The sequence below is a fragment of the Physcomitrium patens genome, chromosome 8 (assembly GCF_059467195.1).
Source record: "Physcomitrium patens ecotype Gransden chromosome 8, ASM5946719v1, whole genome shotgun sequence".
NCBI lineage: Eukaryota > Viridiplantae > Streptophyta > Bryopsida > Funariales > Funariaceae > Physcomitrium > Physcomitrium patens.
Window position 1 is genome coordinate 3,677,987 of NC_143417.1, and position 144,179 is coordinate 3,822,165.

General features: G+C 34.0%; 6 protein-coding genes and 3 long non-coding RNA genes across 25 annotated transcripts; 5 read left to right on the top strand and 4 right to left on the bottom strand.

The window, feature by feature from the left end:
- Positions 1 to 2,500: 2,500 nt before the first annotated feature.
- LOC112285684 (uncharacterized) lies at positions 2,501 to 5,959 on the top strand. The gene is made up of 4 exons (XM_024526675.3): positions 2,501 to 3,054; positions 3,174 to 3,694; positions 3,932 to 4,664; positions 5,046 to 5,959. Exons 1-4 carry the CDS (start codon positions 2,901 to 2,903, stop codon positions 5,675 to 5,677), a joined length of 2,040 nt encoding a protein of 679 aa, XP_024382443.1. The 5' UTR covers positions 2,501 to 2,900; the 3' UTR covers positions 5,678 to 5,959.
- A 6,908-nt stretch (positions 5,960 to 12,867) lies between these two features.
- LOC112286007 (calcium/calmodulin-regulated receptor-like kinase 1) lies at positions 12,868 to 18,334 on the bottom strand. Of its 5 annotated transcripts, XM_090252357.1 has the most exons (10): positions 16,898 to 18,017; positions 16,582 to 16,648; positions 16,208 to 16,287; positions 15,551 to 15,940; positions 15,175 to 15,331; positions 14,755 to 14,881; positions 14,374 to 14,459; positions 14,145 to 14,216; positions 13,750 to 13,953; positions 12,868 to 13,591 (listed from the first exon to the last, which is right to left on the bottom strand). In XM_090252357.1, exons 4-10 carry the CDS (start codon positions 15,919 to 15,921, stop codon positions 13,232 to 13,234), a joined length of 1,377 nt encoding a protein of 458 aa, XP_090108483.1. In that variant the 5' UTR covers positions 15,922 to 15,940; positions 16,208 to 16,287; positions 16,582 to 16,648; positions 16,898 to 18,017; the 3' UTR covers positions 12,868 to 13,231. The 5 variants fall into 5 exon arrangements, with proteins under 5 accessions (XP_090108483.1, XP_024383252.1, XP_024383251.1 ...); XM_024527484.3 differs by lacking the exons at positions 16,208 to 16,287; positions 16,582 to 16,648 and having other exon boundaries at positions 17,203 to 18,334; XM_024527483.3 differs by lacking the exons at positions 16,208 to 16,287; positions 16,582 to 16,648 and having other exon boundaries at positions 15,551 to 15,943; positions 17,203 to 18,084.
- Positions 18,335 to 65,205: 46,871 nt separating this feature from the next.
- LOC112285349 (homocysteine S-methyltransferase 3) lies at positions 65,206 to 69,320 on the top strand. Of its 9 annotated transcripts, none has more exons than XM_090252358.1 (9): positions 65,248 to 65,534; positions 65,953 to 66,053; positions 66,230 to 66,470; positions 66,795 to 66,851; positions 67,100 to 67,323; positions 67,575 to 67,704; positions 67,982 to 68,185; positions 68,415 to 68,486; positions 68,949 to 69,320. In XM_090252358.1, exons 3-9 carry the CDS (start codon positions 66,267 to 66,269, stop codon positions 69,108 to 69,110), a joined length of 1,053 nt encoding a protein of 350 aa, XP_090108484.1. In that variant the 5' UTR covers positions 65,248 to 65,534; positions 65,953 to 66,053; positions 66,230 to 66,266; the 3' UTR covers positions 69,111 to 69,320. The 9 variants fall into 9 exon arrangements, 7 of the variants coding, with proteins under 7 accessions (XP_024381851.1, XP_024381849.1, XP_090108486.1 ...); XM_024526082.3 differs by having other exon boundaries at positions 65,394 to 65,534; positions 67,557 to 67,704; XM_024526083.3 differs by lacking the exon at positions 65,953 to 66,053 and having other exon boundaries at positions 65,206 to 65,534.
- Positions 69,321 to 76,081: 6,761 nt separating this feature from the next.
- LOC112285430 (uncharacterized) lies at positions 76,082 to 76,991 on the bottom strand. The gene is made up of 2 exons (XR_002970686.3): positions 76,577 to 76,991; positions 76,082 to 76,400 (listed from the first exon to the last, which is right to left on the bottom strand). It is a non-coding gene; the product is annotated as an uncharacterized LOC112285430 (long non-coding RNA).
- Positions 76,992 to 85,275: 8,284 nt separating this feature from the next.
- Positions 85,276 to 87,120, bottom strand: LOC149988430 (uncharacterized). Its single transcript, XR_016504414.1, has 2 exons — positions 86,641 to 87,120; positions 85,276 to 86,338 (listed from the first exon to the last, which is right to left on the bottom strand). It is a non-coding gene; the product is annotated as an uncharacterized LOC149988430 (long non-coding RNA).
- LOC149988431 (uncharacterized) lies at positions 86,219 to 88,270 on the top strand. Its single transcript, XR_016504415.1, has 4 exons — positions 86,219 to 86,696; positions 87,129 to 87,225; positions 87,510 to 87,590; positions 87,788 to 88,270. It is a non-coding gene; the product is annotated as an uncharacterized LOC149988431 (long non-coding RNA).
- Positions 88,271 to 91,498: 3,228 nt separating this feature from the next.
- Positions 91,499 to 99,461, top strand: LOC112285735 (ABC transporter B family member 25). Of its 4 annotated transcripts, none has more exons than XM_024526817.3 (14): positions 91,500 to 91,679; positions 92,183 to 92,329; positions 92,768 to 92,814; positions 93,397 to 93,584; positions 94,030 to 94,446; positions 94,838 to 95,076; positions 95,294 to 95,495; positions 95,702 to 95,923; positions 96,175 to 96,365; positions 96,487 to 96,729; positions 96,978 to 97,541; positions 97,843 to 97,939; positions 98,362 to 98,611; positions 98,793 to 99,461. In XM_024526817.3, the coding sequence occupies exons 4-14, from the start codon at positions 93,447 to 93,449 to the stop codon at positions 98,930 to 98,932; spliced, it is 2,703 nt and encodes a 900-aa protein (XP_024382585.1). In that variant the 5' UTR covers positions 91,500 to 91,679; positions 92,183 to 92,329; positions 92,768 to 92,814; positions 93,397 to 93,446; the 3' UTR covers positions 98,933 to 99,461. The 4 variants fall into 4 exon arrangements, with proteins under 4 accessions (XP_024382586.1, XP_024382585.1, XP_024382583.1 ...); XM_090252361.1 differs by having other exon boundaries at positions 91,604 to 91,872; XM_024526818.3 differs by lacking the exon at positions 92,768 to 92,814 and having other exon boundaries at positions 91,499 to 91,679.
- A 5,719-nt stretch (positions 99,462 to 105,180) lies between these two features.
- Positions 105,181 to 108,514, top strand: LOC112285559 (protein G1-like1). 2 transcript variants are annotated; one of them, XM_024526473.3, is made up of 3 exons: positions 105,181 to 105,950; positions 106,478 to 106,740; positions 107,047 to 108,514. In XM_024526473.3, the coding sequence occupies exon 3, from the start codon at positions 107,189 to 107,191 to the stop codon at positions 108,056 to 108,058; it is 870 nt and encodes a 289-aa protein (XP_024382241.1). In that variant the 5' UTR covers positions 105,181 to 105,950; positions 106,478 to 106,740; positions 107,047 to 107,188; the 3' UTR covers positions 108,059 to 108,514. The 2 variants fall into 2 exon arrangements, with proteins under 2 accessions (XP_024382241.1, XP_090108488.1); XM_090252362.1 differs by having other exon boundaries at positions 105,211 to 105,486.
- A 4,171-nt stretch (positions 108,515 to 112,685) lies between these two features.
- On the bottom strand, positions 112,686 to 116,856 carry LOC112285511 (cell division cycle 20.2, cofactor of APC complex). Its single transcript, XM_073535761.1, has 7 exons — positions 116,445 to 116,856; positions 116,084 to 116,185; positions 115,496 to 115,951; positions 114,757 to 115,332; positions 114,424 to 114,637; positions 113,371 to 113,507; positions 112,686 to 113,237 (listed from the first exon to the last, which is right to left on the bottom strand). The coding sequence occupies exons 1-5, from the start codon at positions 116,589 to 116,591 to the stop codon at positions 114,485 to 114,487; spliced, it is 1,434 nt and encodes a 477-aa protein (XP_073391862.1). The 5' UTR covers positions 116,592 to 116,856; the 3' UTR covers positions 112,686 to 113,237; positions 113,371 to 113,507; positions 114,424 to 114,484.
- Positions 116,857 to 144,179: the final 27,323 nt, after the last annotated feature.

Genomic DNA, 144,179 nt, shown 5'->3' on the forward strand with positions numbered 1-144,179 from the left:
GATCTGCAGCCAGCTTTACCGAGACCGTATTTTTGTTGAAATTTCTGCTTACCTATCAACTCGTATCAAGGGTAGCATTACCTCTGTGCAGAAACCACAAGGAAGAATCAGAAACTCAAAATATTTATAGATGTATTCGGTACCCCAATGACATTGCTTTTGCCAGGTAGGCAGCAGCTATCATGTGATCCACATGCAGAACAAACAGTAGTTTGTCGCCGGCCCGGGATCAAGAATTATATACCAAGAATAAGCCCTTATTCTCGGAATGATAGGCATTTCCTGGAAACGAAGCAGCTATGAGTGTTTAACAGCGTGGCCACCACGCTATCAACATCGATTTAAATATTCAGCAATCTACACTGTTCAAATTCTCATGAAATAGCAAATAATTGCAGTGATTGATGCAAGTTCCAAGATAGAGACCCGTAAGTTTCTGCTGTTATCTCGCTTGTCAGCCACAAACCAACATTTGAGCTGGTAGAAACATCTGGAGCGCAAGTTCCATAAAGGAAGGTGGGGGCGGGGGGTAGGGGCACATTGACCACTATATTTTAATTGCAAGCCTAATTAACACACCTCTATGGTCGTTGAACGCAAGACGGGCAGAAGCTTTGAGAGCCCGAAACTATGGAGTCACTGTTTGGGCTGACCAAATCAACCAGTAATCCCGAGGAATCACTTCCACGTGATCAGCACTCTTTCCTATTTGCGCGAGTTCGAATACGCACTCGACTGCAGCTTCTTCGCAGCCCAGCCACGCCACGCAAACGAAACTGCACTTTAAATCCCTCCCCCCTCGAAAAAAACAGGACGCCCTGGTGCTTCGACTTTCTAATGACGCGACTTTCAGAGCGCAAGAACCAACATAACACCACGTACAACCTCAATCTCCACTCGATTCATCCTAATTTTCACGTATTATTCCCTCACAAACTCTTCCCCAAGAGATGAAACGGCAGCACACGGCAGGTCCAGCACCAATCCGCCATACCTTTGAATCCACATCATCCAGGCACGAGCAACAAGACATTGTCACGGTGCTTCATCACACGATAGACTTATTCTCCCATCAACTTCATGTGCAATGAACGTAATTTCAGCGCCGTAACTTTGGGTTTCGTAAGGTTGCGTCGACAACAACAAGGAAGGCGAAATGCCATGAAAGCTCCCAGATCTTGCTTCGATGCACGAACCCCAATTGCACGGAGAAAGTCCATCGCCGTTGTGCTCGTTGGCCTCGGACGCAGCGCCTCGCAGGGAGTGTCCACTTGAAGGAAATCCCAAAAAGTAAAAAGTGGGGAGGGGGGGGGATGTGATCCTGGGCAATCAATTTGTCTGTATTGAGTTATGCCATGTTCCTCCATATTAGTACTTGAAGAACCATTTGTTTTTCGTTTGCATGTGTATAGATTGTATCATGCAACGTGCAACTTTGCCCTTACCCTCTTTAACTTATTGTTTGATTTCTCTTGACCCCCATAAAGTTTTTGAATGTACAAGCTTAATTTTAGATGTATATATTACACACCACTTTTTAAATAATTATTAAATAGTATACATGAAGAATATAACTGTGCACAACTACTGATTGTAATGCAATCAATCTTTTATGCAAAAATAAATAATTCACAATCAAATTTTTATCCGGCTTTTTTTTTTTTAAATAAAGAATAGTTGTTTACTTTACTTTCACACGATTTTTAATTTTTTATGTTGTTCGGAGTTTTTTTGTTATTGTTGCAGGCAAGACTTCAAATTGTGTTTTGAAATAAAGTTTTCAGGAATTATTCATTCTGTGTAGTTCTGATGAATTAAATAAAGATATATTTACAAAATAAATTGAAAAAGCAATCTTACAGACTTGTAAATTTGCAGATTTCAACAATTGAAATTTGTTTCGTTACTTCACAAATTTAATCATTCGTGAGAAATTGGTTGTTCTTTGACAACCTTTTGCATAAAAATATATGATGTGTTGTAATACTGCATGGTTCCTTCAAATATCCAAATATAAAAATGTTCCAAACACCACATTGTACATTTCATAACTCATTTTTCATTCACACTAAGATAGAGAGACATAAAATAGTAATAATAATAATAATCTTTAGGAGGCTCGTACCACCACCAACAATAATATTCTTTCAGTTGCTCTCATGCCCGGCAATGGATAAGTTCAATTACGTGTCAAAATATCACAAATTCCCCTTTACCGCCAACCTTGTGCAGACAGACCCACATACCCGTTATTGAGACTCGGATTAGCGCAGGGTATCAACAACCCCTTGGAAGCTACATTTCAATGGGTCTGAACGCGGCGGCGGAAAGTCAATGCAGACTGACCGCGTGGGGGAAAGTGCGTACCGCGAGGGGGCAGCTGCGTTGCCTTCCTGCCCAAGTCTCGTCACGGGCACTTGGGCTCTGCCCCTGAAAAAAAACGATGCCTTCCCGCAGCTTCAAGGTGCCGGCGGGCGCGCTTAACGGGGGGTTTTTTTTTCGAGCTTCGAGGGTCGAGAGCGAGAGATTGAGCAATCTGGTGCGATTGTGTCTCTTGTAATCTGCCCATGAGAGTCACTTCGTTGCCTCCACCGCCTCCTTTTCTCTTTCTTGTCGTTACTTCTCTGTATGTGGATTCTTTTGGTGGTTTTCGCGTTTCGTTTGGCGGTGTGTGGTGCCATATCCATTCCCCAGGGTTTCGGGTTGCCGGACGCCGTGTTTGTTGCTAGTTTGTAAGCTTGGTCGTGTTCTGGAGAGGTTTGGGCTGCTTGACTTACGGTTTCTGTCTCGATTGCAAAGAAATCGTCAGTCGAAGCTCCAGCTCCTTCGAAGCTTGCGGTTTACGTGGACGTTTTTCTTATTTTTTCGGTTTTCAAGGGGGATAGTTAGTGGGAGGAGTTATGGCTCAGCGATTGCCTCCCGGTTATCGCTTTCATCCTACTGATGAAGAGCTTGTTGCGTATTACTTGAAATACAAAATCAATGGGAAGCAGATTGAGATGAACCCCATCGCTGTGGTAGACCTCTACAAGTGCGAGCCATGGGATTTGCCTGGTATGTTTCGGTTCAAATCTATGTAATTTCTACGTTTTTTTTTTAACATTATTAGTTAGTTTCTAATTTATTTGGATGTTGGAGTGGAACCAATTTTCGTTCTTGCTACCTGTTTGCAGTGAAGTCTGGCGTTGGAGGCAATGATCAGGAGTGGTACTTCTATAGTGCTCGGGACAAGAAGTACCCAAATGGTGCCCGTACCAACCGAGCCACGCAGCGTGGCTACTGGAAGTCTACCGGCAAGGACCGGGTTGTCAAGTGTGCGATTTCGACTGGTATGAAGAAGACCCTTGTTTACTACACAGGGCGAGCTCCACGCGGCGAACGCACTGATTGGGTCATGCACGAGTATAGAATGGAAGATAGAGTGTATGAGAATTTAAGAGGGCCTCAAGAGCCTTACGTTCTCGCCCGTGTCTTCAAGAAGAGCGGGTCTGGTCCAAAGAACGGGGAGCAATACGGTGCCCCGTTTATCGAGGAACCTAGCAGCCCTCTCTCTGGTAATGGAGGAGAGACTTCTGAGCCTTATGAGCAACCTGCCGTTGAGTATCCTCTGCCACTGCTGAAGGTCGAGCCTGGCCTTTCACCACAGTTGGAGAATTATGGAAATGAATGTGAATCTCCGTATTTCAATAACATGGTAGGTAATGTAGTTCTTCCTGCAGACGACTGTCCAGTTCGCGGATTTTCTTTAAAAATTGCGATTGGTTTCATATAGAATTTGATTTGTCCATTTTTGTTGTCATGATTACTGACACTTCACAAACTTCGTGTAACTTGCAAACTTGTTCTTTTCTAGTGTTAGTGTACGTAGGACTCTCTTGTGTATCGTTAAAGGTTCCGTTCTTAATCCAGCGTTGTGGTTCTCTATCTCCAGTGCATGCAGGAGCTGGAAGATCTCATGTTCAGTGAATCATTCGATACGGATGTTCCTAGGCTTGCGAATGGCGATTTAGATGGGGTTTCTATCGGCTCCCCCACGTCTGTGCAAGATGGATTCAGGTGGGAGGATCTTTTACCTGAGCAGCCTCAGGCTACTACCGAGGACGATACATGGAAGGACCTTGTAATTAACAATGTGGACGAGCTCTTGTCAGGCAATGACCGTTTCATTGCCGATGGCAGTCTTGGTATGGGCACAACACAACATGTGGTGCACGATACGGATGATCTGCTTTCTGGTCCTGGGGATTACTCAGGTGATGGCGACTTTTTGGAGATCAAAGATTTGATCAATCTTGAAGATGATATTGACGTCTCTGGCTCAAATATTTCGGTTGGTGAGTATGAAGGATTCGACTTCAGTGCTTCTGCAATTCAATTGCGACCTCCAAGGATCGTTCAATGGCCGATGCAATTTGACCCTCAGGGTGAGACTTCTCGACGAATGTTGTTGGCGTGTCGTCCTGGAAGCCAGCCGGAGCAGTTTTCTAGTACTTTGTCAGCCCCAAGGATCCTCCATACCAGTGCGTCTTCTAGAAATTTGTCGGATTTTGCTGATCGCGCGATATCCAGTACTGGTCTTCACACATCTGCAGAAGAAGGGTGGTCAAATGACGGAGACCTTGTGACTTTGGCGCGCGAGGGTTCTGGTTATGTACCAGATGCAGGTATTAAAAGTGGTTAAGCTATTATTGCCGATCAGATCAACGTGTTAGATATTCTAGAAACTGTGATAGAAGTAAAGACCTTACTCTATGTGGAGTTCATTTATATGTTTAGACCAGCTACAGACGGTTGGCCAGCTTTTGCCTCGGTCTGGTTCAGAATATCCAGGTTACTAATCCGAATTTTTGGTAGGTAGTGGATCAGAACCCCAAGGTCGATGTGTAAGTGTCTTCTGCTGTTCGTCAAGAGCCCTTCCTGATAACTGAGTGGATGTCACGGGAAGCTTCAGATAATACGGATTGTGAAAACCTACCTGTAGGCTAGGCTCTCAATTGGAGAAAGCATCATCCCAGGATATTGATGGGATGTTCTCCGTTTTGCAGATTTTGGGTCGAATGTTGAAGGTACGCAGTCTTCTTCAAGCTTTGTGGATCCGGAAGATGCAGGCATTGTTGCTCCTTCTTGGGGCGCTGGAGGTGATCCGGTGTCAGATTATCCAGCTACTTCTACAGAGTTTTCCTCTAATTACTGGGAGACGTGTGGCTCCGATCCCGTCCCTCAAGCTGCAGACATTAAACAGAAAGCATCTGGGAAACTAACTTCAGGATTAAGTAGTCTCTTGACACCAATTCTTCCAGCCTCAGCTGCTGAGCTACCCAGCTTCTCTAATACTTACGTGACAGCTTCCGATACACATGTGACTGCCTTAACCATTACCTGTTCATGCTCTGAAAATGGTGCGAAGACTGTGCAGGCTGTTATGATGAACTACGCTGGAGGGAAATTACACCAAGAGACGATGTCTGGAACATGGAAACCTTGCACCGAAGATTGCAAACTACAAAATTGTGTCCATTGCAGCCAAAGAAGAGCATCTCAAAGGCAATTAGCGAAGGGGTCTAGAAGTGGTTTTGTGTATGTTTTCTTGTTGGGAGTTGTCTCAGCTATTATCTGGTTTTTGTTGTTGCGAGGCTCATGGCGGATAGCACAACATTTGTATAATCTGATTTTGTAACTTCCACTTCTGCTCCTAGTTTGTAGATATTTTTTTAATATCTGAGCTGTACATTTACCACTTGTCTAGGCTAAATTATGTATAGTAGTTTCAATTTCATTGCCATCAGGTCAATTCAATCCATGGTTGATTGACTAGCGCAATCTATCTTAGAGAAGTCGCGGCAGATGCTAGCCTGGGACATTGAAATCCAATGCCTGCAATTGTTTGAAGTTAATATCTTCAAATCTGTAATTTTTACATATTGTCAGCAAAAAGGAAACGACAAATTTTTCTGCGCAACTTTTTTTCATAACTTCTGAGCTCATGTTCCTTCACTCTTGCTCCATCTGGACAAACTCTGCAACCTGAGCTGAATTTTCGAATATTTGCAGAGGCACGTCTTAGCTCTTGTGTCAAATGTATATCTGATGTGTTAGTTTGTCGTTTGCAGAAGTGTGGATCGGGAAGTGCCAGAAGGTAATATTAAAGTTCCTAAAGCTCACTGAGTTCTCTTCGTGGCATTTCTGTAACCCTGCGAATATTGGGCGGGCAGGCAAAATACTCCATGCAAACACGTTGGGGAGATAGCGGAGGAACGTGTTGAACCCTGGACATTGGATTCGTAGTGCAATTTTCAGTTAGTTTGGATTAAAAGTCCCATGTATATAGCATGTTCAAACTCAAATTTTCCCAGAATTCTGGGGTTCAAATTGTGTCTTGTGTTCCAAATTTTCATAAAGTTAAAAATTGTAGTTTACGTTATTAGTCCTTTGGTGCGATCCATGAGTTGTGTATGGGATGTCCAAGCGAGCAGTATGAGCTTCGTTCCTCTTTAGTTCCTTAACAAAACAGATGGTGGAAACATGCAGGTGAGTATGAACACCTTCTGAAGTCTTTCTGTTGAAGTTGTGCTTCCTCTCTATCCCTGTCATCTCTGGTATGTTCTCACTTGGTCAATACTTGTTCTACAAGGCAAGCCATGCCAGCAGAGTACTCAATTTTCCACCAAAGATGTGTACAGATGAGAGACACGTTAAGTAGCAATATCTTGAGGCTCATTGTGCAGCTTTTATGTTCCGCTCATCACGTATTCACTCACACATTCGGATGTATCGGAATTAGATTCATTTCACGAATGTCTCAGTTTTGAATTCGGTTTCTATTCACGTATACCAGGTCAAAAAGAGTGACCAGCAAATTCCGAATCGTCTCCTGTGGGAAGCTTCCTCCGACACAACATGTTCAGGTCACCCAATATCTGTTCGCTCAACTCTGCACCACAATGCGACTAGAGTGCTCCAGTAAACTGAACAAAGACAAGAAGACACACGTCCAAAACGAAGAATTGAAACACATCACGAATACTCTGCAAGAGGGACTGGATTGAATATTTAAGCCAAAACAGCTGCTGCGGAAGAATCCCATCTCACTATTTACAAGATTCCTAGAAATAATCCCATCTCACTAACTGCAAAATTCCGAGGATCAAAATCCGCTCAATCTTGGCCGCTTGCAAGAATCCTCACATTCTTCTCAATGAGCAGTTGCCGGGACTCCGCATTAATTTCCTTTGTAACCGTCATCCTGCAGTTCTTTACACATGCAGTAGAGCACTCTACATTCCCCTTTTCCGCTTTGTAATGCCACTGCTCATTCAAACATGTCTATAAGTCCTCGGAGATTGGCACCAGTCCCTCGATGTGCGCTATTGAGAAGAAGGGGAATAAGCAGCAATAAGCGCACAACTTCTCGGAGCTCTGCTTCTTCTCCTGCTGCATTAGTCAACGTACCAGTTGGGTTCCAGTTCGTCGATCCTCCATCACCTTGACCACCAATCCTCACTCTTGAGAAACAGAGACCAAAAACTATTTCCTCGGAGGAAGTAAAAGCTTAGAAACTGTCTCCCACGAATTGAGAAGCAAAGCAAGCCTGCTGTGAGGATACTCGAAGAGGTTCGAACCGATTCGACCCACAAACAGAGCGACAGGCGTAGCAACAAAATATGATCCATCTCGTCGAATTTCGCCGACTTATAAACAGGATCCATGTCTGCATGCACCAAGGCTCTGTTTGCAAGCAGTCTGAGACGAAGACGGAGTGAAGGTCACAAGTCGGCAGAGATTTACCTACGTCGAGGGGGAGGGGGAGGGGATACGGTGAAGTCTGGTGCGAGGAAGAGGGGCGGTTGAGTGGCCGTGGATTGTTGGCAATCTCCATGCAGATCAGAAAGCTTTGTTTCGATTTTCAACCCTCGTCGGTCTCGCCGGTGCATTTGCACTACGAAGTCGTGATTGGGCAGCGGCATCGAGGTTGGCGGCGTAGTCCTGCCGACTCGCCTTGCAGCCCGCAAAGTCTGCACTACCAGGACTTCATCGCTATCAGAACTTCATTGAATGGATAGACTGACGAATTTCATCGAATGAATATCATCGATGGACGGAGAATGGACTCTTCCGTAGCGTATGTGGGGGTGTATATATATATACATATATACATAAAAAATTAATTTTTTTGTTTGTTAGTTTGTTTGTTTTTTTCAAACAAACATGTGATAGAGGATTTTTTGATATCTTTAATATCTCTTTTTTGGTGTGAACAAAGGTTAATGAATTAACACCTGATTTTAATTTAAGTAAAAATTATAATCAATGAGCATTATGTGGTTAATTTTAAGTTTGCATTTTAAAAACTTTCACAATATTAATTTTGAAATAAATATTAATTTAAAAATAAGAAAAAATATATGTATATATATATATATATATATATATTAATCTAATCTTTATATAATCAAGACGTTATTCTTTAACTATGACTACAATTAAGAATCAAATCAGTAACAAAACTTGATTAGAATAAACTATTGAGAGATTACATTTTTTTATAAATTGAGATATTTTTAGATTATAGAAAATAATTAAATATCAAGACAAATAAGATTATAACTTCTGTTGATAATATTTATTTTAAACTATATATAAATTAAAAAAATAAATAAATTTATTACTTCACTATAAGGTAATTATATCTTTAATAAATATTTATATAAATATTTATGATATATACATAAATTTATTTAAAAAATAAGAATATTTAATAACCTATTTAAAATAATTATTCAGCTATTATTTATTGTAATTTTTAAAAAATACATACGAAACTCATCTTCTAAGAAAGGTTTCTATTTTACTTTATAATTTAATAGAATTATAGATTTAAAAAAAATTATTAAAATATATTAAAATTATTTTAGTATATCCATATCCAAATAGAAAATTAATCTAAACAACTTCGATAGTATTATTATTATTAACTTATGTTTAGTTTACTATAAAAATATAAACTATCTTTACGTATTTATTTTTGAATATTTCAGTAATTATAAATAAAGATATTTTTGAATATTTTATTGATATTTAATTAATAATCAAGTTATTTATTCAAAAAAATATGTTTATGTATATGTATATGTATATATATATATATATATATATATATATATTGTAGTTGCTATCATAAATAAAATAGTTTCTATTATGTATTTTTAATTTAAATAAAGTATATTTTTATCAAATTAAATAGTATTGATAATTATAGAAAAAAATTATGTAATAATATTTATTAATGTGAGTCTAATATGTTTTAGTAGTTGGATGAAAATAGAAATCAAGAAGATTCATTCTATAGGATGTAATAGTTTCTTATATTAAATTATGTACTTAGATTTTTTTTTAATCATGGAGAATTAAAATTATTATTTATTAAATTTATATTTTATATTTTATTATATTATAATATGAAAATATTTTCTTAATTCTTTTAAATAAGATGATGCAAGATAATCTCATTACAAGTTTGTGTATGTATTCCAATAAGTCTACTCTAAATTTATTAAATAGCTCTTATTATTTTACATGTTATTACAATCATTACTGCATATTCACAGTATTTTTTAACAATTAAATATCTCATAAACAATCATTTTTTTGATTCTTTGTTTTACTTTGTTTTAATTTTAATACTGTGATTTTAATGAAATGTTAGGTGAACATTCTTTTTTTACTGGATGGACATTCTCTTGTGATTTCTTTAATTTATTAAGAATTTTCTTCTCAATATAATTGTTGAAATACTCTCAATAACTATTGTAATATTTTATAAAAAATAATTGCATAATTTCTTTTCATTTTAAATTTTAAATTTTTTAAATATTGAACATACATCTAAATTTTGTTATATGATATCAATAATTTCTACATAAAATAATTACATCAATTTATTTTTTATTTATTTTATTATAATCCTTTTCAATAGTAAAAATATAATCATTAAAAAATTCATATACAAATAATATTGTTGTATGTATACAAGAGAGTGTGGTGTGGGAGTGTCTATATAATAAAAGGGAGTTGTCCACCTAGTGGTTTTATAATCTTATTTTAATCTTGATTTTATAAAAAAGAGAAAAAGAAAATCAAATAGAAAACAAAGCTTACAAGTTTAATTAGTCAAAAAAAAAAGAAACTAAAGAAATTCTTCTTTAATATTACTTACAAATGAATAAAAATAAATCTTATTAAATATTTAATAAAATTAATATATTTTTTAAACTATAAATTTTTATTTTATAAGCATCTTAAGCTACAATAGTCATATCATAAATATCTTGTCAATAATCTTAACAAGACATTAAAATAATATATTTCTATTATTTTACTTATTTCTTTTTTTACCATTTAATTTGAAGACTTAAATTCTTGTAATTTTTAGTTAATTGAATCATATACATGAATTGTGATGTGATAAAAAAATGTCGATGGAGATTGATGCAAAAATATAGGAAAAATATAATATATATTCCTAAAATATATTGAAATAATAAGAAAATCCATCTATTCTTAATGATAGCAAATCTATCCCTCACTTTTGTAATAATATCAAATGTATCCTTTAACCTAATAAGTTTTTACAACTATTCTTTTTTAAAGACAATTGAGGCCTAATTTGCATGATGTGGAGAAATTTGCAAGCCCTCTGTACCAATAGGAACTATTGTTTGGCAACATTGGCCATATTAACTTATCTTCCTAAGAATTCTTCATGTACGTGTTGAATCAAAGAATAACTTTGAAGATTAAAATAATAAAAATCTATCAATTGATAAAGAAGTTTGTTAAGGCTTGCAAGCCAAATTAGACACTAAACTACAACCTTATCAAGACAAAAATTCTACTACTAATGAACATACTTGTGTAGAAGCCAATCAACATAGTAGCACTTATTTATGGATTGTTCACTTTGATTGTCATCCATAAGTTTGATGTTATTTTCCCTATTACAAAAAGAACTTGAAAGATGATTCATGCCCAAAACATCAACCAACCTCAAGCCACTCAAACCTACTCAAAATAAATGAACTAGCCCTAGTCTCCAATCTCTTGCTCCTTGTGGCATGTCAATTGGGTTGTAAGAGCTCCTACTACATGCACAATTTTTTTTTGATTCCCTCTTCTTGTATCAAGAACAAGAACTTGATGGAATCAAATAAACAAGTGAGACTTTTCTCAAAGAAGTATGACAAAATAGAAGTAAAAAAATATGTATATTAAAAGGAAATTGGAATGACTATTGCAAAAAGACAAGAAAACTAAAGACTCTTGAATCTAAACTAAAGCAAGAAAAAAATTGACAAGAGTGAAGAAGGCTTCATTCTTGCCTCTACATATACTATCCACCTAGGAGTTACATGGTGACATTCTATGGGACCTCCAACATATGTTGACTTTGCAAGCCACATGTCTTAACTTGTAAGGTAAGTTTTCTATGTGTCTGCCACATAATTAGTTTGTTCCACAAGCTATTTGCACATGTGACACATGGCAACTTGTTAACCAAGTTTCTAATCTAAAAGTCAGCTAATAAATATGTGTAAAGTCAAAATTGGATCTAGAAGATATTATGAAATTAATCTATTTTTATCTACTTTTACTTACTTCTATCTAATCATATAGATAATTACTAGAGTAAGTATGTATATCTGTGGTAGTATGTCTGTGATACCTTGATCTTGCCAAACTTAAATTTTGTAGCATAGTCTTGCTACAAAATTGGTCTGCAATCCATTAAACATTAATTCAACAATTGTTGCTAATTCTTGATTCTCCTCTACTTTGTGTTAGTTGATGGTGCTTTTAGTGTCTTTTTGCATTTATGAGATCTCTAAATCCAAGGCCTTCTTTGAAAAAGGCATCATAAGTTCTTAATTGTGCTATTGCTCTTCTTTCCATCATCTTGAGAAAAGCAATCATTCTAGCTTGGCATAGCCAGTGTTGCTGAACATCAATTCCTTATGCCAAAGAGAAATCGCCAATTTCTCCATAGCACAAAGGTTGGGTCCTATTTGCACTTAAAAAAAAATAGTTGTAATACTTTATCGAGTTCAAGAGGAGATTTGATATTATCACAAAAGTAACAAGTAGATTTGCAAATATCAAGAATATAAGGGTATTCTAGAAACTTCAACGTATTTCAAGGATATATGTGATATTTTTCCAAAAATGTATGGTTTGTTTAGATCTTGTAACATATTCAAAACAAAAGATGGCATGATTATTACCATGTCTTTTACAAAGTATAAGGTTATTACAAATATGATTAGTTGTAGCACAATAATTTCACCCTAGCCACACAAAAGTTCAATAATGTAAAGAAGTTTTTTTGGATGATTGAGAAAACTTATACAAGAATTTCATATCAGCCCATGCTAAACAGAAGATTTCAAATCAGAGAAACCACTTGAAAAATAACAATACATTACTACGTTGCACTCCAATGTAGCTCATGTTCGGTTCAACAGTTAAGTTGTAGAACTTACAACCATCATTTAGTTCTATTAAGTGTATGACATGGGCTATTCATAAATGATGGGGAATACAGTTTGAGTCAACTTCAAAAACCATCTCAGCTTCATAAGGAGTCGTAGAAAGTACCAGAAGATTATCTCTACGTGTATAAAGTCCGAACACCACCGTATATGGACTCGGACCATGGAGATAGCTTGCATTGAATGAGCAGAGCGAACTGAACTAGGGATTTTCGTATTTGAGCAACAGGGCAGATAGGCAGGCCACCTACTTGAGAGATTTTTTCAAAGAACAATATAACCAACACAACAGCTGACTTAAGAATCAGGGCAAGTAACAAGTATATAGGAGAAGATTTAAGAATGAGCAGAACGTTGACGTAAATTGTTACATCAATGGACTTAGAAAATGTGACATCTCTTTCGAAGGCATCCGGCCAGCAAGTACTGAAAGGCCTTCCTACCTATCTCCAGGACAGCTTCCCATAAATACAAGCAGAAATGGACTATTTCTACAGAATAGAACATAGATGGAATAAGCACTGATGCTGAGATGTGCAGATCCTGACATGTACAGTTAAATATTTATATAATCTCAATGCTCATCAAAAGTTTCCTTTGCGTGGTGCACGTTGTGCACGCTACTAAATTACATTCCTTCGTGGAAAAAGCCGCTTACATTAAACAGCACATGCTCCAAAATTGGCTTCTTAAACCATATCAGATCCTGGATCATATTGGTTATAACCCCTGGGGGGAGAAAGGGGTGGGATACCTGCATCCTTTTTGGACCTCACTGGTTTACTCCTTTCCCCAACAGGCAAGGATCTAGCAGGCGGTAGATCTTGCTTCATCACGGGCATGATTACCTGCTCCTTAGAACGCCTTTTGCCGAGATTACATAAATTTTGTGCTACAGCACGCATTTTTGGTCTCCGTGCCCCCATGGGTCCAACGCATTTGTAAGCTATGTTTGCCATGTCACCCAGTTCTTCAAGATTACAATTTCCACTCATTCGTGAATCCATTATTTCTGCCCAATCCTCCTTGGTTTCCATACCCATTGCTGCCTGCACGAACATTTCACATCTTCCTCAATTGAAAAGAAAAGATAAGAATTTTAATCAGTGATTAATGTCTAGAACCAGAGCTCTTTTCTATTAAGATTCTTCAGGTGGACGTCTACAATACATCACGATGAGAACTTGAGGTTGAGTGAGGCCAATACTAGGTGTACGTAGTCCAGTAACCCTTGTTGGGGGTTACGAGCAGTGATTAGCTCAAAAAGAAGAACGCCAAAGCTATACACATCACTCTTTTCAGTGAAGGAGTTTGTAGACATGTACTCAGGGTCAACATATCCAAATGTTCCCTTCACGCCTGAAACTATATTCGGTGAGTCTGTCGCCTTTGAAAGTCCAAAGTCTGCAACCTGCAGTCATCATTCGACTTAAGCTCGAACTATAGTGCCCATTTCTGAACTCAACTAATTGGTAGTCCACAGCAACAGACTTCAAAATTATCATTAAGTAAGAAATAAATTGAAATAAACATGTAAGTGGGGAACCACGACAAAGAGGAAGAAATGAAAGAAGAAAAAAATAGATTTGATTTAAGTCGTACCCTAGCAGTCATGGTCGCGTCCAACAGAATATTTGCAGATTTGATATCGCGATGAACAACAGGTGGAGTGGCCTGCCAATGCCCCGAGATAGTGAAATGTCAAGCAATTTTCTACAGCACTAGATTCAGAATGCATGTGAATCCAACTATATACATGGGAAAATAAATCGCTGAACATACATTCTATTGGCTATTTAAACAAGTTGAAAAAAAGGTGAGACATACTCACTCCTTCATGAAGATATTCGAGCCCTCTAGAAATGTCTTGAGCTATAAGCACCCGTTGGTCCCAACTCAAAGGTTCACTGTTCTGATCTGAAATGCCCTCTTAATGTCAGATTTAGCACATGATTCACAATGCATAAAGTTTTTCACTCAACGCTGACGTATCCAAATTTGGCTTTAGTACTGCTCAAGTTCTCAATCGTATGATTACAAAACGCTGATACTAAAGATCACAAACATTTATCCTTTCACTTTCTCCATACCTGGGACAGACATTGTTCGTTCAACTACTAACTACATAACCTAGGAAAACAGATATAAAACGAGCTCAGTTGCATGTACAACAAGGGCAAGTGATCCCACGTTGCTTAGTGAAGAAACTTACCAAGTAGCTTTTGCTGAAGACTGCCGTTATGCATGTATTCATACACTAATATCCTCTGATTCTTTTCTTCACAATACCCCACCAAGTTAACTAAATTGCGATGATGCAACCGTCCAAGAAGCATCACCTAAACAAAAACATTTGCATAAAAATTATAGGCTAATCGATAACGTACTTACGCCATATCCTCCAAATACTCAATCGAATCAAGATAATGAGGAAAGAAGAAGTAAAGCCCACTGTGATGGTCGTAACTTGTTAAGGATTCCCTAGTTCAAATTAAGTCCAACAAGTACTTGGAGTAAAATGTCAGCACGCTGGGTTCACGTTGTCTGCAGCCCTGCTAACAACTCTTAAGAGTAAACACACTATGACAATCTCTGAAAGTGCCGACAAGACCAATGAAGTAGCGTCACGCACCTCGTTCTGAAATTCTTTATCCCCTTGTTTTGACTGTTCAGCCAAAACTTTGACCGCGAGAGTAGTTCCAGTGGACTGCAGCACAGCTTTATAAACTGGACCAAACGCGCCTTGTCCTACGAGGGCAGTGAAGTTCGATGTCGCCTTGTGAAGCTCCCTGCAAGCAAGCAGATTCATGTAGGAGTTGAAGGAGCGAAGTATGACAGCATTATGTACAGTTTCAAGATACATACGACGAAGGAATTTTCAAAGTAAATTTGACTGAGGGGCAAGCTAGAAAACTGCAAAACGAAAAAAACATATGCGTTCCACATTTTATTGACAAAAAAGCTCACTGTAATCGTTCTTTCATCTCTCTAAGCAAATGAAATCTTACTTGTAAGTGAACTTTGTTACCCCCAGTGAGGATGGAATAAGCTGTTTTTCCTGGCCTCCCCACCAAGAGTTACCCTTGCTAGCAACATTAGCTGGAGGAGAGGAAACGGAATCAGACATGATAGTGCTAGAATTAACGCCATTGACGCGTATCGGCAATACAAAGCCCCGGCGTGAGCTCCCTCTTTTCTTTAGTCGTTTCCTCCGACATCCAAGGCACAACACTACGCAGGAGGCTATAATTACTCCTATGAAAACTCCAATAGAGATCCCAATGATCACTCCGATCGATAAGGAACCATTAGAAGAGGGTGAAGTAGCACTAGGAGCTGATCCAGAAGCGGGGGGCGAGGAGGCTGCAGTTCCTGCCATTCACTTGACCTGCTGAACCCTGCTATAGATGACAACACAACCAAGAGGGTTCAGAGATGAATACGTGGGCACCTCTGTACTAGATGCAAGAAGTTGAACTCAGGTAAACGCAGAAAATACCCTCACGCCACGCCCCAAGACAAAAATGCTTTATACTATTCACCAGATTACCGAAAACAACGAAAACTTTTAGCATCCTTGACAGTCCTCTGCAGAATTATCAAATATGAAAGACAGAACATAGGAAATAAGCTGAGTTTTGAGAGACAGTATTTCAAGTTCGTACTCGAGATTCAGCAGAATGACCAAAGCGCGGTAACACAGCACCAAATGCAAGTATCACCCCAATGACAATGTACTCAGAACCTTGTGCCAATCAACAACGGGTGGCTTTCAATACAAGATTTACAGGAGTAATGATAGCATGCAGGCTTGACCATGAGCCCTGCTGCAGGCCACTAATGACATTACAAACTGAGTTTAAAAGATCACTGCTTCAAGGATGTGAACCTACTACATTGATAAAATTACGATGGAAAGATTCAGACAAAATTGAATTCCTTAAATCTAGCCTAAATTCAAAAGTTAAGCTGAACAGAGAGCAGGATCACAGTGAACAATAGAACGCGAATTATCAAATAGCATGTTTCGGACGGCAACCTAGTTTGACAATAGGACAACTCTTGTAAATCTCCAATTGGTTGACGCGAGAAACCCGAAAGAAGGTCTGGTTTGGAACAGAACGCAATTGTATGAATGATAGCCAGTTATATATCATAACCGTCGACCAATTGCTACAGCCTAACTCTGCCTCAATATGCCACACAAATATTTGTCCGACCTAATTCTGAGCCAAAGAAAAGGGAATAAGAATACGGTTTTAAAAGTTCGTATGGGAAATCAATCCGAAATAGAATGAACAAGTGAGTTGCAGATTACAGAAGGGAATTGAAGGGGAGGATTATCAAACGCATACTTATTAATAATATGAACTGAGGCCGTATCCACCTCATTAAAACCTCGTACTTCCCAATTGTGCCGATCACCCAAAGCCCTATTGATTTTCTTAAGCGAGGAACTATCCCATGAAGGGAATCGTATGAGCACTTTCAGAACGGAGAGGTACGCGCAACTCGGATGTACCAAAACTTCTAACGGTATCTTTGGCAGCTCCAACCTGTTCCTCATGACTAGCGCCAAGAGCATGAAAAAAATCTTTGTCTCACGTTCTTGTTCAGTTAATAAGTGAATCAAGCGCGTCTAGCACTTTTGAAATCTAACCTTGGTCTTGTCTCATGGAAGAAAAAAAGCGCCACACGCATAAACGCAATCCTCCAAAGTCGTAGCTGCCACAAGAACACAGAGCTCCTGCAAATCCAAGACCTGGCTTTTCCCCAAATGATTTAAACCTTCCAAAAAAGTAACCAAACTAAGGACACGGCTGTTGAAAATGGCTGTGAACATCAGCGAAACTCCGGATCTCTCTCTTTCTCTCTCGCTCCGACTACCTCCGCGCATTTAACTTCAAGTACCACTAAAACTGTATCTAGTGTACTACACAAGCTCAACGTTTGAAATACGCGTAGGCACTCCCCAAAATGATCCTCTACGACAAACCGAATTAGACATCCTCAAACCAAGATATCATTAAGCCAAACTCAGCAAATTGAAGAGAATCCTAAATTCCTACGCAGCGACCCTCAACGTCATCGGTCCTGCACTTCCCCACACCTAGACTACCCAAACTCCCGCAGTTACACTCCAGTGATACCCCCAAAAATTCGAGAAAACGAGGTTATGTGAAATTCACTGCCAGAGGACCCCACAAAAGAACACCAAAGAACACACAAATCCACATGCAAGGACATGTCCCACCAGCGCAAGCCGCCCTCATACTCACAACTCCCCCTAACAGTCCTCGATCTCTGCTCCTCATCTGTATCTGGACAAGCAAGCAACAACAGTCGGCCTTTGGCAACAACACCAGTCTCGGTCATGAAGCTCTCGAGCTCCCTGCTCCGACAGAAAAAAACCTCGAAACCCTTCCCCACCGTGCACACTTCCGAGCACCCAGATCTGACCCCATTCTTGAGACGTACTCTGGCATAGACAAACCTCGGGACAAAGCTCAATCTTTTGGCTAAGTTTTACGGTAGGGGTTTGTGAGGAGAGGAATGACGCTTCTGCTGTGCGACATTTTCAAATTCAAAAGAGGGGTGGTCTGTTTTTACGAAAGCGGTAGAAAAAAGGGAGGATTATTGAAATTAGCGTAACAAGGGGGATTTATTAGCAGGGTGGTGCAACGTCGTTGTTGTATCCCCTGCCTGTGAATTTACTGTGTTGTGTGAACATTTCACCACCGAATGGGTCGCTCTCCGTCCTGGTCCTGTCTCTCATTTTACCGTTGTTTCCACGGAAGTCATGCTGATAATAAAAACACAAATAAAAGCGAAGTGAGCGATGTCTAGGAACAGCAAGCTTTTTTGCAGAAGCGAGCTCGCTGGGAAGGCTGAACCCAGACCAGCCCAGTGGATGCAGCAAATTGTCTATTTATCGAACCATCATTTTCCTTTTCCTTCCAAAAAAAAACGACACTGAATTATGAAGGGTAAATAAAGCAGATGCCCATTAACAGAGGTTGAGCTAGAAGATAACCGCGGTAGCTGGCTGCTCGTAATGTGGGGCTCAACATGAGTGTGGCAAATTTGCAACCTGGGAATTCTTCAAATTAAGGCTGCTCATCCAATGATTCCTGCCACATTCCCCTGTTTCTAGCCTGGACCACGCGAACATGCACGCCATTGATCCCCCCCCCCCCCCCCCGGCCAGTTCCTCCATAATCCTACGGAGGTGTGGGTTCTCTTTCCTGTTTTTAGAGTTATGATTCCACGTGAAGATCGACTATAGCTTTGGCCACATTCGGCACTGTAGCGCCATTTCAGTGCTCCTCGTCCGCTACTGTACAATTACTGGGGCACGGCGCATAAACCAAGCGGTCCACGACGATCTCGACTAGATTGTTTGGTTTTATTTTATGGTAGGATTCACGCTAGCATGAGGCCGCAGTGGCCGAGCACATCGAATGCCGCGTGCTCGTTGCCCTCCCACCCCAAACCCCTCACACCCAAACCCTAAATCTTATATCTTTGTTTGTTTGTTTTTGTTTTTGTTTTTTTTTCATTTTCGCATCATCACAGGAAGTTTTTCAAAGCTGCCATGCTCAACATCGTCCCTGTTGCTGGACTATTTGTTTGTGTTGGTTGCGGTTTTACTGCCATTCTCGTTGTATTATAATTGTCGTGTAGGTGAAGAACTTGTGAACATGTTTGTGTGATTTTAGGTTAAAGTGTAATTGGTGTGTGAGTGTTTATTTTTTTGACTCAAAACGTCCCAATGTTGTGAGTCCCGCCTCCTGAAGCACTCACAATGCTTGAAAATGGAATAGGGTTCTTTTTCTTTTTCTTTAAAATTATTTTAAATTTGATTTTTCAAAGTAAAAATTATATACATATATATATATATATATATATTAGCACATACATATATTTAGAATGTATGGTGTTGTAAGAATTAAGACAAATTATTGGCTAACTTGTTTAATTTATTTAAATGGATTTATATTTGTTTAGCATAATGTAATTATATTCTTAAAAAAATATCAAATATAGCCCTCAAAATATGCTGAATTATCAAGAATATTCATATATTTTTTATACATCTACTCCTCATTTTTGTGATAATATCAAACCAATCCTTGAATATGATAACATATCACCACTCTTCTTTTTTAAGTAGCATTTGGGGCCAAAATTGTATGATGTGCAAAATTTGGCACTACCTTTCTTGGCACTTTTTGGCACATTTCACCTCCTTTTCTTATATTGATGTTTGCATGCCATGCAAATTTTGCCATGATAGATAGAAAATTGAAATAAATGATTGAAGATAGGTCATGGTAAGATGACTTGTGCATTGTGAGTGTAACATGGTATAAATAAGATATTTATATTGTTGACGCATAGGAATAGTGTCACGGACACAGAAATTCACACTCGAGATCTAATAAGAAGTTCAAGAAGAATTGGCAAGAACTAGATTAATTAGATGAATACAAGAACAACACCAAAGACGTGAGCTAGAGCTCCAAGAGATGTGTTGTCGAGACTGAAGAAATCTTCAGCCTCGATTCCAATATATACTCTTATTTAGGAAGCTTTTCAAGCAACTTCTACCAACTAGGAAGCTTCTAGAAGGTTCTAGAGACTTGCTTCTAAAAGGTTCTAGAAACTTATCTCTAGAAGGTTCTAAGGACTATGTCCCTAACATCTTCTACCAACTAAGAAGCTTCTAGAAGGTTCCAGAGACTTGCTTCTAGAAGGTTCTACAAACTTGTCTCTAGAAGGTTCTAAGGACTATGTCCCTAACATCACCCCCTCTTTTAGCTTCGAGGTCTTTGAGAAGTAATGTTGTTGTTAATCAGTACCAACGCAAGAAAATGAAGATCTATTGCATGACGTCTACTATAAACTCCAACTGTTGTTCACGAGACAAGTGGTTCATCGGCCCTTGAAGCCAACGGTAGTGGCCCACTCCTTCAACTTCTGACCAAGCATGAACTTCCATGTTCTCATTGTGAAATTGTCCTGCAAACACGCCTTCTGGCTGACCATCATAAGCAGGCTCAGACTCAAATACAATCACCAGTGATCAGTTACTCAGTATCCTCCGTCGTCGTCTTGGTGTAGGCGGTTCTTCATCTCGGGGTCGCCTTCGTGAGCTAATCGGTTGAGATAGTCTGATTGGCATAATATTTATCTCTTGGCTATCCATATCAGAAGACCAAACTATGGCTACTGAAAAAATTCTATTTTATCTTGGAGAAAATAACTACATCAACTACGAATTTTGGTAGTGCTCTCACCCTTTCTTATATTCTTGGGTGAGCAAGCTTCAGAAGGAAGCTATCGTCGAACCGGCTTAGATTTATGAAGATATTGTTGATGAAACTCCTGTATCTTTTGTGGCGCATTGGCGAGATTTTCAGCTGGCTCCCATGTTCGCTCATTAATGTTGTAGCCACACCAATGAACAAGATACTCCAACTTGTCCCACCTTTGCCGTGAATCCAGTACCTTTTCAACCTCGTATTCCTCGTGGTTCTCGATCTCAATACTAGGTGGCGAACATTGCACTCTTCTAGGAAAAGACGACTCTCGATAAGGCTCCAACAAAGAAACATAAAAGACTGGATGTACCTTCATAGAAGCCAGTAATTCGAGACGGTACGCCACTGGATTGATTTGCTTCTGGATGATAAATGGTCCCAATCTTTGATAGTCCAACTTATCACATGGTCGCTTGGTCTTGATATTCCGTCGAAGAAGCCATGCTTTATCTCCAATTTTGAAAGTAGGTGCTTGATTTCGAAATCTATTTGCAGATACCTTGTAGGATTCTTGAGCGGATTGTAATTGAAGCTTCAATATATTTTGAAGCTCTGATAGTTGTTTCGCAAATCTTTCACCTGTTAGATTGTTATTTGTTGACGGACTCAATAAATCAAGCTTCGGATGATACCCATAGTTGGAAAAGAATGGTGTGTATTGAGTCGACGCATGAAGGGTGTTGTTATATGTAAACTCGGCTAGCGGCAGATATGTGGTCCAATCGTCTTGGTGATAGTTGATGCTGCATCGTAAGTATTGTTCCAAGACTTAGTTCACTTGTTCCGTTTGGCCGACAGTTTGAGGATGAAAAGCCAAAGAAAGCTTGATATCCACCTTCAGTATGTCAAAGAGAGATCTCCAAAACTTTGATACAAATTGGGTTCCTCGATCTGATAAGATATCATCTGGTAGTCCATGATATCGATACACATTATCAAAAAAGAGCCTTGCTATGACTTTACTGGATGATGTCTTCTTGCAAGGGACAAAGTGCGCCATCTTTGTAAGCCGATCTACCACGACAAAGATGCTGTCAAATGAGTTCGATGATGGCAGGTCCATGATGAAGTCGATGGAAATTAAAGACCATGGTCGACGTGGAATCAGCAATGGCTATAAGAGTCCATAAGGGCGATGTTGAGGATTCTTGGATCTTGAATAGATGTCGTAGGAGAGGACAAAATCTTTCACATCCTTCCACATTTGGGGCCACCAAAAATCTCGAGAAATAAGCTCCAAGGTCTTGTTGAATCCAAAATGTCCCGCAGCTGGAAAATCATGGCGAGATTGAAGAACTCGGAGTTGTGCTGGTCCTTTTGGGATATATAACCGCTCTTCAAAGTATAAAAGATCTCCCTCTACCTTGAACTTGTCGTCATTGGAACACTGCTTAATATCAATGGTTATTGAATCTTCAATGGTCACAGTATGTACCTGATTTAAGAAGTCAACATCAATTGGCACAATAGTAGCACAAAGCTGAAATTGCTCTGGCTTCAACAATGTCATACATTATTGATCAAACGCTGCTTCTCCAGCCTTTGGTACAAGATACGATCTTCTTGATAAGGCATCTGATAGTCCTTGTTGCTTTTTAGGTCGATAAGTGATAATAAAATCGAACCTAGATAGCAATATACTCCACCGAGCTTGACGTTGATTTGGAACTCGAGCCGACATGAAATACTCCAAATTCTTGTGATCTGTGTATACGATCACTGGATGTGTAGTTCCTTCAAGAAAGTGACGCCATTCTTGAAAAGAATCTACAATAGCAAGAAGTTCCTTATTGTGGATCTCATAATTGATTTCAACAGCAGAGAACTTTCGAGAATAGAATGCAACCAAATGGAGCTTCTTGTCTTCTCCCATTTGTGAAAGTATAGCTCCCAAAGTAAAATCTGAAGTACCAGTTTTTAAATAAAAGGCCTTTGTAAAGTCTAGATGTACCAAGATTGGAGCCATAGTAAATGCGGTCTTCAGGTCTTGAAACGCCTTCTCCGCTAGAGGTCCTTATTCCAGCTTATCCTTGCATGTCAATCGAGTGAGACGAGCAGCAATTTGAGAGTAATTCTTGATGAAGATCCGATAGAAGTTGGCAAAACCAAGAAAGCATTGTATATCTCTAACTGTCTTCGGAACCTCCCAAGACACGATTGCTTCCACCTTCTTAGGGTCCATCTTCAAGCCTTCTGTAGTCGCAACAAACCCCAGAAACTCCATCTCTATTTGGTGAAATAAACACTTCTCCAACTTGGCATATAGTCCTCGCTTACGTAGTTTCTCCAAGACCAAACGAACGTGCTTTTCATACTCTTCCTCGTTTTTGGAAAATATCAAAATATCATCCAAATAGATGACAACAAAATCGTCAAGGTATTCTCGGAAAATGTCATTCATCATATGTTGAAAGACCGCTAGAGCATTGGTAAGACCAAAGGGCATGACATTATACTCAAAATGGCCATACCTTGTACGGAACACTGTCTTCCATTCATCTCCTTCCTTGATTCGTATGAGGTTGTAAGCTCCCCTTAGATCAATTTTTGTAAAGATCCTTGCACATCCAAGTTGTTCTAAGAGACCAAAAATCAAGGATAACGGATAATGATTCTTCTTTGTTATCTTGTTGAGGCCTCGATAGTCCACGCACATCCGCAATGAGCCATCTTTCTTCTTCACAAATAAGATGGGTGCTCCAGTTGACGATTTTGAATGACGGATGAAGTCCTTGGCTAGATTCTCATTGATGTACTTCCGCAACTCTACCAACTCCATTTGCGATAGATTGTAGATTGGGCCAAAAGGCGGTTGTGCTCCTTCCTACAAGTCTATGGCGCAATCATATGGTCGGTGTTCCGGTAGCATGTCGGCATTCTTCTTTTGAAACACGTCTTTAAAATCCTTATATTGCTCAGGTATACTTGCTGTCGAGATCTTCTCTCCAATAGTTAGAGTCGCATAAATGACAAATGGTGTGCCTTTCTTAGACGATCTTATAAATGCTCTTGCTGCAATGAATAAGGATTTTTCTATTCGGGGTTTTCTACTAGGCTTACTCTTGGGTGGTTTTGTGGGAAAGGTCATCTTCCGCAACCTCCAATCTATGGATGGGTTATGCTTTTCCAACCAGGAAAGTCCAAGAATAATAGGATTTGATGGGGTTCTAATAATATTGAAAATAATATGACTACTATAGCCCTTAAATGTCACTTCTATAGGTTCTGATTCATGGGTGACACTACCAGACAATAAAGGTCATCCATCTATGACCTCAACGTGAATAGGTTTGGATTTTTGTACTAAACGGATCTTATGACGCTTCACAAATTCTTCGTCTAAGAAACAAGCAGATGCTCCTGAATCTAATAATGCTAAGGTTCTCAGTTTGTGAGGGCAATAAGTAAAGGGACTGTAAAGCAAAGGGCAAGTTGAGTGGAAAGAAAGGAACCTGGTTGTTGTTGCAATATGTCACTGTCCAGCCGTATGGTTCCTATTGTGGCTGGGCATCCTCGTTTTCCTAAACAAACATGCCTCTAGTCCTGACAATACGTCGATTTTGCTTCTTGGGGTAGTTTCCAACTTTGTGGCCTTCTTCACCGCAATACAAGCATAGACCTTCTTCCATACACCACTTTTTTTCTTCTTGGGTAAGAAATTTGACACGTACCGCATCAATTTGCATGTCTTCTACCTTTGAATGTAAATTCACGCTGCTTGCCAACATAGTTGGGGCATGGCGAACCATATGTTGTCTTGAACGTTGGTCTTGGCAGCGTTGAAATAGGCGATTATCACACTTCAGAGCTTGGCTAATAGCCTCGTTGAGCGTTTGTAGATCAGGAAGAGTTAACAGCAAATCTTTCACATCATCCCTTAAACCCCAATAGAATTGACTCATCAATGCTTCTTTGTTTCAATTGGTGTCGCATGCTAATTGCGTGAAGTCCAATGCATAGACTGATGTAGAGCGCATCCCTTGTCGTAGTGACCGGATCTTTGTTGTAGCCCATTGAACCTTATCGTGTTCACCAAATGCTTCCGCAAACGCCTCCAAAAAGGTTTCAAAGTTGTTTAGTATGGACGATCATTTTTCAAACAAAGGAGCAAACCATGATAAAGCTTACCCTGTAAGTAAGGTTCCAACAAGCCCAACATGTGACTCCTCCATTGGATAGCGTTCGGACTGTAAAACTATTATTAACCTAATTTGATTGACGAATCTTCGAAATTTAGAATGCGTACCATCGAACTTGTCTGGAAGGCTAACTCGGGACTCCTTATGTTGTAGAACCAGTGGTGCTTGTCGAACCTGAGGCAAAGTTGCTTCTCCAAGTGTAGAAGTTTGAGGCTGGTGCAACCTATATTGTGCCATCTCAGATGCTCCATCATTATGAAGCCTTGCCACGACTTCTTCAATCTCTGTAGTTCTTTGCGATAACGTAGTGAGGGCATTAATGATAGCATCCAACTTGGACTCCGAACTTTCTGTCATACTAATGTCTTGGCCTCCGGCCATTCTAAGAGAAGGACAAAAATGACTCTACAAGAAGACAATATTGATTTAGAGGAGGATACTCTGCAACCTCTAAAATGTCTTAAGAACTTCAAGAAAAGGGATAATCCACTCTCTCCAAGAAGAATAAGACTCCAATATTGTAACAAAAGAAATATTAGTTTAGAGGAGGGTAATCCGCAACCTCTAAAATGCTAGTACACTTCCAAGCAGAGGGGTAATCCGCACTCTAACAAGGAAGAAACTAACTCTGATATCTGAGGTGAGTGAAGTCTCAACAAACTGTCACGGACACAAAAATACAGACTTGAGATCTAACAAGAAGTTCAAAAAGAATTGGCAAGAACTAGATTAATCAGATGAATACAAGAACAACACCAGAGAGGTGAGCTAGAGCTCCAAGAGATGTGTTGTCAAGACTGAAGAAATCTTCAGCCTTGATTCCAATATATACTCCTATTTAGGAAGCTTCTCAAGCAACTTCTATCGACTAGGAAGCTTCTAGAAGGTTTCAGAGACTTGCTTCTAGAAAGTTCTAGAAACTTATCTCTAGAAGGTTCTAAGGACTATGTTCCTAACATCTTCTACCAACTAAGAAGCTTCTAGAAGGTTCTAGAGACTTGCTTCTAGAAGGTTCTAGAAACTTGTCTCTAGAAGGTTCTAAGGACTATGTCCCTAACAGATAGATAGTTAGAAACATACTTGAGAAGTTATAGAAGTTTTTAGAATTAGGGCTAATTAGTGGATTACGTAGGATCCACCATGGAACATTTTAGAAAGAGTTTAGGGTAGTTATTTATGTGGAATCCACCATGAAATCTTGTAGAAAAGACTTATGACTATTAATTAGGTGGGGCTTACTATAGAACCTTCTAGAAATTTAGGACAATTATTTAAGAGGGATCCATCATCTAAAAACATTCTAAAAAGTCCATGATAGTAGAATAAAGTATAAATAGGACTGGCTACAGCCTTTTGGGTACCTGGTCAGATATGACTTTGGATCTTTTTTATTACTAAAATTTGGATTTGCATCTTTCTATTCAATTCTATTTTGTATTGTTTTTGTTTATTCAATTTTGTCTTTTATGTCTTATTTTGTTTAGTTCTATTTAATTTTGTTCTAGTCAATTTTGTCTTACTTTGTGATGAGATTTTATATTGTTGTAGATTAGAAGGTTCCTAGACTTTCAAGATAGACCAATCATGTTTCATTGATATCAGAGCGAGTATTAGACTATTCTTTGGTAGTATGTTGATAGTCATTATCTAGTTCAAGGTCAGTTGTTGTAGTCACACTAGGTATTGTTGAAGCTACCAAGAGCTTCTCTTAAAAAATCAACAGAAAGGTGAGAAGACATTATAATAGTAGAGCCTGACAAAGAATTACAGCATAGAAGATATGGCAGAGCAATCCCAGACAAAGGCTCATATACAACACCTCTTAGATTAGATAACTACTTTGCAAGAACAAATAAAAGCCTCTAGGACAAAGGAGTCAACATCTACTAGGCTGAAATTGAATTAGCCTAGTACATACTCTGGGACTTCAAGGCAAGAAGATGTATATCAATGTTTTAGTGAGAGTCTATCAAAAGTCATTACCAGTGATAAGGATCTCTTATTTCAACTCTATGATAAACATCCTTCACTAATTCATTATAATGAGTTTGGATGTACATAAGGTTGAATTTTATAGCCTTTGCTGATTTCAAAGAAGCAATAAAGACTTGGCCGCCCATTGCTGATCCTTCACCATTACCTTCTTTAAAAAATGGTTGTATATAGGATTGTTTTAGTGCTAAGATTTCTTAAGAATATTCCTTTGAGTTGAAAGGATCAACTCAAGGTAGAACACTTGCATTCAATAAAGAATATTTGGTGTTGTCATCACCAAACATCTCAATAAATACTTGTTGTTATTATCAATATAAAAAATCTATAACTATAATTTCTATAAATCGAGGCTACCACACAATGGTGCAAAAATTTATGTTCATGAGGTGGCACAACATTTAATAATCTTGTCAAAAAATACCTTTAATAAAGAATACATTCAATGACAATGTACTCATTGATTGTCGTAACTATTTCATGATTACTTAACTATCTTAGTACAACAAGAGATAATCCAAAATTATAAACTGAGTGTATTACCTTCACCTTAATTGAAACACAACCAAAAAAGGTTTCACTAATGAATTTAATTATCTAAAATTATATCAAAGCCAAAAAATAGCGCAACAAAACTAAATCAACAAAATCTGTGTTGCATAAAGACTGATAAAAAAGAAGGAGATGAAATATGCCAAAAAGTGCCAAAAAAGTACATACAAAAATTTGAGTGGTACTCAATTTGAGCCCTAAATGTACCTAAAAAAAGAAGAGTGGTGATACCTTATTACATTTAAGGATAGATTTTCTATTATTATAAAAGAGAGGAATAGAATTACTATTATTAGAAATATAGAGGTAGTATTAATATTTTAGCATATTTAAAGGATATATATGATACTTTTCCTATATATTTTTTTATTACATCCAATCATTGTTATATTCATTTTTTCTTAACAAATTATGTGAAATATTCCAAGATTTTCTTTTAAGAATTTACTAAAAATATTAATTAATATTATAATATAAAACTTATAAAGCTACATCATCAAAAATATATAAATTATCTTTAAATATATATATATATATATATATATATATATATAGATATTTTATAGAACTTTTACAAACTTTCTTTTCTTTCATATATTTTAAATAATATTATATTAATTAACATATATTTTAGTAGAGGAAACACTTATATTTTACTAATATTGAACAAATTTAAGAATAAATTAAGTTGGATTTAATATTCCCTAAATTTTAAGTTAAAATATTTTAAAAAATCAAAACCAAAACCAAAACTATAAATAAGAATAATTCTAAAATACTATTTGATTTATTTTTGGCATATATAATTATTAGCTATATTTTTTTATATATTTTAGAATTTAGAGATTCTAGTATTTTTATAATTAGTTTTATTTTATAAAATATATTGCTAATGCAACCACAATTTTTGCTATTGTCACCACAATTTTTACTACTACCATTCTAACTTATTCTTTTTAACAAGTTAATTTTCTTTAATAAAATTAAAATTATTTTTATATATTTTATTAAAATTAAAAAATATTAAAACACAAATATAATATTTGACTAAAATAAAAAAAATAAACTAAAAAAATATGTCAAGTGGGTGGCAAGTTGTGGTAACAGTAGCAAAAATTGCAATGGCATATGATTGATGACAAATTGTGGTGGCAATAATAATATCCTTTATAAAATATCTATATGTATATTTCAAATCTGATAAAATATTAAAAGTCTAGTAGATTTTTCGTATTTTTTAATATAATATGATTAAATAAATAAAACCATTTCTAAAGTATACAATATAAATGTAATAATATTTTCAAAAAAATAAATATTAATCTCAGAAACTTCTGATAAATATGGTATTTTTTTAATTACTGTTTTTTTTTCTTTTGATAATGTCCATTATGCCAATGGAATTTTATTAAATTTCTTCTTTTATTATTGAATAATTTTCCTTTTTAATTTTTTTAAAAAATATTTTATATAAATTTTTGATTTTTTTAAAATGTATTTTTAAAACATACATGAATTTCTTCTTATACAAAGTCATGTTTGAAATACTTCCAAGATAGTTCATTTTTAATTCTAATTTTTTGGAACATAAGCAGATTCAAATTACGTGTTATGTATTGTTTTTAATGTGAAAAAATCTAAGTAATATTTATCTTTCAAGTATGGTAGATTGATCTGATAGATAACTAAATATTCTTTTTTCTATGCCTATCAAAATATTGAGCTAAAAGAAAAATAAATCTTAAATAAAAAACATTAAATTATTTGCCTAAATTGGAATTAAAAAATAATTAGATTCAAATAAAAAGATACAACTGGGACTTTGTTTTAAGAACAAGGGGACAATGAATATCTTGTTATACTTTTTGTATGTTTGCACTGAAACAATGAAACAATAGAACCACAATTTGTACATAAAATATTCGCTATGCCTCACTTAAATCGATTATACAGAAAACATTAATATAATACCACACCTACAGCAATGTTCTTAATAAAAGAATGATGAGTGGAAAAAAATACTAAATATCAATAGCATATTAATAATCTTGATACATTAGAACGTTGTCATTGTGTCCAATATTTTATTATTAAAAAATAATATAATTAAAAAATATTAATATAAATTTCCATGCATAATATAAATGTTAATCTTTCTATTTTTATTATATTATAAATTGGTTTTTCTATAGATATTATGGTGCTACTTTAATTTTTCTTCTTTCTAAAATTAATATAATTTTTTTTTTTTTATTTTTGAATGAATGAAAAGTTGAAACTCTTAATTTTTAAATTATTTAACTAAACAATTTACGAGCATTGTTAGAAAATATATATTCAATTAAGACTTTAGACATTATTTATAAAACAGTTAAGGCCGTGAAATTTTTAATTTTAATATATAGATATATTTAGATTTTTTACAAAAAAATACAAAAGTTTTATTTCTAAATTTAATTTATCCCTTTATTTATCAATTATAGAAATTAGATTTTTTGGATTTAATAACTATACCTAAGAGAATAATACTATTTTTTAAAAATAAAAATTATCTAAATATTATAAGGATTATTTGCATATGTGTGTATACATATATTTAACATAAATTTAATTTGATATTTTCAATATCATAGCTGATAGAAATTTTAATTTATTGATATATTATATAGTGAATCTTAAATAAAGAATCTTCAAAGTTATGATTACATAGGAATAATTACAATGTAATGGGACTAATAGTTTAGATGCTATTATTTTTATTTTTATTAGTGTCACTAGTACTAATGAAAAAATTAATAAAATTAACAATCATCAAAACACATTAAAAGCTATCAATTTTTTATGTCTAAAATATTTTAAAATATTATATTTAACTTTAGATATCTATACACTTATTAATTTTTAAGATCTTGTATTATTATTTTATTATATTTTTTTGTATACCTTTTTAAAGCTTTATTTGAAAATTTTATATAATTTTTTAAGTTTAATTTTTAACAACATATGTTCAAAGTCATTTTTTTGAATTTCATTATAAAAATTAAGTGTATTTGAAATATTTCTATTTTTGTTAGCAACCAAGATATCATATTCTAAGAGATAAAAAATATATATTATTTTTTAATGAAATATAAAATATTTTTTTAGATAGATTTAAGATTTTATATTTAATATAAAAAATACATTTATGTTTCAGAAAATAGTGAGTTATAATTTAAAATATCATAAAATATTATTATCACTAAGTACTTAAAAATGATAGATTATTTTATTGCCATAGACAAGAAGAATTTGATATGTAAGAAATTAGTTAATTTTGTGTTAAAACTTAAACTTGGTCTAATAAAAATTCTATTACATTATCAAATAATTTTGTGTAAATAAAAAAATCTCTAAATTTAATTAAGTATCTTTAAATTAGATTGATTAATATTTGAATTTATAGAGCATTGCCCTAATTGAAAATAATTAAAGATAGTATGCACTATCATTGTAACTAATTAATGTATACAATCATTTACCTCATGTTTAGATTATTTGGATTTTTAAAAACTTAATTTAAGATATAGTTATAACTTATACATCACCTATACTTTGGCTCTTTGGTTTGAAATTATATTTATTTAATAATAATATCAATAAGAAATTCTCAATTATATCAACACTTGTTATGTATTCAAATAAAATATTAAAAGGTAGTTTAATAACAACATTATATAACTATTTTATATTTTTATGCAAAAAAATTAAACATAAAAATATTGTTAAATACAACCTCAACTTTCATATCTAACAACCTTATACATTTTTTTATTTTTTTATCATAAAAGAATCTGTAAATTTGATTATCATTGTCAATATACTAACATAGAACCTAAAAAGCTAACAGGCGTTCAAAATAATTTTATATGAATTGATATAGATGGAAGTTAAAATGAGTAACAAACCATTTGCATTTCTTGTCATAAAGGCCAAAAAGAAAGAAACGGGGCACTAGTACAAACCATCGAAGCTGCACAATTCTATCCTCTTGAGCATCCCTTCTGTTGTAGTTGAACTCGGCAATATCATCAATCTACAACCACATGTTCCCTCACACATCATCATGATGTTTGCATAGGCTTTAGATCAAATTAAACTTTGCTAGATCAAATTAAACTATGCTGTTATAACTCTGGTGATGAGGCATTTGATGAGTGGTGAGTAAACCAGTTCGGTGAAGGAGTCTGTTCTGTAGTGGGCCTGGCCTTAAATGGCACAGCAGTACTTGTTTCCTTGAGAAATTACGAATTGCCATCGTTGCCACCGTTGCAATCGGCATAACTCTCAATCTTCGAGCCACGACGAAGGGAATACAATCGTCACACAAAGCCAAACAAAGTGGGTACATCTCTTGAGTATCTCTGAAGCGGAACTGAAGCCTACTTTTAAGTTATGCAGACCAGTGACGACACAGAAAAAACCAACAATGAATGGTAGGTGGGACTTGCTGCTGGAATGTGTAGAGCCACCGAAGCAACCTGGTAAAAAGGCTGCTGATTCTGCTCACGTGTTGATGGCGATCAAGTGCTTCAGACTCCGGGCCAAGTTGGTGGAACTTGATCGATGAGGGAGAGTAATGAACGTTGATTACTTAGGTTGTAGTGTGCTGCCCCTTGAAACTCCAGGATCCTAACTACTGATGGAACTCTAGTTTTTTTCGTTTTTTTTCTTCTGCTGCTTCTTCTTCTTCGACTTGGGCATTGTTGGTGTAGCACGCGGTGTAGGCGAGGCATGTGCTCTGGAACCTGCGATGCCAGTCCAGAGCTTGAATTCCTACATTGTAAATCATTGAATCCAACAAAATACGATACACAAATTCAAGAATTAACATCCTCACATCCATCTTCCTTTGCTAATGAAGAAGAATTAATATAAATACCCACAAAGCACCTTGGAAAAGTTAAAAATAAATAAATAAATAAATAAATTTGGCATTCTAGAAACACAATAATCTCTCAGTCAGAAGATTTTATTCATTTATGTGTATAAATGTAAATGTGTGTATTAACATTATATATATATATATATATATATATATAGTTGTGGGTATGTGCGCGCGTGAAAAAGTTACAATAAACAGCATTTTCCTGATCGTGAACAGTCTGCGAGTGATTACGTGCAACTTGTGCAATTTGGTGCCGAAGCAGCACCAGGTGCCGTGTTTGCAGGACTTGTTGCAGGTTTTCATCAAATCACTCAGATATATCCCATAGAGCCGTTTTCTCCTGATCCTCTAGCATGCCAAGGCGTTTTAATCTCCGGCTCGATGTAGTTATCGTAGAACTAAACACCGAAATCATCAGTCCACAAAGCGGTTGGAAAGTGAGGAAGCAAGCTGTGAAGCTGCTGATGGACAGGAATAGATTGATTGGAGTTGTGAGTTCCGGACTCCCGCATCATCAGACACACGGGGTCATGATTCGAGATGGTCAGAACCCCAGACTGACAAAGAATGAGCTGCACAGATTGCAGTCAATGAGGCCTGTGTTGCATTCATGTGGATCTCTCCTCAATCCCCACTCCCTGAACCAAACCTGGCCGTGGTTCTCAGCGGATCGACTTCAGGTTCTCACTTACCTCCGCCACACAGCACTGGGACCGTAGTGGATAGACTCTCGGTTGCTGACCAACCCATTCAATGCAAGCATTTCAACTCGAAGGGAACAAGAGTACCATGTTTATTCAAGTTTTCAGTTTTATTTATTTTTCGACCGTTTTCATGGTGCTGTGAATCTTCACCACGATGAGAGAGTCGAAACGATGTTTTCAAAACCTGAGATACTGAGTTTTACTACCTGCCGATGTTTAGTTTGGAAATAACCTTTGAAGCCACTGCAGTAGGTTACATTTTTGTTACAATCCTATTTAACAGTTCAAATACTTGCTCATGATGTTTTTTGTGCTCTTGTGTAGCCAACTGGAAGACAGTAGATCGATAATTTCTGGATACATTTGGGGTTATCAATAGAGGGACTGTACTGTCTTTGTCGAACGCCTCGGATGCTAATCCCAGGTTTGAAAATGTCAAACAGATTCAAGGATTTGTTCATTAGACTGGCCGATTGCAGAAAACTGAGATCTAGACAATTCACAATGAAAGCAAAGCCTCTGTTTGCGTGACGTTTATATTCAATGAAGAACGGAAGAAAAACACAAAAGCAAGGGATTTAATATTGAAGAAAAATATTCCTATACTATGCTAGAATGATGTGGGAAATCACTCTATACACTGTAAACAATGAAGTTGACAATGGCAAAGCTCTGCTTCAACATTGGGACAGGACTTGGATGGCCAAGCTAATATTCGGTGTCAGACACAATAAATCCATATGGTGGAATTTAATTAATTTAATTATGGAGGCATTATTGTACACAACAGTTCAACAACTAATATTTCTTAATATTTAGCCTAACATATGTAATAGCGCTTCATCCTCCATCAAGATTTTTTGACATCAAGTCATTGAATGCCATGTACATATTTTTCTAGTAAATGCATTGGGTATAGCCCCGGCTGTGTCAAAAAAAGAAGAAGAAGAAGAAGAAGAAGAAGAAACGACTGCAAAAAATAGAAAGTGCGTATATCAGAAAAAATCATCCTAAAAAACTCACCAAATGTTTGTCAATAAATAGAATGATAAATATGTAATACAAATTTTATTGATTTATAATATTGATTGGTGGTAAAAATTTGTCTATATTATTACAAGAAACCAATGTGACATTCCACATACATGAAATCAAGTTTATCCTTTGTTGTTAGTTATCAAGTAAATGAATTTGATCATAAAAAAGAATACTACATAGACATAAATCATCAATATGAAAAAATTGCAAAACAAACAGACTAAAACAACTTGTTCCATTATCGCAGAGTTGTTTATTCAAGTTTTTGCGTACAAAATTTACAGATGTGAGATACATTAAGATAAAATAAACTATGATTATGAATCGAAGATAACATACAATCAATCTTTTTTTTCATAATTAATGATGTAAAAATATATATACACTACAAAAGATATCAACTTGGTAATAGGTATTAAAAGAATAAAATTTATAATTATATCATTAGTAGTAAAGAAGGCTATCAAAAGTAAGTTGGTATTTGGGATAATCTAAAATTTGTAAATATGGTACTACTGTTAATAAAATATCATTATTTAGAATTATTGTGTTACCTACTATAAAAGTATATATACTAAAATACTAACACCAAAACTAGCAATACCAATAAAAATAATAAAAAAAATCTTCATATTTCAAAAGAACTAAACAATATTGTTTTTCAACCACTTGTGCATCTTTCGGGAATGATCTTTTCAACCAAAAAAGTTTTTCAAAGACAAACTATTGTGTGCTTCAATTATTAAAGTAGTAATGAGTGGTATTGCAATTTGATTGCCAACTACAGCACAGATTGGTACATGTGTTTGTATTTGTGATCACTCAAATAAATACATGAGGGCCAAACAAGTGGATACAGAATACGTTTAAAAATATATGCAAGTACTATTTCTTTACCTCTGTTATTGTGTTGTTACTGTGTCTATGATTTGACTGTGATGTAAAAATAATAAATATACCTGCTTCTCATATAGGTTGTGTGATATCATGAGTCCTAAGTGTATAGTTGTTTAATCACTGTATTCTCAACTTTGATTACAGCTGCTATATGGACAAATTCCAATTATTATATAATAAGTCTAATTAATATATATAGATAACCATTTAAATGTATAAATCTTCATTCTCTTTAGATTATCACAAGTTGACAACAATGCTACATCTCAAAGTTGATACACATTTACATACAGATACATGTAAGAGCTTGGCACGGAAGCATGTGTCGGTATGGGTTTGCGGCGAGGCTTGGGATTTGGTGAGCGTTCTGGAACAGCATCGCAGCCTGTGAAGCGACCGTTGGGTGAAGTCCGTCTAGTGGAGATTTATCTCGGGTGTGGAAAAGTTGGGCTGCTTCCGCAACAGACAAAGCGGAATAACTCCGACCCGGCTCGTGTCTCCTTTGCATTTGATGAACTGATGTCACTTACAAAATAAAGTATAAATATTTTTTTCTTAAAAATCTTATATATATATATATATATATATATTTTTCAACAATCGTATATGAATTAGAAATAAAGACAACTAAATGGATGGTATTTTTACTTCTTTTTGTGATAAATTTCTTCAAAAGATAATTGTAGTGTTTTAAAGTGTTAATTAAAAAATTATATTATTTAAAAAAAATTATATAGAAGTATTTAATTTTTTTTCAGTTTTTATTTTTATATTATTATTATTATTATTATTATTATCTCAAACAGTATTTTTTTTAAAGCTCATTAGCCTTGTAAAAAGTTTTGATTTGAGACTAGTACTTGTAAATATTCAATAGATATGTACAAATCTAAGATATTTATCACAATCATTACCTTTTATACCAATTATTATATCATGAAATATGTACTTTTATTGTTAAATGTATGATCTGTACATATTATAATTTTAAAAAGTAGTACGAGCAACATTTTGTATTAAATATATGAAGATAATATATATATATATTTCTCTCTACAATTTATACCTTTATTCACATAGGTTATAAAAGTTTTTGAAAATACTAAGACCCATTTCAAGAAAGAAATTGGAGCATTGGCAGAAATTACATATCTCATGAAGAATGAAACAATGGATGAACTTCACACATGTTACACTGCTCTACAAGATGTGGTCGGGGTCAACATCAAAGCCTATCTTCACCGTTATGCAGATGCTCTAAAGACGCCAGAAATGAGTATTTCTTCTTTGACAGAAGAGCTATGGATTTGCTGGAAACTCCAGCAAAACCGTGTGGAGAGGTTGCTGGATCAAAGCCAGAATTGAGCCTCCAAACCATTCGTAATTCTGCATCAGAAGTATTTGCTCTGAAGTGGAAGCAAACAGATGGATGTGATGTCAATGAATTTGATCATGAATTCAGGTCGGCTCAACGCAGTTTCCAACGATGCTGAGCTCTTGGATTTACACTAAGAATGTGATGTGATCATGACTACTGACAAGCGGAAGCTCTTTCTACACTCTGAAAGTGCCTTCTTAACTGATCTGAGGGAGGCCCTGGAGTGTGTGTATACTCCTAAGAAGTACAATCACACTATCAACAACTTGGCTGATGGAACAACTTCTTCACTGCATGGAGTAAGCATTGTTGATCTTGAGACTCAAGTTCTCAGTCCAGATGGCTAGCACGACCCTGAGGAGAACGCTTTTGAAGATTTGAAACAGAAGAGTGCTACTGCAGAAGACAGTGAAGTTGTTCCTTTGCATAGGAGCAGGCTTGGTGGAGTAGTCGTAAGAACCAGTTATGGAACTCCCACAGGTTCTCCATTAGTTTCCAGACCAAAAAATGGACCCAAATCTGTTTTTATTGCCTTGGCGACCACATGAAACTGACAGATGTTGAGCATTGTCATTAAAGAGAAGTCGCGGAGCAGCATCTCCTCGGAAGCACAGGGACAACGGAGTGCGAGCAAGCCCAACTCAACGAAGCACACTGCTTCGTTGCTCCGCCCACTTTGCGAGCCTAGACACTCCGTTGTCCCTGTGCTTGCAGCGGATAGTGCTACTGATCTTTCATTCGTCGTGCAGATGAGGGAAAGCTATAATTGTTCTTTCTTATCCTTTCTTTCTAGGGTTTCAAGCACACTCACAGAGACGTACCTGCCTCACACTGTTCCTCGCCCTTTCAGCGAAACCCTTGGAGCTTCCACGCTTCGGATTGCTAGAATCTGCGCACGCGCACACGCCGTATCGTTGTTCTGCTGCACGCCAGTAACGTGAGATCTAGGGGGTTGCTGGTGGGTACTTCTTCTCGCTCAGCGCACTGTTGCTTAGGAGAGCCGGTTGTTTGAGTGGGTAGGGTTGGAGAAAGCTATGTGCTGTGCATATCGTCGATGCTAGGAATCGAAGTGTGAGTGCGAGTGGAGAATGATAGCATCTTCCAGACTGTGGTAGTGTCTCCATGTTGGGCTCCGTGTGGTTGTATCAATGTGAGTTTGTTTTTTCTCTCCCACGGTTTCGCCACCGGAATGAAAATGCAGTGGTCGGTTTGGTGCAATGTTGCTTGAAATCGGCGACTGTAGAGGAATATTCGAAATGCGGCATGTTTGATGCTGTAGATGGTCGCCTTCTCTGTCAGTTTCATGTGGTCGCCGCGAGCGGATGAATTTGGATATTGTCGCCAAATGTAGTCTGCCCTTCAACAAGACCTAGCTTCAGTAATTGCAGCAAGTGAGTCAAAAATAATATTCGACCCACAATTCTGTGCTTTCTAGGTATGACAAAGTAGGTATGTGGACATTTGATGATTGACTTCTTATTGTGATTACTTAATATGGTCACTAACCAAACACAATATAGTTACAATGGAAATTATTGAGAAGAATAGAATCTCACAATTAGGTGTATGAATGTGTAGGCACCTATAATCAAAATATATAATCATAGAATGAGTTTTAAAATTGTGTGGGTGAATTTTTTGTATTGTGTGAATGAATTGTACATGTTTTACTAATTTTTTATAACCATAGTTGATATAGTTTTTCATTTGTATAAGAGTTTTAAAACAAAGATAGAATGGAGATAAATTTTATAATAAAAAAATATGGAATTAATTACAAATGATTAGAGAAGAAAGTGAAAAAGTTTTTTTTTTGAAGATGATTTATTATTATATAAACTATATTATGTAAGATTTTAGATGTATGAATTTTTTTGTAGTTAAGAAGAATATGAATAGATTTAATTATAATACATGTTGAAGATTTCATATAGGATTATAAAAAGAACAAGAAGAGAAAATATTCAACTATTATAATGGTGTTGTTAAGACATTGAGTTTGATTATTATCAAATTACATATCATGATTAAGTATTGAATTGGTTGTTGATGTGTGGAATAGATCAAGTTGTTATTGTTGATGTTAGGATTTAGAAGTATCTAACTTTCAGATTCAGATTTAGATGTAGATCTTGGTTCGTACTTGAAGTTAACAACATTTTGGTGTTGGTGTTTGTTTTTTCATCTTAAGGCAAAATTATAGAATACTTGTATTATGTTATTGCTGAGATAGATCCTTAGTGGTCCATCTTTGTAGTTTCAAGTTTTAAAGATGTTGATTGTGCTTAAAAGACCTCTTATGGTGTATAGATGTGATTTGTGAGCACAAGAATGATATTTGAATGACAATTCAGATTTGAGACACTTAGATAGGTCATCAAACTTATGAGAAGTCTTAGAAGTGAAGTTGAGAGTGTTTTTGAGAGTAAGAATACTAGTTTGTTCACAAAGAAGGATTCTGTGATTCTAAGGCAGCAAAACTTTTTTGCTGGTTTTGAGGCCATTAGGACTTCTTACAATCTTTTTTGATACAACCTTTTCTTAGACATGGCTTCAAGTGAGGGTGAAGGATTGAGAGTAATTGAGAAATTTAGAGGTTAGAATTTCTACCATTAGAAGGTTAAAATGGAGCTTTTGTTGCCATCTTTGGATCTTTGGAATATTGTAGATGAAAGTGAAGAGGCTCTAAGCATAGATGTTGATATGTGTTAGGGACATATTCGTTAGAACCTTTTAGAGAGAAGTTTCTAGAAGCTTCTAGAAAAGAAGTCTCTGGAACCTTCTAGAAGAGAAGTTTCTAGAAGCTTCTAGAAAGGAATCCCTTGGAACTTTCTAGAAGCTTCCTAGTTAATAGAAGTAGCTCGAGAAGTTTTTAGAACCTTCTAGAAAAAAAGCCTCTGGAACCTTCTAGAAGCTTCCTAGTTAATAGAAGTAGCTCGAGAAGCTTCCTAAGTAGGAGTATATATAGGGATCGAGGCTGAAGAGTTCTTCAGTCTCGACAACACACCTCTTGGAGTTCTAGCTCACCTTTCTGGTGTTGTTCTTGTACTCATCTGTTTAATCTAGTTCTGCCACTTCTTCTTGAACTTCTTGTTAGATTTCAAGTTTATATTTTGTGTCCGTGACAGTTTGTCGAGACTACACTAACTTGAGATATCAGAGCTAGTTCTTTCTTAGTAGAGTGTGGATTACCCCTCTACTTGAAGGTATACTAGCATTTTTTAGAGGTTGCGGATTACCCTCCTCTAAACTGATACTTCTTCTGTTACAATATTGGAGTCTTATTCTTCTTGGAGAGAGTGGATTACCCCTCTTCTTGAAATTCTTAAGGCATTTTATAGGTTGTGGATTACCCTCCTACAAACCAATATTGCCTCTTATAGGGTCATTTTTGTCCTTCTTTTAGAATGGCCGGAGGTCAAGACATTAGTATGACAGAAAGTTCAGAGTCTAAGTTAGATGCTATTATGAATGCCCTCGCTACGTTATGACAAAGAACTGCAGAGATTGAAGGAGTGGTGGCAAGGCTTCATAATGATGGAGTATTTGAGATAGCACAATCTAAACTACACCAGCCTCAAATTTCGGTACTTGGAGAAACAACTTTACCTCAGGTTCGACAAGAACCACTAGTTCTACAACATAAAGAGCCTCGAGTTAGCCTTCCAGATAAGTTTGATGGAACACGTTCCAAGTTTCGAGGATTCGTTAATCAAATCAGGTTGATAACAGTTTTACAGCCCGAACGATATCCAACGGAGGAGTCACGTGTTGGGCTTGTTGGAACCTTACTTACGAGACAAGCTCTATCATGGTTTGCTCCTTTGTTTGAGAAACGATCATCCATATTAAACAACTTTGAAACCTTTTTGGAAGCATTTGCGGAAGCATTTGGTGAACACGATAAGGTTTGATGGGCTACAACAAAGATCCGGTCGCTACGACAAGGGATGCATTCTACATCAGTCTATGCTTCGGATTTTAGGCAATTAGTATGCGACATCAATTGGGATGAAGAAGCGTTGATGAGTCAATTCTATTGGGGTTTAAGAGATGATGTGAAGGATTTGCTGTTAACTCTTTCTGATCCACGAACGCTCAATGAAGCCATTAGCCAAGCTGTGAAGTGCGATAATCGCCTATTCCAACGTCGCTAAGACCAACACTCAAGACAGCATACAATTCGCCATACTCCAACTATGTCGGCAAGCGGTGTGAATTCACATTCAGAGGTGGAAGACATGCAAATTGATGCAGTACGTATCAAATCTCTTACTATAGAAGAAAAAAAGCGACGTATGGAGGAAAATTTATGCTTGTATTGCGGTGGAGAAGGCCACAAAGTCGGAAATTTCCCCAAAAAGCAAAATCGACGCATAGTCAAGACTAGGGGAGTATTTGTTCAGGAAAACGAGGATGCCCAGCCACAGTAGGAACTGTGCGGCTGGACAATGAAATATCCCAATAACAATCAGGTTCCTTTCTTTCTGCCCAACCTGCACTTTGTTTTACAATCCTTCTATTTATCGGCCCTCAAAAATTGAGAACCTTAGCACTACTAGACTCAGGAGCATCTGCTTGTTTTTTAGACGAAGAATTTGAAAAGCGTCATAAGATCCCTTTAGTACAAAAATCAAAACCTGTTCATGTTGAGGTCATAGATGGGCGACCTTTATTGTCTGGTAGCATCACCCATGAATCAAAACCTATAGAAGTAACGTTTAAAGACCATAGTAGTCATATTATTTTTAATATTATTAGAATCCCATCAAATCCTATTATTCTTGGTCTTTTTTGGTTGAAAAAACATAATCCATTGATAGATTGGAGGTTGCGGAAGATGACTTTTCCCACAAAACCACTGAAGAAAAAACCTAGTAAAAAACCTCGAAAAAAGAAATCCTTATTCATTGGAGTAAGAGCGTTCATAAGATCATCTAAGGAAGGCACTCCATTTGTCATTTATGCGGCTCCAACTACCGAGGAGAAGATCTCAACAGCAAGTATACCGGAGCAATATAAAGATTTTGAAGACGTGTTTCAAAAGAAGAACGCCGACATACTACCGGAACACCGACCATATGATTGTGCCATAGACTTGCAAGAAGGAGCACAACCACCTTTTGGCCCAATCTACAATCTAACGCAAATGAAGTTGGAAGAGTTACGAAAGTACATTGACGAGAATCTAGCCAAGAACTTCATTCGTCATTCAAAATCATCAGCTGGAGCACCCATCTTATTTGTGAAGAAGAAAGATGAATCATTACGGATGTGTGTGGACTATCGAGGCCTCAACAAGGTAACAAAGAAAAATCGTTATCCATTATCCTTGATTTCTAGTCTCTTAGAACAACTTGGACGTGCGAAGATCTTTACAAAAATTGATCTAAGGGGAGCTTATAATCTCGTACGAATCAAGGAAGGAGATGAGTGGAAGACAGCATTCCGTACAAGGTATGGTCATTTCGAATATAATGTCATGCCTTTTGGTCTTACCAATGCTCCAGCGGTTTTCCAACATATGATGAATGACATCTTTCGAGAACACCTCGACGATTTTGTTGTCATTTACTTTGACGATATTCTAATATTCTCTAAAAACGAGGAAGAGCATGAGGAGCATGTTCGTTTGGTCTTGGAGAAACTACGCAAGCGAGGACTATATGCCAAATTAGAAAAGTGTTTATTTCACCAGACGGAGATGGAATTTTTGGAGTTCATTGCAACTACAGAAGGTTTGAAGATGAACCCCAAGAAAGTAGAAGCAATCATGTCTTGGGAGGTTCCGAAGACGGTTAGAGACGTACAATGCTTTCTTGGTTTTGCTAACTTCTATCGGATCTTCATCAAGAATTATTCTCAAGTTGCTGCTCCTCTCACTCCATTAACATGCAAGGATAAGTTGGAATGGGGACCTTTGGCGGAGAAGGCGTTTCAAGAATTGAAGATACCATTTACTACAGCTCCAATTTTGGTACATCCAAACTTTACAAAGGCCTTCTATTTAGAAACTGATGCTTCAGATTTTGCTTTGAGAGCTGTGCTTTTACAAATGAGTAAAGATAAGAAGCTCCATCTAGTTACATTCTATTCTCGGAAGTTCTCTACTGCTGAAATCAATTATGAGATCCACGATAAGGAACTTCTTGCTATAGTAGATTCTTTCGAAGAATGGCATCACTTTCTTGAAGGAACTACACATCCAGTAACCGTATATACGGATAACAAGAATTTGGAGAATTTCATGACGGCTCGAGTTTTAAATCGGCGTCAAGCTCGGGGGAATATGTCGCTATCTAGATTCGATTTTGTTATCACTTATCGACCTGGAAGGCAGCAAGGACTATCCGATGCTTTATCAAAGAGATCGTATCTTGCACCAAAGGCTGGAGAAGCAGCGTTTGATCAACAATGTACAACATTATTGAAGCGAGAGAGATTTCAACTTTGTGCTACTATTGTATCATTTGATGCTGACTTCCTAAACCATGTACGTGCTATGACCATTAAAGATCCAGTAGCCATTGATATCAAGCAACGTACCAATGACGACAAGTTCAAGGTGGAGGGAGATCTTTTATACTTTGAAGAGCGATTATACATTCCAAAAGGACTAGCACGACTCCGAGTTCTTCAATCTTGCCATGATTTTCCAGCTGCGGGACATTTTGGATTCAACAAGACCTTGGAGCTTTTTTCCCGAGATTTTTGGTGGCCCCAAATGTGGAAGGATTTGAAAGATTTTGTCGTCTCCTACGACATCTATTCAAGATCCAAGAATCCTCGACATCACCCTTATGGACTTCTACAGCCATTGCCAATTCCACGTCGACCATGGTCTTCAATTTCTATGGACTTCATCACGGACTTGCCATCATCAAACTCATTTGACAACATCTTTGTCGTGGTAGATCAGCTTACGAAGATAGCATACTTTGTTCCTTGTCAGAAGACATCGTCCAGTGAAGTCACAGCAAGACTCTTTCTCGATAATGTGTATCGATATCATGGACTACCAGATGATATCATATCAGATCGAGGTACCCAGTTCGTGTCAAAGTTTTGGAGATCTCTATTTGGGATATTGAAGGTGGATATCAAGCTTTTTTCAGCTTTTCATCCTCAAACTGATGGCCAAACGGAACGGATGAACCAAGTCTTGGAGCAGTACTTACGATGTAGCATCAACTATCAGCAAGACGATTGGACTGCATATCTACCGCTAGCCGAGTTTGCATATAATAACACCCTCCATGCGTCGACTCAACAAACACCATTCTTTTCCAACTATGGGTATCATCCGAAGCTTGATTTATTGAGTCTGTCAATAAATAACAATCCAGCAGCTGAAGGATTTGCGAAGCAACTATCAGAGCTTCAAACTATGTTGAAGCTTCAATTACAATCCGCTCAAGAATCCTATAAGACGTCTGCAGATAGATTTCGGAATCCAGCACCTACTTTCAAAGTTGGAGATAAAGCTTGGCTTCTTCGACGAAATATCAAGACCAAGCGACTATGTGATAAGTTGGACTATCGAAGATTGAGACCATTTATCATCCAGAAGCAAATTAATCCAGTGGCATACCGGCTGGAGTTACCGGCTTCTATGAAGGTACATCCAGTCTTTCATGTTTTTCTGTTGGAACCTTATCGAGAGTCATCTTTTCCTGGAAGAGTGCAAAGTCCACCACCTAGTATTGAAATCGAGAACCACGAAGAATACGAGGTTGAAAAGGTATTGGATTCACGGCGAAGGTGGGAAAAGTTAGAATATCTTGTTCATTGGTGCGGCTATGACATTAATGAGCGAACGTGGGAGCCAGCTGAAAATCTTGCGAATGCGTCACAAAAAGTACAGGAGTTTCATCAACGATATCCCGATAAACCTAAATCAATTCGATGATAGCTTCTTTTTGAAGCTTGTTCTCCCAACAATATAAGAAAAGGGGAGAGCACCAGCAAAATTCATAGTTGATGTAGTTATTTTCTCCAAGATAGATCGTAGTTTGGTCTTTTGATATGGATAGCCAAGAGATAGATACTATGCCAGTCAGAGTATCACAACCGAGTAGCTCACGAAGGCGACCCCGAGATGAAGAACTACATGTACCACGATGACGACGGAGGATACCGAGTAACCGATCACTGGTGATCGTATTTGAGATCGAGCCTGCTTACGATGGTCAACCAGAAGGCGTATTTGCAAGACAATTTCACAATGAGGACACGAAAGTTCATGCTTGGTCAGAAGTCGAAGGCGTGGGCCACTACCGTTGGCTTCAAGGGTCGATGAACCACTTGCCTCGTGAACAACAGTTGGAGTTCATAGCAGAAGTTATGCGACAGATCTTCATTTTCTTACGTTGGTACTGATCAACAACATTACTTCTCAGAGACCTCAAAGCTAAAGGAGGGGATGATGTTAGGAACATATTCCTTAGAACCTTTTAGAGAGAAGTTTCTAAAAGCTTCTAGAAAGGAAGTCTCTGGAACCTTCTAGAAGAGAAGTTTCTAGAAGCTTCTAGAAAGGAATCCCCTGAAACTTTCTAGAAGCTTCCTAGTTAATAGAAGTAGCTCGAGAAGTTTTTAGAACCTTCTAGAAAGGAAGCCTCTGGAACCTTCTAGAAGCTTCCTAGTTAATAGAAGTAGCTCAAGAAGCTTCCTAAGTAGGAGTATATATAGGGATCGAGGCTGAAGAGTTCTTCAGTCTCGACAACACACCTCTTGGAGTTCTAGCTCATCTTTCTGGTGTTGTTCTTGTACTCATCTGTTTAATCTAGTTCTGTCACTTCTTCTTGAACTTCTTGTTAGATTTCAAGTCTATATTTTGTGTCTGTGACAATATGAAGGAAAAGAAGGAGTTCAAATGTCATGAAAAGAAGGCTTTTGGATTGATTGGAACCAATGTAGATGAAGCCATCTTATCCCACATTATTTCTTGCAAAGGACCAATAGAAGCATGGAAGATTCTTTGCAATATTTATGATAGCAAGGATTTATCCAACATCATCTATACAAGAAAGAAATTCTTCACTTACAAGATGGAAGAAGGTGAAGACTTCATGGCTCGTGTCAATAAGGTAAAGGCTCTTACAAACTAACTAGCAATTGTTGACAAGCCTTTAAAAGAAAGTGATATTGTCATGACCTTGCTGACGAGCCTCTCCAAATCCAACAACTACCTCATTGTAGCATTGAAGTCCATTAAACTAAAAGAGCTTACAATGGACTATGTAATAACAAGACTTGTCCATGAAGTAACCAATAAGAAAAAAAAGGAGCCCCAAAGTGAAGATTTAGTACTCTATTCATGTCAAGGCAAGGGCAACTATCCAAATCAATGAGATAATATCAAATCTTGCTTTATTTGTGGCAAAGTAGGCCATTTTGCTCAAAATTATAAAAAAAAGCAAAAAGATGAAGAAAGACAATGCAAATAATATACAAGATGAGTTTGGAGGATAAGATTATGCATTCACGACAACAAATGGCACCTCTATAGCTATCATGTGAAGATGGATTGTGGATTCAAGTTGTTCCAAGCATATGACACTTTATAAGTATTTATTTGACACTTATGAGGCTATTCCATCAAATGTGGTGTTGGCAAATAGTAGTACATGTGAAGCCATTGGAATTGGCTCTATTATGGTGGAGGTGGTTGTGAATGGACAAACCAATAGGATTAGATTCAAAAACGTCCTTCATGTGCCTAAGATGAAGCAAAATCTACTTTCGGTGAGTAAACTTGTAATAGAAGGTTTTAAAGTTCAATTTGACATGAATGGATGTTTTGTAAGAACATTGATTGGAGACAAGATCTTCAAAGGATTTAGAGAGGGAAATTTGTACTATCTTATTTGTAAGAAAATGAAAGGAGTGGAAGTAGCTACATTTGCTGAGTTTACATCAAATCAAGACAAGTTGAATATATGGCATTGTTGCCTTGGCCATTTGAATGTGAAGAGCATGAGAGAGCTCAAGTCTATTCTAAGTAGTTTAGATCTTGGCAATACAAGCCAAAATGTAAAACAACTTGCATATGAAGGATGCATACAAGGCAAACAACAAAAGACCTCATTTCAAAGGAGTGTAACAATACGTGCTTCCAAGTTGTTGGAGATTGTCTATTTTGATGTATATGGACCTATGAAGAATATAAGTATTAAAAGATCAAGGTATTTTCTTACTTTTGTTGATGATTATTCAAAAAAGATTTGGATCTACATTCTTAAAGCTAAGAATGAATGCTTTTGGAGGTTTAAGGAGTTTAAAGCACTTTTTGAGAAATAAAGTGAATATAAGATCAAGGTGCTGCATACGAATAATGGAGGTGAGTACATGTCTAAGCAATTTAATGTTTATTTGAAAAAAAGAAGGAATTGCTAGACAAACCACAACTCTATATATTCCACAACAAAATGGTATTGTTGAAAGGGTAAATCAAACCATTGTAGGGATGGTAAGAAGCATGCTCATACTCAAAACCTAGATTATGAGTTTTAGATGGAAGCTATGGTGAATGGAGTGTATACAAAAAATAGATGTCCAATAAGTGCTCTTGTATCAATGACACCATAAGAAGCTTGGAGTAGGAGACAACCTTGCATTTTCCATATGAAGATCTTTGGTTGCATTGCATATGCAAAAACACCAGATTATATGAGGTCCAAACTTGATGCAAAAGGTACAAAGTGTATGTTTCTTGGTTATTGTGAAGGTACTAAGGCATATAGGTTAATGTACTTGGAAATGAAGAAAATCATCAAAAGTCGTGATGTTGAGTTTTTGAAGTATAAGAGTGTTTATTAGCACTTTAAGATGTGTCTAAGTAGGAATAAAGGTGTGTTTGTAGATACATCTTTGAATTTAGCAAAGAAACAAGATGATGAAGATAATAAAGATGATTAAGATGAAAAGCCAAAGAAGGTTGAAAAGATGAAGGCTCTTACAATTGCTAGGAATAGCAATGAAGGAAATAAAAATGTTGAAGATTATGATGATGATGATGATGATGATGAAGAGTACCAACCATTGAGTGAGAAACAACAAGGTTTAAGAGAAAAGAAGGTTGGAAAAGAACATGGAGTGCAAGAAGGTGAATCTTCTTCTACAAATAAAAAGAGATATTCTTTGACAGAAAGAAGGCAATGTGGTGAATGGTATAAGGATCACATCTTTCTTCAAGTAAGTGAAGAACATGCCAATGTTACTCTTCTTGCTGATTTGTTATCTTTGTATAATACATTGAAGTCCCAAGATACAATCAAGTGGGAGAAAGCTATGAAAGAAGAGTACCAATCTCTTGTGGACAATGGTACATAGGAATGGCACTCCTTCCAACAAATCGATTTAGTTTCGGTTGTAAGTGGATGTTTAGGACTAAAAGAGATGCAAAATATTCCATACAAATCAACAATAGGCTCTTTTATGTATGCAATGGTGGCCCTAAGAGTGGATCTTGCATATGTGGTGAGTGTTGTAAGCCAACACATGTCTAAGGCTGGGCCATTGGATTGGACAATAATAAAGAAGATATTGATATACTTGAAAGGTACAAAGGACTTCAAATTATGCCTTGGTGATAAGAACATTGATTTGCTACATTATTGTAATGTGGATTGGACTTGAGATGCAAATGATAGAAGATCCACAAGAAGATTTGTCTTCTTTATTGGAGTGGGAGCTATTTCATGGAATTGTAAGAGTCAACCTACCATTACAAGATCAATGATAGAGATAAAGTACATGGCAGTAAGTCATTGTGGAATAGAGGCATCTTAAAAGATATTGGATTAATGTAATTTGAAGCAACTCTAATTATATGTGACAATCAAAGATGTCTTGCATTTGCCAAGAATCCAAAATAGCATTCAAGAATCAAGCACATTGATGTTCAACATCATTTCATATGAGAGAAGATTGAAGATAGAATAATAGGTATGAAATATTGTGCTACAAATGACATGCTTCTTGATGTGCTTACAAAGGCATTAGTAAAAGATAGACATCATGAGTTGATACAAAGATTATGATTGAAAGCCTTTTGAAAATTAGCAAAGTAGGAGTGTTGAAGATCAGCAAGTACTTGCTTAGTTACAACCATATAGAGATTAAGCATAGTATGTTGTTTATAGTCAAAAGGTAGCAAAGAGTTAAAAAAAATTATTGTAGTGGCACCTAGGGTTTAGTTGGATGAAGTAGAAATGGATGTAATATCAAAAAGATAGAAGTTGCCTTGTTGGTTAGCAAACCACCACTTATAAGTAAAAGGTGTTGGAAGTAAGAGTTATCTTATTCTACACTTTTCTTTGTGTGCAAACCTTGTTGATGCTAAGTGTTTGTAGGTTTTAGAATTTTTTTTTTTAATAAAATATTTGTTGACAAAATAGACGTTTTACTAAAAAAAAATGATTTATTTAATAAAAACCAATGTTAAAATTTATATAAGAAATTTATTTATGTTACAAAAACAATTTTATAAATTGATGATTGTATAGATAAAGGTAATTTTGGAGATGTTAATAAATCCAAGTGGTTTGGAATCTTAAGTACAACAAATATAATGATTGATATTTTTGAAGAATATATTACCATTAAGTTGGTATATTTAGTTGGTTTAAACCATCCTAACCTTTTGAAGTATTTTTATGCTATAAAAGATTGTACAAACAAAATTAGTGAATCTTTTGTAATAGAAAATAATATTGATAAGTTATATTTAATTAAAAAATTGATGGAGATAGATTTATATGTAATTTTAGAAATAAAAAATCATTATATTATACACATTGATATTATCTATCAAATCGAAAAAGAAATGTGTTATTTGCATAATATGTAATTTGGACATCATAATTTAAAGCCTAAAAACTTATTCATAAATTTTGCAAATGAAAAGAACATGATAAATGATTTACAAGCAATTATCAAAATAGGTGGTTTTGGCACTTTTAAGATTGATGTTGGAAGGAATCCAAAAATAAAAAAGAGTAATGACATCTATGATACAATAAGATACACAATTCCTAAAGCATTGAATACAAAAGACATATCAATAAAAATATGTTCTTTTGAAGTAGATATTTATTCATTTGTAATGACATATTGTAAGATTATTTCAAAAAGAAAATCATTTGGTGATATTTATAAAAACAATGAAATATTTGTAAAAATAATGAAAGAAGAAAGATCTAATTTTCCTTCAAATTTTAATGAATTGTGTGAGTTGATTAAATAATGTTGGAGTATAAATCCTTCAAATCGTCCAAAATTTGGAGAGATATGTGAAAGACTTGAAAAATTAAAGAAAAAGTTTTTGGTGGAAGTTTATGAAGTTAGAGCACCTTCTTTTGATGAATGTAAGAATAAAATTCAGCAAATAGTGCAACAAAAGAAAATAAATTATTATTTTCTATTGGTAAATTCTATACTTACAAGTTTTATGTCACTTTGTTTGTTTGTTTATGTATTCTTAATATAGTTATAGCTATTTTAGATATTTTGATGTAAACTATAATTTCGTCTTAACATAAGAATGATCATTCTAGTTTCATGTGAAATATAAATATGTAATTATATAATTAAATTACAACTACAACATATATATGGTGCAAATATTTTGGACTTCTAACTTAGGTTTTTTCTTCAAATTCAAGAAAAAAAATTACTAAGAAAAAAAAATAATTTTATTAGAATTTCAAAAATTATGTAAAGAAGGTGTTGAAGCATTATGTCTTGTTAATGTATGTCTTATTGATATGGGTGGGATAGATAAAACAACAATAGCAAAACAAATTATTGATGATTTAAAATATATGTATCATGACTCATATACTATCAAAAATATTAAAAATATTAGTGATAGTTTTATTATTTCTTATAATATTCTAAAATAATTCAAAATTCAAGAAATACTAAGAAATTTGGAAGATGCACAAAATATTTTGAAATTATTTTAAAAAAAAATAAAATCCTTGTTGATATTGGATGATATAAAAGATCAAAGTCAAATCGAAGATATTATGCCTATTTTAAATATCTTTGGATATGTATTCAAAAAAATATAGATTTGATGATATTATATTTAGAATATTATGGTTGCTCTATAAAAAAGAAATTTGGAATAGATTGAAAGATCTAAATGTTTTACAATTTAATTATTAACAATTTTTATAATTTTTTTTACTTCTTTAATAAATTAATTTGATAGTATTATCATAATATATGAATTTTTTAATTTCATTCAAAATCTTTAATTTGAAAGGTATAACAATTTGGTAGAATTACAAAAATTATTAAATAATATTATTAATTTAAAATATTTTAATGTAAGTGAATGTTATAAAATAGAATCATTATCAAAAGAATTAAAAAACCTTGTATCTTTGATATATTTTAATATTAGTAGGTACTTAAAGTTAATATCACTACTAAAAGAATTGAACAATCTTACATGTTTGACAAATTTTGATATAAGTGGATACTCAAAGTTGATATCATTGCTAAAAGAATTGGACAATCTTACATCTTTGAAAAACTTTGATATGCAAAGATGCTTAAATTTGATATTATTACTATTAGAGTTAGGAAACTTTATATCTTTGATATGTTAGAATATGTAAAAATGCTCAAAATTGACATTATTGCTAAAAGAGTTGAATAATCTTATATCTTTGACACATTTTAATATTTGTGAATGTATAAAATTAAAATCATTTTTAAAAAAGTTTGATAATTTTATATCTTTAATATATTTTAATATTTTTGAATGTTCAAATTTAAATTCATTGTAAATGGAATTAAAAAATCTTACATCTTTGACACATTTTAATATTTGTAAATGCTCAAAGTTAAAATTATTATCAAAAGAATTATGCAAATTTATCTCTTTAATGCATTTTTAGATGATTTTTTGCTTTAAATTGATATTATTGCTAAAAGAGTTAGATAACCTTAAGTGTTTGGAATATTTTGATATAAGTGAATGCTCAAAGTTGAAATCATTGCCAAAAGAGTTAAAAAAACCTTACATCTTTGACATATTTCAATACATTTCAAAGTTGAAATCATTGCCAAAAGAGTTAAAAAATTTACATCTTTGATAAATATGAATATAGATAAATGCTCAAAGTTGACATCATTGCCACAAGAGATGAGTAATTTTACATGTTTGACTTATTTCAAGATAATTAGATGTTCAAAGGTGACATTATTTCTAAAGGAATTAAACAACCTTATATTATTGATACGTTTTAAAATAAGTAGATATTCAAAGTTGATATTATTATCATACAAATTGAGTATAAATTTTTAATGTGCTGCTTTGTCAAAGTTCACAAGTATTGATTTTGATAGCATTGAAATAATTGATTATCATACTTTACAGCTTGGTTGACAACTTCATTGAATATTCGAAGATTAAATAATAATAATAATAATAATAATAGATCTTTAACATCATCTATTAGTCCACAATAGAATTGGCTTAGAAGAACTTATTTATTTCAATTGATATTACAAGCTAATTGCCTAAAATCAAATGCATAAAATAATGTAGAACATGATCAGTGATGTAATGAGCAAATCTTTGTCACTGTCCATCAAGCCTTATCATGTTTTTCAAATACCTTTGTAAATGATTCTAAAAAATCTTCAAAGTTACTCAAGATTAGAGATCTCTTTTCAAATAAATGAGCAAACTAAGATAAAGCTTGTTTTGTGAGCAAGGTTACAAGTAAATCAACTCACGACTCTTCTATTGGATAGCACTCAAGTTGTAGAAAAATTATCAATTAAATTTGATTAATAAATCCTTGAAAGTTGGAACATGTTCCATCAAACTTTTCTAAAAGACTAATATAAGGCTCTTTACAATGACAAAGCAATCAATTTTCTTGTAGAGGTACAAATACCACTTCTTCTTTGCATGTAGAAGCTTGAAAAAGTAATTGTATCACAGCTTGAACTACTCTAAATCTTGCACCACCATGAAATCTTACAAAAAATCCTTAAATTTTAATAATTCTACAAGATAAAGCATTTAGTATATCCATGATATTATCTAATTTGGATTCAAGAGATTCAACCATACTAACATCTTCACCTCTAGTCATTTTAAAAGACAAAAAAGAAGTTTCTAAACAATACGAGTTTAGAAGAAGATACATTGCAAACTCTAAAGCGCACTCAAATACCTTCAAAAAGAGGATTATTCTACTCTCTTTCAAAAGAGATGAAGCTCTAGTATTAATAAAAAGGCAATTTCAATAAATTGTTATGGATATACTATGCAAAAGATCAAACAAGAAGTTGAACTAAAGAATTTCAACAAGAAAGTGTCACGGCCATAATCATGTAAGCTAATAATTACATATAGAAATAGGTAGAAGTAAGTAAAAGTAGATAAAAGTAAGTTAATTATATAATATTTAATAAAGAAGCTTCCTAGAAACTTCTTAGACGTTGCTTTGACTTCATAGGTGTCTTTAATTGACTTTTTGGATTAGAAACGTGGTCAACAAGTTGGCCATGTGCCACACATGTTGTTAGCTTGAAGATCAAGCTAACTATGTGGCCCACACGTAGAAAAACTTGCCTTGTAAGTCAAGGCATGTGTCCTACAAAGTCAACACATATTGGAGGTCCTATAGAACGTCGCCACGTAGCCCCTAGTTAGATAGTATATATAGAGATAAGAGTGAAGGCTTCTTCACTCTTGTCAACTCTTTTTTTGCTTCTAGTCCAGGTTCAAGAGTCTTTAGTTTCTTGTCTTGTGGCAATAGCCATTCCAGTTTCCTTTTAATATACCTACTTGTTTATATTTTGACTTATTATATCGAGATAGCCTTTTGGTGTATATTTTTCCTCATCGAGTCTTTGTCCTTGACAGATTGACAAGAGTACACTTACAATATCAGAGCTTTGTTTTTTCTTGAGTAAGAGTGGATTACCCCTTTCTCTTGACAAGACATAAGCGTATTAGAAGTTTGCGGATTACCCACTTCTAAACTGATATTGTTCTTAGTATCTTCTTTGTTATCAAGTCTTTCTTATCTTTTGTCTTGAGCAATATCAAACAAATTTTTCTTCTTAGTGTCATTATGGCAGAACTTGTTGAAATGAAGAGTGCAATGGCACAAATGCAAGAGCAAATGAGGGAGTTAATGCTTGCGATGCATCAACTCAATTCACCAACACATGAAAGAACAAGAATAGCAGAAAGTGGAGATATAGAGATGATCGGAGCTGCTTCAACATCTACAACAAATCACGTTCCTTCTCCAATTGTACAACACCCTATAAGTACTAGAGAACCAAGAATTGCCTTACCTGAGAAATTTGATGGTACGAGATCAAAGTTTCGAGGGTTCATCAATCAAGTACAATTGGCAATTGAACTTCAACCGCAAAGCTATCCAACTCCAGGATCACAAGTCAGGTTTATTGGCACTCTACTTTCTGGTTCTGCATTATCGTGGTTTTCGTCTTTTCTTAAACAACGAAATCCAATATTAGACAATTTGGAAGCTTTTTTGGCGGAGTTTCGATCTATGTATGGTGAACACGATGCAACTCGTGTTGCAACAAATAAGATCCGAATTCTGCGACAAGGAAATCGCTCAGTAACAGTATATGCTTCACAATTTCGACAACTTGCAATTGACATCAAGTGGGATGATGCTGCACTCATCAGTCAATTTCTTTATGGATTGCAATACGAAGTAAAGAAATTGATGCTCAACTTACCTGATCCTCAAACTTTGAGTCAAGCAATCGATTTTGCGGTAAAATGTGATAATCGACTTTTTAAATTTCGATCCGAGAATCATTCACGGGAACCTCAATGTTATTACTCAATGGCAACATCAACATCTTTGCCAAACGTACATTCGGAAGTAGAAGACATGCAAATTGACGCGGTACGTTTTAAACCTCTAACTGAGCAAGAAAAGATTCGTCGTCGTCAAGAAGGATTATGTTTATATTGCGGAGAACCTAAGCACACTGCTCAACATTGTCCAAAGAAACGACGCAACTATAAAATGAGGGGTACGACGGTCAAAGAAGACAACATGTCGGAAAACGGATTCGTCCAGCTACAATAGGGACCGTGCAGCTGGAACCTTGTACAATTCCTAATGAAGGTCCTATCCTCTCCTCAGAACCCTCTCCTTGTTTTATAATAGACTTATATTTAGGACCTAAGAATTACAAAGCCTCTGCTTTATTAGATTCGGGAGCCTCAGCATGTTTTTTAGATGAACAATTTGTTAAAAGTCGTAAAATACCCTTTGTACAGAAACCTAAACCAGTACATGTAGAAGTCATAGATGGTCGTCCCTTGTCTTTTGGAGATGTCACTCATGAAACTCATCCTATAAAAGTAACAATAGACGGTCATGATAGCTACATAGCTTTTAACATAATTAAATCCCCATCCAATCCAGTTATTTTAGGTTTATCCTGGCTAGAAAAATATAACCCTCGAATAGATTGGAATTCACGTAAACTTGACTTTTCCAAAAGCGTTATTAATAGTTCTACGAACCAAGTAAAAAATTATAAGTCTAGTACAGTAAAACTCGCACTTAAAGGTGCAAAAGCATTTATACACGCAGCAAAAGAAGGATCAACTTTTGCTATTTATGCTGCACCTATTTCTGAAAACGTAAAGACTTCAAGTGGCATTCCAAGTCAATATCAGGAGTATCAAGACGTTTTTGAGAAAAAGAATGCAGATATTCTTCCTGAGCATCGTCCATATGATTGTTCAATCGACCTCAAGGAAGGAACTCAGCCACCATTTGGACCAATTTACAGTTTATCGCAAGATGAGATGGCTGAACTCAAGACATATATTAACGAGAATTTAGCAAAGAATTTCATACGCCATTCAAAATCTCCAGCAGGAGCTCCAATTCTATTCGTAAAGAAAAAAGATGGATCTTTACGAATGTGTGTTGATTATCGAGGACTCAACAAGATCACAATCAAGAACAGGTATCCATTACCTTTGATATCAGGACTCCTTGACCAGTTGAATCAAGCTAAGATCTATACAAAAATAGATCTAAGAGGAGCATATAATCTAGTACGGATCAAAGAAGGAGATGAATGGAAGACTGCGTTTCGAACCAGGTATGGACATTTCGAATATAATGTCATGCCCTTTGGACTCACGAATGCACCAGCTGCTTTTCAACATCTCATGAATGATATATTTCGTGAATTCTTAGACAATTTTGTCGTCTGCTATCTAGACGATATCCTGATCTATTCTAAGAACGTCGAAGAACATGAAATACATGTTCGTCAAGTATTACAAAAACTTAGAGATGCAGGATTGTACGCCAAGATGGAAAAGTGTGTATTTCACACTACTCAAGTTGACTTTTTAGGATACATCATTTCAAATGATGGTCTCATGATGGATTCTAAGAAAGTCCAAACAATCGTGGATTGGAAGATTCCAAGGACGGTAAGAGATGTCCAATGTTTCTTGGGATTTGCCAATTACTATCGAATCTTCATCAAAGATTTCTCACGAGTTGCAGCTCCACTTACACGCTTGACTAGTAAAGATAAATTTCAATGGAATCAAGAAGCGGAAGCAGCATTTGAAGCCTTGAAGACATCGTTTGTCTCTGCACCAGTCTTATATCGTGTTGACTTTTCCAAGGCATTTTTTATGGAAACAGATGCATCAGATTTTGCCTTGGGTGCAGTTTTATCACAAATGGGAACATATGACAAACTCCATCCGATAGCTTTTCATTCAAGAAAATTCTCAGCAGCCGAGATCAATTATGAGATCCACGATAAAGAACTTCTTGCGATCGTGGATTCCTTTCAAGAATGGCATCATTATCTAGAAGGTGCTTCTAGTCCAGTCACTGTGTATACAGATCACAAGAACCTCGAGTATTTCATGTCAGCACGCGTGTTGAATCGTCGTCAAGCTTGTTGGAGTATGTCTTTATCAAGATTCGAGTTCATTATCACTTATCGGCCAGAAAAACAACAAGGTTTATCCGATGCCCTATCTAGACGTTCTTATTTCGCACCAAAAGAAGGAGATGCAGCTTTTGAGCAACAAAGAACGGTCCTCTTAAAACCGGAGCAATTTCATCTCCGAGCAATGAAATCAACATTGACTGTTGATTCAACTTTTCTCAAGCAAATCCAGTCCAGTATGTCCTCAGACCCTCTTATTTATGATATCGAGAATAATTCTTCCAAGTCTCATGATCCTTCTAAGTTTGAGTTCAAGAATAATCTATTATATTTTGAAGGACGCCTATATGTTCCAGAAGGAGAAGCACGTTTACGTGTTCTTCAAGCACGTCATGACTTTCCAGCAGCAGGGCACTTTGGATATAATAAGACTTTGGAACTCATATCAAGACATTTTTGGTGGCCACAAATGTGGAAGTCAGTCAAAGACTTTGTACAATCATGTGATATTTGTTCAAGATCAAAAATTCCTCGTCATCAACCTTACGGACTTCTTCAGCCATTACCTATACCAGAACAACCATGGTCTTCTGTTTCTATGGATTTCATCACAGATCTTCCAAGCTCAAGATCTTATGATTCTATATTTGTGATAGTAGATCGTTTCACCAAGATGGCACATTTTGTGCCATGTACAAAATCTATCACAGGTGAAGAAACAGCTAAGCTTTTCATTGATAATATCTATCGCTATCATAGATTACCTAAAGATATCATATCGGATAGGGGAACTCAATTTGTGTCAAGATTTTGGAGGACCCTTTTCAAGATTTTAAAAGTGGACATAAAGCTATCTTCGGCTTTCCATCCTCAAACTGATGGACAAACAGAGCGCGTAAACCAAGTCTTGGAGCAATATTTAAGGTGTACTATCAACTACCAACAAGATGATTGGACAACCCTTCTGCCATTGGTAGAGTTTGCTTATAATAATACGGTACATTCTTCCACGCAACAAACACCTTTCTTTGCCAATTATGGCTATCATCCACGACTTGATACTTTTGATTTTTCAAAAGTTGATAATCCTGCAGCAGAAGATATGGCAAATCGGTTGTCAGAGTTACATGCAATAATGAAGACACAATTGAAGGAAGCTCAAGAACGACAAAAGATAAACGCAGATCTATATCGTAAGGAGCAACCACAAATCAATGTGGGTGATAAGGTATGGCTACTTCGTCGCAATATCAAGACTACTCGACCTTGTGACAAGTTGGACTATCGTAGGCTTGGCCCCTTTTCTGTTTCTGAACAGATCAACCCAGTTGTATATCGGTTACATCTACCGGAGTCAATGAAGATCCATCCTGTATTCCATGTATCTCTTCTTGAACCATATAAGACAGTGGATATACAAGGAAGAAGACAAATGCCACCGCCTCCTATAGAAGTAGATAATAATGAAGAATTTGAGGTGGAAGAGATATTAGACTCAAGGCGGCGCCGAAATAAGCTGGAATATCTTGTTTATTGGCTCGGATATGATATTAGTGAACGCACATGGGAGCCATCCAGGAATCTAGCAAATGCATCAGCTAAAGTCAAAGTTTTTCATCAACGACATCCATCAAAACCAAGATGAAAATCTCTCTTATAAAAGACACAAGATTGAGGCAAGATAACATTCAATTTCCTATCCTTGTTTGTAACTTCTTTACATTTGTGATGCTAATTAGATGGAGAGCCAACAACCAGCGGATTCAACTCAAGAACCTTCGTTTGCTGACCTGCCGGACGAGACATTACGATTGTCACAACCTTCAAGACGACGCAATCGAGATGAAGATCTTCAAGAACGACATGTTCTTCCTCGAACAGATGGTGAGATACAACGCGTTTGGTATCATGATTTGGGAAGGGACTCCCGATGTTTGGTGATTTTGCTAGAGGTAGGAACAACTCCTGATGGTGTTCCGAATATTCTATTCGAAGGAAGTTATGAAGGCCTCAATAATGATCAAATAACTGGGTGGTCTTCACGCCCTGGTATGGGACACTACCGATGGTTGAGAGGCCCTATCAATCATCTTCGAAGAGAACAGAGATTAGAGTATGTGGCGAATACAATTCGTCGCATCATAGATTTTCTCAACATATGATGACCGCTCCTTGTGGAACTCGTCTGTAGAAGGGGGGGTAATGTCACGGCCATAATCATGTAAGCTAATAATTACATATAGAAATAGGTAGAAGTAAGTAAAAGTAGATAAAAGTAAGTTAATTATATAATATTTAATATAGAAGCTTCCTAGAAACTTCCTAGACGCTGCTTTGACTTCATAGGTGTCTTTAATTGACTTTTTGGATTAGAAACGTGGTCAACAAGTTGGCCATGTGCCACACATGTTGTTAGCTTGAAGATCAAGCTAACTATGTGGCCCACACGTAGAAAAACTTGCCTTGTAAGTCAAGGCATGTGTCCTACAAAGTCAACACATATTAGAGGTCCTATAGAACGTCGCCACGTAGCCCCTAGTTAGATAGTATATATAGAGACAAGAGTGAAGGCTTCTTCACTCTTGTCAACTCCTTTCTTGCTTCTAGTCCAGGTTCAAGAGTCTTTAGTTTCTTGTCTTGTGGCAATAGCCATTCCAGTTTCCTTTTAATATACCTACTTGTTTATATTTTGACTTATTATATCAAGATAGCCTTTTGGTGTATATTTTTCCTCATCGAGTCTTTGTCCTTGACAGAAAGCTAATAAGAACTTCATTAAATTAGATGAGTATAGAATCAATATCAAAATAGGTAAGCTAAAGCTTCAAAAAATATATTATGAAGATTGAGAATTTTCTTAGTCTCTACTCCAATATATACTAGATATTAGAAAGCTTCTCAAGACGTTTCTATATTACTCAAAGATGAAGTAATCCTAGGAATTTTTTTGAAAAACTTCCTAAATCCTTTCAGAAATTTGTAGGATTTATTAAAATATTCTAAAAATCTTCTAAAAACCTTTTAGGAATATTTTTAGAATATTTTATTAAAACATTTTAAGAATCTTTTAAAATATTCTTGTTGGCTGTCTATAACAATTAGATTGCTTATATGGTATTTAAATTTTCTATTGAACAAGTAGATTAATGTTAGAAATTACAACAATAACTATATTATGCTACAAAAAATAATATTGATACTTTATCAATTGGATTTTTTATTAAATTAAAGAATTTATGAAATATATATATATATATAAATTAACCAAGTTATCTAAAAAGTCATCAATATCTATTGATTCAAGTATGGTCTAGGATAATAATTTGGCAAAGTACTAAGTTATATGAGACATTAAGAATATAACTTATCCTAAAACCAAAATGTATTTTCAAAAAATTCATAATTAAAAAAAATAATTTGTTAGTTTAAATTGATTGTATTTTAATTTTTGATTTATATAACTTTACTATTTAACAATCTCCCTTTATATATTTGAACATATTAAAATATTATTTCAACTTGATTGAAAAGAAAAAATTAATTTAATAGAAAATAAAATTAAAACTAAAAAGTTTCTATCCATTTCTAAAGTCAATTAAAAAATCAAAATGGTCAAATATTCAATATCAAAAAATCTATGTATTTTGAAAATAATTTAGTAATATATTTAATAAAATATTTAGTGACGCTTTGATTTTTTTATTTCAAGTGATAATTTTAAATATAATTTAAAAATATATTGTATTCATAAGAATCTAAAAAATGATAGAAGACTAAAAAAGAATATATTTGCAAAACAAAATGATTCTAAAATAGCTATTGCTAGTTATAAATAACCTATAAAGTCTTGAATTAAAACTAAGTTATAATATATATATATATATATATATATATATATATATATTTTACTTAAGTAAACAAAGTATATAAAATTAGGTATGATTTTGCTAAATATTTTTTTATGTTTTTTGTTTATTTTTTAACATAAAAAACCTAATAAATGAAGAATAAATCTGTAAGAAAATTATTGGCATTAAATCATCTTATATAAATCAATTACTATTTTAAAATTATTCACATGATTTTTAATAATAATAAAAGAAAATAATCCAAAAACCATAAAACTTTCATCTTTATCTTATTTTTTAAAAAAAATTAATTATTGGTCAAATATTAAAAAATATTGTTGGTCAAAAAAATTAAATTTTTACATATAGAAGTTATAAATAACTAATTTTTTTTTTAAAGAAATTATCTATAAAATCCTATTTATTAAGATAGTTATTATAGTTCTTAAAAATATAATAGTATTCAATATCTATATATATATATAGATACATATATAGATATATTAGAATTGGTATTTGTTTGTTTGTAATGGCTAAGCTAATTATACAATTTTATTTCTGATAATTATAATTTATATGCTGTATGTAATGTATATTCTATATTACACATGTTGTATAATATCTTATATTATATATTATAACATATCACAAAATTATGTTAGATTATAAAAAATCTAATTTATCCATATACTATTGGAATTTATAGGAGATAGTAGAGAAATAACTAGGAGATAGTTGAAGGGATAGTATATGAGATTAATTCAGAGACAATCTATGGGACAGTATAGTAGATTAATTATGATCATCCTTGATGACTCTAATTAATGGGTCATCAACACAAAATATGGATAGAATCATGTGGAGTGTTTGAGGTGTTCCCGGGAATGAATTAAGGGGACATACTAGAATTGTAATAATACCAATTAATTATGTAGTTTTAAAAAAAATTGCGCATAAAAATAAATTTCTTTAATATGTCTGATATTGGGTAATTTTAAGTTTTTTTCTGAACTTATCTAAGAAAAAACTAATGTATCTATATATATATATATATATATATATGTTGAAGTAAAGGCATTTTTGCAAGTTGCAATAGAGAGAGGTTTTATGTCATTTGTAAAATTTAAGTAGAAGTTGTAGCAAATTCTGGAAGAAGAAAAGGAATATAGAAATATATATTTTAAAAAATTCTTATATTTTATTTTATAATGTTCTTTGTGATTACTCAATTGATCTTAAAAAAGGAATCCAATAACCACTTAGAAAAAAAATCATTTTTTTTGCAAAATAAACTACTTGCCTTAGAAAAAAATATTAGCAAAATACTACAAAGACTTTTGTCTGATATTCAAATTTTCTTGTAAATTATTGTAATTCAATAGATTTAGTATCAAGAATAACAACTATTTATCTTTGATAGTAATATTATTTGTATAATAAATTGAAGCTTATACCTATATAAAACATATCTATTAATATTATAAAATCCAAATTTTATGAAAAATACTAAATTTAAAATAAAAATTCGTAATAAATGTAGATATTTTATGTACTTTTATATTTAAAAAATTATCATCAAATATGTATTAAGAATAATTTTTAATTTTCTTTTTTATTCATAAAATCAAAATATAAAATTTTAAATAAACTAAAGATATAGAAGTAATATTTTTAAATTCAAAAAATAATTTTTATTGCACCTTTTATACTATGCCATTCAAACTTTTAGAAAACAATTTCATGCAAAAAAAAATCTGTAAGCTAGTTATATGATTTTATTATTATTTAACAAATTTATTACAGATATTATTATTATTATTATTATTATTACTACTATTATTATTATTAGTATCTAGAAATTATTTAGTGTAATTAAAATACTTAAAAACTTATTTAAAGATTGAGATTTTTTTTAACTACAATAAATCCAATATAACAAGATTAGTTGATAATATAATAATACTAAATAAAACTATAATTTCATAATGTATTATAATTTTTTTTAGTGGTGGGATTATATGACATATAAATTTAAAAAATAATATATTATCTTTAAAATTTGTATTTGTATGTTTTATTTTTTATCTTAAAAATATTCTTTGATTTTTGTCAATTATTTTATCAAGAAAAAGGTCAAAAATTCTAATGAAAAAAACTAAAATATTATACAAGTTTTCAATTCTAAATTAAATTATAATATATATATATATATATATATATATATATATATTTAAATTTTATAAGATAATTTTCTATTAGAAACTAGCTCCTTGATATCTATTATAATTGAATAGACTTGTTTTTTTTGTATAAAATGTAACATATGTCTATATTACTTAAATAAAATAGAAAAAATTATAAGTAAAGTAGAAATTTATTAGGTAGATAATATCTTCTTTAAAAAAAATCAAGAAATTTTCTTAGAAGTAAATTGGATATTTAAAATTTTATAAATATTCTACATGGGTAATTAAAAAAAATTAGAAGTTTTTTGTTTTTAAGAAGTTATGTTGGAAGCAACATACAAATTGACACTTTACTTCATACTTGCAATCCCTAAGTAGTCTCTAGAAAATCTTTTTTGTAGCTAATATATATAGAAGCAAGATTGTGGCTACCTTCAGTCTTATCAATATCTTTCTTGTATTCTAATCTTAATTTAATACTCTCTCAATGCTTTGTAATTGGCAATAGCTATCATAATTTCTTTAGATCTTATATTTATCTCTTATTTGATTTTTTTTTTTTTTTTTTTTTTTCAGGAACACAAGAATGTAAAATCTTCTTAAAGTGTAATCTAAAAACATGTCTTTGATACACAACTTTCTTTTATAATTATATTATTTGTCTTGTAATTGCACTAGTTCTTTGAACAATGTCAAGCAATATATTTAAACTTTGTATAATAAAAATACAAGTCATTTTCATCAATATTAAATCTTTTCTTGTGTTTTTAGTAACTAAAATGGACAACATCATTTATATGTCTCTTACTTCTAACCATACTTTAAAAAGTTATAGTTTCTTCTAAAAAATTATAAAAATATTAAATAAAATTTGAATATTTTAAAAATAGAATTCAAAGATTTAATTATCATACTTGATAGAAAAGTCAATTGCTTGACCTAATATTTGATAATAAAATGAATTCAATGGTAACTTCTCTATATTATATTGCAATTCATATATAATATTTTTAATAAATGTAAAATCAACCTATTTAATTTTGAATGCAACTTTGAAAAAAAAATTGTTAAATTTATCTAGGTATTTACTTAATCAATCTACCTATCATTATTGGTTTAGGATCCAATCATTTTTTTATTGGTTCTTAATCAATATAGATCCAACATTGAAGAATTTTTTTAATGATGGTTAATAAGAATGAATAAATTTAGTAAATACTTAAATTAATATAATTTACTAAAAATAACTTAAATTAATTTAATTTAATTATTTTAAAATTAAAATTAAACATCAAATCAAACTTAATTATCAATAGCATAAAAATCTAATCCATTAATCTTAAATTATTATTTAAAAATTATTCTTAATTTTATAATAGATATTATTATATTATTATAATAACCATGAGTTGAAAGATTTATTTGAACTACAATAGTTTTTAAAAAAACTTCTATTATCTATATATTTATAGAAGTCATTCTAAATAATAATTATAGTAGTAAACAAATATGATATATTATAAGAATTTATTTTTTCTATTTTTTTATATATATGTTATATATAAATATTTATTTTTAGAATCTTTATATAAATTAAATGATTATAGAAAATTAAATAAAAATTATAAGATATTTATATACCATGTAGTTAATTATATATATATATATATATATATATATATATATTAATGTAAAAAAACTATAATCCAAAATTTCTAAAGCATTATAATGATCTTTAAAATAAAAATAATATATTCTTATTCTTATTTTTAAAAATCTATTGTTATAATTTTTTTCTTAAAATTTTAAGAATACAAATCTTAAAAAATTATTATGATAAATTATATTCATATAAAGTAAAAAAGAAAATAAATTATTAAAATATTTTATATTTATAAAGTTAAAAGTTATTAGAATGATTATTATGCATAAAAAAACTGTAGAATCTTAATTTGAGAGTAGAGTATAAAAAATATGTTGAAAAGAATAAAAATAGCTTCAAACTTATATCCATATACAACTAATAAGAAGTCTATGTAGAAGCTTCTTAAAGATAACAAAGCATTCAAACTAAGTATTCAAATTCTATATTTTTATAGTAGCTTCATAAAAGTAAAAAATAATAATTTCAAGAAAATATTTATAACCACATGGCACACCCATAGATCCAACCTCCTACAAAAAAGTTCCTCAAATATTTTTTTAAGGAACATATCCATTTCCCTAAAAAAATCCTTAAATGCTTTTTATGTAATCTACTTCTATGCATTACAATAACACCTGTTATGCCCTTGTATAATGTCTTACTATAATTTAGTACGTATTTGAAAAGTAGCTATTGCTACTCTTTGAAGAACTAACTCTTTACAACTCGTAGCAAAAAGGATTCCTCCTTTATTCCCTTCTTGTGTCCTTATTCCCACGCATCAATAAATTTGGATCTTGAGTACCTATCACCGCACGTTTGGAGTTAGGCGCAGCTTGAATGAGAGAGCCCCATGGCCGGGGAAGCATCCTCCGTGGCAAAATGAGGGCGTAGACTAAAATTGGACAGTGATGGGCCAAAGTCCTCGTGACCGTGTGCCACCTCAGATGGTGAGTCAGCATAAAGAAGAATGACCAGACACGTCATCCTTAATACCCGCCTTCGCGAAGACCTCACCCAGTCCTCAACTAGATCCATGCGATTTCGGCTCCCTCGCCGAAGAAACTTGTCGCGACCTCTGCGTCCGCTGTGCAGCAGATTGCCTCCCCAGACTTGCTGCAATCCTTGCTAGTTCTGTTCTACGCCGCCACCAGAATTTTTCCAGCGCGGCATGCATTTGAAACCACCGAAATTCGCTTTCCCTGCCTCTCCTCCTTATTTTGAGCCATTTCTGATCCATTTCGGTGCCCTGTAGAGGACGCTGTGGTCGCGCAAAGTTGGATTGCAATCTCGTGTGTGTGCCACTGGCGGTTATTGTTACGAAGAGTTGGAGTTGCAGTTGGAGTTGATTTTCGTAATCCTTAAATCTTGTGCAATTTGGATTCAGACGAGTAAACAAGGTAAAGGGTTGTTAGTTGCCATGGATTTCTTAGGGGCACTGTTGTGGTTCACTGTAGTGGGGCAGGTTGCGTCACGTGAAAAGCCATTGCTAATTTATGTCCTTTTTATTTTGTCCATAAAGATTTTCAGAAATTATGGTTTGGACATATGATTTTTGACGTTTTCGAGGTCTGGTATATGGAAGCGTAGATTTGAATGCAGAATTTTATGGTGGTTCATGATTTCTGCTATTGATCAAAGTCGCAGCAGCTGAAGTTGTTGCGCTGCTGCCGTTGAAGTTCGGGGTCTCGGGTTACTAAGAGCTCTTGCAAGTTTTTTGGATCTTTATGTAGAATGCCTGGCTGATTTTGCTATGAAAGGAAGTGAAAGGTACCGCTCACAGACAATATGTGTCATTTGTGTATACTTACATTACAGAGAGAGAGATAATATTTGGGAATGCCAGCATTACACTCCATAATCAAAGCATGCTTTTGAAAGCCCATTGAACCGAAGTATTCTTGTGCTTAATTTACAAGGTTGTCGACCAAATTCTAACGAAGGCCGTTTTTGAATTGCGCTTCATTGAGCCTGTTGTTTTTACACTTTGTAAATGAATTGAAGAACGAATCTCTCGCACTCTTCTTGTAGATGTGCAACACATTTAGTCATGTTTGGGGTTCGGCGGTTGACCACATAATATGCATTTCTGCAGAGCACTATCAGAAGCTTTGTGCAAGGACTAGAAGAACATGGGTCACACACTTAATTTACACCACGACACATTTCAAGAGCCAGAAAGGTCTGAAACTATCACGGAGCTTTTGAAACAGGCAGGAGGGTGCGTGGTGACTGATGGAGGTTTTGCAACTCAGTTGGAACGCCATGGTGCAGACATTAACGACCCATTGTGGAGTGCGCTTTGCCTTATCACCATGCCCCACCTCATCCGAACGGTAATCAATCCCTTGCACTGCTGGTCTAGCTTTGTTGCCACTTGAACTGAGCCCAATTCATGGGTTTGATGCTGTCGGTTTGCATTGGGAATTTGACCATTTTGCCGACTTTCTGAATGTTACTCATTGCATCAGTGCATGGATATTCAGACCTTTGGCAAAGAAGCATCTCATGAATTTCAAATTAGGTGATTCTTCTCAGAATTGTAAATTACGTAGTGTGGACAAGTTTGTTTATTTGTTCTTTAAGCAGTCGTAATGCCAAGCTACGATGACTGCCCAAATGAACGTTTCACTTGGTCCTTGATGGTGTTGGGATGTTAGGTGCATAAGGAGTATCTGCAAGCAGGGGCTAGTGTAATATCCACGGCTTCTTATCAGGTGGTTAATCGATAACATCATATCAACCCTTTAGATGAGCAATTATGTCGTCATTGTCTCGTCCGAAAGCATCAAACCTCGTTGATTGACGCACAACTTATTATGAAAGTAGCTGAGCAAGAATGTCACCTGCCATACACGAGGTTGTTGACAACACTCTTTAGTCTCATTCTCAATTTTGAAGATGTTGTATGCTGCCAAGAACGATGTTGGTGACAGTCCACAAGTGTTTTTTGTATGATTAACAGGCAACTATTCAGGGTTTTCAAAGCCGAGGTTTGTCAACAAAAGAAGCGGAGGATTTGCTTCAGACGAGTGTTCGTATCGCTCAGGAAGAGCGTGACAGCTTTTGGAAAGAATATCAAAACAAAGTGCGCGCGGGAACTGCTCATGCTGGTCTATATCAGCGTGCTCTTGCTGCTGCCTCCGTTGGTAGTTATGGAGCGTATTTGGCTGATGGTTCCGAATACAGGCATGATGTCACTTTTCCATTTAATGTAGGATTTAAATCCTTCTGGGGCATCGCACGATTTCAGTGAAAACAACTGCTCGTTTCAACAACTTTTTACATCGTAGCATGTGAGAAGATATTTTTTACATAGGTTACGAGGGTATCGTGTTCAGAATAAGTGCAGGTTGTAGTTTCAGTTTGTCGCGTTTACGCGCTATTGTGGCAAGCATATAATTTGACCTCCTAAGCAACAGTGTGTGGATTCTTCGCAGTGGAGACTATGGCCCATCCATGACAGTTGACAAGCTGAAAGATTTCCATCGCCGCCGGCTGATGGTGCTTGCAGATGCAGGACCCGATCTAATAGCACTAGAAACCATTCCCTGCAAGTTGGAAACTCAGGTTTATTCCTATTCAGGTTCAGCAAGTTGAAGTACAAATCTGTCAAGATGTAATGAAAAATGGTGTTTAATGGATTCTTTGGTACTTCATTTGCAGGTTTAGATGTAGGTCATTTTCTCATGATGATAAAATCTGCATGCATTTCCATGTTCAATTTGAAGTTCATTAAAATTACCAACTTGTTTGATTCTTGGAATAGTGCCGAGATACTTCATAATATATCTGTATATTTCAAGGCTGGTACTGATTCGTGGTATTTCTTTATGGTCATGTGCAGGCCTTAGTTGAATTATTAGCCGAAGAGAACTTGCGGGTTCCAGCTTGGATATCATTTAATTCAAAAGATGGCACGAATGTCGTCAGTGGGGATTCGCTTTCCGACTGTGTTGCCTTAGCTGACAAATGCACTCAAGTAAGAGCAGTGGGTATCAACTGCACTCCTCCTCGCTTCATTCTTGACCTCATCCAAGCAGTGCGGAAGGTAGATACGTGCAACCTCTGTGCTTTAACTGCTCTCTTCTTTCTTTCTTTCTTTCTTTCTTTCTTTCTTTCTTTCTACTTCTTCTCCTTTAATTTTCTTTTTCCAGTAGTGCGTTTACACACTTTGTGTTGAATCAGTGAAGTTGATGTTTAGTAACACGTTCACGTGGAGAACTTGCAAGTACCAAAGAAGTTTTTCTTAAGCCAAAAAGACGCTGCTGTCTGAGCAGGTGACAAACAAGCTCATAGTGGTCTATCCTAACAGCGGAGAGTACTATGATCCTGAAATAAAGCAGTGGGTGGTACGTCTGCACCTCCTTTGCCTCCTCCGCTCGATTATTGAATTCCCAGTCAACTTTGCGAACTGGTTTATTGTAGTTTGAGTTTTTATGTTTCTTTGATATATATATATATATATATATATATATGTTAATACATGCACATACTATAAAAATTCTCGAAGAACTTTAACTGAAAAAATCCCTAAAATCTTTTTATATGACACTTATGATATCGATACTTCGTCATCCTTTCTAATCCTAGATTACCCTGCAGACTGGTAGTCGGTTGAACTTGAAAATTAAAATGTAATATCATTCTCATCCTGATCGAAGGATGGATATTACTTTGCGACAGTTCTATTCAAATGGTGTTGTTGCTGATTATCACCCTTGCGTTATGATTGAACGTTTGTATTATAAAACCTCAATATATTTTCAGATACCTAATTTTTTTATGGTGGTCTTGTTCCATAAATTCCGCAGGAATCTACAGGTGTTTCAGACACAGATTTCGTTTCATATGTGCATGAGTGGCGGAACGCTGGAGCTCAGCTAATAGGCGGATGCTGCCGAACTACTCCCAACACTATAGAAGCCATTTCCAAAGCCTTGCGTGAGCACACTCATGCGCACGTCACCAACTGACCTGTGTGCTAAACAGATACATTTTTTGCTGGTATCCGTCATGTCTTATGCACAAACTGCTGAAGGTTTGAATCAAAAATATCACTGGGTGACTATCCTGGATGTCTGACTCATAATGGATCACATGTCGTAAATTGGTAAATGTGTCGTCATTTTCTCGACGTGCTTTTTCCTTGAATAAATCCTGGAGCTTTTGTATTGGACTGAAAAGAGTAGGAACATCATGGCTGAAAATGGTCCAATGTTGACATCAAAGCTCTTCATATTGCTCCTGCGACAAGTTTAACCTCAATTCTTACCGCAAAATCGGTTATGTTTACAAGAAATCCAACATTTTGATTGGGTGTTTCTATCACTTCCTGAATGCTTTCCAGTGACGCTCACAGCAACGAAGAGTTGCGAAAAATGTGTTTCTAAACAATTCTAGAAATTATTTCTTTTGTATTTCTTCCTTAGGATGACGTTTCTGGTTTATATCTGTGCACCATGGAACATGAATGAACATCTCTTAATGATAAATGATTCTTCCACTTGATCTTCTTTTCAAATGAGGAGGTTGGTCTATGTATGTGGTAAGCCCTCACGACGTATCAATCGATAAGTAACAATACTCCAACTGGGTATTACAATTGCTGCCGAAAGATGATCTCCGAAACCTCCAAACACAACTAGTTGCCCACTAGTCTAAGAAACTCCCCTCACCCCTTTAAGAAGGGGTCCAGCAATAACGCCAAAAGTATGTGTTGAGGAATATAGCTCCTAGGGAGAAGAAAGAGGATTCTCTCCCTCCATAAACATGCAAGCTCCCGCATCAACTCTTATTTTGATTTAAACAATGCTGTCTTTGATTCCTTTCTAAAAAATGAAAATGTGAGATATGAAAGAGATCTCTCTCTCTTCCAAGCTTTCTTGAAATGAATTAAGAGAGAATATCCTTTTTCTATATCAGGAAGTTGTGTGTTCTTATTTTTTTCTAACATTTTATAAAGTTAAAAATCATTTCTTGCAATGTTTGTGGTCTAAATGAAATCCCTAAGGCTTTTAAACATTGTAATTGTGTTCAAAGTATTTCTCCTAAATCTAATATTTTTCTTATCCAAGAGCATAAATTTTGAAGCACAAAGACACAAGAATTAGACAATGATATTTGGACAAACAAAGAATCTTTCAATCTAGAGATTGCTCTTATGTATATAATGTATGTGTTGTGAGTATAGGTGGGGTATGTATTTTTATTTCTCTTGCAATTGATTATTTAGTTAATAATATAGATTCTCATATAAATAATAGGATTCTTTGGATTACTCTAAATAACATTAAAAGAAATTTTCTTAGTATGTAAATATATATATATATATATATATATATATATGCTTACAATAAATATCAAGAAAGATATCATATGTAGATTAATTTTATAAATACATTACTAACTTAAACTCCATATACATAAGGAGGTGATTAAAATATGGTTGGAAATTCACCTCATTATTCTTCTTTTTACAAAAGATTGATATCTGAAGATGAGGAAAAAAAACATGGAATCTTTTCAAATGTTGTCTTCTTTAAGTTGGTCCTTTATTTCTTATTCTAAGATCACTAAATTACTCTTGGAATAAGAAATAAAGTAAAATTCATATATTTCTTAGATTAGATTGATTTTATATAAGTATTATTATATTTTAGAAAGAAAAAATCTAAGATATAATTTAAAAGAAATTATATTTTATTTATCATTTTTTAATTAAATTTACTAGCTCTAAAAATCCAAATCCAAATAATTAATATAAAAAATGGATATTTTTTATCTCAACAATCATAGAGTCTTTTATCAAGTTGAAGATTTATAGTAAAATTATTAATTTAGATGATTCTTCATCAAATTGAAAATCTTTATTAATTTTTTTAATCTTTCTACAAAGAATAATTTTTCTTATAAGCAAGATGCCTCATCAAATTTCAAGATTAAGTATAAGAAGCATACATTATCCTTCAAGCTCATTCCCAAGATATCATCTTACAAGCTTGGATTAAAAAGATCTAATCTCTATTCATCCAACATAAAGATTGAAAACAAGAAAGACAAAAAATTGGTGCTAAAATTTAATAGATATGATTTAAAGACATCAATGCCAAAAAATTCTTTAAAGCCATTAAGATACAACATCTTAGATCTATTATTAAAAAATTTAAAAAAATCTAAGATGAAACTCAAAAAAGTCTTTAAGAATTGAAGAACATTTATTTTAATTTCTATGCTCTTTTATACAAAAAATAATATATAAGGCTAGAAATAATAGATTTTTTCAATATCCTATTAAAGTTATATCTTTAAAAGTTAATACTTGGATAAATAAAGAATTTTTTCTTTCTATTATCTTCAATTAACTAAAAGAAATAATAGGAGAAATACTAAAAAATAAAGCTCTATAATTTTTCAATATTGGAATTAATTTATATATATATATATATATATATATATATATTATTAATCACAACTTTGGAGTAATAATTAATCAAGCTTTAAAAGATGGTAAATTTTCTCAAAGAATTCTTAAAGATCGTATTATCTTTTTTATAAGAATAAAGATAAGACTAAATTAAGAAATTAATATCCTATTATTCCATTATATATTACATACAAAATTTATGCCAGATGTATTTTAAAATACCTTCAATTTATACTAATGGAAGTCATTAGTACATTTGTAATAAAGAGCTTCTCTTCTACTTAGATATATTTTGGAAAATATTATAGTTATATAAGGAACTATAAATTGCACTAAATTGAAAAATTCAATTATTAAAATGAAAAAATAAATAAAAATAATTAATTAAATAAATAAATGCAAAGACATTGATAAACATTATCAAGCATTTTAGTTTGGCTTTAAGTTCAAAAAATCTAATTGATCTAAATTAACTACATATTGGCAATTCATAAAAAAATGTTGGACTTGTGTTTACCAATAACTTTTAATAGGCATGGACCTCTTCTTATAATATCAGCAAATTACTAAGTAGTATTTATAGCATATTTTTGTATAAAATTGATATTGATGTGTCTTTCAGTGATAGAATGAATCATAAATTTTATTTTTGGTATTCTATTAAAATAAATTTGGCTGGAAATTTTTTATAGCTAATAGCTTTTTAATATCCTCTTTATACTTTTTTTAGCTATTTGGATGAAATCTTTGAAATCAATTTTAAAAATAAAACCTTTGATTAAAAACTTTTCATTAGATAATATTTTATCTTTAATACAAGTTAAACTAGTTTTTTCTATATGTTGTAAGAATCAAGCAAGATGAGGTCTCAATTTAATGAATCCAAAAGAAGCCACTAAAGATTTCATTAATATATTAATTATAAAGGCCTTGCAACCAAAACATGCTAACATTCAATAATATTTTTTGATACAAAAAGATGAGTATCAAATCTAAGGCACAAGAGCAATGGCTATCAAACTATGCATGGACTCTAATTCAAAATCACAAATGAGATTTTGGATAAAAAATTGGAATAAAACTAGCAAAATTTAGTTTCAAATGTAGTCCTACATTTGTCTTTATCTTCTAACTTCTTTTCAAAAAGTCTAAAATTGATTCATTAGATGAAGCTAGATATGAATAGAAGATCATATTAGATATTAGTTATATTAGATCATTTCTTATACTATTATTTTCCTTAAATGTACAAAGTTATACTTCAATAAGGTAGTGCATTATGTAAATCTTAAGATTGGGTTGGATTGTAGATTTTAGAGACAAATCAAATACTATCACTAATATTTTAACTCCTAACTCAATACAAAAGAATTGTAGGAGACAAATAATTTCTTCTACCTCCATATACAAAAATAAAAAATCTTTTGTATGGATATCCAATCAAGAATATTCTATTATATCAAGACCCTCTCTTTCAACAAAAATAATTTATAAGTTGGAGACAATGAGATTTAAGTGGTTAATTTTTTAAAACTTATTAAAATATCTTTGAAAGGAGCTTTAATAAAACTATAATAAATTAAAATATATTAATCTTTCCAATGGCCTGGTTAATGAATTAATATTTAACTCCAACTTGTATTCTTTGACATTAGGCAAAGAATCAATAACATACTCAATAAAATGCAAAGAAAAATTACTCCAAAATAATACTATTACTTAAAATTTGATGGTTTTTAAATAAAATTCCATATTAGAATATGGTTTTTTTTAAAGTAATATGAAATTTAGTCTAAACTTTAAATAAATATTAAATAATTCTTAACAATCCTAATTAAATTTTAAAGAAATCTTAATAAATCAAAAAATATATATAAAATCATTAAAAAATCATAAATAAATATTACAAAAATCCTAATCAAATTCTAGCCAATCCTTAAAAAATCTTATATAAATCCTAATCAAATCCAAAAAAAAATCATAAAAATTTTAATTAATTCATTATCATATTTCAATTAAAAATTTAAAAATCTAATTAAATATTAATTAAATCCTAAATAAACCATAAAAATCTCTAATAAAATTGAAATCAAAATTTAAGAAAATCTTAATAAATTCTAATAAAATCCTAAGTGAATTCTATTGCAAATTTAAAATCTCAATAATTGGTAATTCAACTCTCAATCTTGATTTAAGAATTTTAGGTTCTTCAATCTATTAGTTGATAGAAAAAATGCATAAAAGTTGAAAAAAACTAAATTAATAGATTGGAAAAAAAAATCATAATTTGCTTGTATATTAGCCATCTTCCTTCTCCAACCTTGTTGTCAATCTTCCAATGTTAATAGCTCTCAATTAAAATATTTACTTGCTCTAAAATTTTACATAAATATTAAAATTTAAATAAAATATTAATTCACTCATATATTTGTATCAAAATTCACAAAGTTCTTAAAAATGTAATCCCTTTTTATTCTACAAAAAACAATGTCATCCAAAAACAACCTTTACTTTGTAAAATTCTCACAAAATCTTCATCTACTCAAATTTCTCTAAACTAATGATTAAAGAAATCCTATCAAGTTTAATTGCTATATTTTGCTCTTAAATCAACAAAAAAAATCCCAAATTTGTTGTAGATGTGAGGTTTTATACCTCATAGTCTAGTTTCAAACTTTGATCAAAATCAATCCTCTCCAAGTATTAATCTTAGATTTTCTTAGGTAATTTTTACTGAAAGCTATTCTTTATTTTTATCTTAAAATGCATGTAATAATTTTTTATCTAAAAGTACACTTAATATTATTTTTACTAACCTATTTTTCTTTTTTCTTATTTATTGTCCTACAAAGTAAATAAAAGTCATTTTTACAAAAAGACATTATTATCTCTAAATTATTTTTTACCACCTCCTTAACTTTTACCTATGTTTTCCATAATAATACTTTTATCTATGTTTTCACTATTATATTTTCAATTAAAGTCTTCTATAACATAATCCCTTTTTTTTATTCCTTTCATCCAATAGTCATGTTACAATACAACATTGTTGTGTATAATATAATCCCCTTTTTTTATTATTATTATTCCTTTCACCCAATCATGTTACGACACAACACCGTTGTGTACGGTATCAAGAGCTTAGTAATATTTTTGTTTCACTATATCAATGCATTGAATGTACACTGTTTTTTATTTTGTGTCAAAAAGTTGATGCTTCTTAATGATGGGCAACTTCAAGCTTTGCCATTCACAGTGCTGGTGAAGTCTATCAACCAAGCAGCCATTTCTCCTGTCCAAACTCTGAACTAAGTGTATACACAGACCACCAATAGTGTGCTCATGAATGTCAACAGTATTCCGAATGTTGCAACAGGAAAGCACCATTGCTATACCACGCACGAGAATGTCATCACTTGTGACATTCTTTGGAAGAAACAGGGACATGATCATGAGAGGATTTTAACTGGAGTGCAATTGGAGCAGCACATAGAAGATTGACATAGGTTTAAATTGCTCGAAAGTCGGTTGCTTTTTGTTTTGTCCTGATGCGGTTCCTTATTGTATACATTTGCATATTTTGGACATTATCCAACATGCCAGACACGGATCTCCCATATATATGTTACCATTTGATTGCCTCCTCTCATTCAAACTCAACTATGATTCATTATTCCTCACTTTGTAGGAACTCTGTGACCATAGAAATCGGAACGTTGGCATCTCAAGCATTTGGTACAGTGAACACACTTTGAATCTGTCCAGGTTTGTATTTTCTGGAATCCCACCGTTTAAACACGCTGTGTGCGTGGTATTTTCACACAGCGCAGCAGGAATTAAGCGAAGCAACCCAACTGCGAGTCCGTATCTTGGACCGAATGTCTTCCTATGACAGACAGGGAATTGTGGAGATTCGACTGTGAAGATCCGTTGCTGATTCTCTCGACAGTGCAATCGAGGGAATTCCACTGGTAAGAGACGGCTACGATTGAGATCCTCTCTTCTCTGGGAACAAATTGCGACATCTTTGTGGGTTTTCAACACGAACAGCGATTGTTTAAATTGTGTTTGAAATTCTGTTCTGATGGCGGATTCGCGGTTTCTACTAGGAATGAAGATAAACTTTTCTTGGGCTCGAGCTGGAATTGGCGGAATATAGCACTCAAAGAGCTACTCACCCACCCAGAGAGCAGGAGGAAATTTATCCAAAACCAGCTACCAACATTTTCTCGGCCACTGCCTCATATTTACTGCACATTAAGAAACACTGCGAAAATTTCTAAACAAATATCCGTATTTGGCTTAAGTTCCGCTTGTGCAGGTAGATCGATTATGCACTGACTGCCGACTCTCCCCACTTGCTTCACTCACTGCTGAAAGATCCCTGGAGGCTGGCAAGAACATCAGGAATCTGGCCTGAGAATCAACCAAAAGAAGGAATCTCGCCGGCTTTGAATCTAGCCAATGCGGAAATCCAGCTCAAATGTCAACGAGCACTGTATGCAATCGGACACGATGGTCTCAAGGTTAGTCTTCAATTTATTAAAACTTAAGCCACAGTTTAAGCACCGTCCTCGTTTCTAATGGCCCTTCATCAACTCCCCTTTGCAGTTTTCACATTTCGACATAAACTCACAACCATGTACAAAATATTGCACTTATTGACGCCTTGCAATAATGCACTAACGCCCCCTGCTCCTGCACAGCGTGGATCCATATCAACTCACTTCCGATGTAATACATTTCCCGCGTCAACTCCGTAGGAAACTCCAAGTCCGCTTGCACCTCACGCTAACCACTGAAACCCACTCCCCATCTCTTCGGCTCAAGCTCCTCATTCCTGCAAAAAAAACACGTACACTTCAAGGGGAAATTTGATATTTTTTCCTCACCCCACGTCCCCCAAAAGGTCCGGGGGTCCAGCCCCCAAGGCGCTCAGAACCACTGGTTTCAGGCATCAAAACTTGCGGCGCTCACATGTGGGGGGAGGGGGGGGGGGTATGAGGAGAGCCGGACCAGCTTGCGAGTTTTAGTTTCCAGGCCCACGCTAGACGATGAAACTTCTCCTCCTGCATCCAGAGATCGGCAGCCGCCTGGCAACCCCATCATACAGGATCATAAACCATCGCCGCAATTCGACGAAGCGTTTCACATTGGCCGTGGCCCACTCACTCACTCACGCTGCCCCAAAAGCACTGACCACGCTGCGATGGCGGGAGCCCCAGATCGGACGAGCGAGGTAGCGGAGTCCTCCTCTCGTGAAGCCGAGAGAGGTCGGGAGATCGGTCTGGCAAAGTGGCCGCAAATCGCACCACCCTCGCACACACCCTCGCGAAGACGCCAAATGTTGCATAGGACTCATCGATAGACGACGCGGCACATCGCGGGCATCTGAACCCCGGGTGGGGATTCGAGGCCACCTCTACCGTCCGAGATTCAGATTGACCCGGGATTAGGGCAGCGCGCTATTGATAAGCACGTGTGCTATGGGAAAGGGTGGCCTTTCACCCACCCCGGTTACACCCTAACCCACGCTAGCTTTGGAGAATTAGGGTTTGGCTTTTGGGTTTTTGTGTGGCTCTATGTGTTGGTGGCAACCGGCGCCCAGTCTGGGAATTGATGCCCAATGTATTTGGGTCCATGTTACAAAACCATGTTCCGAGAACAAGATCCGTGTCACATTCTTTGATGCTATGTTTTCTTTTCAATTCTCGAAGTCAAAAAAGAATGGTGTGGGTTGTGTTGGCTTTTTATTTGTAATTAACTTAAACTATAGAAGTATGCAGTGTTGTTTCATTGAACAGTTTTGGGTGTTTGAGTCTCAATTGGGGAATCTTGGCATTTGCTAATATATAATTCCTTGGGAACAAATTTTTTTTTTCTTTTGAAAACTGAAAGGAATATAAATAAAAATAAATACAAAAGAAACACAAATATGTTGACTTTGGAGGGGTTGGGTTTGTCTACACATTTTAAAGAAAAGGATTTTGTCATGTAACTCTTGTTGACAATCATTTTTTTTGTCCAAAAACGACCAAGTTTGTGTTTGATTTTTATCAAGAGCATGCATACCAAAAAGAAAAGCCTTTAGTTACATCCTTTCTTTTAAAAAAACAAAAAATCTTTGCCTTTTTTGTTTTATTAGAGGAATTTGCATCTCTGTCTGCTTTGCATTATTGTGTTGTGAATGTACCATTATACAGTAGAGTATAACTGAATTCCAATTACATGACTGTTTCTGAATTGTGTGTGTATGCATATATGCTGAACCACTTGCATTTTTGTCATTATTTATCTCAAGATCTAATTATTACATGCATCATTTCAGCACATTTGAATACATTTATAAAATAATAATAATAATAATAATAAATGAAGTTTATTATGAAATAATTTAATTGAGTTATATGAATAAATAAAATAAATACTGCAGCAATGGCTTAACTATGGTTTAAAATTAAAACTCCAACATGAAAATTATGGAAGGGGCATCATTGCAACACAAGTAGCAAAAAGATGAGATGAGATGATTTATCAATGCCATGAATCAGATTCAAGAGTCTTGAAAGATGTCATACTAACATTATACTCAACACACATGGAAAACCTCAAAAGATGATACTGTTTTTTTCATTTGTAGGTTATGAATCAAGTACTACATATATATACACACTCACTGTGGTTAGAGTATAAAAAAGAGAGAAATGGTGTGAATGAGGTAAATCCAAGGGAGTCAGTAGGGGACCCATCAAAAGGCACGAAATGATGTTCCCAATGCAGGAAGTTTTCCACATTCACAAGCACTGCTGGACCCAAGTGCAGATTCCAGACTTCTGCCCACCTCCAGATTCAGAAAAGTGGAAAAGACTCTGAAATGAAGGGGAATCTGAGCCCTACTTCAAGGTAGTAAGAAATGATAAAGGGATGGAAACAGGCAAAGGGAGAACTAGGGCCATGGAATCAGTTCTCAATGTTGTGTAGAGGAGGAGTGGGCATGGGATGTTTTCCACAACATGGGGTGGGTATGTCACACCATAACCCACCACCATCACAGACCATGCTTTTGGAAATGAGCACAGACGTGACTATTTTAGAGCAGCAAGCATTTTTGTGGACCCAGTTGCCACCTGCCATGCAGCACTTGCTGTTCCCCCATTCTCTTTCATGCATTAGTAATAATGCAAAAGGTGTTGAGGAGACACAAAAACAATACAAAAAACAGGGTGTGTGTGTGTGTCTGAGTTCACTTACCAACCACCCCACCAACCCAACTCTGCAACTGTAGATTGTTCCTGTTCATCACATTAATCTACATGTCTGTAAACTAAAATATATTTCTGACTAATTGATTAATTGATTAATTAACTAAACTTATCAATGCTTCTAGTGTTTCCATGTCCCTTGGCTGTTGGTTTGTCTCTCTCTCTCTCTCTCTCTCTCGTATTTGCTATCTACTTTAGCTCCATCGTGTGTTGATCACTGCACCGCCAAAATGTTTCTTTCCATGATGTGTGTCCATTTTCAAATGTGACATGTATTTGTTTGGATTTTGCTGAATGGATGTCTATTAGATTAGATGTAGGGGGTGTATTGTATCTTTACCACAAGACTATCAGTTTATAACAGAATCAGAGCTTTGTGTTCATGTTTTGTTCTTAGTTTATTTGGAAAGTAAAGGTGTCTTTTTCTGTTTTTATGTTGTTGAGTTTACAATTGTAATTAGGCTTTGTGTGGTGATTGTTGGGTCTGGTTCAAACTTCAACACATGAATTGGATGTAGTTCTAGCTTGCACTTGTTACTTCGCCTCCTCATCTTATCACGTGCAACCAAGATCTTCTCAATTTCACAAAATAATTCTGCTCTCTCTGCAGTGTGATTTCATTTTGATTTATTAGGTATAAATATCTTCGAGTTATTTTCTATTGTTTTGCACCACAAGTGTTACCACATGTCAACACCCCATATCATGTGGTTACTTCTACTTCAATGTATGATCAATGTTTTCTCCTAAAAACAAACAAAAAACAAAAAACAAAAAAATGTGTCATATATTAAATCTAGATGGTTTAGATGCAAGTTCTAACAATGGGGACCAAAACATATTTATGTTGCTTATATTGTACATATACTACATGTTCTTTTTACTATTTAAGTGAACAAAGAAAATAAATGTAAGTAGAAAAAAATAATTAATATAATTGTAAAAGATATACATTTATTATATGTTAAAAAATAAAAATAAAATTTTAATTATAGTAATTATTTGATGTATTATCAAATAGAAATAGAAATCTAACAAGGGACAAACTATCATATATTAGAATTTTAAAAATACATTAGAAAATATTGAAAATGAAATATTAATGTTGTAGGATTTAAAATTTACATTTGTAATAATTTTTTTATGTTGTCTACTTAAATTTTATGTTGAAGAAATTATATAATGTTTTAGTCTCTATTCTTAAGCAAAGACTACACATCAACCACTATATTAACTTCTCTAAACAATTTTTTTTTATTATTTTAAAGAACATTTAGTTATTTGTATCATTGGATTTTATTAAATTCTTATAACTTCTCCTTCTTAATTTTCTACATCCATTGTTCTGTATGTAATAAAAAGCATGTTTTGCCAATTATGGTTATTTTTCACAATTTAATGTCTCTATTTCTTAAAATTAATAATAACACAACAAAATTTGCAGCAAGTAAATTATAAAAATTTAGAATAACAAAAGAAAATGAAGTTAGATCTTAAAGAAAATAAACACTAGCAAAAGAATGATGATAAATTTTCATTTCTTTTTCTTTATTAAATTTTATAAAAATTTAGTAATAAAACATGGTTATTTGGTTGTAATATCAATACTATTCAACCTTCTATTAAGTTATTTTTTTGAAGTTTTTTTAAATTTTACTTTTTCTTTAAATAAAATAAAAATTAAACTCCATAAAAAACGATATCTTTCATATCAAATTATATAAATTCAGTATATTACAAAAGAACTAATTTCTATATTATTCTTATTGATATAAATAAATATTAAAAATTAGTGTTAAAAATATCTTAGAATTTAAAGCAATACCAATATATATATATATATATATATAAGTAAGAGCAAGATGGTATTAGGGATAAAAAAAATGTGTTGAATGAGTAATTGTTTTTGCATATTATTATCACTTTTAATAAATAGTTTTTGAAATAATATATTTCAAAACAGATATTTTTTCTCAAAGATGGTAATTTTTTTATTTAGTACTAGAAGAGTTAAAAATGTATATATATATATATATATATATCTTTGTCTTTGGTGGTGTTATTAGATTTGATTAAAACACTTAAAAATATTCTAAATACATTATTTGAAGGTATTTACAAAGGTTATTTGAAATTCAATACGACCTTCAGTAAGAATGATCAAATAGTTTGATGGTCTTCTAGAATATGTGCAAGATATTATTAATATTTGAAGTCATTTATTAATAATATTTGATAAAATTATAAGCTACGGTTCTTGAAAAGAAATAAAAGCATTCATTAGATCTTAGAATTTGTCAACTTGTAAAGCAACTTAGAAAATGATTGCAACTCGTAAAATGCATTTTTAGAATAAGTGATAATATTGTATTGTATATATTCATCACTAAGTACTATTCAATTTTAGATCACTTGATTGAGTGATTTTATACCATTCTAAATTAGATTCTAGATGCCAAATTTAATTATATCAATAATGTAAATAGATTTTATTAAGTTCATTTCTTTAAGGTATTGATATATGTGAGTTTTTAGATTTATTTAACAATAACGAAATATCAAAATAATGCATTTGTTAAAGTTACAATATTTAGTTAAATATGTTTTTTTAATTCTTTATAAATTGCCAAATAATAACTAATAATTATAACCATTGAAGTTTTTATATTTTAAATGCCAAACTATAAAAATTTCTTCATATACACAAAAAATAAAATGGTTTTTGTCAGTTTTACTTTGTAAAAAGTTGTTAATTAATATTTGTAGGGGTATCTTGCATAATTTATATTCTTTAATTGATATTCCTTGTTTTACTAATAATATTTATTATAACAAAGGATGTTTATAGTCAGTAAATTTATAACCTTGTCTTTTTTTTTTATTATTATTATTCATGTAAAAAAAGTGAAATTTCATAAATCAAATGAAGATTAAAATACTAATTAAGCATTTTAAGGATTATGAGCTTGCATCATTTGTGTAAGAAACTTAAACAAATTTTGAGGTGAGATAGCGGCAAGCATAGATTTTTCTAATTTGCTTGTCACAAGGGACTTCTTGCGCTCACCTTCCAGCAATGTTGGTCCACCAAAGACTCTTACAGTTATTTGCAATGTGCACAAGAAGAGAACAAATAAGACTAATTCAACATAGAACATGATTCTTTTTGTGTCAAGATGTGAGTCAAGAGCCTCAACTTGCTGCAACCTCAAATTTGTGAATGATGTATGCATGAAGTTTTGCAACATGTAACAAGAATGATCCAACTTCTTAGCTACGTTGTGATGGTCCTAACCATAACACACTGTGTGAATAATCTTACTCTTATGCAAGGAATACATGGATATTCTGAAAGTCTCTTCCAGCAATGTTTAATCTGCAATTGCCACTCAAGGTGCTATTGCTAATGACCATGTAACCCTTAAAGCAGTGACAATAAATTAGAGCAGCATGGTTACAAGGAAAAACTGCTCCTAGATTCACATTTTGTTTTTTTGAAGACAACAAAGAATTTTTCACAATCTTCTCCAAATTGAGGATTGATACTACACAATTAGGAACACTTTTTCCAATTCCAATATACATTGTATGAACCTTGACCAGGTCACAATGTTACTAAAATTCAAAAATATTAAAAACCCATAAAATACTAAACAAACTTATCCACTAGAGCACCACTATTGTTGCTAGTAAAGGATTAATATATTCATACATTTCTCTTGCAAAAATGGTGATAGAAAAACCCTTCTGCCATGTTTATCATGTTCTTTATGCTTATCCAAGCAAAAGCAGGTGGCATTGATAGCTAGAGAAATTCTACACTCATAGCCAAAAAAAATCCCAAATAAATTTAAACTTACCTAATTTATAAAATATCCATCCATTATGGTTGTAAAATATGAAATATATCATTTTGGGTATAAATTTAAATTATTTTTTAAATTTAAGATCTTTTTTAAATTGATAAGGTTTTGGTTCTATTGAATACATTCTATAGCTTTTACTAGTATAAATAATGAGTGTTGATCCAAAATTTTAAACATTTTTTACATGCATAAAATCTCAAAAACATTACTATTTGGACAAGATTGACCACTTTTCACAGATGTCAATAGAATGATTTTTTCAAACAATACTACCATTAGCCTCTAAAAAGTAATTTTATGATTACAAAATTAATTTACTTAATGACATATTAAAATGTTTTTATTTATCTCCATGGGTCAAATCTTATTTTTCATCCATTGATATTCTCTTATAATTTTAACTAGAAAACATAAATATATATATTTATAGTAGTTTGTAGTAGTTGGAGATAGTTTCTATGAAGTGATTTAATCAAATAGTATAATACAAGTTGTCTTCACTGAAATAACTACATGAAAAAGAAGAAAACAATGTTATTCTTCACGACTTTGAAGGAATAAACGTGTAGTCATCTTTAGCTATGCTTTTTATGTTTTTATTGAAAAAATTATACAATTAAAGTTTAAATTTGGTTTCTATTTTATTATTAAAATTACCACATGTTAAAAATAATAAAATAAAATATTCTTTGATTTCATAGATATTTTTTATTAAATTATATTATTGATATGTAAATATTTATTATTACAAGAAAATCATTTCAATATATTCATGCCAAATTTCTTATTAAATTTTTTTTGGTAGATGAATCAAAATATTAAATTTTAGATATTATTTATAAATTAATTATCTCTTTGTTAATTGTTATTTTGGTTTTTATAGTTTTAAGAAAAGAAAATAACTATTGTTTCAAGATTTGGTTAAAAGAATAATTTTTTATTATATATATATATATATTAAATTACTATAATTTAATAATTTAATAAAAATAATTATCAACGTTATTTTAAAATAAAATAAATAAGTAAATAAAATTCTATGCCATTGCTTCTTTACACTTAACATTATTTACACTTTACACTTCTTTACATTGTTTTCGAAGTCTTCTTGAGGACAACTTTTCATTAACAATGGGGTACCTTAGAAAGACTTTTGAAACATGGCATATATATATATATATATATATATATATATATATATAATGACCTCGTAGGCACCAACAAACAAAACATTTCAGTTTTTGCTAAGAGATACTAATTTAATAAATTTAATTACTTTAATTTAATACAAAATTAATGCGTGTATTTTGACAAGGGTTTGATACTTAAAGGGAGAGTTGGCAGAGTGACACTTGCAAGCCCCACCATCACAACCCATCTCCAATTAACTGAAGATATCCTTCTCCAATTGTATTCAACTTTCCAATCAATATCAGCAAAGATACTCCCACTTGAAACTGGTGCCTAAATATATTTACTTGGATGAATGATGTAAAACCAAAGCAAACAATCTTTTGCATGAAATGAAACCACTTGTCGTAATGTTTTTTGGAATTAACCACAATGAATCTTTGCAAACCTCCGCACTCTTAATTAAAAAAAGTTTCAATAGATTGTGGTGAAACTTCAAAAAAAAAATAAACTTCTGTAGTAAATATGATCATATAATACAATTCGGCCTTTTTTCATTTAAAACAATACGAATTTAGATTAACTGCCACACATGCTCTTATGTTCTCTTAAACAAGGAACAAGTTATTCCTTCTATTATTCTATTCATAAAAACTGCCAACATTAATGAGGGATCCTACAAAGAGATAGCAGCCGGTGGCATTTCTGATCCTGATTCAATGAGTCAATATATATGAATCTAGCACTGATGGTCCTCACAAAATCTTATGCATCTTATGTATAACTTGTTATACATATGTATGTGTGTATATATATATATATATATATATATACACATATGTGTGTGTGTGTGAATGAAAGTGATATAAAATCTTCAACTGAGAAAAACTTTATTGTTTGTGGTAGAATATAACTGTGTCTTCTGCAATATTTTCCTCACACATAGATCGATTTTTATATTACGTCTTTCTGTTTGTTAAAATTTAGTTTGTATCCATATTAGAGTACATGAGGAAGAGTATTTTGATGATGAATTTTCAGTATAATTATATTGATTCAAGTATGTACAGTTTAATGGATTACATTGTGTTTGAGATTGCAAGTATTGGTATTTATAATGAAGTGGATTTTGCTGTGAGTTCGAAGCACATGTTGACACTATTGTTGAACAATAATATGAGAATGAAGCATTAAATTAGTGGAATTATAATCATGTAACATTTTTCTCATTTATTGTTTTATTTTAAAATGGAAACAATTAAAACCATATTATTTTTTGAAAAATAGATTGCAAAACAAGTTAGGATAAGCTCTAAATTCAGCAATCAATAATAATATTAATAACAAAAAAAATAAAAAATAAATAAACAGATACTTCTCATATATGTTGAGTGTAATTTAGTTATTTCCAAATCTTAGATAATCAAATTCAAATATACAAATAATTAGGGTAGTGTTTCATTGTTGAAATCTAACAGCAATGGAGGTAGAAGAATGTTGCTCTTTTTTTTTCTTTCTTTTTTTTCTTTTTTTTTCTTTTTTTTTTCTTTGTCATTTAAAGTTTATAAATTTATTATTAACTTTAAAATTTACAATTTTTTTATCCACTAACTTTGACTCAAAATTTGTGATTTGGTTAATTCGAAACTATTTTGAAACAAATCAAATACTTAACTTCAATACAAAAATCAATTTATGCAAAGACTTATAATGAGCAATTATAGGAAAGTTAAACCTGTTTTAAGTTCTAAGTGAGGGTTAATTCATTATCAATAAAGTGCATAATCCATTTCTTTTTTGCTGAATTAGAGCTTATCCTAACTCCAAGGTGAGAACATACACACACACATATCCACACCAATTTATTGGGTTTAGAACCATCGTAAAAGTTTGTGTCGATACTAGTTGTTATGTTAAAAACTCAAACCTAATGCAAAATGAGAGGTTTGGTTAGCCTAATTCCTTAAAATAAACTTGCTTTAATATACTTGATGGGCGATTGCTTTGTGGGACATATCCTGTTACATTTGAGTGAAAGTGTTGTCCTTTGAGCCTGGATAGTTAAAAATTGGGAACAAATCATAAAATCAGCCGCAATTTTCTATTCCTTTTTTTAGACTTTGCTTTGATGTGATTTATTCCCCTCCACAAAATTTCATTTATAGTAGTGTGTGCTGTGTTTATGCAGAAACTGAAATCTCTATTGTTCCTTATTGGCCCGGCTTAAAAGTTTCACTTTTGAGCATTTAAGAACGAATATTTGTTTTGCTGCCAGAATATTCATAAGAAAGAACAGAGGAATATTTCAAAGAATTTAGCCTTCATGTTTTGATTTGATTTTAAAGTGATGATCACAACTTGCCTGTATGGAGTGTAATTCATGTATCTTAAATTTACTATATTAAGTATCCAAAAACGAAAAGGACCCTTCAAATCATATAAATTTGTTCAGGGTAGATAATAGCAACAAATTAAAATAAAGTTGATTGCTCAAGTTGTTGTAAATTTTGTTTTATTCCCTTGTTTTTAATCGAATTAACATAATCACAGACAACATAATTAGCAACTATATATATATATATATATATATATACATATATTTGTATAATGAGAGAACACAGATAAAGTGGCAAATTTCCTTCCAGCACAACATCCAAATCCATTCACAACAACAGTGATGGGATTGCAACAGGATTTGAACTTTGCACAATTTTTGAAGAAGTGTATAGACATGTTTATATTTATGAAGAATTTAAAGTTCACAATTAAATAATAAAAAAAAAGACATGATACACACAATTATATACATAAGATATAACACCTTATGGTGGTGCATCACTTAGTGCACATTTAGCCTCAACTCCATGGCACCATTAGGTAATTTCATGCCTACTCAGAAATTCAAGCTGCAATCAACCATTGGTTGGAATTAGGTTAATCTGAATGAAAAGTTTGTGCCTAACATGATTTTCCAGCTAAAAAATTCACATTGATTTTGCCTTTGAACAAAATCATGTGAAAAAACCTGAATTCTATTCCCCTACAGAGGCAAAAATATTAATTTTTCATACCCATGCTCCAGATATGCTAAAATGGTTAAGCAAGTGGAAATGGGTCCTCTACCTTTTTTTAATATAGATAGATAGAATGACGTCACTATCCAATTGCCAATTGCATGGCAGGATATGTCATGGGTATTCAGTTACAATGACCAAGTACATTTGTCAGTTGCTCACAGGCCAGCTTCATGCCAGGTCACTCAAATTCCAGCCATGTGTGTGGGTGTGTGATTGAGCATGAGGAGTGCAGGGCATGCTGACCTGGATGAAGCATTGGACCCCCCACTCCCCATCCTGCTGATGTGGCACCCACTAGGCCTCTCTTAAGCTTATCCACACTCTCCCTTGTATGATAATTTTGACTCTCTTGCTTCTAAATTCATAGGCCAACAACTGAAAGTGAAAAAATAATCATTTATTATTATTATTATTATTATTATTATTTTAATAATACACAAACAAGTGAATGAGATTTTGTCATTCATTTTCCACTGGATTTTTCATAGATTCCTGATGGGAACTAGAGCATTTGATTTATGAGTCCATGTTTCAAAAAGCTACTGCTAAACAAAGAACAATGGCTACTTTGTGACATTCTTGTATTTTAGAAAAATATTGTGTGAAAAAACAGGTGTTGTGGAAAAAATATAAGTTTATTACCTTGACAGTGTTCAACAATTTTATGCTCCACATCATATAAATTGTTAACAAAGTAAGGGCTGCAAATGTTCTTCAGACACACACAAACAAGGCTACATGATACTTTCCTTCTTTACATTGTTCTAGAATTAATTGGATACATTTACTGGTACATAATCCTTGTTTTTTTTTGTTCCCAACACTGTTAGTAACTTTAAGAACATGAGGGTGATTCCATTTCATTTTTTATTTTGTTTTTGACACATCCAGGAAATATTCTGCAGAGTTCTCTGGCAGATAATGGAGCTCTATAAAGTGTTATGCATAGTTACCATACTAAGATTGTAGGTCAAGTGTGGGATGGACTACAACTCTACATCGTGCAATTCTGTTCCCACCATCTAATTACAAACCAAAACTTCACTTTCATTATTTGCTTTTACATAACATTTGACATTGACACCAAGTTGTACATTGTGTGCTGAAGAGTCACACAGTGTGGACTTTGATTGTACCCATCTCCAATATATATTATAATGCTTGGATCACTGCTCTGCCTCCAACATGATGCATTGAGATTGATGCATTTGTCTCCTTCTCTCCACAAACTATTGTGTACATTGTGGCTCCCACACCACAGGCTGCTTCTTCCAAAACACTCTGCACAGTTGTCTGTTGCATCTCTGTCAGGTAGTGCAATCCCATTCACTCAAGCTTTAGAGAATCACCCCACCTCTGCACCATTAAAACAAAATTGTGTGTGTGTGTGTGAGAGCATGTTCTATTTTCTCATTCACTGTCTCCTCCTGGTAGGTGTCCTTTTTTCACGGGGTTGCAACCTCTCCCTCTTTGCTTGTGTTACTGGGACACTACAACTGAAGCAGAAAAGAGCCACCCAGACCAATAACAACAAACAAACACTGGTTCAGATTCCTTGAGTCAATCCCTCCAATGGCAGACTTGCAAAAACAAACATAAAACACACACTTGACTCATGATCAACACACTCACAGACAAACAGTCAGTCAGTCAGTCAGGCAGTCAGTGATTTCCTTTATTATTGTTCCCTTGGTTGTGCTGTTGTTGCAATCCTTCCCTTTCCTTGCATTGTAGTAAGGGAGTGTGTGTGTGTGCATGCATGCATGTATGTAAAGAGTGTGTTTGGGTCCTTGTTCAGCAGCATGTGCTTGACCCAACAAAGAGGGGGTCCAAGCACCTGACAATAAAGACTGTGAAGGGGAGGGAGATTCTGCTCATTCTGTTACTTATAGCTGTGGTAATAATATACAATGCTAATGGGTTATTTTCAGGAAACCATGGATAGTCACCAGTGTCTTTGGCAGAGATGCAGATCCCTCACACTGGGTGAGGATCCCACCCCACACTTTACAGGACTGCATCTTATACTTGCCCTTTTTTCTTTCTTTTTTGTATGTGCATACATGTACATGTATTGACTACTTCATGAAGAACATAAATGCGGAAAATACTTCATTCTTGTTATGATGCAATGATAGTGTGAATATATGTATATATATATATATATATATATAGATTTGATGTGTTTGTATGCTTGTTCAGTTCAACAACTATACACAGAATTTAAATAATTGAGTCACAACATGCAAAAAATATGGAAGTTGATTCAAGAAATGCAAGGAATATTAACTAGTAACAGGGGTTGAAGGTCATGATTGATGAATGATACTGTTTTAGATTTGAAGTGGAGTATAAATAGTCATTTACTTGTTTTTTTCAGATATATATATATATATATATATATATATGTGTGTGTGTGTGTGTAGTGCACTAAAATACAAATGGATTGCAATAATGAACTATTCATTTAATATAATTCACCTGAATCACTTAATTCAAATACTACGTTGAAATTTTATTAATATAATTGCCAAGGTATAAAAACATTGTCACTTGTAATAAATCCTATTCAATCTATTCAATGATTCTGTCTTTCTGTGTGCCTTTCTGTTAATATCAGTAACATTATTTTGTGTCCATTGTACCCTAAAGCAAATAGTTTATTTTGGAGAGAAATTCTGGCTAAGGTTCTTATACAAAGATTATACATTGTACAATGAGACAATCCTTTACTATTACTGTTGGGTTCACTTTAAGTTCCAACTAACTCCAAATGAGTTGAGATGCCTAATTAAACCATATTATCAACATTACATGGTAGTGAAAACATGAGTCATATTGAAGCCTTTTAATTTTTTAATTTTTTAGACACACCTCTCTCTCACCATTTTTATTAGCTTATTATCAAAGTATTACAAGATGTATTTCCACATTAAAATATTCCTTAGATTTTTGTAATGGGTGAGTTCTTTTGAAAAACAAATTGAAGGGGGGTTTGATCCCCCTGGTGTCCACTTTTCAAGCATCTGCATGACTTTACCTTTAACTATATTACGTGTTTACATTTTTTACTTTTTCCCATGTCAGGGCTCAGATTCAGCGCGGCAGTGAATCTCCAATCCAAATGGAATCTGGTGGAATCGGAGTGAATCCCAACCCATTCTGCCCTCATCCTGTTCCTCCCGTTCCCTGGGGGACTCAGCGTTCGCATCAAGGCGTTCCCATCAGTAAAATAAAGTGCGGTTTAGGAGGGAGCTGCAAACGATGAGGGGCTAGACAGGTCGACGCCCTTTCTCCGGTGCTCCACTCCGCGGCTTTTGGTCCCCGCGCATCTGAACGCCACGTGGCACACATGGATACAGATCTTTGGCTTTGACCCTCGATCTGCGAGGCTGAGGTGGCAAGGCTGAGGTGGCAAGGCTGAGGTGGCAGTCCACTCCCCCGGCGGGCTTTTTATTTGTCCAGTAATTCCAGTCTTCTCCTCTTCTGCGTGAAAGCAGGTGTGAATCTGAATATATTTCATGTTATGAAGCCTATTATTTAACATCCAATACTGTTTCAAAAGCTAAATTTAACAAAGAAGACTTCATGTGCTTTGAACGACAATTAAAGTTTCAGTCTTTGTTTTGATATGGAATTGATGTGTGAATGGTTTTCCTCCCAATACAAGTCCCGAGATCCCTTATTTTAAACCTCTAGTAAACCCAGTATCATACTCAGGTCCAGGAGGGAATGAAACGAAATGAAAAGAAAAATGTCAGGATTCAAGTTCCCCATGTGTCATTTCCAGTGTCATATACACACTGAATTATTTACAGAGAGAATTCCTCAAGACTGGAACGCTGTTGAGAACTGTTCAAACTCTTTCAATAAGCTGCAATTGTACAGGAAATGGAATGGTTGAAATGGGGTAATCTTGACTATGGGGCAAGCAACAAGTTGCTTTCATCCCTGGGGTACATCACACAAGTCTACGTTGTGGCTTTACCTTTAGGAGTGGTATTTGCGAAACGGTATGAACAATTTTGGGTGAGCAAGGGGGACTCTATTATTTTTAAGGCCAAAAAAAAAACACACACACACTTCGGGCTCCTAGAGGAAATGGAGGAGGAGGTCGAGCAGGGCTTCAGTCTCCCACTCCTCAATCCAAGCATCCAATTATATAGGTTCATGCGTTACCTTCTATGTGGGCAAAAAAATAGCGTTGCCCAATCTGTAGAGGAGGGGGCCTAAGGGGAATGAAAAAGTGGGCGATCAGTGGCAGCCATGGCTCTGCTGGGGATGCACCTCGCGACTCTCCACCGTCCATCGAGGCCCTTACATTCCCACGACAGCGGGCTGACGCCCGGGCGGGCCGTGGCAGGGCTTGCGCCGCCCAAGCACTGCCGCCCGGTCTACACAACCTCACCAACGGCCACATCGCCACATGCTTCACGGAGCCCCACTCTCTCTCAATTATCACTTTTCGGGGGCTGGCCCATCGGGCCGCGGTGATGGTCCACGTCATCTGCCCGTGCTCGGGCCCCGTTCGCCATCCCCGCGCCTCCGCCCGCCCCTTCTTCTTTTCTCCCCGTGCTGTTCCACCGAGGTCCCATTCAAGTTTGGTGGTGTGTTAGTTGTGTCCTCGCCGCAAAAGTCATGCGGCGCTGCTCGCAGGCCAACTTCAATCCTTGGTCTGTCTCATTTTTCCGGCTGCTACAGCGGCATCAGCTCTGCTTCACAGCCCAGGGCTCGGTCCATGTGTCAGCCTTCTTGCTCCTTCTGTCTGTTTCGCTCTTTATAGGTACCTCTCTTCGATCAGCCCTCTCCTCTTGTTCTCTTGCACTAGGGCCATTATCCCCTCGTACTTACAACGCCCGCGGTGTACCCGTTGTGGCATGGTGCGGGTGACCGTTCTCTTTGTTTCGGACTTTGGGTTGCTAGCTTGGTTGCGCACCGTCACTTCTTGTTGTGAAATTTCAAGAGCAGTGTTTATGGTGCGTAGCTTCCGTGGTGGTGAAGCTAGACCCGCTTTAGTTGGCATTTGAAGACTTATTGCTGTGCAAGAGTGGTGGTCTGTGTAGGTGGTAATTGTATCATTTGTTAGAGAAGAGTACAAAGCCGCTGGTTGTTTCATGTAGTTGTTGCTTTAATATCATCTGCCATAGCACATGCGAGAGGGACTTGCATTTAAATGATAACTTGATTTGCTCGTTATTGTGTTTTTACCCTTCGTGGTGCATGTAGGGTCGCATGACTCTGCAGAGAGATTGGGATCTAATTGTTGTTATCGTGATCGGTGTCCAGCGGTGAATTGAAGTGTCTTTCTCAAGGCGGAGGCTGGTTTGTAGCTGCTCTCCGAGCTGCAGAGCTGACGTTAACACGTTGGAATTCTGGCAACGAGATTGCTTTCGAGTCGAACTATAGCACGGCGCTGCACGTCTCGCTGGTTTGGTTCGTCTCGCCGCCTCAAATTACAACTGAGCTTGAGTTCTCCGGTGTGATCATAATAAAATATTCTCCAGTTCTTCCAAAGTGTTTGGAGAATTTGTAGGCAAAGGGGTTTGAAACAATGTTGAGGACGAACAACCGCCTTACTGCCTCCGCTTTTTTACTAGCCTTGCTTGCTGAACGGAGAAAATCATAGGTCACCTCTTCGATTTTAACAGCTACTTACTATCTTGGCCCACGCCCAGCGGCAAATGCTTTGGAATTTACCTTAACCATAGGATAGGTTGGAGCTACTTCTCCACTGGATGAAACTGAAGACGAATTTGGCAACCAGTCACTACCCTTGACATACTTCTGAATTCTGCCTCAAATAAATTCTAGTCCTCGTGGGGATTAAAATCTTTGGTTCATGCATGTGATTAGTGGAGTGCTGCTTCTCAGATTCGAGGGTGTTATTGCGGCTGTTGTCGACTCGATATAATTTACAGGTTGGCATCGTTCATTGCCTGTTGACGTTGAATTGCAGAGCTTCGCTTCTGAGAGGCTGTTGTAGTATAGATGAGTTAATTGGATCACAAATGACCACTATTGGATGCCGTTGGCCTCTTCACTCTTGCAAGTCTATCAAATTTTTACAGATTGGCGTCTTTACATGTATGACACTTAAGTGCATGGTTTCTTTAATGTATTACACCGGCTCAGCAACAAATGCAAGTTTGTATGTGAATTACACTTTGTACCTGCAGTCGAATTGATTAGCATAGTAATGCAGAAGCATGTTTCACATGTTTTTTTAGGCACTGAATGGGCAGAGTTTGCACTCACGGTTGTTGTCTCATATTGTAATTAGTCCTGAAGTGGCTCGTCGCTTGCATTACACTCCACTGGGAACAATGTGCAGTTTGAATGCTAAATGATTTAAATTACTTATTCAGGTTCTCTAACTCAGTGCTAGGCACACGAGTTGGCTGTACTGTGGCCTATTTTGCGCGTCTGATCATTAACAGTGTAGTTTATTGTGTTTTCTGTTTCAAGACGAAAATTTAAGCCATTTTGTTTCAATCGCGCAGAGTTCAAGGGATACGGCAGCAAATTGTGGAGTTAAAAAGACTGTTACTGGATGGGGAAGAAGAGTGGGTATAACCCGGAGACACCTGTGTTTCTTGGTACTACTAATATCAACCTTGCCCGAAAGCAACGAGCATGGCGTCTTGCTCTATTCGGCATTGTCTTCTGTATCGACTTCGCGTCTGCATTGGTATTCCAACACCCTTGAATTATTTTTATCACATGCTGTTGGTAGTGGTAAATTTGTAATCTGGATCAACTGTGTCTTCAGTGTCCTGTCAGGTGCGTTGGATTCTCGAGAGAAATAGTTTCCTGTGTATGCTCAATCATCTTCGCTTGATAATGTCTCCTACGTAAGTGCGCAGTTCTTGTTACCTGGATTTTTTCTCTTCGAATGTTTTTCTTAGGAGTGTCTGGAATGGAAGGAAATTAATTTCTCAATAGTACAGGAGATCTTCTGTTTTAGATGTTTTCTGAAATGCGTTTCTTTCTGGATTTTACACAGCTTGCGCCTCTAGCACTGTCGATCCTGATGTTATCGATGACAATGAGAGGGTTTTATGCCTGACGTTTATCAATGTACTCTGCTGGTTGTCAGTATTCGGTAGTGCTCACCGGAATTGCGTTTGGTGCAGACCCTGTTCAGCATTGTGCATCTTTGGAGGGAGAAGAGTGAGTTTACGATATGGGACTCGCTGAGAGATTTCTACTCGGACACGTCAGACTTGATTGCTCTTAGCTTCATACGAATCCTATGTCTGTCTGGTTTGGCCTACGTGGGAAGCCTCTTGGCTTGGAGAGAGGCAGTTTCTAAAGAGGAAGCTAAGCTGAAGCCGAAATCAAAGAAGGATGATCATTCAAAAGGTTTTTTTCAAGCCAATGGAAAAGTTCGGAATGGTGAAGCAAATGGTAGTATTAAGGAGCCTCTTCTCGTTAAGACGGAGGTGAAGACGGAGGTTAAACCGCTCACTGCATATGAAGAGTGGTTTTCTGGATCATCTAAGAAAGATGCTGTACTCTTCGTGACTTTTCTTATCTGCACAGCTTTTCAGGTAACCCCTCTTCAGGATATTTTTTGATTACCCACTTAAACAAGGTGTTGTCTGTTGTAGAAACGGGTTTAGTAAACTTTCCAGAGCCTGGTTTAAGATCGTCTGTTATTAATGGCTTCTGAGACGTTGCGGGTACTCTGTCGGCTGTGTTTATCCTGTTTTTAAAGCGTTCAATGATTCTGTTTACTCAACGTTTTGGTGGAAATACGTTTATTGGACGGAAAACTGTAAATCTCCATGCAGAACATCCCGCCAGCAGTGTATTTGTTCCGTAAAACTGATCTTTCAGGAATTTTTCAGTTTGAGAGGTTGATAGCTCGAAGAGCCCTGGTTGATGAGATTTACTTCGTCAATTTTTTGATGGCTAAGACGTGATATTCGTGGGATGCAGGCATACGTTGGGGCGAAGTGTGTGTGTTTCTATTTTGATGAGAAACATACGATGTTCAACGTACGGGCTGAAGTGTTGCAAGGTGTTTTGATGGGCACTACTGTTGTGTGGATCAATGCAGAGAGTTCTCTGTTGACAAGGGTTGTCGACGCTAATCGTGTCATGGGGCGTGCTCTTTACTTAAATTCAAGGCGTAGACTTGACTCACAGGATCCTCGTATTGCTGTGGTTACAAACAGGTTGGTTTGCCGTGCCATTCCTGTCTGTGTATATTTTTCATTTAACTGAACGTTCACGCTGTACAGTGGATTTCTTGGAACGACTATAACATACTTGGAGCTCCTGCAATAATTTGGAGACCAGAATAGCATATCTGAAATTGGTGTCGTGGAGTACGGCAAAGACACATCTGTTCTTGGAGTACAATCTAATTAATACTGTCTCTCATGGGTGTAGTGTGAACCTTGCAAATGGAGATGTCACCGAGGAAGGTGCCTTGAGGGGAGATAAGGGTGCGAAAAATGAGACGGATGTTGACCAGAATAGCTATTTAATGCGTGCCATTCAATTGGCCAGAGGAGAAGCCTACCTACTGGCCTGTGCTTTCTTTTGTCTTGGACTTTCATCTGCATCGAGTTTGATACTACCCAGCTATCAGGTATTTATTGCATGTCTTCACCTTAGTGTGTACCAGAGTTACTACTTGGGCATTCTTGCCATCTGTTTTGTCTCTACGTCGAGGTCCTCCTTCTCGACTGTTAGTGTGGAGGGTTTTGCTCTGTGCACCTCTAAATGTACCGAAATGGGTACATAATGTCGAACAGTCTCATTAACATCATTCGTTGTGTACCGTTTTTATTGCAGGGCCGTATCCTAGATCATGTAATTCAGAGGGCTATAGGGTTATTCAGAAGGGACGTTCTGCTGCTGATTGTATTCAGCTTGTTGACGGGACTGTTTGAGGCTGTTCGAAACCTCTGTTTTGCAGTAGTAGGAAAGCGCGTCTTGAAGACATTGCAAGACAAACTTTTCATAGGCATTATCATCCAAGATATTGCTTACTTTGATGGCACTACATCTGGCGAGGTGGGCGTGCTACCTCCAAACTAAGCCTAGTGGATGCCTGAAATTAGGAAGTAAACGTTAGTACTTTTGCAACTAATGAAAAGGTTGCAAATAGGGCTTTACTATTAGTGGTCATAACTTTTAGTTTGAAAGTCTCAGTTCTTCGATGGCATTGGTCATTTTCCGACGTCTTTTCAGATTTCTTTTGTTGTGGCTTTGACATAATTTTTACATGCCCTTAAAACATTGAGGATGTGGATTCGCATGAACAGCTTACCTCCAGGCTTACGAACGACGTCTCTTCAATGGCGGAGCCAGTGAATTGGATGCTTTCTGCACTTTTGCGCAACTCCATCTCCCTCATTGGCGGATTTACAATGTGCTTCATCATAAGTTGGAAGCTGAGTATGCTGGCATTCACCACAATGGCTCCAATTATGCACATTACAGCTGTTTATTCAAGGTATTTTCTTTGGTATTAAAAATTGATAAAGTCTAGATCATTCTTAGCCTCCGCTTTACATTTTGCTAAGTTGACAGTATCAACGGTTTCAACCATATTTTCCTCGTTTTTGATTGAGCAGGTGGTCAAGGGAACTCAATCGGAAGCGTTATGCACTACTTGCTGAGGCAAATTCTGCCGCTTCTGAGGCTATTGGAAACATCCGCACAGTGCGTGCGTTCTCCACCGAAGATACAGAGCTTGATCGTTTCAAATCCAAAACCTGTGCTGCCATGCAGAAAGGTGTTCGGGATGCTTTTGCTTATGCAGGGGCTGTCGCCGTAAATGATTGGCTGGATTTAGGAGCATCAGTTCTAATTCTTTGGTAAGGAATATCTCGTCTAGGTTCCCTGAATTTGGTGTCCGTGGTTCTGCATTTCTCTTACCCTTCGACTTTTGTATAGGCACCTCCCTGGTTTGCACTTGGGTTCAATCTAAGCTGAGATTTTGAATTCAGTATGGATGAATCACCTTGGGTACGTGAACATGGCTTTTATGTCATTTTCCTCCTAGTATACAAGGAAATTTCTTTTTACGTAACGTAGAAGTAAACAACTTAAATCTTTCCTGCAGGTACGGAGGAGTTCTGGTAATGAACGATCGGCTGTCTGCGGGGAAACTGATTACATTTCAACTGTATTGGAATCAAATTCAAGGTGCATATCAGAGTATCATGTCGGTTCTAATGTCCTTGACCAGAGCAGCAGGAGCTGCACAGCGCGTGTTATCGTTGGTCGATGCTCTTCCAGATATAGACCGGAATGCAGGCACGCACGTTTCCAAGTTGGATGGAGAGATAAGGCTCGAAGAATTGTACTTTTCCTATCAGATGCGCCCACAACATCCTGTCTTGCAGGGTGTTAACCTTACAGTTAGCGAAGGAGACGTTTGTGCATTGGTTGGACGAAGTGGTGGTGGAAAGTCAACAATTGTCCATCTCCTTATGCGGTTTTATGATCCCACGAAGGGGCGCATTCTTTTGGACGGCTGGGACTTGAGAGATCTCAATCTCAAATCTGTCCACCAGCACATGGGACTAGTGGCACAAGAGACACAAATGTTCGCTTGCTCTATCCTAGAAAACATCACTTATGGGTTGTCAAAATGGCGGCAAGAAGACCTGGAGGAGGCAGCAAGGTATGTGTGCTTCTTTCTCTTGTACTGGTCCCTAGTATATTTCATTGGCTATGTATTTTGCTGCTGTGCCTATCTCGCATGCAGTGTTTTTTTTTTTTTTTTTTTTTTTTTTTTTTTTATCTCGTCATTAATTGAGCAAATTGCATTGGACGAATGCATATATGTGCGATCGCAAATCCCTGGTCAATGGGCGAATAGTGTGGAGATGTACATGTGATTTCTACATTATCTTAAGTGCGTTAGAGTTGTGCAGCTTGGTATAGTGACTTAGTCATTATTAATACTTACTCTTGTGCAACAGATATGCAAATGCTCATGACTTCATTATGAAGTTCCCCGAAGGTTACGCAACAAGAGTGGGAGAGAGGGGGGTTCGTCTGTCTGGTGGACAACGGCAGGTATTTAATCATTTAAATCATTGTTCTACAGGATTCTCTTTTATTCGTTTCTGGCAAGTGGTCAGAGGTCGTCCCTAGTGAAGTTCTGTTACATGGACCACTTCTAGTCTTAGTAATGCTCTTTACTCTTTTTTTATCTCGTCTTTTTCATCTTTTTGTACGTGATTGAACATTGATGATTCATTTCTAGTGAACTGATGTGTTCCACAAGCGTTAATTTGATACATGTGCTCCATTTAAGTAATTTTCATTTTGTGAGGTGTCCGGGTTTTTCTTGTTTGACACGCACTGGTCTGGTGGATAGTCCAGCACTTTTAGTAATTAAGTATCATTAGTGTATTGAACCCATCATGCTTCTTTTCCGTCCCAATGCGCTCCATGTAGACTTCGATTTCTGATTACCTGCACGTGAATACCTGCAGCGTATCGCAATTGCACGCATGTTGCTACGGCGTCCTAAAATTTTGCTTTTGGACGAAGCGACAAGTTCTCTTGACACTGAGAGTGAGGCGTTGGTACAGCAAGCACTAGACCGGCTTATCGGAGAGGGAGGGCGTACTATAGTTTTGGTGGCACACCGACTTTCAACTGTGCGGAATGCTGATAACATTGCGGTATTGGATAAAGGCAGTCTTGTTGAACAGGGGACTCATGAAGAACTTCTGTTGAAGAGTACGTTCTCAACGCTTCTCTGACCTCATAATTTATCGCTTGATACAATATTATTACTTGATTTAATATTGTGTCAAGCAATCATGTTCAGGGGTTTTAGTTTTATGAGTGAAGTCCTGCTTAATTGTCATGTAATGTGGAACTTGATGCAATTCTAATACGCCTGGTGTACATTTTACAGAATCTGGTGTTTATGAGAAGCTTGTTAGGAGGCAATTGCATAAAGTTAGCAATCGTATTATGGAGGATTCCGAGGAGCTCGACGCAGCTGCTGATACTATTGACGGTCTAATTGATGAGACTTCTGATGAGAAACCTTAGATTTGACAGCTGTCTGCGTGTCTAAACCCGATATACATCTGGTTGTCATCTTGTGCGAGGATTTAGAGAGAATTCTCTCTTGAGCACACAGCAGCTTTAAGTGCAGCATTGCTAAAGCTCATCTGCTAGGATTCCTATTTCAGAGCCTTATGACGCTTAGTGTTGTGCCGGATGGGGAAGATGCAAATTATATTGGCTTTTCCTTGAGCGTGCCTCCTGCCAAATCTGCCCTCCTATCCCAATGCTGGGATCGAATTTTCATCCTCTTCAGGGGCTTCCAGTGTACTAGCTGTCAATTTTTACGGCACGTGTCAACGAATTCATTCTGTTGCGCCCAGTCACCTATTAAAGGATGTAAGTTATCGGGTTTGGAAGAGCCCCAAGGCAGCTTTCTCATCTGTAGAAGCAATTTTGGACTTCAAATGTCTAAGTGAGCTTTTTTGTATCAACTCATCTGGAAGTTGCCGCCATATTTATTCAATAATCAGTCTGTCGAACCGTGGCAAGTTTCCATCTTTGTTAAATCCCATACGCTTGTTGCTATTCTTTTGATAATTCATCTTCTTTTGGTAATGTCTTTTGATGTCAAGTTTTTTGTTATCTTCTAAATGTTTGTCTGGATTGGGACCATGAACGGTAGTAGAATTTATCTATAAATGAAGAAGCCGTCAATTAAGCATCTATCTATTCTCTCATAAGTCGCCGCCTACGTTTGTCTGCTGTGAAGTTAAGCTCGTCCATGCTAATGATATGTCTGAATTGTCAAAGGAATCAAAACCTGATAACTAGACAGTGGAGCAGTCTAATGCAGTAAATTTAGCCATCGCCACCATAGTTCTATAAAATAAGAGTTGTAGCAGCAAGGAACTAAAATGCGTAAATCAGATGATCGACCTGATTATAACTTTAATTATTGACTGAGTCTGATTTTTCTAATTGTGGTACAGAAGATCGATCTGATTATAACTTTACTTACAACTGACATCTAATTCCAATCCTGTGTCAGCTTTTGAATGGCAGTGTGGGCTGCTTCCAGCAGACAGCATCCTCCTGGTGAAACATGGGATAAGATGAAGAATTGCTTCATTTTAGCGTTTTTGTCAAGCTTTAAGAAATTGTACATGTTGAAAGAAACTCTAGGAGTGTGTAAACTCTAGGGGTTTGACGCCATATGGCTCTTGTGGCATCAAGAAATGAATGTGAATGCTTGGAATTGGAGTGTGAATGGTACTATTGTGAATGTGAATGGTTGGTACTACTGATCTAGTACCACAATTAGAAAAATACTAAATGTATTTAATTCTTTTTGATAACAACATTTATCCAAATATAATGAAACATACAACAAATTGTCACCTCAAATATAATCTAGAATTTAAAAGTTTTTTAGGATTTGTAAAATGTTCTTATCATTTTTTCTAGATAACCAAGCATTTTTAGAATCTTCTAGAACCCCCCTTGCCTAAGACCTTCCAAAATCTTACAAAAGTTTTTATAAAGAAATATTTTATTTTCTAGGATATTTCATATTATTTTGAACTTTCTCTAAAAACATCCATAGAACCTAGTTGATGTAGTATTTACAAAAATTAACAAGAAGAGGGGTGCCTCAATCTTGCCAATATAATCATTGGAGTAGTCTAAACATTATTTTGTTTCTAATTTTGTTTATAGTATTGTACATGGTCTTATTTATAATCTTATATCTTATATTTCTTATATTTCTTAATCTTTGCATCTTTAACGATTTGAGAAGACTAATTTTAAGTCTAATATATATATATAAAGTAAATGGATTACTATGCTTCTTGAAGGATGTAATTATATTTTAATTATTTATTTATTTTAATTATTGAGTTAATATAATGTATTTTAGTGGTCTTTGTTTTAAAAAATAAAATATTCTTATCTTTAAAGATGTCATTTAGATTTGGATATTGCAAAATATTCTTTTTAAAAAGACATATGTATTAGATTTTTAAATAAGTAGATCTTATTTTTTTAAGCCAATATCTTTAACTATGTCTTATATATATATATATATATATATATATATATATATTAACAAATATAGTAGATGTATTTGAAAAACTTACCACAATTCTAAATAAATCACAAATAATGATATATGAGTTATATGTTTATAATTTATTTTCATATAATTATAAATATCTTGAAGTTATATTAAAAAATAAATATTTTTAAATGGTAGATAAAATAAGATTAATTATTATAAAATATTTTTATGTAAAAACATCAATAAATAACTAAAAGAAATCAAAGCTAGTATTTTGGATTAGGTGAATGGAATAAGATAAAAATTAAATTTTCTCAAAAATAAGAGTGATTTTTATTATATTTTTATTCTCAAAGTTATTCTAATAATTCATTTATTTTTTTATTTAATTTAATTTTTTTTTTTGTTTTGTTTTTTTTAATTTTATTTTTGTTGGCATTAGATTTGTTTGGTTTTATTTGTCTCAAGAACATAAACTTCAACACATTTGTCAAAAGAAGATATATTCATATACAAATAATAAAAAATATATATAGGTAAATGTTAAAATGATCAAATTATTTATTAAGTTAATCCACCTTATTGTAACCATCATTAGAAACATAGATTATTTCTAAAAACCATTATTACAATTATGGCCCTCACCTACACCCCCCTCATTCTTAGCCCTAGTCACCTTTGTCTCTGGCCTTCTTTATCCTAATCTCTCTCCCCTCCCCATGTTCCCAACTTTCATTCAAACCTCTCTCATTTCCCTCCTTCTCTATAATAGGATGGGTTAACTTAGTAAATGGATGGATTATTTTAACGAATTCTTTCATATCTATATATATATATATATATATATATATTTAAAAATATAATATTAGATTAGTTATTTCTCTAATTAAAGAGTAAATAATCTTAAAACAAAATTTAAATGTAAAAAAGGTTTATAAGAGTGAACTTAGTTTTTCTTCTATATATATAAAGTAATAAGAGAAATATATAAAAATAGCCATATTTTCTTTTACATTTATTTAGATATATAGAACTAGATTGAAATAAGTAGATTAGTTCTTTGATAATCTTGTATTTATTTTAGCTACGTCTTTATAATTTTTGGAAGCTTTTATAATTTACTTATCAAATCTTCTATTGTGTAATTATATATTTTTTAAAATATAAAATAATATTTAATCATAAATAAAATTAATAATTATATAGATTTGAATAATAAAATATTATTATATATGATATCATATATATTAAAAATAATTAAAGAATAATATTGAAAATTGAAAATAATATTATTTAATAATAATAATAAAGTTTAAATTTAAAAATTATTTTAATATTTAATATATATTATATTAATTTAAATATTAATTAAAATAATATTTTTATTTTTAATATTATTAAGATTTTCTTATATAAATTTAATACAAATTAGTATTTTCTATACAAAATAATGACGAAGAAAATTCTACAATCCTTTAAAATTAGAAGACATAAAAGTTTAAAATTACAATCATTTAAAATTAGAAGACATAACATTATATTTTAAATAAATTTATCTATTCTAATATATAATTTTCTGTTTATTTTCTTATTTTATATATATTAGATTTTATGCATATAGTAAATCTATCTTAATATATAATTTAAATTGATATAATTGATTAAAAAACTCAAATAAAAATTGATAATAATCTTAGAGATTAGAGATAAAAATTACTTAAGATTACTAAAAATTAGATTATCTCTAATCTCTAAGATTATTTAAAGATTAGGTTATTCAAAGTTTAGAGATAATACAAAGAAATAGATTATTTAAAGATTTTTTTATAATTTATTAGTAGAAGAAGAAGTTATGCTATAGATATACAATCAACTATAGCTTTATGCATCTTCAAATACTTTCTAAAAGCTTTTAGAATCTTGTAGACATTTGGATCACTTTTCTTAAATCTTTTTAGTAGCCTTTTGGAATCTTCTATATATTTATACCAACTTTAATAGTCTCTTGTATCTATTTAAGACCTATTTCTTATAGAAGTTTTCATAGAAAGATGTTTAGACTTCTAAATAATAATTTAGATAGTATTTGAAGATGCATAAAGCTAAAGTCAATTGCATAACTAAATTATAATTTATAATCTCCTTTAGAATCTATCATTAGGCTTATTTTCTAAAATAAAAATAGGCATTAAACAAAAGATATTTTAGGTATAGTAATATAAGTTTAGAATAATTCAAATATATATAAATTTCTAGGTTTGTACTTAATTTTCTTTTTGACTTGGTATTTTTTTTTTTTTTTATTTTTTTTTTTGTTTATAATCTTTAGATTTCTTTAATTTATATTTTAGAAATAAAATTTAAATGTATATTTATATAGAATTATTAAATTCAGAAATAAATTGATATGATTATAAAAAAATTATATTTCATAAAAATATATTTGATATAGATAAATTATTAATTAAAATACTAAAATATATATTTTAATATATAAAATTTTATTTTAAAATTAATTTACTTATATAAGAAATATTATTTATTATTACATATTTATATATGATTATATATATATATATATCAATAATACTTATGGAAACTAATTTTATCATATTTATCATTTTTCAAATCAAAACTTAAAGTTAAAATTATTTTTACTATAAATATTTTTAATATAACTTAATAAGTAGACTAGGCATTAAAGTTTTTGAAATAATTATTTGAAATTCTATATTAAATCCACAATTTTTTCTTATATATCTGGTGTATATCTTAAAAAACATCTATAAAATAATACTATTTCTTATTTATAATGAATTCCCTGAATCCATTATTCCCTCTTAGTTTTAAAAAATACTAAAATTTTAAAAGATAATTATTTGGCATCATATGTAATTTAAAAAAAATAATATTTTTGATATATTTTATAAAATTTTAAAGACATGTATACACTTTATAATATTAAGTAAAAATAAAAAAGAAATACTTGCTGAATTCAAAAGAAAAAAAAACAAAAAAAAATGATTCCATAATATAATATAAAAAATAATTCTTGGTACAGTACAATTTTATCAAAAAATATTCTAGTCTTATATGCACAAAAAAATTGAGTTAATTTTGTTTGCTAGATATTAAAAATAATAAACCAATTTATACTTAATAAATAATATACATACATATTACATTTAAAACCACTAAATTTTAGTTAGAAATATAATAATTATAAAAGATATTCAAAAATGCTTTCAAAATACTTTCTAAATATATCTAAAGTAAACATGTATCCATGTAAGGAAGACAATTTTTGATATTTTTTAATATTATTTTATTCCTAATACATCCTATTATATGTTGCCATTTAATCCAAAGATTTGTATATATACTATCTTCAATCATCCTTCTTAATCTAGTCCAAAAGATCCTAGTCCAAATCCTTTGTCCCTCCCAATTCATGTTGTCACAATGTATTACATTTAACTTAGAATTCTTAACATCCTTTGAGCTTCATTATTTTGTGGATTCTCTTGTAATCCTCTTGCTCTTACACACAAGTAGCTTCTCTTCCAACCCTTGTATCAAGTATGGTTCTTAGGCTTGCTTGGTCTTTGCATTATTATTCAAAATACTTAAAAAATGTCTTAAATTCAGGTAAGGATTCACCCTAGAAATGGCTCTTAATTCAATAGCTGAATTCATACTTATTAGAGTGGTAAATTCAACAAAATTGTTTACAATTTGAGGGCCATGAAAGCGCAACGGCATGAAAGCACCTCCAATCGTGGGTCGGGTGACTGAAACCCGAGATCGGTGGGACCACCCGTCCCGCTCACCCGACCCACGATTTCCATTTCTTTACTATTTTTTCTTTTTTTACTATATTTCTTTCGTCTTCGTTACTTTTACTTTTTTCGCGTCTTCCTGTCCTCCCTCGATCATCGAAGCTCGGTACGTGCAGATGATGAGAGAGTCCTCGGGATGCGAACGATGCCGAGTTCCGACTCTGACGTTGTGGGAGTTTCCTTGTATAACGTGTCGAAAGCTCATCGGATCATCCAATCGGTGCACCAAACACGGATGGATCTGAGAGGACTCGGTGGACAAAGACAAGCTCGATTTTGTATATACTCACTAGTGGGGCGACGACAGTATTAAGGGAATCTGTTCCCAGGCGGCGATGCTTTTGTTCTATTTCTTGACCTCCTCGAGTAGGGGGATGAGGCCTCACCCTCGTGGTTACGCTCCCATTCCCAACCCAGTAATCTACACTGTCACGTGCGCGATCGCGTGTGAGGGAGTGTAAGTGAGAGAGCTTCATGACCCTTTTGGCAGTCGAGTGATTGGAAACCCAGTGAAGAAGAAGAAGAAGCAGAAGGAGGAGAAGAAGAGAGTGAGTAGTGAGTGAGTGAGTCGAAAGGTAGGCGGAGAAGTGGCCGATCGTGAAAGTGTTGTGAACGCCGAGTAGGGTTACAAGCACCGGATCATCGCGGTCGGACATGTTACTAGAAGCGATTCAATTTACGTCGCTGTTTTGGTAAAGGTCAGTGGAGGTCAGAGGATTGCACAGGACCTTCTGGCCAGCTGTTTTTGTCAGGGGGACAGACGTTAGCAGTATCGGTGCAGAAGTACCAGCTTGTTTTTGTCACTTCTTCTGTTTCAGATCCTTTACATGAAAACTAGGTTTGAAGTCTTGCCGATGCTGGTTTGCATCGCGGATCATTCATCCGAGGATGTATAGTATCTTGATCTGTTCTTCACAAAGAGTTCAGAAGAATCCGTAGTTAACAGTTTGGGACCCTTTCCACCCTGATTTAGTTTTACTTCTGACCTGTTAAATCAGTGAGCAAAGTAGGAGCACTCTTACAACTGGCTATTTTGAGATGCGAGACACTAGTGTTTAAGAGCTTGGCACGTCAAGAATTTAGGCAGCAAACAAAGTAGTGAGAGGAAATTGATTCCTCCACAATGCTTCTTCCGGACTTGTTCCAGTGATCCGCCTGCGTGGTATTCTCTTTCGTAACCAGAAAGTTAGAACTGAGTATTTTCATTCCAAGAGATTTTCAAGTGTGCATAATAACATGGATCATGATTCATGACTCTCTGGTCTCTTTTTAGTATCTTCCATTGCAGGATTATATATTAAATTTTTAGAGTTAGAGCACTGCTACAACTTCTACATTTGAACGCACTGCAAGGAAAGCTTGTAGGTGCAAACCTTAAGATACAATCTTGCTTACAAATATTGATAGATGAAGTGGTGTTTTGGAAGTGTTGTCATTCCTGACCACGTAGAATTTTTGCATACTCCGGAAGAGAGATTTGTCGGTAGAGGAAGCTAGTTAACTGGCATGGGAATTTCCTCAGTCCTTGCTATCATTCGCTGGTTCCATAGTCATGCTTCAGTTTAACATGTCACTGCTGTAAGGAGACTAGGGTCTAGTTTTAGTGTGAGAGGCTTACTTGTGGTGTTTGAGCCGTCTGTTCAATAACGTCTCTAGACTAATTGTTTAAATTTTAATGACTTGGCGCAGTTGCTAGCTGATTCGGCTTTTCCACGGCTACGGATCTGGATGTTCATAGATCACCGAGCAGAAGCCCAGTCCCCTCGGGCAATTCTGGTGATTCAACGAAATAACGAAGACTCCTCAACTTCTTATCCTATTCCTTGTCCCAGTTAATAAATCCTCATTTCTTGGCGGATCCCATCAATGAAATAATTGCAGTGCTGTCCCCGGTTCTGATCGTGTTTTGATGTAATTACATCATATGTGTTAAACATAAGATCAGCTAACAGGTATGTGTTTCATTAAATGGTCATCTCAATTTACCAAAAAGTCTAAGAATGATAATCACTGCTTCCAGCATCAATATATGTAGAATCGTATGCATTTATATAACCATTACTTGTGTCAACTCATGGATGTATCAAAGTGTCATAGAATCCCGAATGTATTTTACCCCATAAGATATTCTTTACTGTCAAATCCTTACAAAGTTCTGTGAATCGAATCAGGTTCAACGTCATTCATTGATACTTTATTGGTGCGCAGTGTTTCTTTCTTTAAAACATCTTCTCATCTGCACTGTGGTATCCTTTCAGATTTTCGAAGACGCACTCCGCAGACGTTTCGATACAATTTTCTGCTTCAGGACCATTTTCCATGCTGTTCCTTAATTCATCCGTCGAAGAGTTCCCTCCCTGATCTTCCGTACGCGCATAAGTATCCGCTAATCGACATAAAATGACGTCCGATTTCCGATCCTCCGAGTTCATCAACCTTCTCAATGTCCCAACAGCGCCAGGTATACACCCGAGCGATCACAACAGATTTAGCGAGACGATGCCGTTCCAGTTCCGACCGGAGGAACAGTACGTTTATAGTATGCACAGGGATACAAAGCCCGCTACATCAACCAGAGAGAACGATTTTGCCAACCGGATACAATCATTTATGAATGGCGGAGTTGCCCTTAGCAACAATGTGAATCGGGGGGATGCAGGCCCATCATCAGGCTTCATGAGATCAGTCGGACCGGTTCTGGACGGAATGGCTTCTCCGCCAACCCAGGTCGATAACCAGCATGAGCAGAACACAGGAGCTCCAAGTCGTTACGAGGCACAAAAACGCCGGGACTGGAACACTTTCGGACAGTATCTTCGGAACCATCGCCCACCCTTACCCCTAGCGAGATGCACGGGAGCTCATGTATTGGAGTTCATGAGATACCTGGACCAATTTGGAAAGACGAAGGTGCACATTGCTTCATGCTCGTTCTTTGGACTGCCACATCCTCCCCATCCATGTCCTTGCCCTTTGCGGCAAGCGTGGGGTTCCCTCGACGCCCTGATTGGAAGGTTACGGGCGGCTTTTGAAGAGAATGGGGGGATGCCTGAAAGCAACCCCTTTGGAGCCAGACAGGTGCGGCTGTACTTGCGAGAGGTTCGGGAGATGCAAGCTAAGGCCAGGGGAATCGCATACGAGAAGAAGAAACGAAAGCGAATGCCGCCACCTTCTACGTTAGGAGTAAATGGGGTGATCGCTAACGGCACAAGTAATGGGGTTGGTGGTGTGAACAATGGCGACGTTCATCCTCTCCGGTCACTGCAGTAATAACAAAGTTTTGACCTCCGAAACAGATATACACACACACAGTATACACATACATGTTCATATCAAGCTCGGCGCCAATGAAGGGATGGTGTTCCTCTACAATAGGTGAAGATGTTTCAATTGTCACGGACTTGACAACAACGGTTACGACCAGAGCTGCTTCCATGCGCAAAGGAAAAGACGATGCTTGTACCTTCACTATGTACTTGTAGGTATAAAGCCTTGTTTCCTCTATGTGCCTACTTTGCCATGCTCCAGCTCAAACAAGCTAAGCGGGTTCGTTTTTAATCGTCAGATGTTTGCAGCATTCAAGTTTTTTGTGTAATCTCCTTGCAGGTTCCGCAAGGCACAGGTGTGTATGCTGTCTATGCTGGATTCATTCACCTGCTCTAGGATCACCGTATCTATTTTCATTATCAATTTCAGCTCACAGTAAGAGCAAACTGTTTCTAGCTATTCACTTCATCTGTTCCACACCTGGTAATTCCCCTCTTGATAGGGAAATGAATGGGAGAATCCTGCATTCACGTTTAATAAGTTCTGCCCATGAAACAGTGGTAAAGAGTAACAGCTAGACGACCTGCTGCATTACATCTTTGAAATTTTATTTCTGGTTTGCACTTTTGAATTATTCCGCGGAACAATGAACTGTCGAGGATCTACGACAGCGAAAAGGAAGCTCTTCAGTTGCCTCGTAGAAGATCTGTGCTCGGACTTGGGTGACGAAGTTCCTTGCTTTTGTTCACTCAATCAGTCGACTTAACTATATAACCTTTTCCATGATTATGTTTTGAAGAATTAATTGTTCAGACCTCAGGAGAGGCTAAAAGAAGCAAAAATAGCTCTTAATTGAATCTGTTTGGTTTAATTGGCATTCAACGTCATGTATGGATCAAACTGTTTCTGATTTTTCTACTTCAGCGAACTTCAAAACACAAGCACATCTCTTGGCTGTTACTTCTATATGTTTATAACTAATAAATGCATGTGACTCTAAACCCTTCCCGACTGAAAATAAACTGGTTCTAGTCGCTAGCTTCAGCATAAGTATCGCGGAAGTTGCGAGTGCTCGTGTTTGGGTAATGTTGCATTCCCACAAAAAAGGACGCGTAGAGCAGAATTACACCGATATGAATATAATGGCAACATCCTCGCAGGAAGGTTCACATGCGTTTGGTGCTTAGTAATTAGCACCCATTGTAGCCGTTGCCCTAAATAAAGCATACTGTTCATGGTTTGTACTCGCGTTTTTCCTTTCCACCGCCTCTTCAATCGATCCGCTGGCTAACAAAACCTGTCTGAAGCAGTGTGTCAGACCAACTCACCGTGATCGGCACAGGCAAGTACGTAATGTCCCTACAACTTCTAGACCTCCATATGTTCCATAGATGCAAACAAACTACCCGTGGTTTACGTCACTCGTCTTTTGTCGACTAACCCTCAAACCCACTCCCAGTGAATTCATTATTCCTTCTTGTGATATATTGAGAGTCCTGCCCGTGAAGAAGTCTAAGACAATGAAGAGCATTAAGTCGTAACATCAAGTAACGGTAGCGAATTGGAAGAAAATAATGTAGAGAATCCGAGTATGCAAGCATTGCATTAGTATATTGGGACCATCTAATCGTATGGTTGACCAGATACAAGACTTTGTTGGGAATCTTTAGAGAGAAGTGATGTCATCTGAAGTGGGCAAAACTAGACAGCGCCAAAGTCACCGCATATGAGCTATAGAAGCTTAATTGGAAAGGTAGGACTCCGTTGCTTCAGTCATAAGGCAAGCAATGGGAAGGCCCTACACTCTTTTCTCATGACTTTGGACAGCCATTGGATCCTTAGATAAAATAAGATATTGGTGTGGCTCTCCGTGCGTTTCTCCTGTCCGAAGTACAATATATATATATATATATATATATATATATCTATATATTGGTTTTAGTCACTAATAATCTCGGGCACAGATACTATTCCTCAACTCCGCTATTGTCTCCGAATTCTCACGCTTGCCCCAAATATTCCATGTCCTCCTACCATCGACACCCACATCATCGAGCACCCTCGAGATTGATTCGTACTCGATGTCCACTATTCATTCGGAATCTGCGCCATTTCTGCTCCTGACGAGGAGTCGAGTGTATAATACATTATTCTCACCAGCTTGAGCATTAAAAATCGTTCACTACGCGCTAACTTTCATGAATTTGCGACATCGTTCCATACTAACCTAGATAAACTTATTTCATGGACGGGATCTTTGCAACTCGCTACTTTCATTGCAGCGACGATATACAACCTGAACTTCCTGCGGCGACAAAGTGGATGGCTGGAGGTATATAAATTGTAACATCATCGTGACCTCACAGCAGCTTGCACACTGCGCGCATGTATCTGAACCCCACTAGTCACAAGCCAATGGAAACCAGGAGTAGGTCAGTCGACTTATTACCCTGCATTGAATCATCAATCACGAGTTCCAAAAACTTTTAAAAAAAACGACATTCTACCTCACCCTGACTCGTGCAACTTGATAGCTGCAGACTACGCACGCCCTCGAGTCACCAAATCCGTTGTCGTTGCCGGTCACTTCGCAGCACCGGTAACAACGAACAGAACATTTGTAAATCTAACTCTACTGCATAAACGCTGCACTGGCAGTACACTGCTCAATTTCCCGTAGTGTAACTTTGGGACCAGTGTCACAGTTGATTATGATTTTTACAGATGTTACCGCCTCTACCACCGCGAGATTTGCGTTCTTCTGCAACACTTACAACTACCGTTCATCGGAGACGCCGCAGGACGCCGACGACGAAGACCGATTGCATAGACACCGCATTTACTGCAGATGTGAATTGCAGGCTACCTCCCTTAAATGGCAAGATCCTTTCAAGGTGAACTATAAGGGATACAGTGGAGGCAGACTTCACAACATGGATTTAATGTATACGTATTTATTAAATCGTTGTTTGTTCTCCTCCCATCGTGCAGGAGCACAGGCTCCCAGTCGTGAATACGTTGTTTAAATAGTATATAGTTGAATTTAGTGCTCTAATCTAGAAGCATTGGTTAGCTTGACCTCCTAGTTACGTGTGTCAGAGGCCAGACCCCAGAAGGCACCCAGCTACATCAGTCGGTTCTGAATGACAACCTTAATTTTGGCAGTTAAATATTAAAGAAATGCTACTACAGTCATCGTTTAGTTACAGTCCAGGCTGACAGATGTGCACAGTGCGATACTTACAGGGTGTTGACGTCGATTCTGGGCTTGAAATAACAAATGCGTAGTATCACGGAGACTTGGTGAAATACGATCTCCTTGTGGGAACTGCCGAAAATCATTTGCAACGACACATTTGTGCAAGTGTTCCCGACAAAGGCTGTATGTTGTCATGTTACAAAGACAGACTTTGAACTCACCCATGACTTCAACTAGATGGCAATAAAAAACAAGACAGTAGACACAACGACTGGACATCAGCAAAAGTTACCGATAGTGTTTGTTAGACATGTGGAAGTAGACGGATGATAGGTTCGCGGCGGTCAAGACTGCACTATTTCGAGAAGATGCTTGAAACTGCCTCTTTATGAGAAGTCCAAGTTGCAAAAGAATGCCTTCCCTCATAACAGATTAAGATCCGAATAAGTGTGGAGGGTTTCAACTTACTTACAATGGCATATCGAACCATATTGATCACTGCAACTGGTGTGCTTATGTACAGTTATGCTTAGTAGCTAGTGTGAGTGAGAGAAAATGTGTGATGTGTAAGGTACAATCCCCTGGATACAGAAAAGTCGCAAATATCTGCGATTATGATAGGGATTACAAATTGCAGTGAATCCAGGCTTCATATCCCACATGCAACTCTTACCCACTTGAAATCCTCAGTGGCTCCCCAAAAGTTTCACCCAACCACAACAACCTACTCAATCCGTTCGCGTAAAACCCGTTAGTCCAGCCTTCGATCTAAGGTGGACGGACTTCAGAGGTATTGTAATCCCTCTATCAATAAATCTAAAAGCATTTGAGATACCCTGTTTTGTTTTACCAAAAATTAAAAAATTAAAAAAATCCGTTCTCGTACTATGTCTACAGTGTAAAGGGGACTCTGCTGTACAAAGGGTTTCATAGCACAGAAAAAGATGTTCAAGTCTATAGCTTTCTGCTTGACGACAAACTAGTAGCTGAAGTGCAATCCTCACTACAGAGGCAAGAAAGAAAGTCTTATAGAATGTCTACATCCATGCACCATGGTGGTCACGACATCAATTCGCACACTTCTACACTTTATCAAAAATTACAGTTTGACATGTTGACGACAGTAACAAGCAGTAATGGTAACACAATAAAAGATTCTGAACAAGTTCGACGTCACTCTCTGGGTCAGGATGATTGCTGAATACTCCTGCTGCATTTAAAAGATTTATCCTTCGTAGACAAAAGGTGGCACACTTATCGAATACGAAGGCTTACCGCTTTGAAAGCAATCGTAGAAGGAAGTTAACAATACGAGAAGACAGGAAATATGAAAGATAACGAACACGGCTGCTGCATCCAACTTGCATATCAACTCGACGGAATCGCACTGGGCTGGACGGCCGTAAGAAGGACCACATTGTAGGCACCGTGTGTTAACTTATCATCAACTACATTATGCACATGCCGAAAAACTTCGGGCGATTACATATCGAGGGATTTCAAATCCTCTCCTACCACTAACGATTCCCAACATGATTCTTCTCGTTCAACAGGCTTGGTCAGCTATTCGTCGCTGGACACCAATTAAACTGGGCTGTCGCACGATGAACTTCCTGTTGCTATTAATTTGCATTACGCCTGTGGCACAGATTTACCAAATCCGAGGAAGCGAGAGTACAGCAGTACCCATGAGAATTTTTACCCGATATGAAGGGGTCGCTTTCGTCATTTATCAGGACCTAGAATGTTGGTTCAGAAGCCACCTTCATCGCGTGGCAAAATCTCAGAGATTTACGATTCTCATTTCCGTATTGGCTGACAATAGCAATGCGCGGCTCGCAACCATCTTGCAGTTTCTAGAAGTGTAAATTGAGAGAGAAATCCTGCCTCAAATATGGATGAAGAAACTTGCTGCGTTCGACGGTGTTTTCCACTCCCTCCTACCTGGGGTATCATTGTACAGGCTGCAGAATAATTCGCCGCCTTCAAGTTTGCGTACATGTTGGCACATAGAACACGGCCAACGCTCAGCTGCAACGGCATGCGAGGGTTGAATTGTAGTAAATGAAATCAAACCAGATGGTCCACGGCCTTCAGAGAGGTCGACATGACTTACCGTATGGGAAAAGTCTTGATTGTCTTGTCCGTTCTAGAGTTCATCTCTGCACGCTCCTTCTCTGGGCCGATTTGCGCGAACTGTCGACCAAGTAAAAAATATTGCCATTGCCTAAGGTGCAGCTCGCAGTACGGCAGCTGGCATATGTTCAGGAATTTAAGTGAGGTGTACAGAATAGAGATGCAAGGAATAATCCATTAAGTCTATATGCAACACGGACTTGGTGTTACTAAAGAGGGAGGGCTTCACTGCAGGCTAGATTTCCAAGTATGAGTGACAAGGTCAAATTGTCAACTTTGAGTATGACCGGCACGACTGCACACAGCATACTTGCATTCATCCATTTTATTGTCGCAACAGACGTAACATTTACAGGTATCAGTGAAGTGACAATCTGTGACATTCTCGAGTATGGAGCATGGGACTAAATCCCCACTTTCTCAGCGGAAAGTGTGCCAGCAAGTTGCAGATAATCTAGTTGCGGCCACTTCCTCTTTCACATACGATAGGAACACCCACATCGCGATGCACTATACAAAATCAGCAGTGGTCGAATCACGAAATTTAGTTCAATTAATCTTCTCGATCGCGGCATTGTGACACAGCGATACAGACAAACTAGCAGAGCTGGTGCCAAATAACCAACATTTCGTCACGTCACGTTACAGCTGCAAAACCTGCAGAAAACTTTGATACATCTCTCTACGACACATTTTTCAGACTCGCACACTTGTGACGACAATGGGTCATGTGATGGAGGATAGAGTTTTCATCGAATATGTTGGCGCTCATGAACACCGTAGAGAAAACCCTTGCGGGTAGACAAACAATTTGTAAAAACAACTATATACAATCGACAGAAAGTTCATTTCTTTCTGCAGGATGTTCCTGGGTTAACGACATGATTACAACAACGGCAATCTGGTATATAACTCAAAATCACATGCAGTCTGGCACAGCCCCTCTGTCGGCAATCAACTCGGAACCAAATCTCACCCATGCCTCGTACTTTCAACGATTCATTCCAGGAAGTGCAGTGCTTGACGAGCGTACCTGGATCTGCTGATGACAACTGTGCTTCACCTACTCTGGAGATATAACGTCGGATCTCCGCCTAACGAATCCTAGTCAAGGATGTCAACGCACTCTCCACCTCTCTCGTTTTCTTTGCCTGGTTCACTAATTTGGCCTCAGGTGTTCCGAACACATTCCAAAATCTCAAAGTCTCGTCGCCGGCAGCGGATGCCACAGTGTATCCATCGGGACTCTGCTAGACCACATCACGACGTATCTCTCAGAGACATCCCCGGCGCACAGGACCTGATGAACGCAAACTGGAAATTCATGAACAGCGACCAGTGATGTGGTCTAGGTGCAATTACTAACCTGTGCTAGGTGTAACACCCTGGATGTGTGCCCTGTGAATTCAGCCATCTTGACCATCGATGGATACTTCCACAGGCACAATTGATTCTGGCTGAACCCATGGGAGCTCAGTATCTCCTTCTCGTGCTTGCTCCACTGGAGTGCACACACCTGTGATTGAGTGTCAATGCTGTTCACACATGCCCCAGTATGCGTATTCCAAAACTTGATGCATCGATCCGCGGTCCCTCCACCTGACGCCAGCAGGTTGCTTTGGAACGGACACCATGCCAAGGCTTTCACGGCAGCCTGGTGCTCATCAAGGCTGTGAAGTGGGCTGGCTGACAAAGATGAAGCTGCAGACGCATCCCATATGTGCAGCAAGTTGTCATTGCCACCGCTGGCTAGCTGCTGTCCGGAGGGCGACCACTTCAACCCACATACCTCTTGCTCGTGGGCCGCCATGCATCCGATGACGTTTTCCCTGATCCTCACGTCATGGTTCAGGATCATATTGTCGCGTCCTCCGGTGGCAAGCGTGGGACCGTTCCAGGCAAGGGCACTCACGCGCGCCGAGTGACCCCTCAATGTCCGCAACTACATCATCACAACATACACCAACGCCATCGTCACGGGTTCACCTACCAATAGGTCAACCGGGCGGATAGATGCAGTAATCATGAATCAGCTTATAAGTGGGCACTTGAGAAACGAACGTCCTTAAAGAATTCGACGGATTTTTCGAGATTGAGATCTATACCTGACGTAGTGTTGTTGAATCCCACAGCTGGACAGATGAGTTGTTCAATCCTACAGCCAGATACTGACCGTCAGGAGCCCAAGACACGCTGGTGATTGGGCCTTCCTCGTCTACTGTCATCAATTCCTCGATGGAGCTAGTGGTGGCATCCCATAAGTACACTGTCATACCCAAAGCCACAGCTAAAACATTCCCGGAGCTCCAGTCCAATAGATTAAGGTAGTAGTCATCAAGCATGTCAGGTGCATCTAGGGTTCTCTCAGCTGCCTGCGGAATGTGGCGGAACATCTTTTTGGGCTTAGACTGTGCGGACACATTTTGAGAGTAAAGAGTTTGACGGCCGTTTTGGAATCCTTCAGGCGGAGGAGGAGGTTTGCTCTTGAACGCTAAGATGCGGCTCTGCTTTTGTCCATTATTGTTCAAAAGGCTCTCGGCCAACTGCTTCTTATACTCATCCTGCCAGAGAAGCAATAAAATTGAGAATGAGTTGTATCAAAACATGTGGAATCGATACTTTACAGCATGAGGTAGTGCCGTAGAAATTACAGGCTATGTGCATCAAAAGTACAAGCGAGAGAATAGACGTACCTTGGAAGGAGATATGACATCCACGGACGAATTCTCTCTAGTCAGCATAAGATTAGCGACATTGAAATCCATGGCACTGCGATCAGCGATGAAGCGGTCGGTCTGCGGAGGTGAGTTGAGAAAGATAGTCAGTAACATACACATCCGTTCACCAAATGCAAGAATCTTCATCTCTGAATGGATATACCGGACCAATTATCTAGTGCACAACGAGTAATTCAAACGTCAAAAACTCCACGGCACATGACTTCGGGACACTAGCGACATCTCTAACACAACCATTTTAAATTAAAAGAAAATCCAGACACTGACTGATTAAGATTCAAAAATCCAGATGAGGCATGAAATCCGGGTACATTACCGCTCTGCCAGGAGTCTTGGCCTTTGGCGTCTTCCTCTTCAGCTGAATAGGGCTAACAGTCTCCCTCAACGGCAAACTCTCCAACTTACCGCACTTCAAACTCTTCGTCTTAGTCGGCGTCAGGAAGGCCTTCGCCATGGTCTGCATCGTGACCGCCGCTACTAGAAGGGCCCTTACCAGACCCTCCCAGTGCACAAAAACTAACAAGTACTCTAAAACTCGAGAGCTTCGCAAATAATCCAAAAGTCCACCGGTAACAGATTTCAAACAACTTCACAAAAAACCCAAAACAACAAAAAAAATATCGGCAAGAATTAGATGAAAATGTAGCTGAAAATGCGAGAGTATCAGATCGAGAGCGGTAGGAAGCTGGGATACAAATCGCAAAAGATTGTAAGTAGCAAAAACTGGTGCGGATGCAATGAAGCCAAAGGCTCATATAGGATGCATTGGAAATGTCCCTCAGGCTGGTGAGAAACCCAACGGCTCTTAAGCTTCGTCAGTATCCGTCCGATTACGGATCTGATGGTGATGGGACTTCTATTTCTGCAGCCAATCAGGTTGTAGCTGGAAGCAACTGCGGATGGATGTGGAAGACTGTGGATGATGATTGGGACATTCGTAATGAAGCTTATTGGACTCAGCTATTAGACAACGGATTAGCTGTCTTTTGTTTAGTCTCTGCTTCTGTTCAAATTTTAAAATAATCTACACTTTTAATTGTATACTGCACAAAGGAATGCACATCCAAACAAAATATTTTTATTATTATTAATTGATTGTTAGAACTGGGATATTACAATGTGCTCTACAATATATGTGACTAGTGGTAATTCTTTGTACATAATGCATGGACCTTACTCTAGTGCAATTCAATTTGGTAGATGTGGCGTCCACAACAAATACATCATGTTTAAGCCCTTTGGATGCTAAGATTTGAAAATTAAGTTTGGATTTGTAGAATGTGCCAACATGGTGCCAAATATAATTGGATGTATATAAGTGTACTTGGCTTTAGACAATAGTGATGATTCGGTAACAAGAGAAACCAAATTTTTTGCCTTGTAGGAAGTTAATATTATTATTTTTTTGTTCATAATTAACTAATATCCTTTATTTTCTTCCATTTATATCATTTTAATTTTAATATTATTTTGTATGGTATTGTAATTTATAGAAGGTTAATTATTTTTTAATTAGAAAAAAGAGTTATAATACTTAGATAGCTAAATCTACTAAAAAATATTTTCATTCTTTATAACCTTTATAATTTTGAAAATTGATCTATCTTTACTATAAACTACTTCAAGTTTGTTAGAATTTGATATCTTTTTGAAGATATATATATATATATATATATATATGTTTTTAGATATCAATTTTTACATTATAAAAACCAAAAATAATATCATTATTCTTCTCTTTAAAAAATTATGTCTTTTAAATAAATCATTTAATATAATTTCATATTTCTACTTACAATCATCTTATTTGGATCATCCATTTTAATAGTATTTTTTAAAAAATAAATAAAAATTATTATATTTTTATATATGTGTAGATATATATATATATATATATATATATATATGTGTGTGTGTGTGTGTGTTATAATAGACTTACTTGATATTAAATAAATATTTCTATCTGAATTCCAAATGATGGCAACACTTTCACAGCATTACATATGTCTTGTGTGCTTGATATTTAGAATATATGGTATATGAAAGTCAAGACGTTTAGCAAAAAAATAATAATAAGAAATAATATCTTAATTAAAGATAATTATTCTAACAAATTATTTTGCCTTATAGTTGAGAATACTTCTATTTGTATGTTGATGACAATAATTATATAACATACTTATAATTAGAGCAATTTGTATTACTATTGTATTTTTTATATGAAAATTAAATAATAAAATAAAATAAAATAAATCTACATAGATCAAGTTTAAAGTTTTAAAAGACTCAAGCAAGAATATCTCCTATGTAAGCTAAAAAATTACTATTAAGACTAAAGAAAAATATTTTATTTTTTAATTTAATATACAAAGAATACAGATAGCTAGAATAGTATTAATCAAAGTTATTATGGAGGTACTAACAAACAACCAGAATTTTGTGAATGGTATATCTCTTATGTAGTTGGTATTGAGGATATCCAATATATACTTTAGGATATGTAGCAACTCTAATTTTTAGCTTAATAAACTATAATTATACTTATATATATATATCTATATATATAAATAATATTATATGTTGTATTGTAATAAGACTATATAATGAAAGAAAAAACATAGATTCTTTTATAGAAGGATCTAATTGAAAAATATAACATCAAAAAATAGATAAAAAAAAATATGGAAGTAGTAAAAATATTTAGTAGTAATGCTGTTTTTTATTTTAAAAAAAGGCTTCTACTTACTTTGTGTGGCTATAATTAAGAAAAAATAAAGAAAATTAAAAAATAAATAGTATACACATAAATAGTATAAATAGTAAGAAAGAGTTAAGAGTAGTTTGTAACAAAAACAATCCTTAAAAAACTAGAAATTGAACCAAAGTAAAAATCAGTCTTTGAAGCACAAAACCATTCACCTAAATTTATTTTGGGGTTCTTTTTTTTTAATTAAAGAGTAAAATTAGAGAGGAGACTTTAAAATGTTTGTTAGAAAATGGATTTCAAGTGATTTTGATTAATTTTGAGTTGTTGAGAGCTTTCCAAATTAGAGATGTTTTTAATGATTTTGGTTTTTCTGTCATAAAAAGAAGTTTACATATTTAAGAAATTTGTGAGTATTATAACAAATAGAAAAGTAAAATCCTATAAGGCTGTAATATTACTTGTCTAATTATTTTTTTGAAAATTTAAGTTTATTTCAATAATTAGATCAAAGGGTATTAGAATTTGTCTAGATTAGAATCACAAATATTTGTTTTTTAGGGCCAACAAGAGTATTCAAGCAAAATTTAAGCAATCTGGCATTTAGGTTGAAGCAAATTTTTATGTAAGAATATTAAACTTAATTTAATTTAATTTAATTTAATTTTTTAAAATTTTTAATAGTGAGTGAACCACTTAATAAGAAATTTTTGTTGTTAAAAGTTCAATATTGAGATTGGACAAAGAAGATGGCCTTCTAAGCAAATTAGGAATGTTTTTTTCTAAATCAATATGTTTTTTTCTCAATGTGTATGTTGTTGATCAACATATTAAAATATGTCTAAAATTTTAAATAAGATCAACAACATAATCAATATTTATTGAGGTTTTAGATCTGTCATTAGAATTGATTAGAGTTAGTTAAGATTTTAAGGATTTTTTTAGGATTTTATTAGGATTACTTAGGATTTATTTAAGATTTAGTTGAATTTATTAAGAATTTAATTAGGATTTCATTAGGATTTGGTTAGGATTTTTTATTTTAGTATTTCTTAAGAATTCTTTATAATTTCTTAAAAATTCTTTAAGATTTTTAAAGATTATTTTAAATTTTATTTAAGACATCTTTTTAATTTTATCCATGTTTGATTAAAAATAAATTCTTAAGTAAGACACACATTATACAATAGTAGAACTCATTCTATTAGGCACCATAATTTTTTGCATTGTTGTATTACTCGGAAATGCACTGGGCACTTAGCTGTGGAAGGTGAGGTTGTGTTTCACAAACATTCAAAAAATCCTAATAGGTTTCACCCATATGAGAGGAATATAATTCAAATTTTGATTCAAAAGTGCTAAAAAACACTCTTTTTAGTAGCCACAATTACACATAAACCTCAATTACCTTGTTACTTTCATATTTAAGCAATTTAGATTTTTCTTGTAAGCCCCAATCCTAATCTGTGAACTTAAATAAGCTTTAACTTCTAATCTGTCCATTCATTTGATGTAAAATTTTGCATGCAATTTTTAATATAAGTCTTCTATATGCTCAAGAATTTTCAATCCAATCCAACTTATAGATTGTGAGAAAACCTCCAAAAATTACACTAATGTCACTTAGCCACCAACTTGAAAAGTGAAGCAAAAATCCCAGTAGTGATTTCTCCTTCTCCAATTATTAACTTTGACTCAAAATTGGTGTGCAGCTTGATCTTCAAGTCTTTCAATACTATGCCAAATTTCACCTTGATCCAATTAGTACATCTCCAAATATCACAGAAACCCTACCAAAACTGCCAACTTCTGAAACCCTCTTGTGCTAAAAACCAGATATCTCTAAACTACATTATTATATTATCACAAAATTTTTTATACACTTAGTATACCTAATAATCCAAATAGCACCAAATTTTGAACTGTAGATGTTACATCAATTGCACGAACTAGCCAAAATTGCTAGCCCTAGTTATATTATATAAAACTCAAATCACCAATACAAACCCTGATTTTGAACAACAATTGCCCAGTCCTCAAAAATCCTACAATAATAATCCTTGTGCCCCTAGAAAAAGCTTCAAGCTAGCTCTCAAATCCTAATCTCCGATCTTCAAATGAATCCCTAATTTATCCTAGGCAATCATTTTAGTGACCAAAGGTCTAATTTCAGCCCTGCCTCACAAATGGTTGAGCCTTGGATATCAATCTAATCTATCCTAAGGATTTTTTAGCCCAATCCTATTGTCAACTTGATCCTAGTATCAACCATACCAACCATTTATCTCTTCTACCCTGATTTAAACAATTTATGGCCTTTCTAAGGTAGAAAAAAAGTTTCTATATCCTAGAAGGTAAAAATACTAACTAATTTTTATCTACTTGCTATTAAGACAAGAAAACAGGCTAAGAGGCTTTCATAAAAGACTTGTTAGAATATTTTTAATTCTTATTGAACTAATATAATAGAATATTAATTAAAAAATTATTTTAGTCATATTTTCACCATATTATCGTATTACAACATGACAATGTTACAATGCATTCATTCCCTTGGTCATCTATTTTCATCCATGTTTATGTAATAAAAAAGCTTTTTTATGTCTTCATTCTTTTCTTGAATTATTTTATGTAATGGATTAATTCAAATCTTATTAAAGTATAAAATATAAAAAAATTAAGTTGATTTTTTTGTATATATATATATGATTTTGTGTCTATTTTTTAATATAATTATTAAAAAATAAATAAAATTATATATAATTTAATAAATTATTATTTTTATTAATGCTATTGCATTGTAATGTACAATTTCTTAAAGTGTAAAATATAGGTTCTATTATAGAAGAGCTTATATAAATAATAAAGTAGCAAAATATAAGTAAAAAAATATAGAGGTAGTAAAAACATTTCGTATAATGTAGTTTTTTTGTATAAAAATCCTTGAATTATTTTGTATAGCCAAAAATAAGACAAAAAAAAAATATATTAGGAAAAAAAATAATATAGGCATCATGATTAGGAAGTTGAATATTTTATCACAAAAATTACTTTGAAAAACTAGAATTGATATCCGAAGAAAATTGGTTGTGAATTAAGTTCAAAATTGAATCGTGAGGGACAAAACCATATATCTATAGAAATTCTAAGGTTCTTTTGCTGATCAAAGAACAAAATTATAGAAAACCTTAGAAGGGTTGTTTTAGCATTAATTTCAAATGATTAGGATAGATATTGAATTTTTGAGAAATTTTCAAAATGAGAGATGTTTTCAATGATTTTAGATTTTGAAAAATACTGAACAGTATTAAATATTTGTGGAATTTTTTATTATTGTAGAAAATATATAAATTAAAATTTGTGGATTTTAAAATATTTTATTTATTTATTTATTTATTTATATTTTTAACATATTCTAAATTTTTATAAATAACCAAATGGTTAGATTGAAGGATATTAAAATTTGATTGGGTTTTGGATATTTGAATTTTAGGATCAATGAGATTTTTTGTAATCATGAAAAATCTGCTAGTTTTATTGAAGAAATGTTTTTTGAAACTATAGTAGGCTTGATTTTTGATAGTTAAGTTAATTTGGAAAGCAATTGAATAGTTCAACAAGGAGTATTTGCTACTAGAAGATCAATACCCAAGCTAAAGAATGAAGATGGCCAATACTTGAAAGTATTAAGAGCTATGTTTATCAATTGGTAATTTTGATTTTTTTCAAACCTTTGTATGCTTGATATTTACTTCATAATTGAAATATGAGAAAAAATTCAAATAAAAATCACTAATTTAATTAATAGTTATTAAAATTTTAAAACTACAATAGGTATTTTTGAAGGATATACTTAGAATTTCCTTAGGATTTTTTAAAGTTTTTTTTAGAATTTCATTAGGATTTATTTATGATTTATTTAGAATTTTTATTTTTATTATTTATTAAAAAATTAATTAAATTAATAATTATTATTTATTTAATGTTTTATTAATATTTTTTAGAGTTTTTATTTTTAGATTTAAAATTTGTTTATTAAGTTTTTTTTTATATTTCTTTATAATTTATTAATAATTTCTTTATCACTTCTTTATATATAATTTTTAGAATTTTATATCTTTGAGAATTAACTATTCTTTTATTAAAATAACTAAGACTATATTAGAATTTATTTAGTATTCTATTAGAATTTTTAGAACCTTTGTTGTTGCAATATACAATTTATCTTCTACAACTAAGTATTTGTTGTATTTTCAAGCAAGATAATATAATATACAACAATGTTCCTTGAGTATATATACTAGATTATGTAAAAAGATTAACTTAATCTTCTATTATTAAAATTATTAAGTATACTAGCTATTAAATTACTAAAAATATTTCATATTTTTTAAATTTTATATATATAAATTGGTTTTAATTATTTTTTTTTAAAAAATCGTCATTTATTTCTTTTATTTAGTTATTTTGTTAATATAAAATAATTGCAAACAAAATTATATATGTTTTTCATTATTTTTGTATTTACTTTAGAAAAACATCAAAAAATTATATGACTTTCATTAATGATTTTTATTTGTTAATTATATTTTTAAAACTTAATTATTTTATATATTTTTCGAAATTATATACATTTGAAATAAGACTAAACATACTTAGTAATGATTCATTTTTTTATAATAAAATATCATCGTAATAATAATAAAATTAAGTCATAAAATAAAATGCTATATATATGTATATAAAATAAAACATTGATTTTATGATCAAAACTATAAAAAAATGATAAATAATTTACATTATAATATCAAATAATAATCTAGTAATAAATTATAAAAATATTTAGAAGCCAAAACTAGAACAACAATCAATTTAACTATAGATTAGACTAAAAAGTATCAATCTTGTTCTTTTCTACAATACTTAAAAACTTGGAAGTTTAAATTTATTTATTTTTAAAAAATCTCAATTATTGCTGTAAAAACTACTTTTTAAGTTCTTTCATACGAGATATTAAGAGAAATAAAAAAAAATTCAATCATTTAAAAGTATTATAAATCCTAAAAAGACATAAAATCTCATATATGTGATTGTGAAATTATTATTTTTTAGAATCTTATAACTTTCAGATATCTATAAATATGTCAAAAACCAAAAAAAACTAATTTTTTGGATTTATCTTTTTAACTTATTAATTTTGTTGCCCTTTCATAACTTTATAGATTTTTCTTTATTTTATTTTAGACTTAACTATCCACTATATTCTATTACATCTAAAACCATAGAAAAGTAAAAAAATAACATTATTTAATGTCTTTTTTTAAAAGAACATATAATATTAAAATAATTTTAATAATACTAATACATAGGATAAATAATTTATATATTTTATAGATTTTTTTTTTTAATTATAAGTATTTTCATCTAAAAATTGTATCTTTAATTATAATTATCTTATTTATTTTTATATTGATGTTAATGTAGAAACATTTATTCATATTAGAAAGAATCAATGACATTAGATTTATTAATTCTTTTAGCATCAACGTCAAATTTGAGCATCCCTTTACATAGAAATATATATCAAAGATGTAAAGTTACTGAAGCCTTTGAACAATGATATCAACTTTATGCATTATCTTATATAGAAATGTGTCAAAGATATATTTTTGTCTATATCTTTTGGCAATGATGTCAATTATGACCATCTTCTTGTACTAAAAAGTATCAAAGATATAAGGTTGATCAACCTCTTTGGCAATGATATTAATATTTAAATATGTTATGAATATTTAATAAAAATATTTTAGGAATATTCTAATAGAAGATTTTAGATGATTTATAGAATATTTTTAAAAAAATAGGAAGATTTTTATGATATCCTAGTAGATTCTAAAAAAGTTCCAAGCAGTTTAAAAAAATTATCTAAGATGGATTTTAGGATTACTTTGTTTTTAAGCAACATCAGAACTTCTTAAAAAGCTTCCCAATATCTAATATATATTGGAATTGAGGCTAAGGAGATCCTCAGTCTTAATAATATGTCTTTTAAAATTCAATGTCACTTCTCTTGGTCTTGATCTTATACAAATTTGGTTTGATCAAGCTGTCACAGACATACTCATGTAAGCTAGTAATTATATATACAAATAGGTGAAAATAAGTAAAAATAAGTAAAAATAAGTTAATTCTATAGTATTTAATATGGAAGCTTTCTAGAAGCTTCATAGATGCTGCTTTGACTTTATAGGTGTCTTTAATTGACTTTTTGGATTAGAAACGTGGTCAACAAGTTGGCCATGTGCCACACATGTTGTTAGCTTGAAGATCAAGCTAACTATGTGGCCCACATGTAGAAAAACTTGCCTTGTAAGTCAAGGCATGTGTCCTAAAAAGTCAACACATATTGGAGGTCCTATAGAACGTCGCCACGTAGCCCCTAGTTAGATAATATATATAGAGACAAGAGTGAAGCCTTCTTCACTCTTGTCAATTCCTTTCTTGCTTCTAGTCTAATTTCAAGGGTCTCTAGTTTTCTTGTCTTTTGGCAATAGCCATTCCAGTTTTTTTTTCAATATACATACTTGGTTATTTATATTTTGTTACCTTTCTTTGAGTGAAGGCTCACTTGTCTGAATTACTTTTTTCATCGAATTCTTGTCCTTGATAGATTGATAAGAGTATACCTATAATATCAGAGCTTTGTCTAATCTTGATTAAGAGTAGATTACCCCTTTTTCTTGATAAGATATAAGCATATTAGAAGTTGCTGATTACCCTCTTGTAAATTGATATTGTCCTTAGTATTTTTTTTGATCTCAAGTCCTCTCTTCTATTTGTCTTGAGTGATATTAGACATCTTCTCTTTTCTAAGTGTTATTATGACAGAACTTATTGAAATGAAGAATGTAATGGGACAAATACAAGAGCAATTGAGGGAGTTAATGGTTACGATGCATCAACTCAATTTACCACCACAAGAAGCAACAAGATTGGCAGGAAGTGAAGATATAGAAATGATTGGAGCTGCTTCAACATCTGCACCAAACCATGTCCTTTCTCTTATGGTGGAACGCCCTTCTAATGTTAGAGAACCAAGAATTGTCCTACCCAAGAAGTTTGATGGCATCAGATCCAAGTTTCAAGGATTTATCAATCAAGTGCAACTTGTGATTGAACTTCAATCCTAAAGCTATCCAACTCCAAGATTGCAAGTTAGATTCATTGGTACGCTTCTTTCAAGTTCAACATTATCGTGATTTTTATCTTTTCTTAAACAACGAGATCTAATATTAGATAATTTAGAGACTTTTCTGATAGAATTTTGATCCATGTATGAAAAACATGATGCAATTCGTGTTACAACCAATAAGATCCGTATTTTACAACAAGGCAATCGATGAATAATATTGTATGCTTCACAATTTTGATAACTTGCAACCGATATCAAGTGAGATGATGCTGCATTTATTAGTCAATTTCTCTATGGATTACAATATGAGATAAAAAAATTAATGCTCAACTTACCTGATCCTCAAACATTGAGTCAAGCAATTGACTTTTTTGTGAAGTGCGACAATTGCCTTTTTGAATTTCAATCTGAGAATCATATAAGTGGACCTCAACGTTACTATAATTCAATGGCAACATCAACACTTCTTCAACACATACATTCGGAAGTAGAGGATATGCAAATTAATGCAGTACGATTCAAAGCTCTTAATGAACAAGAAAAGACTCATCGTCGTCAAGAAAGATTATGCTTATATTGTGGAGAACTAAAGCACACTGCTCAATATTGTCCAAAGAAATGACGCAATCACAAAATGATGAGTATGGCTGTGAAAGAAGATAATATGTCGGAAAACGAGTTTGTCCATCTACAATAGGAACCGTGCGGCTGGAACCTTGCACAACATCTAGTAAAGGTCCTATTCTCTCCTCAGAGCCCTCTCCTTGTTTTACATTAAATATTATTTTAGGACCTAAATATTACAAAGTCTCTGCCTTGTTAAATTTAGGAACCTCGGCATGTTTCTTAGATGAAGAATTTACTAAAAGACATAGCATATCTTTAGTAAAGAAAACTAAAACTATTCATGTAGAAGTCATAGATGGTCGTCCATTATCTTCTGGAGATATTACTCATGAAATCCTTCCTATAGAAGTAATAATCAATAGTCATAATAGTTTTGTAGTATTTAATATCATTAGATCTCCCTCTAATCCAGTCATTTTAGGTTTATTGTAGTTAGAAAAATACAACCCTCAAATAGATTGGATTTTTCAAACTCTTACTTTTTCTAAAAGTATAACTAACAATGTAATTAATCAAGTAGAGAGTTATAAGTCCAGTTCAATTAAACCCCTATTTATAAGTGTAAAAGCTTTTTTGTATGCTGCTATGAAAGAATCACTATATATTATTTATGCTACACCTGTTTCTACTAGTGAAAAGACTTCAAGTAGCATTCTAAGCCAATATAAAAAATTTCAAGATGTATTCGAAAAAAAAGAATGCGGATATACTCCCGAAACATCGTCCCTATGATTGCTCAATTGACCTTCAAGAAGGAGCATAATCGAAATTCAGACCAATCTACAGTTTATAATAAAATGAGTTGACTGAACTCAAGGAGTATATTGAAGAAAATCTAGCCAAGAATTTCATATGCCATTCCAAATCTCCGATAGGAGCTCCAATTCTATTTGTAAAGAAAAAAGATAGATCATTGCGAATGTGTGTTGATTATCGAGGACTCAACAAGATTACCATCAAAAACAGGTATCTACATCTTTAATATCTAGACTTCTTGATCAGCTGAATCAAGCTAAGATCTATACAAAAATAAATCTTCGGGGAGCATACAATTTAGTACGCATCAAAGAAGGAGATGAATGGAAGACTGTATTTCGAACTAGGTATGGACATTTTGAATACAATGTCATGCCTTTTGGACTTACGAATACACCAACAATTTTTGAACATCTAATGAATGATGTTTTTTGAGAGTTTTTGGATGATTTTGTGGTATGTTATGTAGACAATATCTTGATCTATTCTAAGAATCCAGACGAACATGAACTTCATGTTCGTCATGTGTTACAAAAATTAAGAGATGTAGGACTCTATGACAAGATAGAGAAGTGTGTATTCCATACTACTCAAGTCGATTTCTTAGATAACATCATTTCAAATGATAGACTTATGATGGATCTTAACAAAGTTCAAACTATTATAGATTGGAAGATCCCAAAAATGGTAAGAAATGTCCAATATTTTTTGAGATTTGCTAACTATTATCGGATCTTCATCAAGGACTTCTCTTGAGTTGCAACTCCACTTACACGCTTGATTTGTAAAGACAAACTCCAATGGAATTAAGAAACGGAAGTTGCTTTTGAATCTTTGAAGACAGTATTTGTTTCTGTACCAATCTTGTATCGTGTTGATTTTTCCAAAGCATTCTTTATGAAAACAGATGCATCAGACTTTGCTCTGGGTGCGGTTTTATCATAAATGGGAACAGATGACAAACTTCATCCAGTAGCCTTTCATTCAAGAAAATTCTCAGCAGCAGAAATCAATTATGAGATCCATGACAAAGAACTTCTTGCAATTGTGGATTCTTTTCAAGAATGGCATCATTATCTAGAAGGTGCTTCCACTCCAGTCACTGTGTATACAGATCTTAAGAACCTCGAGTATTTTATATCAACACGCATATTAAATCGTCGTCAAGTTCGTTGGAACATGTCTTTATGAAGATTTGAATTCATCATCACTTATCGACTAAGAAAAAAACAAGGTTTCTTCGATGCCTTGTCTAGACGTTCTTATCTTGTACCAAAAGAAGGAGATGCAGCTTTTGAGCAACAAAGAACAGTTCTCTTAAATCCGGAGCAATTTCATCTTCGAGTAATAAAATAAACATTGAATGTTGATTTAACTTTTCTTAAGCAAGTCCAATTAAATATATCTTCAGACCCTCTTGTTCATGATATCAAGAATAATTCTTCTAAATCTCATGATCCCTCTAAATTCGAGTTCAAGAACAACCTACTCTATTTCAAAGGACGCTTGTATGTTCCAGAAGGAGAAGCATGTTTACGTATTCTTCAAGCTCGTCACCATGTAGAAGGACATTTTGGATATAATAAAACTTTAGAACTAATATCCTGGGATTTTTGGTGGCCACAAATGTGAAAAGCAGTCAAAGATTTTGTACAATCTTGTGATGTTTGCTCGAGATCAAAAACTCCTCCTCATTGACTTTACGGACTTCTTCAGCCATTATCCATTCTAGAACAGTCATTGTCTTTTGTTTCTATGGACTTCATCATGGATCTTCTAATCTCAGGTTCTTGTAACTCTATATTCGTGATAGTAGATCGTTTTATCAAGATGGCACATTTTGTACCATGTACAAAATCTATCACATGTGAAGAAACAACTAAGCTCTTTCTTGACAATATCTATCGCTATCATGGATTATCCAAGGATATTATATCAGATATGGGAACTCAATTTGTATCAAGATTTTGGCAAGCTCTTTTCAAGATTCTAAAAGTGGATATAAAACTATCTTCAACATTCCATCCTCAAATTGATGGACAAACGGAGCGTGTTAATCAAGTCTTGGAGCAATATTTAAGATGTACCATTAACTATCAACAAGATGATTGAACAACTCTTTTGCCATTGGCAGAGTTTGCTTACAATAACACGGTACATTCTTCTACAAAAAAAACACCTTTTTTTGCTAATTATGGTTATCATCCACGACTTGATACTTTTGACTTTTCAAAAGTTGATAATCTTGCTGCAAAAGATTTGACAATTCATTTATCAGAGCTACATGCAATGATAAAGGCACAGTTAAAAGAGGCTCAAGAACAACAAAAGGTCAATGCGGATGTCTATAGAAACGAACAACCACCATTTGTCTTAGGTGATAAGGTATGGCTACTTTATTGCAATATCAAGACCACTCGTCCTTGTGATTAGTTAGACTATCAAAGGCTTGGACAATTTTTTATTTCTGCACAAATCAATCCAGTTGCATATCGTTTACATCTACCGGAGTCAATGAAAATCCATCTAGTATTCCACGTATCTCTTCTTGAACCATACAAGACAGTGGACATACCAAGAAGACGACAAGTTCCACCTCCTTCTATAGAAGTGGACAATAATGAAGAGTTTGAAGTAGAAGAAGTCCTAGATTCAAGGTAGCGCTGAAATAAATTAGAATATCTTGTCCATTTGCACGGATATGATATCAGTGAATGCACATGGGAGCCAACAAAGAATCTTACAAATGCAGCAATGACAGTGGAGGCTTTTCATCAACAACATCCATCAAAATCAAGATGAAAACCTTCTTTATAAAAGAAACAACATCTAGGCAAGATAACATTCTACTTTCAATTCTTGTTTGTAGCTTCTTTGTAGTTGTGATGCTCAGGAGATGGAGAACCAACAACCAGTGGATTCGACTCAAGAGCCTTCATTTGCTGACCTGCAGGACAAGATATTATGATTATTATAATCTTCGAGACAACGTAATCGAGATGAAGATCTTCAAGAACAACATGTTCTTTCTCAAATAGATGGCAAGATATAATACGTTTGGTATCATGATTTGGGAAGGGACTCTCAATGTTTGGTGATTTTGCTAGAGGTAGGAACAATTCCTGATAGTGTTCCAAATGTTTTATTTGAAGGAAGTTTTGAAGGCCTCAACAATGATCAAATTACTGGGTGGTCTTTCTGCCCTGGTATGGGACACTACCGATGGTTGAGAGGCCCTATCAATCATCTTCGAAGAGAACAAAGATCAGAGTATGTGGCGAATACAATTCGTCGCATCATAGATTTCTTCAACATATGATGACCGCTCCTCGTGGAACTCGTTCCTAGAAGGGGGGATAATGTCATAGACATACTCATGTAAGCTAGTAATTACATATAAAAATAGGTGAAAGTAAGTAAAAGTAAGTAAAAGTAAGTTAATTCTATAGTATTTAATATAAAAGCTTTCTAGAAGCTTCATAGACGCTGCTTTGACTTCATAGGTGTCTTTAATTGACTTTTTGGATTAGAAACGTGGTCAACAAGTTGGCCATGTGCCACACATGTTGTTAGCTTGAAGATCAAGCTAACTATATGGTCCACACGTAGAAAAACTTGCCTTATAAGTCAAGGCATGTGTCCTAAAAAGTCAACACATATTGGAGGTCCTATAGAATGTCACTACGTAGCCCCTAGTTAGATAGTATATATAGAGACAAGAGTGAAGCCTTCTTCACTCTTGTCAACTCCTTTCTTGCTTCTAGTCTAGTTTCAAGGGTCTCTAGTTTTCTTGTCTTTTGGCAATAGCCATTCCAATTTCTCTTTCAATATACATACTTGGTTATTTATATTTTGTTACCTTTCTTTGAGTGAAGGCTCACTTGTCTGAATTACTTTTTTCATCGAGTTGTTGTCCTTGACATAAGCTTATGTTAACTTTTTTGTTGAAACTCTTCTATTCAACTTCTTATTTAATCTTCTATATAATGTGTCCATAATAGTTTGTTAAGACAAACTTCTTATCATTATTAGAGTTTAATCCTTCCTGATAGAGAGTAGATTACATCCTTTCCTAAAAACATTTGAGTACTTTAGAAGTTGCAGATTATCTTCTTTTAAATTCATATTATTTAAAAATTCCCTTTCTTGTCTTTCAAGATGGCTAGAGGTGAAGATGTTAATATGGTTAAGTCTATTAAGTCCAAATTAGATACTATTATGAATATGCTGAATGCTTTAACTTGTAGACTTGCTAAAATTGAGAGATTTTTTACAAGATTTAATGGTGATGGAAGACTTGGATGAGTTTGGCATGTGATGCAATTACTTCTTCAAACTTTTATATTTATAGAGGAAGTGGTACCTATATCTCAATAAGAAAATTTATATATTCAATAGCATAAGGGACCTTAGATTAGGCTTTTAGAAAAGTTTGATGTGACAGGTACTACGTTTTGAGGATTTGTTAACCAAATTTGATTTGGTAACTTTTCTACAACTTAAGCATTATTCAATAAAAGAGTTGTAAGTTGATTCAATTGAAATCTTATTTATAATACAAGCCTTATTTTAGTTTTTTTTTTATTTGAAAAAAAATCTTTAATCTTAAATAATCTTAAAGCATTTTTGGAATGATTTGAAAAACATGACAAAATCAAATAGGCAACAATAAAGATTTATTCATTATATCATGGATTATACTATGCATCAATTTATGTATTTGATTTTAGGCAATCGGCTATTAACATTAATTGAGATGAATAAGCTCTTATAAGCTTATTCTATTAGAAATTAAAAGATGATATGAAAGACCTATTATTATCATCATTTGAACTTCAAATACTCAATAAAGTCATTAACAAAGTTATGAAGTATAATAATCAATTATTTCAATGCCATCAAGCTCAACTTTCATAGACTTTGATAAAGCAATATATTAAAAATTTGTACTTTGTAACTTCAACAAATATATTTCTTTTAAATTTTCAAGCTGAGAATATACAAATTGCTACAATACAATTCAAACCTCTTATAGTGGAAGAAAAGAAGTAAGAATTTAAATAATACCTATACTTGTATTGTAGTGAAGGAGGCCATAAATCTAAGAATTGTCCAAAGAAACAACATACATGTAGGATTAAAAGTGCAATCATTTAGAAAAATAATGAGGCTTGGTTATTGTAGAGACTATGTAGTTAGACATTCCAATACTTCAAATTCATTAAGGTTTCTTATTAGATTTAGAAGCATCTACTTGCTTTTTAGATGAAGAATTTACTAAACTTCATAAAAACAAATTAATACAAAAATCAAAATTTATACACATAGAAATAATAGATGATCGAATTTTATCTTCAAATAATGTTATTTATGAGACCATATTACTAAAAATATCATTTTAGGATCATATTAATAAAATAGTATTTAATATTATTAAAACTTTATTCAATCATATCATTTTAGGACTTTCATGATTAGAAAGATATAATCCATTTACTGATTGGAGATTTTATAAGGTTGAGTTTCATATAAAATTTCTTAAGAAAATATCTATTAAAAAGTCATTAATTAAAAATTCTTTATTGCTCAAAAGAAGGGCTTTTAAGAAGATGCCCAAGAAAGAAATGAAATTTTTCATTTATGCAACCTTAGATCATGAAAAAACAAGCTTGCTAGTAGCTAGTTTAAAATAATATAAGGAATTTTAAGATTTCTTTGAAAAAAATAATGCTAACATATTGCTAGAGCATTGACCATATGATTGCACCATTAAACTTCAAAAAAAGAATCAACCATCATTTGATCCAACATATAATCTATGACACAACAAGCTTTTAATATTGAAGGATTATATTGAAAAAAATCTTGCAATTTTTTTTATTTAATATTCCAAATCTCCAATATATATACCTATATTTTTTGTGAAGAAAAAATTGATCTTTAAAAATATGTATTAATTATTGGAGCCTCAATAAAATAACAATGAAGAATCTATATCCATTATCATTGATATTAGGCCCTTTGAAATAATTTAACTAAGCCCAGATCTACATCAAAATAGATCTATATAGAAAAAATAATTTGGTATAAATTAAAGAAAGAAATGAATGAAAAATAATATTTTGAATAAGATATAGACATTTTGAATATAATATCATACCTTTTAGATTGACAAATGCTCCAACTATATTTTAATATTTGATAAATAGTATTTTTTGAGAAATCTTAGAATAGTTTGTTGTTTGCTATCTTGATAATATCTTAATTTACTTCAAGACTCCTAAAAGATATGTGAGATTAGTCTTGCAAAAGTTATGAGATACAAGATTATATGCCAAATTGAAAAAATATATATTCCAACAACCCAAAATAGAGTGTTTGGATATATTATATCTAATGAAGAATTTTTGATGGACCTAAAGAAAGTTCAAGTTATAATAGAGTGGATAACTTTAAAGACAATATAAGATGTATAATGTTTCCTTGGATTTGCTAATTTTCATCAAATATTTATCAAGAATTATTTTTAAGTTGCTGCTCTTCTCACTTGGTTGACATCCAAAGACAAATTGGAATGATAACTTCAAGTACAAAGAGCTTTTAAAGTTTTAAAGGAAATTTTAACTACAATTCTAATCTTCATACATCTAAATTTTATGAAAGTTTTTTGTTTGGAGAGTAATGCTTCCAACTTTGTATTAGAAATTGAACTACCACAAATGAGAAAGGATAGAAAACTCCACCTAATTGTATTCTATTTCAAAAAGTTCTTAGCTACAAAGATTAATTATGAGATTCATGATAAAGAGCTTCTTGCAATTGTAAACTCTTTTCAAGAATGGCATCACTTACTAGAATGCATTATATATTCTGTAGCTATATATTCAAATCACAAAAACTTAAAGTATTTTGTCATCTTGAGTTTTGAATTGCCACCAAGCTCATTGAAATATGTCATTATTTTATTTTAATTTTGTAATTATATATTGATTAAAAAGTACCAAAGACTATTAGATGCTTTATTAAGGATATCATAGCTTATTTCAAAGAATGAAGAAGCAACATTTAATCAAAAACATGCAACTTTCTTGAAGCCAGAACAATTTTATACTATTTCCATAATTATACTTGTTGATTTAAGTTTTCTTAAATAAATTTATGTAGTATTAGCTCTAATATTTTATTCAATTAAATAAAATATTTAATCTTAAAGAGATAAGCTCTAATATTTTATTCCATGAAGGACTTTCTCCCTTTGTGTTACATTTGTTCTAGATTCAAGAATTCTCGACATTGTTCTTATAGACTTATACAACCATTGCCAATTCTAAAGTGACTATGATCTTCAATATCAATGGATTTTATCATTGATTTGCCACCATCAGCTACATTTGATGCTATCTATATTATTGTAGATTAACTTCCAAAGATGACATATTTTGTCATGTAATTTTTGAAGGAGAAATATCAAGACTCTTTCTTGACAATATATATTAATATCATGGCCTATCTGATGACATCATTTTTGACTAAAAACCTCAATTTATAACAAAATTTCAGAAATTATTTTTTGAAATATTGAAGGTGGATATCAAACTTCCTTCTTCCTTCCATGTTTAAATTAATGGTCTAATAGAATGAGTCAATTAAGTTTTAGAGTAGTATTTATGATGTACCATCAATTATTAATAAGATGATTGGAATTCATATTTACTTTCAATAAAGTTTGCTTATGATAATATTCTACATGCTTTAATCTAACAAACACCATTTCATATCAATTATAATTGCTATCCAAAGCTTGATTTGTTAGGTACATGTAATTGCTCATTTTACTATTTCAAATTAATCTAATGGGAATAAACTTATATAGGGAGATTCGAATACGGGGAATGACTAGTTGCTTAAGCATTCACGTTAGGGTCACACAATCAATTACGTCTTGAATGTATCGTCTCTATTTCCAATATCTGATTATACAAGGAAACTATAATCTCCTCCTTCACCTTATCGGTCTCTTCCTTACAGCAATTCAGTCATACCAATAACTGTTATTTCCACCAATATATTCACCCTCATAATCTCCAACTGTAATACTGTGCCCTCATATCTTTCAGTACACAATTACCCTCATTTCAATCACTAGAATTCTTCACACAAAACTGCCATTCATATTATGGTGTTTCACACAAACACAGACTCATTCTCTCTACTGAACTACAATCAGATTTCAGCATTCAATCTTTCTTCTTCTCAAATAATACCAATCACATTTTTATTCCATAATTCACTTCACAATATTCAAAAACTCTCAATCCTCTTATTGAAAGAAAATAACAAACAAAAGAAAAGAGGTAGCACCAAGCTTATCCTAGCTTACAACTATCACAGCTGTGGCACCTTAATTAACTTCTACAACTCCTATATACTTTCCTTTGATTCTCTAGATTCTAATCGTAATTCTGTAATTAACCACTTTTAATAACTAAATCACTCATCCGTCTTCTTGAATTTCCTATTATATAGACTATTAATATATTTTATTAATATCTTTCAAAAACAAATTAATATATATTCTATATAGTCCCACTCCTATCTGTGCAGCGTCCTCGCAAATACTCAATTGATACCTATCTAAAAATTATCTAACAAAACTCTACAAAAATTGCGACTCCTCTGGCCTATTTAATTAATCAATTGCTGCATTATCGAATGTAGGTTCGACCAAATCTGGTTCCAATTGCACATCTTCTTCTTCTTTTTCCAGTCCATCGACTCCTTTCTCAACTAGTTTGAAAGATTTTCATTATATTCATCCAATACAAGGACTTGAGCTTCCAATTTCAGGATGTGGATATCTCAAAGTTTCAATTGTTGTTGCTGCTGACTCATCCATTCTGGAATATCTTCAATCGACACTTGTGATCGACTCCTCACTATTAACTCTTAACTGGAACTACTACTCTCAAAAATACAAGAAATATAAGAAAATGGTATTCTAATCAACCCAAAACAATACCACAGAATGACTTTAACTAGTGCCCCACTCCTATTTTTTTATTACTTGGTGATAATGACAACAGGTTACCCATACTATCCGTGAAAGGTAATGAGAAGTAATCTTTCTTGGTGGCCGCATTTAACTTTTAAAAATCTTAACATATCCTGATTTTTCCATTCTTCTTCGACACCATCACAATTGACGACACCCATGCATTATACGAAATAGGATAAATAAAACCCACGTCGAGAAGTTTATCCAATTCTTCTTTCACTAAAAGTAAATATTTTGGGTTAAGTCGGTATTGTCTTTGACAAACTGGCGTAACACCCTCTTCCAAAATAATCTGGTGCTCACACACGTCAACCGAAATCCCTTTCAAATCCGCATACGACCATGCAAATGTAGATTTGTGATGGACAAAAAATTGTTCTCAAACATCTAATTCTGTACGGATAATACTGGCATATATTTTAATTAGTTGTGGCGTTTCGTTGGTGCCCAGGTTAATAGATTGACACACAGGGTCTTCAACAACCTCTGATTTAATTGTCTTCTCTTGATCTGAATATCTTGTATTATCCGACATATGAAAACCATCCAAATCTGGTTCCAATGTGCTGATTCTATTGACTATGGAATTGTTCATCCATTCGGTAATAGCATAACCCAAGTTAGTCGCATCTTCCTGAGGTAGTAAATATTCGCCGGGACCTCCACATTGGTAGATTCTTGCCTTTGCTGTTGAAGTGTTTTGTCCTACTCCAAATTGCGGTGAACCTATAGCATCGTCATCTATCTCAATCGATTGACTCTCGTTGTCCGATGTAAATTCTGATTCTGACAATTGAGATTCTTCATGATATTGTACTGGGTACATCTGTAAAACAATCTGGTCATGACCTTTTCTAATTGTCAATGTGCCTCGGCTCCAATCGTTCTTAGCTTTTGCTTGATAAAGCCAAGGTCTGTCCAATAAAATGAAATATGATAACGTAGAACTCTATAACCGAAAGACCATATAGTCGATTTCATATGCAATACCGGCAATCATAGTTTGAACATTCCATAAAATATCCATTGATTTAATCAGGCTATGATCTGCCATCCATAATACCAATGTTGTAGGTAGCAATTGCTTTAGATTCAAGTACTCTATTGTATCCGCGTTCATTAAATTCACATTGGAGCCACCATCGACTTGTACCCCTGGAATTAAAATGCCATCGATTGATACATCGATTGTTGGTACTCCCGGATCTGGATTTAAGCTAACTTCATGAATTTCTTTAGTACAGGATCTTCATCGTATTAACGTTGAATTCAATATAGATCGACATTCCGGTGCTATAGTCAAAAGTTGCTTTATTATAATTGAAGGCTGAATAACATCCAAATCCTTCAAAATGTCATAGGATTCCATATTGAGAGTAATTCCCAATGCTCTTTTACGTTTCATTGGTTTCGATTTTATTCTGTTTGGTAGCAATTCCTTCTTGGCAATTGAGATTACCGCTAATAACTTTGCCAACTTTTCTACCACTAAAGGTTCCTTTAATACATAAGATCTTTTATTGGGCTCTACAGGTATTGATAGTTGGTCAGTTGGGATCGATCTTGATGGTCTCAACAAATTGGCACGTGGAACCAAATTAGGTTCCTCAGTCTCTTGAAGTCTCAATATTGGGATACATCCCAATACTAATATTGGTTCATTTAGCCCCGTAGACGATGCTACTTACTCTCTTGTATTTGGTTCATCCAGGTCCTGAATTAGATTCTTGTCTTTTTGTTGGCCTCTGGTAAGCACTGCATTCACTACCTTGACACAATATATTGATGAGTCTCGTTGAACAGGGCCTTTGTTCTCCGTCGATTGGCTTGTTTGCTTTTGCTGGTCCCAGTTATTATAATTAAAGGGCGCATTGCACTGTTGATAAGTGTGACCAAACTCCTTACAATTTCCACATATTAGAGCATAGTCATCATTGGCCCTTGAATTAGGACATTCACTCGCATAATATCTGATTTGTTTGCAATGATAGCAACGAAGTGGTCTCCTACCAACTCCTTCAGGGATAATGGGTGTCTCTACTGGTATATAACGGCTAGGTCTGTTCCATGTCGAATGAATAAAGGATCTTGGTTGATCCATTGTTACTGTAGACTTTGGCATTGGCTTCGTCATGGGTGGATATTGATGGTATCCTGGTTGGTTCATTGCCAATCCATGAGTATTGAATATACCTTCTTGGTGAAATTCAGAGTTTAGGAAATTGGAATAATTCCTGTTTTTTTTATTCGCTTGATTTCTATTTCAACCAAACCTATTTCCCGTTTATACTTGATTGACGTCTCATTAGGTTGATTGAATCATTATCTGGTTATTGAGTTGTTGTTGCTTCCGTAAATTCTAACAGTTGGTGGTAATATGCTTGCCCCCACGAAAGGTACATTGTACAGTCATTTGGGGTAGTAAAGGACATTCTGTTACCAAATGACCTTGCCCCTTACAATTGCTACACCAAACATAGGTCCTAGTATTGGTAGGCTTTTATCTCTTCTTCTTATCTTTGGTCATATTGATGGCCATTTCTTCCATTTTCTTTGTCAAATTCAATAACAAGGTTTCATTGAAATCTTTTAGGGCTGGCATTATTGGTATCTGTGCCATAAATAATGCTTGTTGTTGATATGGAAAATATGGAGTATACGTTGTTATCATGTTTGGTGGTATAGCTTGTAATGGGGTGATATTAACTGGCCCTTGAATATTGATGTTGGAATTGGCCCTTATTTCTAACATTCGTAGATAACTACCCACTGATTCGTTCCAAGTTAGATTTTGATATCTACCTTGAACTGGAATCATCGTAGCTCCTGCAGTTAAAAACTGATCATAATGGCATTCCTCTCAAACCTTGGCTCTGTTAAGGGTCACAACCACCGTAACAGGTTGAGCTTCCTTTACAAATATTTTTAGCTTTGGTAGATGCAAACCATTGATTAATATGGATAAGATAAATACCTCCGGTATTTGGTGATTCAGCCACTTACTGAGTATATCAACCACTCGGCCATAGTACGATTCCACCACTTCCCCTAGGATCATTTTGCTATTCATTAACCTCTCTCAAAGGCGGTCTTCAAAACCAATTGGCCAAAAATGAGATAAAAATATATTCTTCAATGTTTCCCAATTCGGAAATTGACCCACTGGTTGGCGGTTGTACCATTCAAATGTCATGTCTTTTAAGGTCACTGGCAGCTATCACAACCAAATATCTTCAGTTCTACCATTATTAGCTACACATGCTGTAAGAAACTGAGATAAATGTTGATCGAGATTTACACCCAAAAATCCCCAAAAAGTAGGTAGTAGTGCGACACTAGTCGTATGATCACCTACTGCACCCATTTGTACTGCAATCGTAATGGCTGGTCCTCCTGATGCCATTGAATTTCTTGTTCCGCTAAACTCCATTTTAAAATAATCTCTGCTTTTCCTTATTCTAATTTCGAAGCTCTCAATGCTCTTCGATTTACTGTTATTTTCTACAAATAGTTTTATTGATTGAATTGCAAGTGAAAACGTCAAATTTTGAAATACAATATAGTCATCTTTATTGGCGACCAATTTATGCTAATTTGAAGAGTCACTATTACTCGTTTCAGCGGTACCTCCTACCGAAAAAATACCCAATGGAATACCAAATTCTTCTACGCCTCCTTCTCTTTCAGTTAACAACTTCAAGATTTCTACTAGAATGTTAACAAAATTTTCTGCGAGTGTTCTTGGCAGTTTTTCTAATGGTACATACAACTGCAGAATTAACAGTCTATCCGGTTTTGGATATGTTCAAATGCGTCGATAAGCTTGCAACCATGGTTTAATCTAATTTTGTCGATGCTTCCTTTTAAGATTACGTCCTTGCTCCTCTCTAAGCAAGTTCCTTCCTTGCGCTCTTCCCTGTCTTTCTCTCAACTGATTTATTTTCCTTGATGTAATGCTCTCGTTCTTATTAACCATAATCTTACTTCAAACACTACGGAAAACATCTTCCATTGCTAATTTTCTCACACGTTTGGTAATTAATTCCTAACACTCAAAGCTATTATCACTCCCCGGCAGCGGCACCAAAATGTGATTGCTCATTTTACTTATTCCAAATTAATCTAATGGGAATAAACTTGTATAGGGAGATTTGAACACTGAGAATGATTAGTTGCTTAAGCGTTCACGTTAGGGTCATACAATCAATTACCTCTTGAATGTATCATCTCTATTTCTAATATCTGATTATACAAGGAAACTATAATCTCCTCCTTCACCTTATCGGTCTCTTTCTTACAGCAATTCAGCCATACCAATAACTGTTATTTCCACCAATATATTCACCCTCATAATCTCAAACTGTAATACTGTGCCCTCATATCTTTCAGTACACAATTACCCTCATTTCAATCACTAGAATTCTTCACACAAAATTGCCATTCATATTATGGTGTTTCACACAAACACAGACTCATTCTCTCTACTGAACTACAATCAGATTTCAGCATTCAATCTTTCTTCTTCTCAAATAATACCAATCACATTTCTATTCCATAATTCACTTCACAATATTCAGAAACTCTCAATCCTCTTATTGAAAGAAAATAACAAACAAAAGAAAAGAGGTAGCACCAAGCTTACCCCAGCTTACAACTATCACAACTATGGCACCTTAATTAACTTCTACAACTCCTATATACTTTCACTTGATTCTCTAGATTCTAATCGTAATTCTGTAATTAACCACTTTTAATAACTAAATCACTCATCCGTCCTCCTGAATTTCCTATTATATAGACTATTAATATATTTTACTAATATCTTTCAAAAACGAATTAATATCTATTCTATAGTACATCAAAAGATGAAAATTCAATAGCTAAAAATCTTGTAAAATAATTGTCACAACTTCAAATAACTTTGAAGCTCAATTTACAAGCATTTAGAGATTTTTATAAAGCATCTTTAAATAAATTTAGAAAAAATATCATACTTTCAAGTTAGAGATAAAATATGGTTTTTTAGATAAAATATCAAAATCAATTGGTCTTGAAATAAGTTGTACTACAAGGACTATTTTTTATTCAAAAGCAAATCAATATAATAGCTTATCAGTTGGAACTATCTACATTTATAAAGGTACATTGAATCTTTTATATTTCTTTTTTAGAGGCTTATAAAAAATAAACTATTCCAAGAAGAATATGATTATCACTACCTTGCATTGAAATAGATAATCATGTAAAATATGAGGTAGAAAAAATCCTTGATTCTTGAAAAAAAAGAAATAAGTTGGAGTACTTTATTTATTGATATGACTATAATGTCAATGAACATAAATAAGAATTCATAGAAAATCTAGTGAATATGTTGCAAAAAATATAGAAATTTTATTGACACTATTTTTTTAAAATATAAATCTTTTTTATAATAACTTCTTTATAAAGTTTTTACTATGATGTTGTATATAAAGAGTAGAAAAAGTATTGCTCACAACAACCTTAAGATTTAGAAAATCTAATTTATGATTCAATATGTTGAATTAGATAGTATTTAGAGAATCTTTAGATTATAAATGTCAAATAGAGCCAAAGTTAGAGCTTTCCTTATCATAGCTATCAAATCAATTGTTTGAATTTTTGCAATCTTTGAAAGATCATCCTCAAAACAAAGGAAGAAACGACCATGCTATAATCAACTCAAATAAGAAAACTTCCAAGATGATGTTTGAACTTTGATTATTGTTTTGTAAGTTGGTGCAATAGAACCTAATGAAGGTGAAGTTACTACTTATGGATGTTTTGAAGGCCTAAATGCTAACCAAGTCCAAAGAATATATCTTCTATAAGTAGATAAAGATAGCAATTATCGCCATTTGAATAGACTAGTCTATCCTTTGAATAAAGATCAACAAGAAGTATATATTGTAGCTATTGTTCAATGAATCCTTGAATTATTTCAGATGTCAAACTGAGCTCTTTGTCAAACTCAAAGTTAAAAGAAGAAGTGATGTTATAGAAATCTAATGAGAAGGTTTTAGAAATATTCTTAGAATATTTTAAATATTTTAGAAAAATTTAGAAAAATTAAGAAAGTTGTTCAAGAAAGATCCTATGATTGCTTCATCTCTAAGCAATATGAGAACTTCTTAAAAAGCTTCCTAATATCCCAATGTATATTAGAGTGAAGATTGAGGGGATCTTTAGTTTCAACAATACATCTTTTAGAGCTTTAGTTCATCTCTTTTGATATTGATCATATACTCATCAAGTTTAATCTAATTCATGTTAACTTTCTTATTGAAACTCTTTTATTTAATTTCTTGTTCAATCTATTGTATAATATATCCGTGACATTGAGCATCCACTTATATCAAAACTTGTAAAAGTTATAAAATTATCTAATATTTTTGGCAATGATGTTAACTTTAAAAATCTATATATAATAAAAAATATACCAAAAATTTAAATTTTTTAAACTTTTTTGGCAATAATATCAACTTTGAGTATCTACTTATATTAAAATTTATCAAAAATAGAAGTTTCTAAAAAAATTCTAATAATGATTCTATCTTAAAATATTTATTTATTTTAAGATATTCTAAATTAATATGATTACTTTACGACTTTAGTAATGCTACCAAATTATAATATGCACTTTAATTGAAGATTCTTAATGAAGTTAAGTAGTTCATATCTTTTGGTAATACTACCAAATTACAACATTGTTGTAAATCATGCTTTAATTACACAAGCATTCAAAAAAAATTATTTATTTAAAATTATTTATATTTAAAATAATTAAAATTTTATAAATTAATTTTAATTTTAAAATTATGTATAATAAATTATTTTAAACTTGTAACTCTATCAAATTTTTTAATATCTATATTATAAATATTTAAATATGAAATATTTCTTGTTTTTTTTTAATTTTGAATTATTTTATAATATTATAAGCAATGGAATAGATATTAATATTATTTTAAATATTTTCAATAAAGTATGAAGCATCATACATACATATTAAATTATCAATTTTATATTTATATTAATTGGCTTTTATGTTCCAAATATGCCAATAAGACATAATTATTTTACGACTTATTTATATATTTGTATTATTATAATAAAATATCTTTTTTAATTATCAATATTTTTTATTACAAATATACTAAAATAAAAAATTAAAGTTCTAAAACCAAAATATTTTTTCCATATCCATGTTGTAATTATAATTTTGCTATACAAATATATATATTTATATTTTTCATCAAAGTTCTATTTTTATTATTATTATAATGAAATGAGATTACATATTATATAAAATTATTTAAAATAAATAAATATATATATATATATATAATATTAAAAAATAAATAAATATTATTACATAATAAATATAAGTATAAAATTAATATCAATAAGTTATAATGTATTTTCTTTTGTTACATGATTTGCTAATTTTTTTCTTAGAATCATCAAAAGAATTTTTTCAAACTTTGTAAATACCCATCAATTTTTTTTTTTTTTTTTTTTTTTTTTTTTTTTTTTTTTTTTTTTTTTTTTTTTTGCAAGTTTTTTTTGCATATCTCTAAATTTTGAATAATTTGATAGATTTAAATTCCAAAATTCTTCAATGAATTTCCACAATCTATCACAATTTGAAGAAAATTTTATTTTTTATTTATTGATTCTAATATTATATTTTAATTTA

Bases quoted from the DNA above. Each gene is read 5' to 3' on its own strand.
- LOC112285684 (XM_024526675.3), top strand. From the start codon at position 2,901: ATGGCTCAGCGATTGCCTCCCGGTTATCGCTTTCATCCTACTGATGAA. The intron at 3,055-3,173 runs GTATGTTTCGGT...ACCTGTTTGCAG, and splicing joins CGAGCCATGGGATTTGCCTG to TGAAGTCTGGCGTTGGAGGC. The intron at 3,695-3,931 runs GTAGGTAATGTA...CTCTATCTCCAG, and splicing joins CTCCGTATTTCAATAACATG to TGCATGCAGGAGCTGGAAGA.
- LOC112286007 (XM_024527484.3), bottom strand. From the start codon at position 15,921: ATGGCAGGAACTGCAGCCTCCTCGCCCCCCGCTTCTGGATCAGCTCCT. The intron at 15,332-15,550 runs GTAAGATTTCAT...GCTTGCTTGCAG, and splicing joins GTAACAAAGTTCACTTACAA to GGAGCTTCACAAGGCGACAT. The intron at 13,954-14,144 runs GTACGACTTAAA...TGATGACTGCAG, and splicing joins ACGCGACCATGACTGCTAGG to GTTGCAGACTTTGGACTTTC.
- LOC112285349 (XM_024526081.3), top strand. From the start codon at position 66,267: ATGGGTCACACACTTAATTTACACCACGACACATTTCAAGAGCCAGAA. The intron at 66,471-66,794 runs GTAATCAATCCC...TTGGGATGTTAG, and splicing joins TGCCCCACCTCATCCGAACG to GTGCATAAGGAGTATCTGCA. The intron at 68,186-68,414 runs GTAGATACGTGC...CTGTCTGAGCAG, and splicing joins TCATCCAAGCAGTGCGGAAG to GTGACAAACAAGCTCATAGT.
- LOC112285559 (XM_024526473.3), top strand. From the start codon at position 107,189: ATGACGTCCGATTTCCGATCCTCCGAGTTCATCAACCTTCTCAATGTC.
- LOC112285511 (XM_073535761.1), bottom strand. From the start codon at position 116,591: ATGCAGACCATGGCGAAGGCCTTCCTGACGCCGACTAAGACGAAGAGT. The intron at 115,333-115,495 runs GTATAGATCTCA...GTGATGATGTAG, and splicing joins ATTCAACAACACTACGTCAG to TTGCGGACATTGAGGGGTCA. The intron at 114,638-114,756 runs GTTAGTAATTGC...GTGGTCTAGCAG, and splicing joins GGGTGTTACACCTAGCACAG to AGTCCCGATGGATACACTGT.
- LOC112285735 (XM_024526818.3), top strand. From the start codon at position 93,447: ATGGGGAAGAAGAGTGGGTATAACCCGGAGACACCTGTGTTTCTTGGT. The intron at 93,585-94,029 runs GTATTCCAACAC...CGTTTGGTGCAG, and splicing joins TCGACTTCGCGTCTGCATTG to ACCCTGTTCAGCATTGTGCA. The intron at 98,612-98,792 runs GTACGTTCTCAA...TACATTTTACAG, and splicing joins TGAAGAACTTCTGTTGAAGA to AATCTGGTGTTTATGAGAAG.